Source organism: Uloborus diversus, chromosome 3, assembly GCF_026930045.1.
Source record: "Uloborus diversus isolate 005 chromosome 3, Udiv.v.3.1, whole genome shotgun sequence".
NCBI lineage: Eukaryota > Metazoa > Arthropoda > Arachnida > Araneae > Uloboridae > Uloborus > Uloborus diversus.
Genome location: NC_072733.1, coordinates 31332078 through 31476256, shown reverse-complemented (window position 1 = coordinate 31476256; position 144179 = coordinate 31332078). Strand labels below are relative to the sequence as shown.

At 32.5% G+C, this 144179-nt stretch overlaps 2 protein-coding genes across 2 annotated transcripts in view; both read left to right on the top strand.

Annotated features, from left to right (window-relative positions):
- LOC129218318 (eukaryotic translation initiation factor 2-alpha kinase-like) overlaps positions 1-74 on the top strand; it is a 25377-nt gene extending 25303 nt beyond the window's left edge. Inside the window, exon 8 of the mRNA XM_054852554.1 lies at positions 1-74. Coding sequence (XP_054708529.1) covers positions 1-74 — 74 coding nt within the window.
- A 45181-nt stretch (positions 75-45255) lies between these two features.
- On the top strand, positions 45256-126106 carry LOC129218317 (eukaryotic translation initiation factor 2-alpha kinase 3-like). The gene is made up of 8 exons (XM_054852553.1): positions 45256-45272; positions 45472-45603; positions 46791-46934; positions 47026-47170; positions 53423-53542; positions 55217-55363; positions 60799-60997; positions 126039-126106. Exons 1-8 carry the CDS (start codon positions 45256-45258, stop codon positions 126104-126106), a joined length of 972 nt encoding a protein of 323 aa, XP_054708528.1.
- Positions 126107-144179: the final 18073 nt, after the last annotated feature.

The following is a 144179-nucleotide window of genomic DNA, read 5'->3' as shown; positions in this document are numbered from 1 at the left end:
AGAAATCTGGACAGTCTAATGACCTTACATCTGCATTAGAACGCCATTTGTGTAGACACATTAGACCTGCCTGAAGTAGTTCAGATAATTGTCTAGTTAATTCCTTGAAGTTCGTCAGATTGGACGATCCAGAGAAACAATCATCCATGTAAAAATCGTTGAGGACGATTTCCGAGGCTAATGGGTAGCTTTTTTCTTCATCCCTTGCAAGTTGTTGCAGCGTTCTTGTAGCAAGATATGGGCTGCTTGCACATCCGTATGTGACAGTTTTTAAGCGAAAAATTTTGTCTGGTTCCTCCTTCCCTTCTCTCCACACGATTTTTTGGAAATTAGTGTGAGAAGGATCTACTTCGATTTGGAGAAACATTTTATTGATATCGACAGTAAACGCCCAAATATGTTTTCTAAAACGTGTTGTTATAGCAAAGAGATCATCTTGGATCATTCCTCCTTTTAATAACAAATCATTTAGTGACTTCCCGTTAGTTGTTTTGCAACTCCCGTCAAAAACAACTCTTAATTTTGATGACGTGCTGGACGGTCGGAGCACACCATGATGGGGAAAGAAAAAGCCCTCTTCAGGATTTTTATCTTCAACTAATTCCTCCATATGGCCTAAATTTTCATATTCTTGAAGAAAATCTACATACAATTCTTTTAATTTTGGGTCGCGATCTAATTTTTTCCACAACTGAGTTAATCTCTTTGAAGCGATTTGCTGAGAATCCCCCAATCCCTCATCATTTGATATTTGAGGTTTAAAAGGCAAATAAACAACGTATCTACCATCATTCTTCCGATAATGAGTATTTAAAAAATTTTCATTGCAATAATGCAATTCTTCACTAACTATTGGTTTGGTTTGATCAACCTGCTCAATTTCCCAAAAGGAGGTTAATGCTTTGTCCAAACGCTCAGATTCTAAAAGTAGAAAGCATGAATTAGATGATGGTTTATCGGATTTTGATGGCGGAACAGTACCTGATACGATATGACCGAATACAGTTTCAACTAAATATAATTGTGAGTTATCAATTTTAATTTTATTTTTGCCTAAAAGATCAAAAAACAGGGAGGCTCCCAGTATTACATCTACCTTTTTTGGAATATTCCATGCCTTGTCCGCTAGTTTCACATTTGACGGAAAATTATAATTGGAAATATTTATATGACATGGAGGGAAGACAGCAATTTTTGGAACAACTAACATATCCAGATGGTATAATTTAGATTTAGTTTCGTTAGATAACTCAGTTGAGATAAATGATTTTGAATTACAGATGGAATCACTGATTCCTGCAATAGGAACGTGGGTTTTTTGCTTCTTTAATCCTAAAGAATTTGCGGCATTCGTGGTGATTAAATTAACACTTGAGCAGCAATCTAAGGAAGCCACTAATGAACTGAATGATCCACTTCTATTTTTCAAATAAATCACAGCTGTGTTCAAAATAACGCAAGGATTTTTCTGATTCTCATGCGTCAGTAAGGCGGTTGAGGTAGAAGGGGAGGAAGGGAGGGGTGGACTTGATTTATCGCCTACTTGAGAAGACGCATTGGCATCTTCGTTTTTTTCTTGCTCGATGCAATGAATCAGACTATGATGAGCCTTATTGCAAATGAAGCATTTGCTCTTCGAAAGGCAAGGATTTGGAAGATGGTTATTCAAACAAATTCTACAAAAGTTATACTTATTTACTAGGCCTATTCTTTTGTTTAAATTCATTTGTTTAAATTTCTCACACCAGTATAAGGGGTGCGTTTCATTACAATTGAAAATCACACATTGCTTAGTTTTATTATTATTTTTCAGAAGAAGAGAGTGGTTTTCACTATTTGGATGGGTGCCAAGTTTCATATTAACTTGGAACTTCTTTTTCTACGTTTGAGAAGTAGACGCTTGAATTATTCTCGAACGCTCTTCTAAAAAGCTTAAGAAATCGTTCAGTTTCGGAATGACATTTTTGTTTAGTTTCATTTTGAAACTCTTCCTGACATCTGGTCTAATTTTTGAAACAAGATGTACAGAATTAATGTGTCTGATAGTTCATTAGATTTCAATCCAAGTAAATCTAATGCGCGGATTTGACATTTTGTATCATCTATCAGTTGCATTAACTGATTGGGAGAGTCTTGAATCTTAGACATAGTTAATATTTTAAGCACATAATGTTCTATTACTGCGCGTTTATTTTCATATCTGTCTTCTAAAGATGACCAAAGAGAGTCATATGTATCTTGAGACGATTCAAGTCTTTTAGCTTCTCCCCTTAAGCAACTTTTTAAATAACATAATTGTTGCGTGGGGGTTAGTTCAGAATTATTCCCGATTATTGACATGAATTGAACTTTAAAGTTCTGGAAATCTTCATACCTTCCCGAAAATGAGGGTAAGGGTAAGTCGGGAATTTTAAATTTGTTTACATTTTAAACAGTTTCTTCGTTAGCAGAATTGCTGCTTAATTTCGAGAGGAAAATATTAATTTTTACCTCTGCTTTATCCAGTTCGTCTTGAAGCTCCATTGTCAGGAATAGAGCGTCCTTTAGATCGATTTCATCCGGGAGTCTTGTATAGGACAAGAACATCTCTTCAAGTGCTGATTTCAGTTCGAGAACAGCTTTCATTTTGCTTTTTAGCAAAATTTCTGTTTCTGTCACATCTTCAATATCCAGGGTAAATAAAGATGCAAACTTACACAATTTCTCAACTTTTACTTTTAGCGCTCCGCGTTGACGGTTTAATCCAACAAGTGATGTCATTTTACTGGAGCTCAGGGTCGCACGGACCAACTGTTGAGAGCTCAGAAATAAGTGGACTGTATTATGAAAATTTTTTAAGTATTTTATTAATGCCAAGGGGGCATTAAATTGATAATGGTTCCTTACATAGGCCAAGGGGCCATTACATATATGTGCAGGGCACAGCTGAAATAGTTCTTCGCATAGGCCAAGGGGCCGTTACATATATGTGCAGGGCACAGCTGAGGATTACTTCCTCATTCGTTGAACATCCAATTGCTTCTGCTAGCTTACTCTTACTCGCCGTAGGTGGCGCTGCTGTAGGGCGTGACAGGGCACACCGAACAAGTATGAATGCAATTTTTGCCTCTTTAAATGTTCTTTTTTGACTGGTTGCAATATCTAGTGTTCGTTGAGTAAAACCCATAAAGTAATTAACAAGTTATTGCATACTGTAATGTATTTCTTATGAACTTGATGTCTTGAGTATAGCAAATTATGGGCATTGAATACATCATTGAGTACAGCTGTTCAGATTAACTTTATCAAATGCTTTTTCTACTTTTAACTATCTCACTCCTATTTTAGTTGGGTTGTTGCATCTGTTTTGATAAAACGAAAAAGGGAAATACAACCCAAATTCAAAATAATAGAATACTTCCCATTTTTTGGAAAAGTTCATTCTAACCAAGTATAAGTGCAAATTAGGTATTTAAATGAACGTGCCACCTTTCTTAGATGTTAAAGTAGGCATTTCATTTAAAAAATTCTAAATTAAAAATAATCTTAGGCAGAATAATCCAAAAGTTGATAGTGATGAAGATATACATTGAGTCAAAAAATTAGAATATTCAAATGAAAGGGGGGAAAACACTTTCAAAAGTAACAATATCAATACTAGATTGCGTCATTTTTTACTGGATTCAATGTTTTAATCCTTTCTCACATGAATTCTTCCACCTGTTTACATTAATCCTTTCTGACACTGTTTCTATACCCTTTTCAATGCGGCAACGAGCTCAATTTTGTTGGCGAGCACCAGGTCATAAACCGCTTTATTTAGATTTGATGGTACCACAAATTCTTGATTGTATTGAGATTGGTGAAGTTGCTTGACCAGTTTAATACTGAAATTCCTTTTTCTGTTTAAAATCTGCGAGTTGATTTAGAGATGTGACACGGAGTAGAATCTTGCTGAAAGATAAAATGTGTCACTAAATGTTTAACTGCTGTGACTCAGATGAAGTATCATGCAGTATTATTAATAAACAGTGGAAGTCACACATTGTTTTATTTTAAGATATGGGTCATTCCGGTGAACATGGTACATTTTAGTTTTCAAAACTTTTTTTTTACAAAGTCATCTAATCCAACAAAACTGAATGTCAAATAATGGCAAAAAGGTTTAATTTATCTGAACGATAAAAATTAATTAGCTCAACTTGGTATTAATATCTAATTTTCTCAGTTCTTTTATCAGAAATGAAAGATTTTGTCCACTCTGTTACACATTTAAAAACATCAAATTCGAAATTTTCAATTATTTTTGGAATTTTTTTTGTTTAATATAAACAAATGGAACATGTCTTTCATACAACTGCTTAAAATGTCATTTTAAAAATGCACATTTAAGTTTTATTGCTAATCATCTTATTCAAAAATACAAAATTAAAAAAAATCATTTGCAGAAGTTAGATTATTATATAAAACAAACTTAAAAAAAAGATTGAAGTTGGATTATTCTAGTTAGTAATTGTGTAGTTCTATGCAAATTAACCTTAAAATTAAATATTTTTAAAAAATTACAATCAAATCAGTTAAAATATTCCTGTAACAGAGTGGACATACCTGTAACAGAGTGGACACTATTATTGAAGATAGAAGTAATCTCTATGTTTAAGCAAAGAAAATAGATAGACAATGTTTCATTTTCTAAAATTTTGTATTTAATTCAATTTTTCTATATTTTTGTTAAGCTAAGCTTTTTGAAAAACATCAAAAGCATATGGGACTTGTTTACTATTTCCATAAATATTGTCCACTCTGTTACACAAGAAGTGTAACAGAGTGGACATGTAACAGAGTGGACAAATAAGTAGTTAAATTTTTTTTTCTAAACCTAAACATAGAGTAACAGTTAAAATAGTAATACAAAAGCAAAGAGTAACTCTGAAATTACTATTTTATATGCAATTTAGATTTTTTTTAAATTTTAATTTGTAAAATTAATGTAACATTGGACATTTTGTTACTCAACTTTACTATCAGAGACAAAGAATGAATCTTACCTTGCTTGTTGACTGTAGAATCCACTAGGGTTAGCTAGACATTGAGTTTTTACCATCTGGTCATCTCAAAAGTATTGATAGTTTTTTGTAAAAATATTTTTTTTCTTTAGTGACTGTAACAGAGTGGACATTTCAAAATTTGTAAACTGTAGGGACAATTGTAAATTCCCTGCATTTTCATTAAAAAATATTTTTTAAAAAAATTTATTGTTTAAATTGTTACAATAAAGGTGTTGCAATATAATTAGAAATTTTTTTTTTGTTATTGCATCTAAGCAATTACTTAAACCACTTTTTAACTGTCACTGTTTTGAAGCTGGGACATCAAGATTCTGCCTTTATGACTAACATAATGTTTTTTTAAAAAATTCCTAAATCAAAATATTAAAAACAAAAAATACCTCATGATACAAAATTGCATGAAGAATAAAGAAAAAAATATGATTAATTCATATTAACTCAAATTTTCTGTAAAAAATCCAAAAGTGCCGAACATGAAATGTACCATTTTCGTCAGAATGACCCATATATATAACTTCCCAATTCCAGCAGCCCTCATGCACCCACAAACCAAGAAAAATGTGTCAAAGTGGAGAAAACATCTTACACAAGATTTCTCATACGCTTTTCTTTTTAAACGTTAACCCAAACACCTTTTTTTGTTCACAGATATTTTAAAAAAAAAAAGATTCATCACTGAATATAATGCTTTTCCAACCTTGTTGCTCCTGTTTGAGCTTTTCTTTGCTCCAGGAGAGTCGTGCAGGTTTCTGCTTTATGATTATCTTTGGTCTTACTTCGTAGATCCGCTATTAAAACTGCAGTTTATGCAACCGTCCAAGTGTAGTTGGCGTCGATAAGATTACTATACATTCTGCCCAATACTTATTGAAGTAAGAAGCATTTTTCAACGATTATTTTGGACAATTTACACTAATTTGGGTTCATCTCTGCCAGGTGTTACAATTTTTCTACCTCATTTACTTCAGTTACTTTTTAGTTGGTCAGTCCTTCTATATTCCTTTAAAATCTTACATTCCTTAGATTGTAAAATGTTCATTTGAATGGAGTTGGATAGTTTTTTTTTCTAACTTTAAGAAATGATACAATATGTAAATTCATCTTTTCCTATTTATCACCTTGACGATTCATTTTGAGCAATAAAAGACTTTTAAAAGAGGATAAAATTATCTGGGCGCCAAGCTCCATACTTGTGACAAACTATTGGGTAACAGGTATGCAAATATTTTCGTTACTTTTTAAAATTCACGTTTAATGAATAGATTATTCTAATTTTTTGACCTATATGAAAAATCTATCTATTTTTCCAATGTGTTAATGAACCATAAATTGTTAAAATAATATCTGAAAAATCATTTAAATTGATTTTAATTTGCATGCGTTCATTTTTCCCGACTCAGGGAAAAGTTTTGTTCAAACAGTTCTGATATTCTATTATTTTGAATTTGGGTTGTATAGTTTTTGAAGCTTAAGAAATTATGATTATTAGAAGATAATATGAATCACCGCGTATATGAAGCACATTTGTTCCAAACAGTTTTGATTCTATAGAGCGGCTGATTCAATAAAGCTGGATATTGTTCTGTTTCTGACAAATTTGATTCATTAAAGCCATTGATTCAATTAACCACTTATTCCATTAACTGGCATCCACTGTACTTGGAAGGAGTTATTAACCTGGCTCAAAATTGATCAGACACTCAAAGTAACTTATAGCTACTTGAGAAATATGGTGAAAAATACTAATAAAAAAGATGTATAGTTATGAATCTTTAACTCAGAAATATAAAATAAACAGAGGTTTAAAATCCCCAAATTTTTTTTTATACTGCGTCACTAGCTTTATATAAATTATTATCTTGCATGAAATATATGCACAAAAAATGGAAGAAGAAAAGTAGAATTATATAGAGAAAAGAAAAACATTTTTTTTATGTAGTTAATGAAGATGCAGAAGAAAACAATTTACAATTACTGAAATAAAATATTCACCTCGTTTTACAGAATTATATTATTAAAGTTGATAAAGAAGGAGAAAGAAACACAAACATGTAACATATTCAATGTTGAAATCAATTCTCTCAAAGCTCTCCACTACATTGATTGTTTTATATCAGGACTCTCCAACCTACAGCCTGTGGGCAGAAATCTTCCCAATCCACAGGACACTTCCAAACCGAACTTTTTTTCTATACAAAAAAAATTCTTTTTAAGGGCAGTTTAAAAAAAAGCTTAGCCGAGAAAATTTCAAAAACCACTACTGAGAATGGGCATAGCCAGAAATGGGCAGGGAGAGGCAACTGTGCCTCCCTAAACAAGAGACCCTTTTGTCCCTAAAGTCAACGAAGATATTTAAAAGTTTGTGTTTCAGGGGTTTTAGTTAAATAAATAGTGAGGAGAGCCGCGTACAGGCCTTTTCCCTCAAATGACCAAAAATTGCTTGAAAGTGTGTTTTTAGGATTTAATTTTCAAATGATTTCCAGGTTTAGTCACCATCCCCTTCTCGAAATTCTCATCATATATAGCGCAAAATTTCCTTTATAAAACTTCAGTGTCAAAAAAGTTCTGGAACAGCTTTTGAGGGATATCACTGGATCCCAACATCTCCGTCCTTCTTCTGATTCAAAGACCAGCCTGAAACTTTTAACTTTTAGTATCTATCTTTTTTTCAAAGCAATAAATTGCACATAGAATTTCTCAGTGTTAAACTTATCTTAAATTTTACAAATTCACGAATTTTTAAAAATAAATTTAAATCATCATAGGAAATTGTAGCTGGATGGGTAAGGGCGGCAGTGTCAAGTATTGCAAAATGCCTCAAAAAAAAAGGAAGATGTGGCACAGAAGGGGGGAGGAGCATTTAAAAACTGCCATCTTGTTGTGCCTTGGCTGGCGCCTTCCTAATGTGAGAGTTGTGAGATCAGGGGCGCACCCAGGATTAAACTAAAGGGGGGGGGGTAATTTCTGGCAACCTACGGATCTTATCCCTTTCATGTCCAGAGGTTATTGAATTAAATTTTTAAAATTGCGATTTTTCTCTAAAACTTCAGGATTTTTTTATTTTTTTTTTCAGAAATTGTATTATAAAGCTTTTTTGATTGTTTCAGGCTGGAAAACACAATGTCACTAAATGGAAAAAATTGGGTAATAATCTTCAGGAAATAAATCACTTTAAAATTTTACTGAAATGAATTTTTGAAAATGCATCTTTTGAAATGCCCAGGGTTTTATTTGAATAGGAGCTTCATTTAAATTTTATGTGAATTTGTGCATGTTATTGAAATTGTAATTATGACAGAAAATAAATGGTGAATACTATTGTACATTATGCTCCAGTGCTTTTGTTAGTAAGTTTTAAGCCCGACAGAAATATCCTAAAAGAAAATATTTCTATGTTATAGATACCAAATTATTGACACTCAGAATAGTCCCGGATTTTTAAAGTAAACCAAAAACGATACTTTGCTCAATGATTTCATTTCATATAAAAGACAAAAAGCAAGAAAAACAGTTACTAGAATTAAACTAGTAAGAATTTATTTTAGGTTTTATTGACCAATCACAGAAATAAACAACATTCTTATCTACGTTGATAAAAGCAAGTAAAAGTGTTACTGTAATTGAAAGAAAATACGTTTTTACACGCCTGTCAAATTAAAAGTTTACAGAAATACTAAATAGCATCAATAATAATTTGTACATAATCTCAAAATTGCAAAACAAAAATTAGGCTTATTCCGAATATATATATATATATATATATATATATATATATATATATATATATATATATATATAAATGGCAAGTAAATTATTTAGCACAAAGGAAACAAGCAACAAAAGTTTGGAAGATTACGAATAATAGCAAAACTACAAAACAAAATCTAGCCTCCTAGAGGATTTCGAAATGACAGCTTTACTGTTGACATCAGTTTCTCGATGAATGTTCAAGCTTGCCAAACCATTGAGTCTGTTTTCGCCCATCGTATTTCTGAGATACGTTTTTACACGGCGCAGCGTAGAAAAAGATCGTTCGGCCGTACTTGTGGACACGGGAAGAGTAAAAAATTTTCAATAAAATATAAACATTAGGGAATAAAACCTCATCGCAAATGTTTTAAGCATCAATTGCGTTCTTGGGAGAGACAGACTTTGATTTAAAGCTGTCATACCAAAGCTGTATTTCAACCTTCAGCGCATTGCTGCTTTTGCTTTGAATATCATTTTTGTACAATTCACATAACTTAAGAAATTGTGCTTCTCTTTCACATTCCTGATCATTAGCATTATCTCTTTCATTTAATCCGTTAGGGGGTAGCAAACATAGGAAACTTGTTAAAATTTCTTTGTGTTTCATGAACCGATTTTCTAATGAAGATCTAAAGGAGTCTATCCAGGGAATAAAAATTGTTCTTTTATAATATGCTTCCACCGTTTCTGCTGGTGGGTTGCTGCGATTTTTTTGTCTGCACACTATTCTTGGTATTGTAACCGTTGTGCCCAGATGTTCAGCGGCTTTTGCAACTTCCTCAAACAATAATTTAAATTCTTCATCGACATTTTCTCGGAGCGATTTAATCCGATGAGTAACAAGCTCAGCAAAACTAATTGCTGAGAGCAAATCTTCATCGGTCCCCTGCAGCTTTTTACTTAATTGGATTGTGTATCCAAGCAACTTTTCTGAGGAATATAACGATATTAGGAAGTCACTTTGGCTAATAGTGTTCAAAAGAATTGCAGCTCCCGAAGAGGATTCTCGGTCACTCCAGTGCTTTATGTCATCGAGAGCAACAGCTACAGGCTGAATCAGCTGCGTCATAACAAGCACTGCATCATGTCTCTGAACCCATCTTGTTGGGCAAAGTTGCTGCAGTTTTTGCTTGCTTTGGTCACTCTCTAAGGCTTGAATTTTGTTCTGAAGAACATTTTGCCTCTTTGGTGTATTAAAGAAGCTCCATAGCTTTTCAATGACACCAAAACAGTTTCTGATCGAAGTTATCTCCGAGGCATTCGTCAGAGCTAGATTCAAAGAGTGAGAAGCGCAGTGAACGTAGAGCGCTGTTGGATGAAGCTCTTGAATATAGGCTTGCACACCTTTGAATTTCCCGCTCATAGCAGCAGCTCCGTCGCAGCCTTGGCCACGTAGGTTATTGATATTTATGGAGCTTTCTTCTAGACCTCTAATGAGTGTTTTTGCTAAGTTGTGCCCTGTCGTTGAGCTCAAGGGCATGAACTTCAAGAAATTCTCGCATATGGTGTGTTTTTTGGAACCCGTAACGGTTACATAGCGTAAACATAATGAAAACTGCTCTGTAGTTGAGATGTCAGTTGTTTCATCTGCAAGGATGCTCAAACTTGGATTTATTTACTTGTTCAGCTATTTTAGTAATTATTTCAGTGCATGCTTCCAATACCTGGTTTTGGAAATTCCAACTAATATAAGTGGCATTTTTTCCACAAGACAGGAAGTGATTTTTTAATACTTCATCTCCAGCTTCAATTCTGGCTCGAAGTAGTGCTCTAAAGTTACCTTCATTTTCTAAAGGTCGTGAAACCGTATTAAATTCACCGTAATCCCTGTGGCCTCGAAGAGGGATATTTTGACGCCCGCATAAAATAATAGTATCAATTATGGGGATAATCTTTTCTGCATTATTCTTAGCTTGAACTTCTCTTCCTTTATCCAAAGCTCTCTCAATTGATTTGATTTTATCATCCATAACGCGTTTGAAGTTAATTATACTTATCGTAGCTTCTTTTTGATATTTTGTTTTCGCGTGGTAGTCGAACTTTTCTAGTGCTTTCTTCCAGTTCAAAAAGCCTTCCTTAACCAGCTGCCCAGTTTGCTGACAGCTTCTACCAAATTCATCACTGGCAAAAAACATGAAATGCACACAATAAGAGCTGTCTTCTAGTTTAGAGTAAGCCTACCAGTTGTTCTTTTCTAGCCGAGAAAACGAAAATTTTCGTTTTTGGTGTCTATACTTTTTGTAAGGAAAATCAAAATTACTCTGAGGAACCCACTTTTCATTTAACAAAGTCATCTTTTCATCGTCCGTTAAACGTTTAGCCTTAAATAGAGCTATATCCATATCACAAAATCGTCTTACGTGTCATTCCATGTCAAATCAACGAGCCTCACAACTTGACCATCACGGATTCCAACTAATTTCAGGGGATTGATTATATATATAAAATGATACAGAAAAATATTTTTTTCAGATTTTTAAGTTGCCCGTTTTTTTTTGTAGGGCTATGTAAAAAAGGGGGGGAAATGCAAAAAATGAGGTTTTGGTTATTACAAAAAGTTGATTTTTTCAGCTGCTATTGGACCTAAAGAGTTCATTTTGGTTTTATTTTAAAGCTTTTGAAATGGGCTTTTATAGGATATGTCACATTATAAGGTTTGGGGTCATTAATATTTCAAGGTCACAAAAAATATAATTTGACCTTGAATATTTCAAAAAGTGTATCTTTTAAAAATCTGAAAAAAAAAATATTTTTTACCCACTAATGCACTGTATATGTGGAAAAAATTTCATAATGGGATTGCAATGGGATCATGGTAAAACGAAATTTTGAACACATATCTACTTACTACTTAAATGCAATTTGTAGCGTTTCCGAAAATATTTACAGAAGGACACAAGTTATTTTTACAACTTTTGGTTAGCATTCTCCATTTCTTCCTTCAACAAGTTATAAACTCTTCCTGTGAGATTTATCCTGGGTATTCTATTTTTGATATTACATCATCTACAGGTACATTCAGAATATCCTCTACATCTGGATAGTAAAAAGAATATGAAGGTCCATGTGGATGCAAGAATTTTATCTTAAGTGTTTGATTTTCTTCATCATTTTAAAACACAAACTAACCACGAGTGTCCATCATACCTGCAGATTAAAAACCCGACCATTTCTGCGAATTCAATACAATCCCGAGCAGCTCTTACATATTCTATTCTTGAATTTTTTGAAAATGAAAATATTTTGACTTCCATGTGATTCATGTTCAGTGGAATAAAAGAATGGAGTTTCTGAGTACCTGGTATTCTTCTTGCGGTCATTAACCTGTTTTTCAAAGTCTCCTCTTGTTTATGTTCTTCAGTTGTACTATATTGAAAATGCATTGCCTTAATGTGATCTTTTGCCCATTCATACTGCTGTCGAGGAGTCATAATTTGGTCATTATGTATCATTTGAAGACTAGCTCTCGCTGCTAGTCTTTTCACAATGCCTCCTACACCATCGCATGCACTTTTGCCGTGTGATGTTGCAAAAAACTGCCATTGTGCTTTGATACTAAAGTCTAACTCATGGTAGCAGAGATTCAGAAAATTGAATCGATTTTTTTACTGAGAAGCAGCACCATCACTATAGTAATAAATTAAGTTTGGTTTTGTGTTATAATGAGATTGCATGAAAGAAATTAGATGTTTTTGAAAAAGATTGACTGCTGTTGTGTCATGTACAAGGCAATCAGAAATTATTACTAGAGATGTATTCATTACTGCTTTTGTGGAAGCGTCCTGAAAATAAATGGTGAAGGGGTGAATTGTAGCTTGAGCATTGTTCCAATGGAAACCTTGGGCAGCATCCTGGAGGATAAAAGAATAATTCTCTGCAAAGTCGCAGATTACAAGGTATTCACTTTCTTTTAACGATTGAGATAATTCGATTGTTGACTTGCAAGAAATGAGTGAAGAAGTTTTGGGAGATTTTTAAAAAATATATTGATGAATTCTTCAGTAGTTTTCACTAATATCTCGAGAGATGTTCTTTTTTCAACTTGTATCCACTGTTTATATGTGATGTTTTCAGCGCAGTTGAATTCAAAAGCTTCTTCGATTCTTTCTTTGACTCTTTCAAACCCAGGACAATTTATACAATTTCCAAAGTAACAAGCTTCAGTAGGATTTTCGCAAACTGCATATTTCATAACATCTTCATACATGGCCCTGTAGGGCCATGTGGTTTACTGGGAAACTCTAGAATACTTCAAAAACCAACAACATATTTATTTGATCATAGTGTTGTTCTTGTTTAGTGCATGATAAGAGCAAAGGAATATTTAAAATGGAAAGGAACTGGAGGTGAAAAATTTAGAATTAAAAAGTCATGTAATTCATTTTATTTTTAGTAGATATACATATTATGATACTAAAAATATATTTTTCATTTAAAAAAAAATGTTATGCCATTTCAAAAATAAGTATGCCAGCAAATTTTTTTCTTTAAAATTCATATAATGAAACTAATTTTTTTTTAAATATCGATATTAATTTTAATTTATGTTCAGTACATATGTATAGTATATAATACCCCTTAATAATGTGTTAATTTTAATATATTATTAAATAAATATTTGCTGCAGTATGGTTGATTTTTTTTTAAAATATGTATATAAAATAAAACTTAAATGCTGATTTTGTACTGAAATTATAAGTTACATTTTATTTTATAACTTAGCATCCCATGGCAATCCCATGTTTATATGCTCGTATATTGTAAAAAATAGATGTAGGAATAACATTTTTTTTTATTAAAGAAAAATGAAAATACACTTTCTGAAATATCAAAGGTCAAAGTGTTTGACCTTGAAATTAAAAAATGAAGAAATATAAGCATGTCACATATCAAATAAAAGATCCATTCAAGCACTTTCTAAAAACACCAAAAGTAATGTTCTGAGACAATACGGGAACAAATAGTGACTCATTATATGATTAGCAAAATGCAAAATTTTACATTTTTTGCTTATCTTTGGATCGAATTATCTCAGAAACTAAAATAGATAGAGACTTATTATTGTGTATTTATTCCTTTTTATGTAAACCTAACAATTGAGCCAAATATCAAAAAAATTTGAGAAGGTGAGGTTGAAAATGCCATTTTTTTCGTTGATTTGACATGGAACGACCCTTACATTACATTCCGTAGTATTTAAAGCAGAAGCTTGAGACTTTGAATTTTCACCCAAAGTTTCACAAGTATATTCAGTATCAGGGTCGCAACCAGAATATTCCTGAAATCAGCAAGTTTCCCTACTATTTATAGCAGAGGTTTGTGAGTTCGAGTTTTCATCCAAAGTTTCACAAATATATTCAGTTTCAAGGTTGCAACCAGAATATACTTGAAATGAATAAGACAAAATAAATAAATACTAATACTTCTGTGACAAAATATTCTTTTAAAATAATAACATGAATTTTTCATTTGTTATTTTATTTTATTTATTTTATTGTTATGATTTTTTTTTTTTTTTTTGCACTTGAAAGATTTTAATTTTGATAACATTCATATTTTAACTGCTTGTGTGCCTCTAAATAATTGCTTTACTAAAATGAGGAGAATAAAATATAGTCATAAAGGAAATTTCGCTAGAAAAATACCTAATCTGCTGAACAAATGGTTGGATGTTTTATGTTTAATTAATGTATGGGGCGAGTAGTCTTTATTCGACCTCATCATATAATTCGGTCATTTTAAAAGCCACTTGATGTACTATTTGGGAGATTAATACAGTATTTATAGATCGTCAGCGCTTTAAAATGTTTACTTCAGGCTTGAATCTGTGCTAGCAAAAACAAATTGGTAAAACTAGTTTTAACCGCTAGGTAAAGTCAAATGCTTTAAATGTTACATTTGACAAGGGTTTTCTTTTCTCTATATTAGCTAATTTGTGATTACTGTTCTGAAACTGTATAGAAAAGAACTAAACCAAGTAAAATTTTTAAAATGCATTAAAATGCATAGTAAATTCCATGTTTCGATCAAATTTTGCATCAAATTTCATTCAACTCGATCGAACGATCTTGTTTTACAAAAACACAGAGACGTATTTTCTGTTTTAAGATTAGAATTTCATGTTTATGTACGCTTAGTAGTTGAGTGTTAAAACAGAGCACAGATAGAAAAACAATTTGTGAGGGGAATAAATTAAAAAGTGTTAATTTTGAGGAGTTAACAATCAAATGAAAAAATCAGTAGTTTTAAACACGAATTGATAACCAAACTCAATTTCCAAAAATGTTAAGCTGTATCTGGAATTTCTATTTCAAAACAATTTACAATTTTCAAACCAGTTAAAATTGAGCATGACTATAAAATGAAAAAAAAAAGAAATCTGGGACAATGCATGACTCTTTAAAGATTAAGTTAAAATTAGATTTTGTACATGAAGTTTAAAATAGTAAATTTTTATTTATTCAGATAACTTCTTTTAAATTCGTAGCACGAGCATCGTCGTGCGGGTACTGCTAGTAAGTCAATAAGGTAGCATTAAGTATAATTTACATTACTAGTGTTTCCATATATTATGATCAGAATTTTCTTTTTCAAATAGACGAGTAGAAAACTTCCGTATTAATTGATATTATTGTTAGTATATTTTTTTTACGACTAATGCGGGAAACAATGATAGATGTTTTATTAACACAAAATGGAAGATATTTCCCAAACAAATAGTTTTCTTTGTATCTTTCCTTTCAGCCAAGTTCAATAATATATTTGTGGAGCTCTTTTTTTTTTTTTCATTTTAAAGCAATATTTTGATTTATCTCCTTGTGTTTTCGTATGCTTTAATTTTAACCCGTCATTCGAGCTGCAACAAAAAACTGTGAGACATTTACTTTTTGTTATTTTTCAAGAATAAAATGTTGTTTTAAATCTATTAAAAATGTTTAGATAGGGAAAATAAAAGATTTAAAGATACATTAATTGCATTTCTGTGCATTTAAAATTGTGGATAGAAGAAAAAAAATAACAAATTTTGTTTTTATTTTATTTCGTGTTCTGTATTCCCTCATTCTTGTATTTTGAATTATTGGACCTCTCACAGAAAATGATATAACAAAAACTTAAAAATTACCTGTTTATCTATTACGCTTGGATCTATTATGCAAGAGGCGATCTCCAAAGGCAGTTCAGATGTCCGATTTTCAGCAACTTTAAGCTTCTTAGCCTCTGAATCAACCAGTGTCAATGCAGCTTCATCCATCTTGTCAAGGTCTTTTGGATTTTTGGAAAAAAGCGATAAAATAGAGCTGTTTTTTCTTTTTTTACCTTCACTCATTTTTAAAAATAATTGATGGTCAAAATTAGGCTGTAGACGAAGTTCGTCTACTAAATTCACTCCGAGACTGAACAAAAAGCCTAATCTTAGCCCCGCACAAGGGAAGTCGAAAGCAGGTTTCGCGTGCTTTTGGGCTCTCGGATTGCTGTGTAACTCCGCCCTCAAAATGACATCATTTTCATACGTCAACGAAACAGAGAACCATTCGGAATGCGTTTTTTTTCGCGGCTTTTCTAGTCTCGTCAATTTTCCCCTCTTTTAGCGTCGGCTTTGCTTTTAGGGATTGAAAGAATCTTGTGCGCGCAAGGGCTAGCTCCCCCTGGCTTTAAAACAGTTTTTTTAATTAAAATAAAAATCAATTTGATATTTTTAATTGAAAAAAATAATTTAATTTAGTTTTTGAACAAAGTACAAACTTTAAAATACCTCAACAATAAATTACACCACAAGAAATATTTTGCCAAGTCTATAAGTTGGGAAGGGCCTGAAAGGGTTGCACTTTCACAACCTAGTTGCCAAAAATTATGTATAATGAATTAAACAAGGACACAGGGGCTCAAAGGGGGCGGGGACACGAGACTTTTATCATTTTTGCGCTTCTGCCTGCTAATCAATGTCAATAGGCGGTCGAGGAACGATAATTTTTGTTTCTTCGTATCTTTTACAACATAATGTACGTATTTCATATGTTACTGTATTCACTATTTTTTTTTAATTAACACTTTATATCCTTCACTTGAACCCAGTCCGAACCTTTGAAAATTTGAAATGTAGCGCTATGCGCTGGCTTTAAGCCCCAAGCCTCGATTTTGCCATAGGGGGGGGGGGCTTAAGCCCCCAAAGCCCCCCCTGGGTGCGCGCCTGTGTGAGATTATGTAGGGAGGAGGAGAGGTAGCATTAACTAAATCATATGAGGTGAAGTATTGGGGTAATACCCCCATGAGCTTCCCAATTTGCTCCAAATGTTTATGTTTTTTAACTTAGCACCTGTCTAGTCCTTCTGAAGAGTGTTAATGGCTAATATAATGCTCTGTTTCCCTGGAAAAAAAAAAAATCTATGAAACTGTTGGAAACTGAGAAAAAAAATGGAGAGGGGGTTGTCATTTCCAAAAAGAGGGCGTGGGAGAGTCATATTTGGATTCTGGGGATAATTTTGCATGCAAAACTGCAAGAGTCATGTCAGAAGCATTTTAAGGGTACTTTTGTACTGTGCATTATTGGTATGCATTCCAGTAGTAATTTAACACTTTCAAGTTTGCATGTAAAGTACTGGTAATAAAGGAACAAAAGTATCCAATTCAAAGTTGTAGTAACACATTCTCTTCTATGCATGTATTTTAAAAACCACATGAGTCTTCATACAAACTGATACAAATTTTTCTATAAAAGTGATCAAAATATATTAATTTGTCCATCTATTTAAATTTAAGTTGAATGTCTTTTATGTACAGGCTTCTTTACAATTTAATCATCCTCTGTTATATTTAAACAAGGTAAAATAATGTAAATCATGTATAAATAAAGGTTAATATATATATAATTCTGTTATATACCTGAAATATAAAATTAGCACTTTAGGTTTTACATAAAATAGCTGTGTTCCCTGAAGTTGCGTGAATAAGCCCAAAAATAAAAGTTGTGTGAAGTGATGCATGTTCAACAATTAGACTTAAATAAAGGAAAATTCTAGTGTAAAATTTCCTGTCAATGTGTAGAAAAGAGCATTTTTATGACTTAATTTTTTTTTTTTTGTCTCTGAATTTCTTTTAAATCCCAAAAATTTAGTCCCTGTTATTAAAGGTATAAAAATTCCAGAGCTTCCTCCAGGATTAAAAAAGGGCAGGGTGCTGTTTTTCAAAAAAAGGGCACTTTTTTGAGAAAAGGGCACTTTTTCGAAACTAAAAGGCGTGTTAATTATAGCTTCAAAGCATCAGTGGATATAGTCGTAGGATATTACTGTTATTCCTGGGTTCAAATGTCTTACTGTCACAACAAAAAAAACTTTGAAACATTTATGAATTACTTCGTAGGACATTTGAATAGTTTATAATCATTTTCAAAGGAGGCGATTGGGACTAAAAATTGGGGAAGAGGGGGGGGGGGTAAAAGGGGGGTCAAAAAAAGAAAGCAACTAAAAGCCATAGGATTTTTAGCATCTGCAAGAAAAAGGGAAGAAAAAAAAGGAGAGAAAACAGTACAAAATTTTGTTTTGTTAAGGCTGGTTTTGAGAGCATGTGAGTGGTAATTGATGCAAATCTAACAGCTTAACTCACGTTTCTCTTAAGATTTTGATGAATTATGTACATAATAACTTTCCCCAACGACACACTTTAACATGAATTAGACTTACATTAGTTACCACAAAGTACTTTGAGATGTCACAAACATGTGGTAACAATTTCATTAAGCAAGAATGGCTTGTTTATGTAAAACAATTGATTTACTAATATCTAAACAATGAATATATAAAGTAAAAGTTTCTGCTTGTGGCTAAATAATGTTTTCTAAGCAGATATACATAAGTAAAACAAATTATTATGATCTGAAAATTTGGACATTCTGCTTTTTTTTTTAAAAATAATTTCTAGTTTTGATTTCTAAATTGGAAAACAAAGAATGAACTATAAAAGGGGGAGGGGGCGGAAAACTAATTCTTTCAGCTGTTACTAGCTGTAACTTAAGACTTTTAAATTCAAAAGTAATAATTGCTCTTGGAGTAACCACCACCATAAGGAAACAAAAACCAATAAACAGCACCAGTTTCGAAGCACTTAGTATTTATTTTCAATAATTAAAAGTCATTTGTTTTCATTTTAAATGTCAAAAATCATCCACATTTGACTTTTAAATGCTGAATTCTTTTTATTTTTGTCATATTTTTGCGTTTCTTTGATGCCACGTGTCACGCGAAATATTAGCGTTTTGCTGTTAATCTGCAGCAATCTTTTAGCATCTGCTTTCAGTTTTCGATATTTCTTATTATTTTTTGAGTAGTACACAATATGAAGAAAACTGAGCAAAAATACAAACGTATTTTTCAGATAAAAAAATTATCGGCGTGCGTATAAAGCATAATAATAAAACAGAGCATATTATCCGCTAAAACAGCTGTTTCAGCAAATAATCGTGATTTTGATTAATTTTTGACTGAAATAAAATTTAAGAAAAAAAAAAGATTAAATTCGCAGCGCAGGAGAAAAAAAAAAAAAAAACGGAAAAAAAATGGCGCGGATTTTGGACGTTGGCGGATTTTAGGTCGGTGGATTTGTGGCGCTCCATTGCATCTACTTAATTCTAATTCAAAATGGAAAAGCACTATTAAAAATATGAATTTGATTGAAAGATTATAAAATGCAGGGCTAACTTAACGTTTATCTGGCTGGAAGAGAAGTAGAGTTTTCTTAACATACATGTCAATTGGACAAAGAAACACTTCCCTTGTCATGAAGCGATAAGGAGGATCGATGACAGCCAGTATTCTTCGCTACAGCCCTCCATTATTAAATAAAGGGCGATGGAAAGCCTCAGGCAAGGCGCAAGGAAGTGATTCTGGGAATTCAGCAGTGGCTTATCAGTAGTGTTCCCAAAAGTGAAAGGTCCTTGGAAGAACATTGTTAAGTCTCTAGAATGCCCAATAGGCCACTTTTTATCCCTTGTGGTAACTGATAATGGAAGGTATGCTTTTCTAATAGTCAGCTCAATGGCAATCCTAGTTAAGAGGCGAGGGGGAGGGACGGATGTCCGCTGTTTTCACTCAGAGAAAGTCATTGTGGGAAAACAATGGAAAGGGACACTGGCTCCTTCCTTTTTCTAGTAAAAATCTTAAATCCAAAGGATGCCAGTTCAAGAACAAAAAGACAATTAGGGCGCCGTTTTACCGATAAAACGGCAAGTTGGGCGCGTTCTAAGAATCAAAGGGCAAGTTGGGCGCGGCGCCCTCCCGCCCAATCCTCTTAGACCATTAAGAGATAGACGAGCCATTCCATTCAGTCGCTATTGTATGCGCTGATGCAGGAGTAAGGGCGACAAGTTTTACAACCCGGGGAGAAGATCAAACAGTTTCGCCGCTCTTTACCACGTGATTCGATCATTTGGATTTCAGCGTTTTCTTCCCATGTCTCTAGTAGGAGAGAGTCCAACTGAATAACATGCCGTATTGCTGTGCACACAATTGCAATGGAAAAGCATGTGCTGGAATGCGAACCTGAAGAAAATCATATATATAAACTAACAAAATTAATAATCGAAAAATATTTAAGGATACGAATGTATCACTACGTAAAAAACATCAATGAATCCCGAAGTGCACCAAAAGTACGCAGCAAATGCACGATACTAATCTTGTTCAAAAACCAATAACTGGAAAATAAAAAAAAAAAAGAAATTTTCTTGAATCTTGTGTTACAATTAATTTTATTGCCACAACATTTTTTTTTCTAAACAATTATAAACGCCTGTGTGAGATTATGTAGGGAGCAGGAGAGGTAGCATTAACTAAACCATATGAGGTGAAGTATTGGGGTAATACCCCCCATGAGCTTCCCAATTTGCTCCAAATGTTTATGTTTTTTAACTTAGCACCTGTCTAGCCCTTCTGAAGAGTGTTAATGGCTAATATAATGCTCTGTTTCCCTGGGAAAAAAAAAAAAAAAACTATGAAACTGTTGGAAACTGAGAAAAAAAATGGAGAGGGGGTTGTCATTTCCAAAAAGAGGGCGTGGGAGAGTCATATTTGGATTCTGGGGATAATTTTGCATGCAAAACTGCAAGAGTCATGTCAGAAGCATTTTAAGCGTACTTTTGTACTGTGCATTATTGGTATGCATTCCAGTAGTAATTTAACACTTTCAAGTTTGCATGTAAAGTACTGGTAATAAAGGAACAAAAGTATCCAATTCAAAATTGTAGTAACACATTCTCTTCTATGCATGTATTTTAAAAACCACATGAGTCTTCATACAAACTGATACAAACTTTTCTATAAAAGTGATCAAAATATATTAATTTGTCCATCTATTTAAATTTAAGTTGAATGTCTTTTATGTACAGGCTTCTTTACAATTTAATCATCCTCTGTTATAGTTAAACAAGGTAAAATAATGTAAATTATGTATAAATAAAGGTTAATATATATATAATTCTGTTATATACCTGAAATATAAAATTAGCACTTTAGGTTTTACATAAAATAGCTGTGTTCCCTGAAGTTGTGTGAATAAGCCCAAAAATAAAAGTTGTGTGAAGTGATGCATGTTCAACAATTAGACTTAAATAAAGGAAAATTCTAGTGTAAAATTTCCTGTCAATGTGTAGAAAAGAGCATTTTTATGACTTAATTTTTTTTTTGTCTTTGAATTTCTTTTAAATCCCAAAAATTTAGTCCCTGTTATTAAAGGTATAAAAATTCCAGAGCTTCCCCCAGGATTAAAAAAGGGCAGGGTGCTGTTTTTCAAAAAAAGGGCACTTTTTTGAGAAAAGGGCACTTTTTCGAAACTAAAAGGCGTGTTAATTATAGCTTCAAAGCATCAGTGGATATAGTCGTAGGATATTACTGTTATTCCTGGGTTCAAATGTCTTACTGTCGCAACAAAAAAAACTTTGAAACATTTATGAATTACTTCGTAGGACATTTGAATAGTTTATAATCATTTTCAAAGGAGGCGATTGGGACTAAAAATTGGGGAAGAGGGGGGGGGGTAAAAGGGGGGTCAAAAAAAGAAAGCAACTAAAAGCCATAGGATTTTTAGCATCTGCAAGAAAAAGGGAAGAAAAAAAAGGAGAGAAAACAGTACAAAATTTTGTTTTGTTAAGGCTGGTTTTGAGAGCATGTGAATGGTAATTGATGCAAATCTAACAGCTTAACTCACGTTTCTCTTAAGATTTTGATGAATTATGTACATAATAACTTTCCCCAACGACACACTTTAACATGAATTAGACTTACATTAGTTACCACAAAGTACTTTGAGATGTCACAAACATGTGGTAACAATTTCATTAAGCAAGAATGGCTTGTTTATGTAAAACAATTGATTTACTAATATCTAAACAATGAATATATAAAGTAAAAGTTTCTGCTTGTGGCTAAATAATGTTTTGTAAGCAGATATACATAAGTAAAACAAATTATTATGATCTGAAAATTTGGACATTCTGCTTTTTTTTTAAAAAAATAATTTCTAGTTTTGATTTCTAAATTGGAAAACAAAGAATGAACTATAAAAGGGGGAGGGGGCGGAAAACTAATTCTTTCAGCTGTTACTGGCTGTAACTTAAGACTTTTAAATTCAAAAGTAATAATTGCTCTTGGAGTAACCACCACCATAAGGAAACAAAAACCAATAAACAGCACCAGTTTCAAAGCACTTAGTATTTATTTTCAATAAGTAAAAGTCATTTGTTTTCATTTTAAATGTCAAAAATCATCCACATTTGACTTTTAAATGCTGAATTCTTTTTATTTTTGTCATATTTTTGCGTTTCTTTGATGCCACGTGTCACGCGAAATATTAGCGTTTTGCTGTTAATCTGCAGCAATCTTTTAGCATCTGCTTTCAGTTTTCGATATTTCTTATTATTTTTTGAGTAGTACACAATATGAAGAAAACTGAGCAAAAATACAAACGTATTTTTCAGATAAAAAAAATTATCGGCGTGCGTATAAAACATAATAATAAAACAGAGCATATTATCCGCTAAAACAGCTGTTTCAGCAAATAATCGTGATTTTGATTAATTTTTGACTGAAATAAAATTTAAGAAAAAAAAAAAGATTAAATTCGCAGCGCAGGAGAAAAAAAAAACGGAAAAAAAATGGCGCGGATTTTGGACGTTGGCGGATTTTAGGTCGGTGGATTTGTGGCGCTCCATTGCATCTACTTAATTCTAATTCAAAATGGAAAAGCACTATTAAAAATATGAATTTGATTGAAAGATTATAAAATGCAGGGCTAACTTAACGTTTATCTGGCTGGAAGAGAAGTAGAGTTTTCTTAACATACATGTCAATTGGACAAAGAAACACTTCCCTTGTCATGAAGCGATAAGGAGGAAGGATGACAGCCAGTATTCTTCGCTACAGCCCTCCATTATTAAATAAAGGGCGATGGGAAGCCTCAGGCAAGGAGCAAGGAAGTGATTCTGGGAATTCAGCAGTGGCTTATCAGTAGTGTTCCCAAAAGACAAAGGTCCTTGGAAGAACATTGTTAAGTCTCTAGAATGCCCAGTAGGCCACTTTTTATCCCTTGTGGTAACTGATAATGGAAGGTATGCTTTTCTAATAGTCAGCTCAATGGCAATTCTAGTTAAGAGGCGAGGGGGAGGAACGGATGTCCGCTGTTTTCACTCAGAAGAAAGTCATTGTGGGAAAACAATGGAAAGAGACACTGGCTCCTTCCTTTTTCTAGTAAAAATCTTAAATCCAAAGGATGCCAGTTCATGAACAAAAAGACAATTAGGGCGCCGTTTTACCGATAAAACGGCAAGTTGGGCGCGTTCTAAGAATCAAAGGGCAAGTTGGGCGCGGCGCCCTCCCGCCCAATCCTGGGGGAGGGTCTGAAAATTCCATTTCACTGATTTTCTGGCAAAACCCCCCATGTGAATTTCTAAGCATCAGAGGACATTTTGGCCAAATTTGGCAATTTGATGCAAACCATATTTGTATGAGGAACATACAATCACATATATGCAGCCACTTTTGTACAAATAGATATATCCATTTCAAGTAAACGGCAAATTTATGCCTAGCTTGAAGCTGAGTCAAAGTTGCCCTGAAAAGTTCAGTAAAATTTCAAAATCTTATTTGGTTATTTTCCTAAATTAACTGTAACAGATAATGAGAATTTTACCATTCATAGAAAATAAATAGCCTGATAAATGAGTACAGTCTGACGTCGATATAAGGTCACCCTTCGGGACTTCGAGAATGTGACCTTATAAGTGGAGTGACCTTATAACCGGTTCTGGTTCATAAACTTTTATCAAAAAAAAAAAAAAAAATCTAAAATGTTTTCAAAAGTGTTTCAAAATATATCACTTGTTTAAGTTATGATGTTTTATTTAAGTTGAGTCAATTGAAATTAATGCAATTAGTTAGAAATTACAAAATTATTTGTTAAAATTTTAATTCAGAATAAAATTGTGTACAAATATACCCACTGTTTTACTACTGCAATTTATAATTTGCAACTTACCTCATTTAAAATAGCCCAAAATACTAGACTGCCAGTCTGCAAGGATAAAATATTGTTGAAGGTCGTTCAAGGTATCTTTTGCCCTCTTGCAAATCATGCTTTTGATACATTGGACTTTACAAAATCTTCAAAGATTTGCTGTTTCTCTGACAGAGACTTTCTTTTTGAAATCATGTACAAGATACAAGTGAAAAAACGGCTGGAATGAGATAATTTCCTGTGATTTCCTGGTCAAACATGGACATGGTGCTTATGGCAGTCACGTGACACTATGGGTGACCTGCCTTCGAAATTTGTATGCATTGCTAAAAGCCATCTCTATTGACCTTGACACTTATCTAAAAGCTGTCATCCTCAATCTACAAAGCATGAATAGGGACCAACAGTAAGCAGCCAGGGGAAATAAAACTCTCTCTTTTTATCTGCGTTAATGGGGGTGAATGATCCCTCCTACTCACTCCAGTCGTCTTCTCTCTACAGCATTTCAGTATCTCTACATGCCTTTTTCCTAGAATTTGAGGGGATAAAGGGTTTTGTGGAAAAGTTTTCCTTACATTCGTTATGCAGATGGCATTTTGTCGATAAAAGATCATGTACTAGGGAAAATTCGTGGAACTTAATCAGTGAGGCATTGAAATGACTCGAAGAAAGTCAGACAAAAATGACCTTATAAGCCATGGCGGTATTATAGACCGGACCATATATCCAATAATCCAAAACACAGAATCCCTATTCAATGAGTTGGGACTTAAGGAAAGTGACCTTATTTGCGGGGGACCTTATATGGAGGTCTGACTGTATAATGTTACTTGTTGTAAAAGATTATGGGAAATTTAGCAACTTTAAATCAGCATTGCAAAATTAGTAGTAAGTTTAGGTTTGCTGTATTTTACAATTTGTTGTGAGCAATGTTATAAGCTTATTTTCTAGAACAAAAAGTAGAAAACGGGTTCAAGAATCATTTCTTCTAATCGAGGTACCCTTCCTATGGAGGCATGATCATTGACATTTTTAATTCTGATGAAAATTTCCCCAGATATTTTCTTCAGCACCGTAGCAAATAGTCAGTCACTTTTTTTTTCGAAAAAAAAAAAAAGAGAAAAACTTAGAGGTATGGTAAATGATCTGTTATGACCTGATATTAAATTCTGGTTTTTGTACTGCAGTTGAAATACGACGAATTTAAACTTCAATCAGTGCCAAGCAAAAATGTTATGAATAGCAAGTTTATATGAATATATAAACTTGCATACTTGAATCTAATATAACTGTTTGAAAACTAATTTTGTTTATCTATATTCTAGCCATGAGAGAAGCATACATGCCTTACTGGAATGCAACAAATTCTTCAATGTGTTTTGGTGGTAAGATTTTTTTCCCTTTTCCCCTTACATTTGAGAACATCTCAGTATCAGTATTGTTTTATTAATTATTTTTCTAGAGGTTGCTGAATTTCAGTGTTTCATTGAAAGGCATAGAAATTTCATTTTCAGGTGAAAGGATAAGAAGTTATGGGTCATTTCAGGTTAAATAAACCGCAAAAATGGGATTTTAACACCCACCGTCTCAGATTTGGATTAAATTCCTCCCTTTATGGTTTCAAGCAACCTTTTTTTTTTCTCTTAAATCTCAATGTGTTTTGATTTTATAGCTTTTTGAAATTTTGCCTTTTGTTTTGTATTTGAGACGCTTAAACTGCATTGTTATGGTTTGTGAAAAAAAAATTACTTTTCTGTAACTAATGCTATAATCTTTTCAAAAAACTAAATGCAAAATGTAAAGATTTTGACTATGTTCAAAAAAAAATTACAAGTCTTCGTTTATACATTTTTTTTATTTACAAAATTGAAAATTTTGAATTTATTTCATTAAAAAAAGAGGTATTGTCAAAATTCTGAACTTCAACATCGGGGTCAGCTTTAAAAATCATGAGTGTTTAAAAAAAAATGATGAAAAATATGTACTCTTAAATGATTTAATGAAAAACATTTGGGGATTTTGAGGGATTCTACCCCAATCCCCCTATTCTGGGGGAAAAAAAAGAATCATCATAGAGACAAGCTCTTCCATATACTTAAAATAATTATTAGCTATTAAAACAAATTTGTAAATTTACAATGTGTTTAATATATAACTCAAACATATGAAATTTAATATTTTAAGAGTATTTTTTAGCTTGGAATAGTTAAAAAATATGGGGTAGTTCCATGTCAGATCAACTACAAAAATGGGATTTTGACACACACCATATCGAATTTTAGTTTATGACTTGGTATACTTCCTTCCTTTGTAGTTATAATCTACGCCATAATTTTTTTTTTTCAATCTTATTTCATTTTGAATGGACTTCTGAAATTTGAGATTTTACATTTTTTGTCATTTTCATGACATTCAAACTGAGCTGTTTATGGAAAAAAATTGTTTCTTAACAACTACTGCTGTAATCTTTTTGAAAACATTTACAGAAAATGTTAAGACGTTGAATATTTTCACACAAAATACTATAATAATATTAGTTTATACTAAGAATTTTTAAAAAACTAGAAAGTTGAAAATTTTGATCTCCCCCCCCCCTCAAAAACGGCATTGTCAAAATTCTAAATTTTCAATGTCAGAGTTTAAAATCATATTTTTTTTTTAATGTAGGAGAAACAGGAGCACATGTGACCATGGTATGTTTTACAAGGATGACGTCAAGCGAAAAATCTTGAAAAAATTCTCAAGTACCCAGTCTATCCAATAAATACGCAACTCATGCAATGTAGCGGCCATGACTGGGGCTATAGTCCCGCTAATTGTCGGCGATAGTTACTTGACACTCAATGAATTGTCAGTGCTTGGCAGATCTCCAAACTGCCTGTATGTTGCAAGTTATGTTGTCCTTGTTTTTACTGTTTGTCGAAAAAGGCGATTGACAACATCACTGAGCAACAAATCAGTTAGTGTTTGTGATGATGGGATGAACCATCATCACAAACGACTTTAATCTTTGTAAAAGATTAAATAGTTTTATTTGCTGTTAACACTTAAAATAAAACATCACTTTTAAATAAATATTTCATAACAATGACCAATTTAATATTAAGTAAAAGCTTTAGAAAACTATTACACTATTTCTAAGAATTGCTGGGATAAAACTTATATCACCAGTAAGAATCATTGCCTATTTTGAGACTAGCTCTGTAAAAACTAACTCTTGACACAATCCCATTATGAGGGAAAAAGAGCGAAGCCTACTGTGTGCACAAACATCATGCGTCAGATTGCGGAGTGCAAGTGGCAAAAAGACAAGCCTAATCTGAAGCCAAGTAAGACAAGATGTCAACGCCCACTACATGTGTCTAATGCGATTGACTTGAGTCAGCAAGGGCGAGATAAGCCACACCTCCTACAGCATCACTCATGCCACTCCCCTTCATTGACCTTCACATGTGCCGAGAAACAAGAGCAAGATAACATTCAATTTGAAAGCTGATAAATTTCCAATTAGGAATCGGGAGGGGGGGGATATGATGCAGGAAAGTACTGATACTAGATTAATTCAGTGTAGATTGATCAGTAAGAAGTGAGAAACATTATAATACAGCATTTTTATCTAACTGTTTTAGAAGTCGTGTGTGTCATGTGCGAGCAAATGTGACTCAAGGTGCTAGATGGATCCTTCACCGTGACAATGCACCAGCACATTCAACATTGATTGTTTCCCAGTTTCTGACTAAAAATTAATCACCGTCCTTGATCCTCCTCCTTATTTGTCAGATCTCGCACCCTGTGACTTTTTCCTGTTCCCAAAATGCAAAAATGTGATGAGGGGACATCACTAGGAAGATTTGGACACAATAAAGGGAGAAACGACCAGACAACTTAAAGAGCCTAACTGCTGAGAACTTGTAAAGGTGCTTTAAAGAGTGGAAAAGAAGATTGGATAAGGGTCATTCCATGCGAAATGAGCAAATCAGCTGTGGCTGACATGTCACAGATTTCAATGAAAATTTTTATTTAGGTAAACCATGCATATCTATGAGAAAATGCAAAGTATGAAAGTTTAAAAACTGTTTGTTGCTTTGTTATTGAAATTAGAAGTTGATGCTTACGCTAAGCCTAAATTTTCAGAGTTCATTGCTGCCAGTTTGTGACTCAATAACTCCATAAGTTATAAACGTACACTTAAAAAATAAATATTTCTGCATTCTATAAACAAATCTCTATTGAGAAAGAGCAAAGTAAAATTTACTCGGATCTTTTTTTGAATCTGGGATATTAACAAAGATTGAAATTTTGCCAATTTACTTCAGATTTTAAATCATTCTAGCTCTTTTAATGAAAAAATAACAGTAAAAATGATTCAGATTGAAAAACCATCTATAAGTAACTATCTGCTCTAATTTAGTAACTGTTTATGAATTTCTTGATGACGAAATTGTACTTAAAAAATTGAAAATTTCCAAAAATTTCATTTTTTCCTTTATTTCAGATGTTTTTTTGAAAATGAGAGAATGCTCTAAATTTGCTCAATTTTTTTTACATAATATATCGAAGTGTCTTTTAGATGCTACTAAATTTTAATCATTGGTATCAGCGTATTTTTGTTACTAGACTAACTTGAACTAAGGTAAAATTTTATTAGTTATTTCTTTTTATTTTGTAAGTTTAGCAAAACTAACCATTTTTTTCGTGTTCCATTTTCTCAAAAGCATGTTTATGAAGTACATGCTGAAATGTACATGTTTTTAAATTGAAATAAATGTCAATTTTACTTGCTTTTGTATCATTTAGTCGTTTATCAAGTTCTTTGAATTCTCGTTATTTCACATAAGGGTCAATCCATACAGGTTCCACACAGTATAAAAGTTATCAAATTAAAATAATTATTTTGAAAATTACAATATGTTTTTCAGTATGATGTATTATATAGGGCACAATATACGTAATTTAAGAAGGTGCCATGAAATTTTTACGCTTTTCATTTCTGTTTTAGTGTGTGAATTGACTAGCGAAATTGCTTAATTTCAAAGACCTGTATCTTTTTTACAAACCAAATACAAGAAACAATATGTATAACATGTATAGTACTTGAATGGTATATTCAATTGGCCAGGAAATTTTATTTTTAATTCAATCCTCTTTTGGTTTATAGGGGTCTAAAAATGTCATTTTTGTCATTTTTCCGAAATTTGAGGGGCTGTAATCTATAAAGGGTACATAAACACACAGCAACAGTTACATACTCTTTTTAGCATGGTTCCAGTGATTAGTTTTTGCCGTATTTCATTTTGTGTTTCCGTCCCCTACGTGAGTTATCCCCCTTTGAAATGAGTAAAATTTTTACATTTGGTCTTGAACTAACCTGTTGCCATTATTTTAATTATTAACGTACAGCTATGTAACTCAGCATGTAAGACTATCAACTTATGCACTTTAACATTAAAGCATTAAATTAACTGTCATAAATGTAATTCAAATAGATTTTGGCCAAAATGCAAAGGTCTAAAAGTCCCATTTTTTACTACGAAAATCCTTTTGATGACCTCCAAAAAATCAAAGTTGAGAGAAAAAATAAAAGAGGTTTTAAACATCTTTCATATGCAGCTTTTAGGGATATGAATTTCAAAAATATTAAAAATGGTCGAGAGCAACCATCCGTCGAACCTGTATGGAGTGACCCATAAAACAGAAAGAAAATGCTATTTTTCTGAATTTTATTTTACGTTTGGAAATCAAAAACCAATTTCGAGTTTCTTCAAGCAAATAGTAGAAACACAGCTCTATATTCTTGAAAAATTTTAAAGTTGTCTGAATTTTCCCTCATTTGAATTTTTGTGTGTACGTGAAGGGGAAAATCATCATTTTACAAAATATCACAAAAGTTTAAAACTGATTTTGAAGACAAATGAGTTAAAATACAACTTCAAAAGTAAGGTATTTCTTTTATGATACTTAGCACATTATTGGTTATTAATTTCATCAAAGCTAATGCATTCCTTAAAGATTGAGATTAAAAAATAAAATGCTTAATTATGAGAAAATTGAAATATTTTCAGTTTTTGAGACTCGGTTAAAAGTTAACTAAAATAACTTTGAAAATTTTACTGATATCTGATTGATTACCCTATTCCATAGATTGCAAAAACATATAACTTTTATGTTTTCATTAAATAGTTAACAAGATACAAGCCTTCAAAAGTGCAACATTTAGCATTTATGAGAATGCTGTTCAATTTGACCAATTTTCAATTGCATGTAACTATTTAAGTAAAAAAATTTAAGCAAAAATGTTTTAGATATTTTTATATAGGCATAAAAGGAACCTGTATACCAAATTTCATAAAAATCTGTTACCATGCGGCCACCACTTTTTTGCGAATTTTGCTGATTTCGCATGGAATGACCCATAAGTGCATAACAGAGAATCTAGAGTACTTTGAAGGGGACAAATTCAATGTGGACTAAATTTTGCAAAATAGGCCTCAGTTTGTGTATTTATTGGACAGACTACATATTGTCTGTACCAGTTTATATTCCTGTGGTGACAGCTTCTTTGTTTTTAGCAGATGCTGATATAATTTAGCACTGTCTTCACCTGGAAATATATTTTAAACTAATGATTAAGCTAAACTTAATTATTGCAAATCATTATATTACCATTCAAGTAAATTTTTGACAATGTTTATTTTTTGTTATTTACTTGAGAATTCTTTATTTTTGCAAGTAAGTTCCAAAGTAGATGATAGGGCACTTATGAACACAACACCTAGGAGCACATGTGAAAAGTTGAACTTAGATCTATATTCTCTCCCCAATATTAAAATTAGTGTAGGGTCAGGGCCTTACCGTCCTAATGTGCAAAGTTGTGTGACGCACGACGGCGCCAGAGTCAAAAAGGTGCTGAGCTCTACCGATAAAAAATGCTCCAATTGGAGGAAATGAAATCTCAGACCAAAAAGTTAAAATTGAACTTTTCATCAAATCCAAAGGTGGCGAAGAAGTTATACTGCTCACTGAAACAAGCAATCAGTTTCGCTGCCTATATACAAAAAAGAAAATTATTGCCTTTTTGTGTCCAAACAGGCTATTCAAAAGAGTAATATTTTACACTGAAAACAAGTGATGATAATTATGCATATATCAGTATTTTTTTTAGTAATGTGGAGTCATGAATGCTATTTCAGCATGTCTATACTACACAAGGTCGAGCATACAAGTTGCAAGAACTTTACTACTCCCCAATTAAATTCCTGTGGTCAATGGCTTAGCCAGGATTTCATTTCAAAGGGGTTCCAATTATTATGTAAAGTTCTTTGAAAAGAGAAAAACCTATGCAATACCAGATGTCCTCAAATCGGATTTCGCTAAAAATCCTTTAAGAAGCTAATATTTCTGATTTTTTAAACATTTTTTCAGACGTTCTAACACTATGCTTTGGCTTTGAAGTTGCTTCTTGCCAGGAGGAATAATTGTCTTTAGTTGTAACATCATTTCTTTTTGGCGAAATCTTTACGTTTTTTTTTTAATGAAAAAAGGAGGGAAAAGTGTATATATTTAAATAAGAATTCAAAATTCTATTGATCCTTGCATTATATTAAAAGTAGATGTAATAGAATTAACTAAATGAACTAAGCACTCAAATTCAAGGGGGGGGGGGGGTGAGTTCTGTACTATACAGGAAAACTATGTGTAAAAAATGGATATTTTCTATTTTTTGAAGTTTTTTACTCATTTTGGAGAGGGTCCTGACTCACTGAATCCATCCTTGGTTATGCCACCTCTTATGATTGTGTTTTAATTTGTGCTATAATTATTTTTGAGATTTTTAACCATTGTTCCTGGTAATTCGACTGTTTCATGTTATCATACATAAAAATATGGTAAGCACATTGGCATATTATTTACTTGTGCGTAATATTTTTGTCTTGTTGAGTAGACAGTAACTTAGATTAGCTCCGTTAAAAAACGACTTGACCATAATTATTCCATTTTCTCCCCTCGCCATGCAATTTTCTTTAGCTAGTTGTGTATTAAATTCAAAAAAGAGATTTAGACAATGTATTTGTTTTAGATATTAAATTTAATGCCTTTTTAACGGTTCCGTACTTTAGAATTACTTAGTCTGCAGGAAAATTTTTTTTTTAATTTCAGTTTTTGAGGTGGAATATCCTCTATTATTATGCTTCAATTTAGAAATATAATCAGTACCCTGTTGTTCTGTTTTGACAGTTTGATTAATTATTCATCAATTAGAGATTAAGAGAAATATTTAGACCAAGGGTAACTTTGATATTAGAATATTTTATTTTCCCAAAATGCATTAGCATATCAGATGAGCTACTTAACTCGAAATAACTTCGCTATATGAAGTAAAAACAATCACTGTGTTCCAAAATTAAATATTTACACTTCGTTTTAAATAAACTAAATTTCAAACATATTTTTTCCATATTATATTTCTAAAAAATCTCACTCCAGGTGTTAACTAGATCTTCCTCAAACACCACTGCAAAAGGCGCTCATAAGACATTTGCATGACGGCGCCGATCAGGCTTGGCGCAGGCCTGTGTAGGGTATTATAAGCGTTAAGAAAATTTGTAAATATTTATAATTATTATTTTTCTACAATCAGTGTGTAAGTTTATTATTAGTTATTATTGTAATTAAACATTTATTAATTTTTATTGCTATTAATTTTTAAATTTATTTTTAACTTAATAGTTTGCCAAGAGTTTAGAGTTATGTATTACTTACATTAAATAAAAAATTATACTATATTCATTTAATTAAAAATTGAAGTTTAAAATAATTTTAAAATTCATTATCATATCTTGTATGAAGTTTAAACACAATCTGTAGCAATAATCTTTGCACAATAAAATATTCTTTGTATTATGTACTCTTTAAGTTTTTTTTCTTGTCTATCCAGTGATCAGAACATACGGCAAAACTTTAAAATTTCAGTGAGCATAGTTATGTAATTCAGAAAAAATATTTTTTTAAAGACACACTTTCTGTACAATAACCTGACACAATATTGGTTACAAACCCTTCAATGCAATTGGCATATGCGTTTATGTTTCATATTAAAGTGCTTTTTGTAGAAACATGCTGCTTGGCCTGCATTTTACAATCGTGTTCATATATGCCCCAGGCTTGTTTACATGCCCTCCTTATTGGGGCACATGTGAGCAATTAAAGGCATTTTTTAAAAATACCATAAGGTAAAGAAATATTTTTAAAAACATCTGAAACAATTCTATGGCACAAAGTAAAGATTATTCAATCATGGAGACATCTTTACTCTGAGAAATTGATAATATTTTTCGAAAAGTAAAGAGATGAAAAAATTGTTCGCATGTGCCCCCTTTCCCCTACTCTAACATATTCAATGAAAAAACTTAGGAGTCTTTTAGGGATTCTGAATCCATCCCTCCCCCTCCCCAATGTAGGAAAAAAGTACAGTGAAACCTGTGTAAGTTGACCACTTGCGGTGCAGTCCTTTGGTGGTCAACTTAGACAGGTGGTCAACTTATAGAGGGAGTAATGTTTTTTTTTTTTGTCATTTCTTGCACCATGTATTTATTTTTTTAATGATTGACACTTACTCTTTCTGTTTAACTCACTTTCATTGTTTAGCATTACTTTGAAACAATATTTTAAAATGTTATTCAAATATTTTTAGAGATTATTTTCACAGAATGACATATAATGTGTCATGCAAATTTAAAATTTCAGTAAATTGATCAAAAAAAAAAAAAAAAAATCTTATTGTTTATGAAAAGTTACTCATTTGATATTAATAGTTCCTAAAAATTCATAGCTTCTCAAATTGCAAATTTTTCTCATATACATTTATAACTCCATGATGATCTACTTTTCAACAAAATAACTCCTTATTGAATTTGGCGCACTTACTAGACACTAGTTTTAGAAATTCCATATGTGTCAGCTAATTTTCTCTAGCTTTCTCCCTTTTCAATTAGTTTCAATATTTCATACTTTTTATCAATCTCAAGTTCAACTAACTTTCTTTTTGAAGCCATTTTATGTAAAACTATAACACAAAGAGCAACAAGCTGGACTCTCATAGTTTAAAAAAGCAGTTGAGAATGAAAATGTCGTATCTCTTAATCCCTTGCACCAGAAATACTGCAATGCAAGTAACTTTACTCTTTAGCACAATTCCATTGTTGTCACAAAATTTTACAACTGGAAAAAAATACTTTGTACTTTTCTATTAACTCATGTTTTCATAAAGAAAAACAAGTTTGGGGAATAAAAGGGTTCTTAATAGTTTTCCCATGTGGTTAAACTCAAAAGGAGATTTAGTTATGCTACTGTTTCATTTAGTTAGTAAAACGCTGGTCTGGTATCAAAAATGTTCTTGGAAAGCTATAAAAAAAAATAATAAAATAAAACAATTTGCTAAGTAAAATTTAAAAAAAATAAATAAACCAAGTGGTCAACTTACAAAGGGTTTTTTACAATGCTCCAAACCAAATATGGTGTTTATTAGTGGTCAAGATAGACAGGTGGTCAAGGTAGAGAGGTGGTCAAGTTACAGAGGTTTTCCTTCATTATATAACATAGGACTAATTCCGTTCCTGACAAAAGCGGTCAACATAGACAGGTGGTCAACTTACAAAGGTGGTCAACTTTACAGGTTTTACTGTACTGCATAATAAAGAAAAGCACTTCTGTTTCTTTAAAAGCAGAGTTGCCAGCAACTCTGTATTGGATAACTCATAATACAGAATTCCTATTCAGTGAGCCGGAACTTGATCTTATATGCATGTGACCTTATATACAAGTGACTGTATTTGGGTCATACTCACTAAAATACTAAAAATCACATATGACATTTTTGAATTTGGTTTGTCTCTTTTAATAGTTAAACTGAGATAGATACATTCGGCCACAGCTCCACGGCTGTTGCACCACTGAGAGTAGTTTATTTTAATAAATTCCAACAACTAGTCATTTTTTAAAATTGATTCTTCATTTATTTGTACTCGTATAAAAGAGTGTCAGTGCATAAGTACATAATATAAGTGCATAAGCACATAAGAGGGTCAGTACATAAGTAATGTGTGAATAGTTTTTTAATATTTTGACCTCTTGGTGTAACAGTGGACAAATAATCAAGTTAACAAATAAGCATTAAAAAAAACCTTCTAATCATGAAGAAAAGTTACAATGAGAGGACAAGCATTAAAGTGAAGTAATGATTCTAAAATTGTTATTCGGAATTTCAAGAAAAACTTTAACAATGTAATAATGAACATTCAACAGTTCAAGATAACTATAAGAAAGAAAAAAAGCCGCGAGATACACCTTGTTTATTGACTAGAATTCGAAGCTATAATACTTTGACTTCTTTAACATTTTACCAGAATCAATGGAATTGTTTTTTTTTTCCTCAAAATGGCTGCAACAGAACAGACAATGTGAACTATAGGACAATGTTGAGACATTTTTTGACCGATATGCAATGACCATTTAGTGGCATACACAATCAACTCTCAATTGTTCCCAAGGAACCGATTAAAATCTTGGAGTAATCGGCAGTTTGAGTTATTGGATGTTTCTTTCCCTAACCTTCTCAACAATGTTTTTTTCAGGAATACTGTGTCATAGATAGACTATAACACATATAGTTTGGATAAATTAATTATTTGTAGTTCCTAAAAATATATTTAGAGAATTTTTTTTGAGATACTTCAAAAAAGGTTATGTTTCAGAGCTTACATTCTTTTCATCGCATCTTAAAACATTATTAAATTTCTAAACACAGTTTGTTTGGAATTTCCCAGGTGTAACAGTAAAATGTTTGCAAAATACTTCCTCATAAAAAGATTTTAAAATGATCTCATTCGGTGGTCACTTTAGTTATGTTATCATTGCTGTTTTTGAAACAACAACTCTTAAAACAATTTTAAGTATTTTTGTCTCTTGTAGGTAGTTTCTGTCATCAAAATACAATTATTTGAGTCTTCCAAAAAAGAAAAGCTGCTTTTTTCAATTTTTGTCAAAACTGAAACTTTGTCTCTCAGAGATTAGCAGGCAATTTTTTGCTTATTTTGGTAGTATTTTTATGTATAAAATACCAACGATACTTTTGTAAAAACTTCGACTTTAAAAGAGTGCATTTGAGATATTGAGACAACTTTACATTGAAAACACTGAATTATTTTGGGACCAAATGAAAACTATGGGCTAAAGGAATATTCAAGTTACAAGGGTTCGAGTTATCAAGAATTGACTTTATATGTATGTGTGGTTCGTAAATTAATACTCTTTTAAAATTGTTTTATCTTTCTGATAATTATTTGTATATGTTTTCTTATTCATAACATATCATTTTAACTGTTCGTTTTTTTCAGATCCTGATACTGTTCCTGCAATTTTTACTGGAAGTGTTGAAAGTGTCATTACATCTGACAACTATTCTAATGGTAAATTTTTTTCGTTTTGTAGCATTTTAAAAGTCAGAATTTTAGGCGTTTTTTAAGATTCAAAAATAAATGATTTGTTTTCTGAAGTTCTTATCAGTGTGCTTTATATCTTACTGTTATCTGAATTGAAAAACTAATTTAGGGTTGAATTTTTTTTAAGTCAGTACTATGCTATAATTCATGCTTTGATTAAGAGACATTCAATTGATAAATATCAAGTTGATCTCTTTTTAATAAAAGTGTTTTAGATTTGTTATTTGCTTTTATACATATTTTCGACTACTAGATATACAGGCTTGAAGTCAATTACAAGGGAATGTAATTGATTATGATTACAAGCACAAAAAAAGAGGGATTACAATTACGATTAAGATTATAATCCTCTGAGAAAACATAATTACGATTACAGCTACTATCTGATTATGTACAAAATGTAATCAATTACGATTATAATATGCTGATTATGATTAAGATTACAGACTTTTAATGTATATACACTCTATAACAAAATAATCAACACACCAAGAAGCAATCGTCTGATTGCTTTGAAATTTCGTATGCATGAGTGTTTTGACCAGATATGCAAAGGATTAAAATTTGGTGTCCAATGAATGAATAGTTTGATCTCCAGTGCATTGGAACTGAGCATCCAGCAGAGTATATAAGGAGCATTTCTTCAACGGTTGTTAAAACTTTGGTTTGATTGCGATTCAGATTATCTTTCAACAACTTAAAAAATGCCTTGCCGTAAGATTTGTGCTCATTACGAGCAACTGTCCGAGTTTGCAGAGGTTGTATCATTGGATTGAAAGAGGCCAGTTTGAAAAATCGGGGAATCGCTTTTCATTTGAGTCGAACCGATGCAGCGATTTGAAGATGCTGGCAATGATGGGTGGAAAATGGCCGACTTCAGCGTTAGGATGGTAGCGGTCGACTTAGGGCCACAACAGACCATGATTACCAACTGTATTTATATACACAATGTATATACTTTAAAACCCATAGATTGACTATTCTTTTGCTTGAAATTTGTAAAAAAGCAAGAGGTGTCACGTTTCTCATTTAGTGAACCATTGTGGTGTTTGTGCTCAGTTAAAACCAGAGAAATTTGCTAATTTCGAGCAAGTTATTACAAAAATTCCAATTTTTACACAGGGGATAATTATATTCTTCAGTGCGATTTTAGTGAAATTTCTGTATTCTGTGTTGTTCAAAATTAGGGAAAGTATCATGGTAATGGGTGGATTAAAAAGGTAATATTGATGACAATAAGTATAAAAAGATTAATTTTGCTGGTCAACAGATCAATTTGAAACTACATTGAAATATGACTGTAGATTCAAAGCTTTATCAAACAATGCACAGGCTCAGTCAATGTATTTTCACCAAAGGAAGCTAATAGGTGAGTTTTTTAAAGTGCATTTTGATGCAACTGAGAGATGTTCAATAATTTTTGAACTTTAAAAATAAATCTTTGATGTAACATCAGTTAGTGGTGCATAATTTAAACTTTCCTTTCAGTGTCAGAATTGTCTAGATTCTACATGATGTGAATCATTCATTTTAATTAAGCTAAGTTCAATCACAAACTCAGGTGTGTTTTATGGCTAAGTTGAAAAACTGCAATTCTATTTTTGTAATTTATTATTCATTAATTTAAAAAAAATGGAGACATTGATGTGAGAGCAACTAACACTCACCACCTTAATGAAGTTGACAAGTTCTTGAAGTGGTCCTGTCGACAGAAATAGTTTAGCATTGTTGATCTCTTTGAGTAACAGTTATTTAACAAACTTGCTATGAACTATGACCTTCAGTTACAGTTGAATAGCCATAGTATGTCTTCTTTCCTGCCACTCTTAACACTTGTTTTAATTCAATTACAATTGTTGCTAATCCCTTGTCAGAAACTCCTGAAATTTACATTTCCTTCTTCCTCTTCATTTTTAAAAATGACTCACATTTAAAAAAAAGATTCTTTTAAACAGTTAGTAGCACTGTGATAACTTGTCATGAAACAGATTATTTTTTCCAAATTCATTTAGCTTTTGCTCTAAGTTCTAGTCATTAAAAAAGTGGTGTGACACCAAAAGTGATATGTCGTTTATATGTACCAGTGTAACCAGGTTTGACTGTGTACAAGAGCTGTTCAAAAAGTATCTGACCTTCTGTCCTCCCGTGTAAACCAATGAAGCGCTGGCGGCCAAGCTTAGTGGGGATGAAGAGGGGACTGTCATGCGAGTTCAAGTGCATGCACGGTTTCATGTCATGACAAGGCTTCAATCACCAGCAGTCAGCCCTGTAGTATAGACCTCTCTGTAGTGCTCTGTGGTCTTTATCATGCTATAAAATGACAGAGAAATACTTGAGCACCATTACTGCATTAAAATTTTCTAAAGCTTGGCGATTAATGAGTGGAAACAATTAGCAAGATTCAACAGGCTTTTGGGGAGCCTGCCATGAGCAGAACTCAAATAAAAGAGTGGTACAATAAATTCAAAAATGGTCAATTGTTGTGGAAAGTGAATCACATTCAGGCGGGCCATCGACAAACTGGAATGAGAATTTATTGAACAAGTGCGAACTTTAATAACCGAGGACCGTTGTCTTACAGTCCAAAAACTAGCAGAAGAAATTGGAGTCAGCATTGGTACAGTACATTCGATTTTAGTGACAGAATTAATATTGAATTATTAAATTGACTGAGAATTTGATTTTAACTGAGAAAATGAGAAGAGTGTCTGCAAAATTTGTTCCTAAGTTGCTGACAATGGAGCAAAAATAACTTTGCCTTGAAATTGTGCAAGACATGCTGGACAATGCAAACACTTCTGGCTATTTCCTAAGCTGAAATTGCCCCTAAAAGGAACTCTATTTCAAGAAAGAGAAGACATTAAATCTTAAGACGACGGCCGAGCTTAACAGCATTCCAAAAGATGCCTCCAGAAGTATTTTAAATAGTGGCAGAAGTGCTGGGAGAAGTGTGTGCATCACTGAGGTGACTACTTTGAGGGATTAAAGGTTTGTAGCTCTAGCTCAATAAATTTAAGTTTAAATTAACAAAAGTTCGATACTCTTTGAACAGCCCTCGTATAGTTTTATACGCAAACAGATATGTATAAACGTACAAGAAGGGAAAATACGATATTTGTATACTGTTTCATTTTCTTTTAATGTTGCAAGTATTCTGATTTGTTACTACAAGAGAGTCCCGATTATCTGAGTTTCTATTTTAACTGAGCTATCAAATACTTTAATTTACAAAAATATTAATTTTTTTTTAAATGTAAAGTCTCTTTAATTCTCATAAAGTAAGCTCTTTAAGTGTTTTTAAGAAAGTTTTTAAATTTATGAGTTGTATGTGGTTGTATACATTATATATTTGTTAACTGTATTACATTTTCACCAATTCTTTTTCTTTCCTGTTTTTATACTCTTTGCTTTAACCAAGTGTTTTGGCTATCCAAGGTAGTCGTAGTCGGCTTTATTTTGGATAAGCACATTATTGTAGTCTACGTAATATTCAACTCTACTGTATTGTTTAATTTTGGTTTTCAATCTGTCATAATAAAAGATAATATTTTTTTCAGAATATGGATCATATTTTTATATCAACCAGACTGTGGAAGAAAATGCTACACATTGCATAGTACACAATCAAATATTACATAATAAGCCAAGCATAAACAATTATACTTGGTTAGTTATTATATATTTTATTTTCCTTATATAGAACTGGAATTATATGCTATTAACTAGATTTTATTAAATGGATGGTTCAAAGAAAGAATAATTTTACTTTACAGCTGTCCCTTAGCAATTTTTGCTTCAACATCTTATCATCACTCTATCGCAGTTTTTCCAAACATTTGCCTTTGCTAACTTACTCATGCTAACTCGTTCTTTCTCAAAAGTAATCAGGTGTAAGGACTTAAATGCAAGTATTTTTCAGAGAAATAAAAGGCAAACTTTTCATTTGTATAACAAGCTAATAACATATAAAATGATTTATGAAGTTTGTGTTGCAGGGAAATGTTAAGGAAATGCATACTTTTAGTTGAAGATAATTTGTTTCTACTTTCACGTTTTGCAACACACGATTAAGACATTTCTACAATATTTATTTTTTATCAAATTGTAGAAATTTTGGAATGAAACATTGTTTATAACTCTTTTCTTGTGGAAATCTATAGAAATATTGATGGATAACACTAGACATTAAATTTACCACAAATAATTAAATAATGTACTTTATATTATCTAATAAGTAATCAAAAACAAGTTTGTTAAAATTAGAAACATTATACCTTCCATCCAAAAAATAAAGGTAAAAAAAAAATACTTACTAGTCCAGATTTTCAACACAAAAAATAAGTAAATTTTTCATTAATAAATAACATTTAAAAAAAGTAAATAAATAAATAAAACAAATTTAAAAAAAAAAGAAAAATTCCAAATTGTTTTGTAATTAATCAAAAGGAAGAGAAAAAAGTTTGGTATATATTTTGTAGCTTTAATAGTTTTCGGAAATAAATAATAAATGTAATTAAAAATAAACTTCAGAAATAGATAATGTTGCTTCAGTTATTGAGAATTTTTCATGAAACATTTTTTTTTTGAAAATGATGCATTTCTCAGTTTTTTTTTTGAAAATGATGCAGTCTTAGTTGTGTGCCACAATTTTACAAATGAGAAAAGCAAATAAGTTTAAAATTAAATAGCTATTTTTTTATTGCTGTTGTCATAGCTAGTGCTTATGAATTGTGTAATCACATCACTGATGAAGTCGATTGCTTTTGTCGGTTAGAGTCTAAAAATTAACGTATTTTTGTGTTTCGTTCGAAAAAAAAATATGTGCATCATTTAGTGTATAATTACATAAACATGCAAAAAAACCCTCTTTCTCGTGTGTATACTATGCACGCATATGATTGTGTGTACTTCATACAAATGTACTTTTTTTTTTCTGTTTCTCTTAAATATAGTTATTAGGTTTCCTTGCTTTCTAAGGCCATTTTTTCCCCTTTTTTACTATGTTTAAATTTCTTTAGTACTGCAACCTACAGTTTGAAGTTATGCAGGGCTGCTTTACATGTTTTTTTTTTTAATATGTTTAAATATTCCAATTTTTGGAAGCGCTTTGAGAAAATCAAAACGAGCCAACTAAACCATTCTGTATCTTTCACTCTCTATTTAAAAAATACATAAAAATAATTTGCTCATTAATTGACTTAAGAAGCGTAATAGAACATTTTTTGCTATACTTATTTGAGTTTAATTAAAACACAAAGATGAAGAGAAACTTTTAAATTTTTTAATATTTCCATTTAGTAGTCATTACAAAGTACTTTATTAGTAGTCCGTAACTGTAGTCGATTATGTTTTTAAACGTATTAATTGTAGTCCTATTTGCAAGCAAACTTTAAAAGCCAATTATAATTGAAATTGTATTCTCATTACATTTCATCTCGGTGACCTTAATTATTATGTTTCAGCACAGTTGACTCCTCCGAGATTCATGTACCTATGCACACCCTTGTTCAAATTAATTGAAATAAACTCGAAAAATTGAGAAAACTAAGAGGAAATTGTATTTTATTTAAACTTATATAAAATCAAAAGTTTTTGGTGCATAATATGATGTCCAGGACTTTTTACTAACATTTGGACATGATTCGGTATGGAATCCAAAATTTTTTTACAATCATTCATAACGTTTGGGTCCTTGTACCAAACATGAAATAGAGCAGTTATTGGCTTCTTCATACTTGAGCAGTTCGTATGCAATAGATGATTCTTGCATATAAGTGTAAGATTCTCGATTGGCTAGATATCAGGAAAGTTCCCAGGCTATTCCAATGCCTCAATTTGGTTCTCAGACAAGTAACACTTTTCCTTCATTCCTTGGGTCAGAAGCTGTTTCTTCAAAAGCCAAAACTTATTCTATTCTCTTTTGAATTTCTATTAAATGTTGCACTAATCTTTCGAGGGTCTTTTTTGCTTTGCGTAAGCAGAAAAGAGTCATATCTTTGCTTTAATTTTGATTTTCTTCCACATTTCCATCTTTTTGAAATATGGATGCAGTTGCTATATTTTGTTTTATGATACGTCTCACAGTTGCAATATTATCGCCAAGAACATTTGAAATTTCTCTATAGGCATTAGGCTCTAGCAAAGTCCAGAATTCGAAGTGTTTTACATGGTTATATGTTACTAAAACAATGTTTATTGCCATAGCGGTTAAATTTTAACTCCCTCCCTGCTTTAAACCATAGTGATACTATAAAAGCACTTATTTTCCCAAAAATGAAGATGTCGGTGATTTTGTGAGCTAAAATTTTTGCAAATTTTATATCAACAAAACCAAAAGTTGAAATATCCATCACAAAAAATATTTTGCAAGGCTTGAATTTTTGTGATTAGAACTGGCTTACAAATATTAAAGCTTTACTAAAATAAATGCTTGTACAGTGACAGATGATAATCTTAGTATTGAACTGAGCACATCTCCAAATATATGCAATTTACTTCCATCAAAATATTTTGTAGTAACTTTAGTAGCATATGAGCGCATTGTAAAAGTACTTTATTCAAATTATTGCTAATTATTCTGAATGCAATTTTAATTTCAGGATGCTGGGAAGTTTATCTGTGGTTTTTATGATGGGTTGTATCATATTTTTATTTTACTGCATTTATGACAAGGTAGTTTTCATTTGCTTTCTATCACTTCTGTTTCCTTTAAAATTTTTATCACACATAAGTCAAAATTATGTTTCTGTAATTAGCAAGAAGTCTCAAAAGTTGAAGCTTCCACAGATGATATGAAATTGATTCAGAATGATGTGACACCAGATAAACTGTCATCAGAAAATTCTGAGATAAAAGATAAAAATTATTTTTCACGGTATGTATATAAGAAAAATACTATGCAAAATCATTCTTTCTTGATAAATTATCTAATAATGTGTAATTTTAATGCTTTATCGATTTTAATGATAAATGCATGATATGGGGTGATTGGCAAAATTAAAAGTACAGCTGGACCCCAATTTAACAAATTCATTGGAGCCAAAACTGTTATGCATTAAATCAGGGTTATTGGTAATATCGGGGTGTGAAATTTTTTTAATAAAATTGCACTTACCTTATCTAAAAGCCTTAATATACTACGGTGCACTACTTTACTTAGAGAGTGTACACTTTTTATTCAGCATTTTTCTCACAATTCATTACACACTAGTTAATTTAAAATTTTAAAATACTGTCTAATAGATGTTTGATACTTTCCTTCAGACTTGACTCAAAATTCATCACTTTTGACTTCATGGAGGGAAGAAAAAATACCATGTCATTTATAGCCTGCTGCTTGAGATATGTTTTTATGGTTTCCAGGACATGTAAGGTCTTTGAAAAAGTAACAGTTTTAATGGGAGCTTCATGATTGCTTTCTCCATCAGAATTGTTATTCATTGGTTGCCCCCTTAGCCGGTTAAAAATTGCTGATTCCAAGAAAAGTCTTTTCCTGCTTCGAACAGTATGGATAATATCATTTGGGAAACAATCCAATTGTTTCTAACTCAAATTATTGAAACAAATATTTCAGCTGTCAAAATAATTCATTTTTATTCGGGGTTTAACATTCGGTCAATAGGGGTTTTTGCCTTCATTTAATCGGGGAAAAAGAAAGCTTCTCTAAATCGGGAAATTCATTAAGTAGAGTTTTGTTAAATCAGGGTCCGACTGTACAAGGGAAAACTAGTCAAACCTTGGCTACAGTTGGTCAGAAATTTAAGCAAATTTTTTGGCTGAAATCCAATAGTAAATAAAGCATTTTTAATTTGTTTTTATGGAAATATATATGAAATTCATATCTATAGAATGCATTTTGAATTTTAACAACCATCAGTTTTGGGAAAAGTTATAAGGACACCTATATTTGTATGTTCTAAGGAGCAAAAAAAAATTTTTTTTTTCGTTGTGCATACGACGGCGCTACGTGAAGTTAAAAGAAGGGTTATTTTCTCAATTTATTAATTTTTGCTTCCTAATGCTGTATCTTTCAATTAAATATTTATTTTCATTATTAAATGATATATTTTATTTAAAATATTTGTAAAGAATATAAATAATTTGTGTTGGTCATATTTTAAATTTAAATTATTATTTTTTTTTTTTTTTAACTAAAGTGTAGCTGAAATATCATTTCTATCCCCTGTCCTAAACACAAAGTTTGTCAACTTTTGAGAAAATTTACTATATGAAGTGTTTGAAAACTAAATACATATGCACAATGAAAAAGTATTTACAATTATCAAAGGTGAAAAGATATGCAAGAAATAATAAACAGCAGTTCCAGTTCATCACTCAAGCTCAAAGAATTCCTAAAATTGTGTTGGTTAGCAGTGATGCCAAAAATCTTACAAGTTAGTCTAGGTAGATAACTGCAAAGCAGTATTGTATGTGATGAAAAAAGGTCATAATGTATAGTCACTATGATTCAAAAAGGCTGGTTAGCCTTCTCAATTAATATAAAAACAATTATTTTGCTATCTCCCCCCTCCCTTTTATCTAATACTTTTTCAGATATTGATACTGATATTTTTAATTTCATATTTACCTATAAATATTATTATTTTCTTGACAATCATGCAGCATATTATTTATGAGAAAGAATATTAGAAATAATATTGATTTATTTCTCTTTGCAGCTTTCATGAGGATTTTGAATTACTTTCTGTATTGGGTAAAGGAGGATTTGGTGTTGTTATGGAAGTAAAAAATAAAATTGATGATTGTCATTATGCTGTCAAAAGAATAGGTGTTCCCGATTTAATGAAAAAGTAAGAGAAGTTCAGTGTCAGGAAAGAATCAAAGTAATTTCAATGCAAAATTTGCACACATTTGTTTGATATATTGCCAATTTTACACTTGTGTCTAATAACATATTATGTTAAATGTTGGTATTTACATTTCATTTGGCAGAGAAAATTTTTTTTAAAGAAAAGTAGCGATCCTTTGTTTCATTGTGTTCTATGATCCAAAGTTGTTCATGTACATTAATTGACATATAGGTTTTAGAAAACAGCTTAATAAGCTCTAAAATAACAGGGTGGTAATACAATCTGGAAATCAGGGAATTCTCTGGGAAATTTTAATTTCTGGAAAAAATCAGGGAATTATATCAGGGTGGTTTAAAAACTTCTCAAAATATATTTGATCTAACCAACATTGTTATCATTCACATAACAAATGAATATGTTAAAATCAGAAAGGGTTTTACCGTACCTATCAAATGAAGTTGCTAAATTTTTCACTCTTTTTATGACCACAAATATCTAATAATTTTATGATGAATTAAAATTAATATGGAAACTTTAAATTTTAATAGGATCAAGCTTTTACTGTAAGTTTTCATTATTTCATAATTGTTCGCTATGTATAATTCAATAATTTTGAAATAAGTGAAAGTTAAGGAAGACCTATTTCATTTTAACATGTGTTACAATTAAAATAAATAAATAAATAAATATATATATATATATATATATATATATATATATATATATATATATATATATATATATATATATATTTTTTTTTTTTTTTTTTTGAATACAAAATATCTTATAGCAGGTGGTATGAGTTTTGTTTCAAAGAAATTTATTAAAATTCCTGATTTATTTTTTTTAATCCTCAACTGAAAGTTCCCAAATTGATAGTTAATTCCTTCTTTAGAAATTGGAATGGAGAGCACATGTTTTATTATATTAGAAATCTTCCTATTAATTACAAAAATAATTGAAACTTGCTTTCTTTTGGGAAATGTTTTATATTTGTTTAGAAATATTATCCTGACATTACACAGAAAATATCATATCTGCACATTCTTACTGAAACATAGATTCTGCAATTTAATTTATTATTTCTCTCTGTCATTTTACTTTTTTTTCAAATGTTTTGTAGATGACTTGAAAATAATGCCTTTTGAGATTTTTTTCTGCATTTTTAATTTTTTAACTCTCTCTAGCAAAGATCAACAAGAAAGAGTTATGAGGGAAGTAAGAGCTCTTGCAATGTTGGAACATCCTGGTATTGTAAGATATTATAATTCATGGATTGAGAATCCTCCTGTAGGGTGGCAAAAAGACAAGGATGCAGAAATGAATGTATGGTTGGTGTTATTTTATTTTTCTTTTCTTCCTGTATTTTTTAAGGAGTAATTTTGTTATACTTTTTAATTGTTCTTCCTTTCAATTATTTAGTGAAGTATCATCTGAAGTGGCACAAGAAACTTCGTTTCTTCCTGTTGAAAGGAATAAACTTTCTAGAAATCTGAAGTTTAATTCCTTAATAGGTTATCAGAATGGTATAAATAGTTATGACTCTCTTTTGAAAAAAGATGAAGATGTAAGCGATATTTCAAGTGGTGGTGTGTATTTTCATGAGTAAGTTTATTATAAATTCTTTATTATGATGTAGCTATAAATCTGCACATTATTTTAGAAAACTAATATTAATAATGAAAACACTTTGGGACCATTAGAAAAGTAACTTTTGTCTATTTGAATGACATGTCTTTGTCTAGCAATTAAAAATTCTAACAATTTGATTTGTTTCGTGCCATTTAATGATTTGGTCAAATGAAAATGCATGCAAAATTATGTTGGATAAAATGACTTTCTTTCTACGTATAGCAAAAATAATACATTTTGAGATTGACTCCGGCCTTGAACTATAAATTGTGGGCAACAAAATTTGTAGGGCCCCTCCCCAGAGGACAGCAGTATATATTTGCAAGGACAGTGTCTTAGTGCTAGTTTTTAACAATTTTTTTTTTCAATTTCTGGGGCAGAAAGGTCCTTTAAGGACTTGCCCCCCCCCTAATTGCGGGGTCTGTGGGTAAGCAGATCGTGACCTGGCTTGACTTCAGGCAAATGATGAAAATAAGCAATTTTGTTTGCTCAAGAGATTTACATAAGGCTGTACAGAGAAAATTGAATCCTGTGTAAATTCTGATCTTTTTTACAAATTGATTTATGTCTAAGAAATTTGGGGAAGTAGTTTATGACTTTTAAGATGTGAAAAAAAAAAGTCTTAGATTCAGTTCTGAAAAGAAACTGAATATTTAAAATAAAAAAAAGAAAAATGTGGGAGGAATTCAAACCTTAATTGAAAGCAGCTCTAAAACTCAAAATTATTTTTAGAACCAAAAAGGTTATTTCAGATTACACATTATACACATTACAGTTACAGATTATACAGAGATTCTGAATGTATTTTAAGGTTTCGGCTTCTTTCAAGAAACCAAAGTTAATAGATAAAAAAAAAATGAGATTCAAGCTCTTTTTGATGGATTTAAAATTAATAATTTAATGATTCAGTGAATTTTTGAAACTCTCCATTTTTCTGAAAAAATGAGCCAACAATTATTTTTATCATAAATGATTTATTTAGTGTTTTTTTTTTTTTTACCATGCTGAAGTTTTGTCAATATATTTTTTTCTCAACAGTAAAAGAAGTTTATCATTATAACTAAAAAAGACTTGGCTTAATGTGCCCATCTCAGTTCATGTGACTGAGAACTCTGGTATGCTGAGGCTAATATTCCAGTTAGGTGGTCAGCGAAACCCATAACTCCCGGCAGTGTTTACTGCCCAAGTACACTTGGTGCTCATTTTATGGACCCACTGAAGAGAAGAAAGGCTTGAGTCGATCGTGCCCAATCTGAGGATCAAACCCAAGTTTATGCCGTAAAAACAGGCACTAAGCAACTGGACTTTATTATTTTAGGATGGCTTCAATTAGCCACCCATGTCGAATGTTGCATAAACACGTTGCTTTTACTTTATTTTCCTTTACCTTTTCAAGTTTCAAACTATGTATGATGAGATATTTTTTTGAATTCAGTTTTATTCGATTATAAATCTGCCTACATTTTGTTTTTTGTATTTTATGAAGAAATATTTCTCCAATCTCATTGCACTAATGGGAATTGGATCTTCTAAGTAACAATAACAACAGGAAGGAATTGCTTGCGTTCAATATGTTCTTAGTGAAAAGTACATTAATGGTATTCACTGAAATTTAATGTCTCACAGTTTGAGAAGAGCTTTATATTGTTTATGGAAATCTTTTAAACATCAAAAACATATATTTGGAATAATATGTATGTTAAGGCAATCAATAGAAAGATTATGTTGATGCTAGTAAATCAATGTTGTTATATCAGAAAGTAGATTCGTTTAACTCTATACGTCCTTCTTGTTCAGATTTGCGGACTTTCTTTGTATTAAATTTAGGTTATAAACCTTTAATTTGTATGCCAAGTTTAATATCAATATCAGATTAGACTTGTAGTCAAATATGAGAAAATGTAATTGGTTATGATATGTCGATTATGATTTTGATTGCACTTGTGTCCTTGGTGTATGAATGTTGATATTCACCAGTTAATGCTGACATTTACCAGATTACGAACTTTCACAGTAACAATTGTATATAACATGTATATTACTCATTTGCCACAACACCTCAATAATTAAAAAAATGTTTTTGACTTAATATGATAGACATGGCTGCAATGATGATTGCAAGTATAGTGTAGTATTAACTTGAAGATTATTATTATTATTGTTTTTTATGATTTTGCAGTAAAGCAGGGATTTATGACAGAAATATTTATTTGTTCGTTTTAGTTATATATATTAGATAACTATATTTCCTGTATAATGCATTGTCGCCTCAGAGCAACAGTAAGATATCTTAGTGTTATTTCTGGGATTAGATGTCTTAGTGTTTCTCTGAAGTGACAATATAGGCATAGACACACCCATATCTAAATCTATCTATATGCATACTGTATGTAATTTCACTACTCATTAGTATTTTGTATATAATCAAAATTTTAGTGGCTATAATTTCTGAAAGGAGGTTTGAGAAATGAAACATTATGGGAGGAATACTTCACAAACACTCAACAAGAGCAGATAACACATGAATTGATTAGCACTTTGGCAATACTGTACTAATCATTCGGTACAAGTGATTGTCAGATCTCCAGAATTCTGTGGGATCATAATCATTTCATAGGTTTTTTTGCGATGATTTCTAGGCATTGTTTTATTTATTTATTTATTTTCTTTCTTGTTTATGAGCATTTTAATAACATTTTTATATTAGTTTTAATAAAGCAGTGAAGTGGTATTATTTCCAATTTAAAAAAAATAATTCAGAACAAGAAACTTAAAAACAAAATTATATTAAAATAATTCTGTACACAGAAAAAAAATTAACCGTTAAAAATAATTCATTGAGGTTTTATACAGGTAAACGAAAATTTAAAATACATAAATGCAAACTTTTTTTTATTTATATACGATATCTTCTCGTGTATGTGCTGCACCCATCGTGAGCATTGCACTTAAAGTTAAACAATTTGGAAGAAAAATAAATAGTAAAAAACCTGGAGTGAAATTCAAACAAATGGAATATTGAAAACGCTTTTAAAAGTATATAAACAGTCAAACCTTGTTAAACTGCTCCCCTCGTAGTTTGCTAAGGAAGATGAAGAAGTGGATTTTTTGATCCATGATTAACATTGTAGGAAAGATTCAGCAAATGACCGTTTTTTTTTTGGAATTCTGTAACATTGTGTTCTTTTGGCTTCATTCTGCGAAGTTGTTAAAAATAATTCTAATCCTGCAGGAAAATAATTCCAATCGAGTATGATGTATGTTGATATCGAGTTTTCGAGTTATCAAGGTTTTAAAAAAATTACACTAGTAACTCTCACAATTACACACATATGCTCTATGCATTTATATATATACTATGGGACCACTTTGATTTACAATCAATAAAGTAATCTTCAGTATTTTACTAGATTTGAAATTTTAAAATTGTCAAAAGTGCACAGAATGAGATTTTGAAATGAACAATAATTTCAACTTTGTTTTTTCACCTAAAAATTTAAAAATTCTAATTTTATCTTCAACCAGTAACCCCGCATTCAAAAAGTTTTCAGCAGTCATTTTGTAGGAGTTAAAAAAGCAGAATGATGAAAATGAGGCATGCATTTTCTGTTTTCACTTGAAAACTGATGGACGAAAAATTGACTTCCATTCCTCAAAGTGGACAACATGTTCGAGAGAAATGCATAAGGATTCTAAACTCTGGGGAAAACACAGCACCCCCCTTGTACCAACACTCCCCCATTATCTTGTCCCAATCCCCTATTCACAAAATTTCCAAGAAAAGAGATGAGAAACGTTAAGCAATTGTCCCTCAGGAACTGGTTTTACTACAAAAATTGCTAAAGAAAAACAACAATTGAAACCTGTTTCCGTGCAAAAATTTCAACATATCAGGGGTTTCCAAAAATAAATTTTGAGATAACTATGGAAAATACATAGGGGCTTTTATAGAAAATGCTGGGGAAATTTTTTTTCTTTGAGATATCAAGGGTTTTGAGATGAGGAGGTTCGAGATATCAAGGTTTGACTTAAAAATATGTTTTAGTAATAAAAGATGGAGAATGTTAGATATTCTAAACCCCTTTTTTAGGGGCTTTGTTTTGAAAATTTAATATATATATATATATATATATATATATATATATATATATATGTATATATATATATATATATATATATGTATATATATATATATATATATATATATATATATATATATATATATATATATATATATATATACATACATACATACTATACATACTTAAAAACTTGAAATACAGTTTCTTGTCGAAATAACATTGACAAAAGTTGGAGATTCATTGACTGAAGGATTGAATGAATATAGTTAATTAGCAAGTTTTTGTTTTTAATGAGTTTTTTTACATATAGGGTGCTTTTGTATTTTATTCGTACTTCATTAGTGGTTGATTGATAATCATAAAAAATTATTTTTTTTTTTTCGTCTTTTGAGTTTTGTTTCATGTATCAAGCAAAAGAGTAAAAAAAAAAAAAAACAAATATTAGATCTCTAGCATTCATAGCTTAATGGAGCACTGTACATGTTTTCCTGGTTATATATACCTGTGTGTATTTGTTAATATTATAGAAAAAGAAAAAGAGAAAAAAAAAAAACTTTGACACACATACATACACAAAAGAAAAAGGAATATAGCAAGACAATTATAAAGTAATGTATTCAAATGTAGGTATATATTAGTAAAGTAAATAACATATATTTTAAGTAATTATAGGCACAAATTGTTTCAATTAACCATGTTACAGTGTTAATAAACGAGCTGATGTGTGCATCACATGACTTCCTTTTACTCCAGTTTAATGTAATTTCCCCGTTACTGGCAATTTTAATGTGATTCAATAGTTTATTCTCTAAATATCACCAACAGTGGCCAAATTGAAATCAGATTTTTAAAAAAAAATCGCCAAATTGGCGACAAAACTTGGCGACCAAAAGACTAGCAATATATCGCCAAGTGTCTGACAAATTATATCACCACTTGAGTTTACATCGAAATTAACAACGATTTCCCCCCAAAAAGGGGCAAAAGACCCCCTTAGAAACATCCGAATGCAACCAAAAGAGAAGGTGCACAACTAGACCGCACTAGAAGTCTATGTACCAAATTTCAACTTTCTAGGACATACCGTTTTTGAGTTATGCGAGATACATACACACATATGCACATACATACGGAGGTCACGAGAAAATTTGCTGTAATTAACTCGTGAATCATCATTATGGATATTTCGCCTGCCTATATGTTCTGAGGCACTTATCCATGTGTGGTCGAATCGAAAAAAAAATCAATATTCATTTGGGGGTAAGTAAAATGGAAATTAAGGTCGATTTTTGAGGGAAATTTTTTTTGCGAATACAATACTTCATTTTTTTTGTAAAAGGAAGTAAAAATGAGTTATTTCATCATGAACTTTTACTGTCTTTTGTCAAGTTTGTTCAGTCTGAATTTTTTTTCTGTTCAATGCATGCCTGTGTGTAGAGTAGAAAACCCAGCTTAATTGAGCACATTCTCTGCTTGAACAATTTTTGTAGCATATATGAAGTACTTAAACATACTATAATTTTTAAAGAAATATAATCTTTAATTATATTTTTGAATTATTATTTTCACTAATCAGAATCGTACCTAGCAAGGGTTACACCCGGGGAGGTAATTTATGGTGTCACCCCCTGCCCTCTACAAATGCAAAAGAAAAATAATTAAATTTTTATTTCAAAACATGAAATTTATGCAATTTTCAGGAAACAACTACATTTGTGTTGGAACAAAATTTTAAGTGGAGTAATGTACAAAAAACAAATAAAAAGGGGGGGTCCAGATGGTTTTCACATTTGGAGTCTTAAAAAGGCCTTTTAGCTTCATATTTTTCAAAAACTTGCAATTTCACCTTGGGTGTTGCCCCCTAGATGGGTGACACCCGGGGCAGACCCCCCCCCCTCCCGTAGTGACGCCACTGCACTAATGGAGTACTGCCCTAACCATATTGTATTTTATTCACTCCATTATAAACATCATTTATAAGTGAAAATTTGATTTTATGTTTAGTGAATTAAATTGTTCCTTTCACATTTTTCAATATTTAATATTTTAGTTCAGCTCCATCATTGAAACATGAGTCAAGCAGGGTATCTTTCAATTCTTCAAAGCATGAAAGTGGGAAACATGTTGAGAGTTATTTTATTGAATCTGATGACTCTAAATCATCCAGTGAAGCTGTTAAAGAGACTGTGGTGGAAAATATTGATACTTCCTACCTATATATACAGGTATTAATATTTTGTTTATACGAGTATATAATTTTTAACTATTATCAGTAAACAAGAATGAAATGCAGTTGTTTTCAGAATTAAATTTTGTTATGTCATAAGAATCGCGCTATGAAAATTCTAAGTACTGAATAGATTTTTATTTCAAAGTATAGTGCTCTTATAAATCATAATAGTTTATAAAGTAGCAGCAAAGTTATACCTAAAATATAGCATGCTTCTCGTAATAAGCTATTTTATTGAAATGTTGTGCAAATGGAGGAATAGGGCAGTATGGCTGTCCTATCCCTCCCTTTAGACAGCAGGGGATGTTCTATCCCTCCCTTGAATAACTGAGACTGAATAATAACATGCACTTATACCTTTTGGTTTTTGATAAAACAGACATTATGGCAAGGTACCATCTTAAAAATCGGTTAGCAGCTGAGAAATAGTTCCCATTTGATGTTGACTTATTATTAAAGTATAATATTAGATAAAATAGATTTTATGTAAAGGATATTGTGTCCTTGTCATTTTACATAATATTTTTGAAAATTATGTATATATTTTAACTTTCAAATGCATGCCCCATCTTTCACTTATGTAAGGATGGGATGGGACATTTTTATTGTTATATTAAATATTTTTTGAAACTAATATTGTAATAAAACTATCATTTTATATTTTCAAACATGATGAAAATAATTTGTTGGTTTGAAATGTACTATGTTGTTATAGTAGAAACAAATGTGTGAGAAATGTTTTTGTTAAAATTGTTCGGGACCTCCCTACTTCCCCAACTTAATATTTATAGTATTGAGAACTAGTGTATGCTAAAAAGCTTTTTGAATTTGAAATTAGCTTCAAGCTAGAAACAAAAATTTTACTGAAACAAAGATGATTTCAATGTGAACTAGGCACTCTGAGTTACTGGGTATAAAAAATTTGGCTTTGTGGCTGCTTATTTGTGAATGAAATCATGTTTATATTTATCCTGATATGTGTTCTTTATTCCCCTGAGTCTAAAAGGTATATGGAAACTGTAAGAAGGTATACAAGGAAGGGGCAATCTCTTCTCTCTTGAGAGACCCTGCACTAGCTATTTTTCCAAATTGAGATCCTAAAACAAAAGCGTAGGCCATTTTTGATATGATGTTAAGGAAATGAATTAGGTTTGAATCTTCCTCTCGGAAACTTTTCGGAATTGAAGTTTCAAAATGACAATTTTAGATTCTCTTTGGTGATTTAGGAGGAGGAGTTTGGAATCTTTACCCCAAACCTTTCTCAAAATTTAAGCTTAAAAATGATATTGTTGTGATAAGTACAAAAAAAAAAAAAAAAAAAAAAGATGCACTTTTAGCTTTGCACTGCTGAGCACCTAACTAACATTTAGTTGGTTGCTGTGTAGTATTTTTATTGCAATTGTAAATACTAGTTTTATTATTACTTTTACTCAGTTTTTCTAACTACACGTCACAGCTGACATTTTTTATTATTTAGTTTTTCCTTGTGTTCCTTTTCATGTGTACTGTTTACATGCATTTGTGTTTGCAGCTCAAGCGTAAAGCATTTACTGGGATTAATTGTTGGTTTTCCCTTTTTTCTATTGCCTTACTGATGTTTACGTTTTATATATTTTTTGAGCACAAAGTTTCTAGACTTTAGTTTTTTTTTAATTTTATTTTTTTATAGATGCAACTGTGCAAGAAAGAAAATTTAAGCAATTGGTTGAAAATTAACCTCACTCGCAGTTATAATACTGTAATAGTTTACTTCACACAACTTGTTGATGCAATGGAGTATGTTCATAAATGTGGAATAATGCACAGAGACTTAAAAGTAAGTTTATCGAAATTCTTCTTTTAAAGTGTTGCACACACAATGTATAAAGAAAAATGCAAATTTGCTATGCTATTAATATTTTATCCTTCATGTCTAAAAGTATGTGTAGAGTATGAATTTGACGTAAGTCCTTGACTTAAATGTACATTTTAAGACAATTTTGTAACATGAATTTTGAATAATACTTTTTTCTAAAAATATTTTACAAATGCAAATCAAAATGTCTTTGTGCCTATTTTTTATTTGCCAGAAACAGGTACATACTAGTATTTACAAATACAGGTAGTGTACTACGTACCTTACATTATTTCTCCACATAGTCACAACACCGGTTCTGACATTTGTCCCATCGCAGCACTAAATTAGAGATCCCCCTGTGGTAGTATTCTTCTGGCTGCCTGTTGAATCACGGTCGGACCACGTTCTTGGCTTCTGTCCTGCCATAAACTTCTACAGTGGACCGAAATTGTGAAAATCACTTGGGGCAAGGTCTGGACTGCAGGTGCATTTCCCTGTGAATTGCTATGGGCTTTTGTCTCTTGCTTTATACAAAACGAATAACACTTCACTGCTCATTAGCTGTGGACTTAACTGTCATCTTAAATGACTGATAGCAGCTCCAGCAGCAGATACAGCTGGTATGGTTCAAGGAATGTATATGTTCGCTTTGCATTCACAGCCGTATTTTGGCTGGAAAAAAATAGGCGCAAAGACTTTTTGAATTGCCCTTGTAGAAACAAGTGAAGTTGTTGTGATTACTTGAAAGGTTTAAAAATCCAAGTGAAACTTTATATTACCCATTGTTGACCTAACACTATTTAATTAAAAGCTTAATTTCCAATTTTTATAAACAGTTGTTGTTTTGATTAAGAAGTAAAAAATTCTGCAATGACTGGATACTTTTAAATGTGATTTGATTGTGTATTCTTCATTCCAATTGAAAATCATAATTTCACGTCATCTCTTATATGAATAAGGGGTCATTGCTTTCATTGTCAGACTATAAAATGTTACAAAGGCTAAAATACAAAGCCATTTTATAAGATCAAGTTAATAAACAAGAAAAGGTTATAGACATGGTTTTTAAGGGGGATGTATTTAATTTATGTAAACTTTATATTTTTAATGTAAGGACGCGTATGAATTCGTAACAGGATTGTTTCAAATAGCTTCAACACATGCTTAGTAGTATAACAAATGAAGGACACGTTTTAGCTATGCTGAAAGCTCGGAGTATACAGATAACACTGGTGTTTAATTACTGAGTAGTTATTTGTTCAAAGAGGGAGAAAATGCAACGTTGACATACAGAGGTGTGCCGATTATTAGAATATTTGAAATTTTCAATTAAATCTTATTATATTAAAGAGATAGTATTTTACTGTAAAAACATTAATAGATGTAATTTTTATTGCACATCCTCCTGTCTTTTTATTAAAGATTTGATGTGTCTGGGCATATTTTTTATGAGTATTTTTCTATTAGTAATTCATCATCATTGTGCCAAATTTGGATTAATCTTTCGATCAGAACATGCTTGTTTGCGATACTGTATTTCTTTAGTTTTTTTCTTTATTTGGCCCAAAGATTCTGTATCAGGTTCATATCATAACTGTTTCATAACCATGGAAATGTTTTATGCCGTTTTCATCTTAAAAATTGGTCTCAGATAAAGTTTTATTCTACGACACTCCCTTATGCATGAATCTGAAGTTTCTGGGTCATTCCATGAAAATGTCAACCTGTAGACCAAAATTTCAAGCTCAATAAATATTAATGTGTTATACATCATTTTAGAGATAACATTCTTAATTTTCGAATTTGGTAAAACATTTTTCAAGATAGAAGCCCTACGTTGAATAATTACTGCTTGAAGATCTTCAAGAACAATATGTAAATTTTAACTATAAAGCATTCGCGACTGAAATTTTTTAAGCCGACATTTGTGAAAAAAAATTTTTCAGTTGTTGCTTATATTTAGAGTTTTCATTTTCTTTAATTTCTTTCTTTGAATTTTTATTTTTTTCTCGTTGAGCCTAATTTGAATTCTGTGTTAAACAGCCTGTTACGTTCGTGACAAAACGTATTTTCTTTTCCACATTTTTTATAGGACTATAAAAAGAAAAATTTTGCTTTATCCTCTTTCTGAGAGCTATCTAAAATACATTTAAAATGTTAAATTTTCATTAAATTATTTAAGCAAGTAGTTATCAGTGTGACAAACGTAACAAATTAATTGCAACGAGCGTAATCGCTTGAAACAAACACTGCATCTTTCAAATGCCTAGTTCAATACAAAGAAAATGAAATGTATATTTTTGAATAGTTTAAGTTTTGTCATGTCACTGCATAATATTTTGCAACTTTCGCAAAATTAACTTTTTTAAACGCATATTTGTGGAATTTTTTGGGTTCTATTTTATGGAAAAAATGGCAGCTGAAAAAAGAGTTAAAGCAGAGCAAGAATGCCAGGTAAACAAAAAGAAAATGACAGAAAAAAAGCAGCAAAGCGTATGCAAATATTACGGAAAAAATAAATAAATAAAACGGATTTGAAAAAATCAAGAAGACTGAGAAATCAAAAATGAGAAGTCAGGATACAAGAATCAATTGCGGGAAGCTAGTAAGGTAACTTTGTACAGAGTTGTAAACCAATGCAGTTTCACCTTTGTCAACAAGTTATCTCAGGGGTCTGTCCAGGATTTTTTACAGGGTCCGTTTTTTGTGAAAAATCAAAATTTTTGTGAAAAATTAATTATTTTTGTGAAAAATCAATTATTTTTGTGAAAAATCAAATAATTTTGCAAAAAAAAAAAAAAAAAATGCTGCATCATTGACACTCAAAGGTGAGTGTTTTCTCTGTTTTCTGTTGAGAATATCATTCTTGAGTGTTTTTCTAGTATTTGGGGAGAGGGGCAAAGGAGGCATCGCTCCCTGGGAGATGGGCACCCCACAAGTAACAATACCATTTTACATCATGTTATTTTATACTAGGAATGTTATTTGTATAGTATTTAAAATAACTGTAAGAAAAAATTCAGGCAGGGGTTCAGCATTTAACTTTTTAACCTAAGACACTGTTTAATAGCACAAAGTTTCAAAACTTATAAACTCCGTGATTTTTACGATAAAAATATATTTTATTTGTTTACCTCTTAACTAAGCGTACTAAACATCGAACATTCGAAAAATCAGATTTCCACAGCGGATGCAAAGATATTGCAATCCTCAAAGTGATGGCATCAAAAGTATAAAAACGGCTTGTAAAGTAAATATTTTTGAAAAAAAAAATTTTTGAATTGCATTTTAAAGTCCTATGATAAACATATCATTAATATCTGGACACAGTTGAAGCAAAAATAAATAAATAAATAAAATAAATAAACCATCGATTCAGCATTTTAATTACTGACTCATAAAAGAAAAGTTCTTTTTTTCACTGATGTTCATCAGGTTTTCTACACTGTATAAACGTTCAACACCTGGAGCAGAAATCTACTCCAAACCATTACTTGTTCTGAATGCTTAACCATTTGTGCTATGCAGTTTGGAGAAGATTTTTCACTGGTACCTCTCCTGACATATTGACTCTTTCTTCGGAAATAACATAAATTGATCTGATCGCAAAAACATACTTAAAGCGTAAAAAGTACTTTAAGGTACGTAATTTGTAGTTTAATATTCTCATAAAGAATATCTTGTTCAAATTTATCAACAGTTCTCTATCTTTAGCCAGTATCTTTTACTCTACATAAACATATAAAATTTCCAGTAGTTTTAATTCAGCAAAATAAAACTAGTTTTTTCCGGGGGGGGGGGGGTGTTCTGGAAAAATTGACTTTTTACAAATTAAAATGCAGTTTATTATCTATATTTTCTTGAAAAACATAAATATATGAAGTTTGTATTATTTTTTGAAACTTTTAACCTATTCAGAAAATTAGCCAGTAGTTTCCTTTGTTCCAAACACCAAAAAATATTCAAATTATTCTTTAACCATTAATTTTGAATATGATGTTATTGTAAATAGTTCTTTTTTTAAAACAGAAAGCAGTTTTTTTTTTTATTGTAAGATTTAAAATAAAAAGTTGCTGTTTTTTTAATTTCAGAGTTACGGTAAACTCTCAATTATCCATGGAATAGGGTGGCAAAGCAACAGCGGATAAGCAAATTGGCATATAATTCGAAAATTAAAGCGATTGTAGTCTATGTAATAGTTTTAAAGATCAATAACACTTGCATACATTTAAATTATTGCTAAACATTAATAGCGTATGTAGAAAATGCATGTAAAAGCTAAAATAGATTGCTTTATTATTGCACATGTATAGCACTCATATGCAAGCAAATCATGCAAACAGAATAGCTACATCAAATCAAGTTACACAAAAAAAGGGAGGAGGGAAGGGTTTTTTTTTTTTTTTTTTGAGATTGGTCTGGTCACTTGTTTATGTGCGTTAAGTAGTGTAGATGAAAAAAAATCAGGTTTCAATGACCTTGAAAGGTTTGTTATCATCAGAAGAAAGAAGGTCAAAAGAAATATTAATGTCTAAAAATAGATTTTACACTTCTTAAGTTAAAATGTGCATTTAGCTACACTCAGTTAAACATCACCAGATTTATTTTTTCTTTGAAAGTGTGAAGGGCCACAGATAATGTACTCTGCAAATAATTGAGAGTTTACTGTACATTCATTCATATGTTCTACGTTTCTACATATATGTGCACCCATTAAATGAAAATATATTAAAACTTACACTTAAACATTTCCTTTAATTAATAATAAATTCTGCCCTGTGAAAATGATGACTGTTTTAGTGGAAAATCAGCAAATAATGCTTTGGTGTACAGGGAAATTAAATTATATCTCCGCTTGCAGAGTTAGTTTTCATATAGGATTCTGAACATGAAAAACTTCTTAAACAAAAAAAAGCATTGAAGTGTAAATATTGTAAATTTCTAGATACATTGTTTTGTGACAAAAATATTGAAAATTTCAAATTTTTCTGAGTGGAAAAAAACTCCTTCGAGGAAAAAATGGTCCTAAGTTTCTGTTTTGTTCCCGATTGTTCCCATATTTAAGTCTACTTGCAGATGTTTACAAAGTTTTCACTTTTGGCAATTTATAGTTGTGTATAAAGATTTTCTTCAAGGAAAGAATTTACCACAGCTAACTTTTTCGTAGAACTATGCTTTACCCACGATTAGGCAGTAATTCTTTGACAAGCCAAGTCAAGCTACAAATTAGAAATTAGTCAATGCTGTGATAAGAGTTGCTTTTAGAATAAAATATTAAAAATGATTCTAACTCAAGAAAAGAAAGAAAATAATAGAACAGTAAACAGATGACTTTTAAATTTTACTTTAAATTCATTCAGCATGTTAGCTTCATCTTTCTCCTTATGAATTAACCTTTGATTTCCCTCATATAGCCATCCAATATTTATTTTTCAATGGATGGGACAGTAAAAATTGGAGACTTTGGCTTAGCTACATCATCCACTACACCTCAAAATGGACGAATCAGTGATATGAATGAATGGAGTAGTCATACTCGTGGATGTGGCACCCAGTTATACATGAGTCCAGAGCAGGTAGTTAAAAAATATTTTTTACTTCATGTTTTCCAAGGTGCAGTTATAGCCTACTAAGGCTCTTGCACCAAAAAAAACCAATCTAACCAACCATGTTTTCCAAACTAACCTGCACGGTTTATTTCGAATTGCCGTCTTCAGCAACTAGTTGGTTGACTTTTTGCAGAATTTGCTTTTTACTGCACCTAAGATAAATGTGCTCTAAGTTTCTGGTGCATACTTCAATGTTTAATGTGTTTCTGGCACACATCATAAGGGTAATCCAGCTCTTTTAAAGCATCCACTAGCATGTTTCAATCAGTATTAGTAACAGCAGCAGCACTGTTTTCATGTGGTGCTTATAGTAGTGCTGGAATGTAGAAAAAAGTCATTAAACTCTCAAAACAATTTGCCATTATATAACCTCAATAGAAGAAATTACATACCATCACTGCAAGAAGGTGTCACTGTTGCAAATAACAGAAACATGCTATGTTTGTAAGTAGCTGAATTACTGTTGAAATGCATGACAGGTAACCAAGAGCGAACACATTGAACATTTGTAGTACAAACCATAAACAAAGAAAGTATATCTTTTCATGTACCACCTGCATTTGTACATTGTGTATTTGTAAAGAACCATATTTTCGGGAATAAGTGCAGATTCGCGATTTTTTCTCAAAGAAAAATTTTTTTTAATGTATGTGCCACACCCAGGGTAAGTGCCGCATCTTCCATAAGGATGCACCCAACATTAAACACTTGAAATCACAATCAGTAGTAAAGAGAGCTGGATTAAATAAGAAGAAAAAATATTTTTTTTGTTTCTCTTTAATATTTTTAATTAACAATAATGAAATATTTTTTAAATCCCCATTTTGCACTTTTTGCCTTCAGTATGCATCGATTGGCCATCACTTCCTATGGTTAATTGATCCCATTTCCAACTGCAAAGGCACCTCTCGTCAGTGCCAAACTTTATGGCACTGACTATTATAACTTTACTTTCAAAACAAGACAATTTCCAATTGCTTCTGCCTTTATTACCTTAAACTTAATGACTGCAGTATAACTATTCAGTCGCTTAGGAGCCGTTGCAAAAGCAACTCTCAAAACATTCCGTAAAAAATGATAAGCCAAGAACGCTAGAACAACAGCAAAAGATGCAAAGCGAGGTTGCTTGACCGAGCAACCCGCTTTTGTGGGGGGTGGTGAATTCCCTTTACAAAACTGGATATTCATCACCCTCCCTCACTAGTACTTTTGCTGGCTCCTCTCCCTGACTCCTTTGTTCTGACGCTATAAGACTTGCTCGCCAACCTGGATCAGCGGTTCTCTCCTCAGTGAAACGTGTGCAATTGCTGACTCACCTCCCTCCCCCCCTTTTTTGCTTTACTTGTCTCCCAAGGTCGAGGAATTTCCTGACCCCTTCGCTCTGACGTGATTAGGCTTGCTTTATCATGTGGATCTGCCTTTCTCTTCAGTGAAACACGTGCAATCGCTGACTCACCTTCCCTCCCCCTCTTTGCTTTCCTTGTCTCCCAAGGTCGAAAGGGTTTGGGGTCAAAATGTCGCCACCGAAATGTCGCGGCCAAAATGTCGCCGGTCCAAAATGTCGCCGGGTCGAAATGTCGCTTGTCCAAAATGTCGCCGGTCCAAAATGCCGCTTGTCCAAAATGTCGCCTGGCCAAAATGTCGCCGATCCAAAATGTCGCCGGGCCGAAATGTCGCCGGTCCAAAATGTCGCCGGGCCAAAATGTCGCCGATCCAAAATGTCGCCGGCCCAAAATGTCGCCGGGCCAAAATGTCGCTGGGCCAAAATGTCGCCTGTCCAAAATGTCGCCGGGCCAAAATGTCGTAGAACTGAAATTCGCTCATTCAGTTGGTAAGAAAAATGTAAATGTACAAAAATGCTGTTTAACACCAAATTTGCAGAATAAATGATTACTGCCTTTAATGAATGTCTTCGTTAAAAATGGGACTGAACTAACTGAGTTTCTTGATGAATTCTAAAAAGATTATTCCGTTATGATTCGCAACTCTCGGCTGTTTTTCAGCAAACAAATAGAATACAAGCGTTACGTTATCTTATTTCTTGTGACTCGCTATCTACCAACTGTAAAACGTTCTGACGGCGTTCAGTTCTGACGTTCGATAAATTTTTTAAAACTTTTCTTCAAGAACAGTGTGCATTTGTATGTGACCGATTTTTTGGGGCCATTCTACGTCAAAACCTGTGGTAAGAATTCGAACGATACCCGCAAGTACCCATATATGACTTAGGGCTGCGTGGTTTTTTTTGCGTCAATTCGTTCAAGAAAGTGGAGTAACTGAACGTTTTCATTGATATGCGTGACTGTCATTGCTCAAAAAATGATGAACGGAATCAAATAAAATGTTAGGAAGCAGCAGGGGGACAGATTTTGGGGTCAATAACACCAGAGGGTGGAGCAATCGAATGTTTTTTTTTCCTTTCTTTTTTTTTATCTGTGACTGATATATCTCAAAAAGTAATACAGTAGACCCTCGTTTTCAGCAGGTTTATTTTACGCGGTTTCGATTATACGCGGTTGAAGATTTGACACCTTTATTTTATTTACGCAGATGAGTTTCGGTTTTACGCTGATGCGGCAATGCAAACAGGTAACATTTTCCTCTCTTTCAAAACCCAAGCTCCTATAGATTGCAGATTACTTGTAACTAACTGCATTTTGGCATGCTAATAATCGAACTTGGGTCCTTGGAGACATTTTATGCGATTGGTTCCAGAGCTTTTTCCATTATAGAAGTAAAGTGATTAAACTCACACAGTTCAGAACTCACTGGAAGAAGAGCTTTTAGGAGTGACAAAGGAGGTCAAAACCAACGAGGATACTGACTCCGGTGACACACAACCAAAAACGCTCACATTGAAAATTTTGAACCATTCGTAGACAATAGAAATAATCTTTTTTCTGATTTGTTAGTAAAGGAAGATTTTATCAAGGAAATGACGCAAGTGGTCATGGATGCATTAATGCTCAGCAAAGAATTAGAGGAAAAATTCTTAATGACTATCAAAAGACTATCATAGCCAGCTCTTCTTCATAAACAGAACACAAAATTAGTTTGTTTTCTTTATGCATATTATGCATAAAAATCGATATAAGTACACATTAAACTTTTCATACAATTAGTCATCACTAGAATGAAGTATTTTTTTTATCTACGGAACCTAGTCCCTATTTTGAACCCATTCCCTATTTTTGATATTAGGTCTCAATTTACGCGGTTTCGATTTACGCAGCATTTCCGTGGAACATAACACCCGCGTAAAATGAGGGTCTACTGTACAAGGGTCATACTTGCCAACTCTACTGTTTTTAACGGGAGACTCCCGTTTTTTGCTTCCATCCCCCGATTTCCCGTTTTTTACGATTTTCTCCCGTTTTTGCAGTGTTTTCAGTCAATCATCAAAATTTTCACTTTCTTCTCAATAGATGGCGTCCATTTCTAGTCCACCAATGTCAAGGAATAAGAAAATTTATAACTCATTTAGTAAAAATTATTTTTTTAGAAGCTTTCCACATTGCATGTTCAACAAAGCACGTGCTTTCCCGAAAACTGCAGCAGATTTCAATCCTTTTGCATCCTGAAATTATTTCAATTATTTCTAATGATTGAAGTTATTTTAACATGTGCTACCCTATACCTACTTATTTTATATTGTATTTTCATTATATATTGATTTCCTTTATTTTTTTCGGATTTTAGTAATTAAATTTTTGTTGCTACTTTTCTGGTAGAGACTGGAGAATGTACGAAACTTCAAGCAAATTCACTCCTTATTATTTAGTTTCTCCTGGATTCATACAAAAATGTAGTATGCAAGTGAAATTAAACAAAAACAAGCCTTATTTTCGTTCTAAGTTGAGTTTCGTAATCGTTTACGTGAGTCAGTGTAATTAAATAAACAATGAAAAATATACTGGTTGAGCAAGATATCAATAAAATCTAAATTAGCCGTGTATTCCTCTCATTTTTGTAGCACTTTAACTAGCGTGGGTGTTAAATAAAAACTGAGTTTGCATTCTTATACAATTTGCGTAGTAAAAATTCAATAATTAAAACAGCATTTTTTTCTGAGAGGGGAAAACTTATTTGTTTATTATTATTATTATTATCAGTATTCTTTTCTTTCTGAATTACCAAGCTATATTGAGCTAGAACTATTACTTTTTGAAACTCATTTTAAAAATAAGTCTAGGTCAAAATTGATCTGAATAATCTCATTGATATCAGTTATTTCACCCTACATTGTGAAATTTTTTCTTTTCTATTTAAAATTGGAAAATGATTCAGCTGACAAGCGCTACTTCGCAAGCATGAAAGTATCCTCTTGAAAACCTCTAATAAAATAGCTTTTCTGAAATTGTCCCCCTTGATGTTCTATCGAATATATAAATTTCATGAATGTTGAGAATTGAAAATATTTGTCATCGCGTAGAGTCGTTTTTCAAAAATCTGAGTGAAAGATACCTGTTTTAGCAGTTACGGGTTTCATTGATTTCAAAAGATTTGACGGTGAAGATTTCGACGTAATTTCAGAATTTTACTCATAAGACAGAGTTTCCATGGCAATAATCTGTCATCTCTGTTAAACATTTGCTTTGCTGTCCCAAAATCCCGGTCGCAAAGGACATACAAATGTCCTCTCAGAGGAAGGTCTCGAGCAGTCTTGTTAAACTTCTTCAGTTTCATTTCCAGAAAAAGTCTCAGAACAGTTTTGATCTTACTTTAACCAACGTATATCTCACTGAAAACGTACAGTTTTTTTTTTTTTTACAGTTCTTAGGGTGATGTTAAAAAATCTATGAGAAAATTAAATTTCATTAAGATACCTTTCTACTTGATTTCCACCCTGGACCGTGATTTCGAATTTTTCTAGTGAAAGGGGAGAGGGAGGATAACGGGCATATAACCAATGCAAATTTCATAGGATTGCTATAAAAAGCACTTCCACTTGTATATATAAAAAAAAAATTCATAGTCGGGGGCCATTCCGCCTGATCCCCTAAATTACTGACTTGTCGCTAAGGTAATAATATGCTAGAGTGAAGGAGTTATTTGTTTTTACTTCATTACGCCAAAAAATACAAACCGCCTATTCTCTTGCCATATTCACATAGCGCCTCACTATTCTTTCATTCGCCTTTAGAACAGTTTAGTTTTACTTCCATACCAATTTTTTGTCTGAATCCTTGCGTTACATCTTGATCCTTTGCTTTACATCTTGAGTATTATTATTAATCAGATTAAACGAGAAAGAGAAATCCGTTGCAGCAGCCTTTCGCATGTTTACGTTCTTAATAGTATACAGAAAAACGTATGTTTTTCTGAAAACTATTAATTTTCTGGAATTAATCTGATGCTTACGAATTAAGACAGGAGAAAACGTTTGGAATTTTTGAAGGAACTTACTTTGAAAGGCAATTAATATTCTTTCGCAACTTTTATGCTGAAAAGCATCGACGTACATTTAAATTTTTCATACCAATTGAACTAGCAAATTTTGGGCCGGCGACATTTTGGACCAGCGACATTTTGGACTGGCGACATTTTGAACCGGCGATATTTTGGACTGGCGACATTTTGGGCCGGCGACATTGTGGACTGGCGACATTTTGGACTGGCGACATTTTGGACTGGCGACATTTTGGACTGGTGACATTTTGGGACGGCGACATTTTGAACCGGCGTTATTTTGGACCGGCGACATTTTGGACCGGCGACATTTTGGGACGGCGACATTTTGGGACGGCGACATTTTGGACCGGCGACATTTTGGGACGGCGACATTTTGGCCGCAACATTTTAGCCCGCGACATTTTGGGGGTATACCGGTCGAAAGATTTCGCAAAATGAAAGGAAGCGATGTGGTGCCATCTATTAGCAGCATTTTCATTTCTTTTTTTTAAACTTAGAACTTGTTTTTTAACTTGAAAATAAAAAATAGACATTGTATCCGCTGCACCCGTTTATATGCACCGCACTGGCGATTTTTTTACTTTTTTCTTGCGTGTGACACAGCGCTTATTCCCGAAAATACGGTACGTCTTTTGAAACCCAATTAATCATTAGGGTAAACTCTGTGTGTCTAAATAAATATTAATTTCAAGAAAACATTTTCTACATCATTTTATATTTGTAACCAGAGCTGCCAACCATTGAAAATCCAAAATCGTAGCTGCATTTTGCAGCGGTTGTGCGGGCGCTGCTTCAGAATCAAACAGCAATGCATTACCAACAGTGAACAAAATGATGATATTTAATGAATTTTAAATATGATACAGAAAATATTAATACAGCATAAAAGATTTTATACTGGATATTTTAAGATAAATTCTTGATTATTAGCTGTACCTTTCACCCAGTCGGCATGTATTTTTGAAATAAAATGCTGCGGCAGTCATCACAATCACCATGTTCACCTGAAAAATCGCTATTGCAAATAGTACATCTTACATAACCCGTCTTTTACGATGAAATAAGGAATGGCCAAGTGCTTTTATATTTGTCACAATACTTTTTGGCAGTTTTTTCACATTTTTGCCAAAGAACCCATAAACTGCATGAAAACCAAACCGGCAGCCCACGTGTAGAAGTTTGATTTTCTGAACTTATCGGTTTAGTTTTCATGCATAGTTTATGTTGTTTTTTTTTTTTTTTTTTTGCGTTTTTGGGGTTATAAATTAAAAAACAGAAAATCGTAATTTTTGGACCCGTTTTCTTAGCGTCGTAGTTTAAAGCTGTAATTCGTAGAAACTATGATTTTTTCGTAGCAGTTGGCAGCTCTGTTTGTAACTATAAATCCATGTTTATCTGTCTCTATTTTTATCAATCTGTCTATATCCGTCTTTGTATATTTGGTAAACTTGATCAATATATCTAAATATTAATTTGAAGAAAGCATTTTGCTCTCATTGTGTTTGTCTAAATCTCTCTTTATTTGTCAATCTATATCTATTTATACAAATAGTCTTTAAATAGTGAAAATATGGATATTTTCTAAATTAATATTTCAGTCAAAACTCTCATAAAAAGAGGTGAACTTGCAAAGCTCTATATAGTTTTGATTTTTTAATATGTTGTTTGTATCTTTTAAAGTATTGTGAATCCTAGTTAGCTGTTTTGGAGCCTGTGCTTGCTACATAACACATAAATAATTCTGACTGTTTTCAGTTCTCACCTTATAGCCCCTAAACCAGTGCACCTAGTCACACTGATGTGCCGCAACAAGGTCCTTAGTGTGCCGCGGTATTTTCGGGATTGCAGAATAAGGAAGAATGCCTATTTTACCTGCGCAAAAAATCACATACCATGTTACCCCGCATTATCCGGCATGCCGGGAAATTAAAATTTTCCGGCATGCTGGATAATTTGAGGTTTATTTTTCAACAAAACAAAAACAAATTTCCACATTCAGTTGCAATTGTGTATTCCAATTGCGTATGTGCTTGTTATTTATGGTTGGTTGTTATTAACAGATTTAATTATATGCCAATAAGGTAATCAATTCAGAAGCAATCATTGTTATTGGGATTCGGTCATAATTTTTAAAATAAATTATTATAGGTTACTTTTAGAGAGGCGAGTTTATTTTTTATTTATTGAATAGCTATGGTAAATTCCTTAGCACTGGCTTAGAGGAGGTAGCTTGCTGCTTAAATGTTTGCTTAGTTTTAATTTTTCATAAAATTATTCATTAATAACAAATGACATTGGTGGTTAATATTTTCACAAAATTAAATTGTTTATTAATACTAATAGGATATGCATAGAACTTATGTTATTTTTAAAGCTGAACAGATATTTTTATAGCAATTTTTTTCCTAACCTCGATTTTTCCGGCATGCCGGAAAGGACGAGGCATGTGGTATTGAAAATCTGGTGACCCCCAAATTTTGCGGCATGCCTGATAATGCAGGGTAATACCAGGCCCGTGTCCAGATTTTCATAAAGGGAGGGGTTTTAATCTTACCTGTGTGGGGGAGGGGGGAATTCAACCCCTCACAACCTTTAGTTTTACGACAAATTGTCAATCCCAGTATGGCGTTTATACATCTGTAAGTATTGCTGCCCCCTCCCCTTCCCCTAGAAGGATAATTCTGGCAGGTAACCAAAGTATTCCTTCATTTTACAGGTTCACTTTAACAAAACCTTGTTTGTTTCTTTTGAATTAAACCTGTTTACTATGCGGTTTATTGCAAAAAGAATTAAAAACTCTCCACAAATTATTTTTATAATGTAAAATGTACAGTAGACTCTCGTTTTACGCGGGTTTATTTTACGCGGTTTCGGTTGTACGCGGTTTAGGATTTGACACCTTTATTTTATTTTACGCGGATAAGTTTCGGTTTTACGCGGATGCGGCAATGCAAGCAGATAAAGTTTTTCCCTCTTTCAAAATCCAAACTCCTAAACATTGCAGATTACGCGTAACCAACTGCATTTTGGCGTGCTAATAATCAAGCTTGGGCCACTGGAGACATTTTATACGATTGGTTCCAGAGCTCTTTCCAGAAGTAAAGTTATTAAACTCACACAGTTCAGAACTCACTGGAAGAAGAGCTTTTAGGAGTGACAAAGTAGGTCAAAACCAACGAGGATACCGACGTCGGTGACGCACAACCAAAAACGTTCACATTGAATTTTTTGAGCCATTCCTAGACAATAGAATTGATCTTTCTGATTGTTTAGTGAAGGAAAATTCTATCTTGGAAATGAGGCAAGTGATCATGGATGCGTTATTGCTCTGCAAAGAATTACAGGGAAAAATTCTTGATGACTGCCAAAAAAAAAAAAAAAATCATAGCCAGCTCATCTTTATAAACAGAACACGAAATTAATTATGCATGTTGTGTATAAAAGTCGATATAAGTATACCTTAAACTTATTATATAATTAGTCATCACTAGAATGAAGTATTTTGTTATCTAGCGAAACAAACACCTATTTTAACACTAGTATTACACTGTAAAAACGATTCAGAAACGTTCCTGGAAAATAATGGGCAGCTGATGTGCCCAATTTCTTCCAGTAACATATCTTGGAAAAATCAGGAACGCTTTCCGTTAAAAGTCAGTAACCTTTCTGACATTGATCTTGAAACGTTATGAAGACGTGCGAAATCTGTCCTGTTAAAGGCAGTCATGTCTCTAGAACTTTCTAGAAAAATTTAGTAGGTTAAGTGTAATTGATTAGAACCTTGCTAGTTTACCAAGAAGGCTCCATAAAAATCAGAGCGACCACGGCCAAAGCTATGCAAGAAAGAACCAAGCATGTCTCTTGCCTGCAAATCCTACCTTGCAAAGCTGTAGCTATCCATTGACATTTTCGCTCTCATTGGGAGCTTAGTCAATCTGGACAGGCCGTAAGCAACCTTAGGCCGATACACTTAATAAACACGCTCATTCAATCTTTAAACTGGTTGCTAAAAATATTTTCTACAACAGTGAAAAGTCTGCACGCGTGCAACTTGTAGTGATTCAGAAAACTTTTTTGTGATGATACTTGTTTTTACGGGGAAATGGTGAAAACGTGTAAAATCCCGAGAAGTTCCATGGAAATAACCAGTAACGTTTCGGAATTTTTTTACAGTGTAGGTCTCAATTAACGCGCCATTTCCGTGGAACGCAACCCTCGCGTAAAACGAAGGTCTACTGTACATCAGATTTTATGTTCTGAAATAATGCTTAATACGTTCTTACTTGTAAACTAAACAAGAACGAGCTTTTTGTAGATGGAAATTACATTACTAAACACAATCGCCAATACATTTTCATAGCTCAGCATATGCCAAATTCATCATTACGTCCTTACAATAAGCAATATTAATGCTTTGTATTGGTAGCTCATTCAACGGTTCTACCACCACAGTTTTTCCAAAATATTATTTCAGTCGGTAAAGCTTTAACAATTCTAAATTATATAACATTTGAATGGAATGTAAAACTTTTCAAGTTAAAAAAGAAGAAAGAAATGTAAGCGTTCAGGGTTTAGGTCCAACAGAATTACTGAGTTAAATTACAGAAAAACTTCAGAGAGAAAGGGAAAAAAAAGCGCTAAACGCAGACTTTCACATTAAAGTTAATTTAAATCAATCACTTTCTTCATTTGACATATATTTGTTTCCCCAATGGGAGGGGTTTAACCCCTAAAACCCTCCCCTTGCACACGGCTCTGGGTAATACGGTATAATGTTCTTAGTTTCATCAGTTGTTGCTAGTTTCATTAAATTAATACCAATGGTGTGAACATTTATTTTACCAAAGTTCTAAAGAAGTTGTACTGAGAACGATAGGTTCTGATGCAATGAATGAAGTGATCAAAGTGCTATTTATAGACGATGTTATCAAGCGACTAATTAATGACATGAGGGGAGCATTAAAAACAATGGTTGAAAAACTACAATTAGCTGATTTTTTTTTTAATGTTTCAAGTTTATGAATCAACAGATATAAAAGGTGCACTATTCATGCTGATGAGGACGGCATTCAAGATCATTTTATTTTCTGCAAGGAACTTTTTCATCAAGCAACGGGTGATGAAATATTCTGAGTTACAGCTAAATTTTAAAAAAAGAATAAAAAGAAAAAGTGTCACTTTCTCTCAAGGCAGACATAAATTTCTCTGTCGTGTTAAGTGAAAAATTGGTACTTGCTGGTCATAATAACCAATAAAGTTCATGAGGAACTTTAATTCAATTTCCGAAGAAACTGAAATATTTAAAAGATTAAATGTAAAATCCAAATGGAAATGCTTTTTCCTCCCTTCCTTGCTTTGATTAATGAATGATGAAAACATTGTCAATATTGACATCTGAAATTTGGTTAAGTGTGCTGCAAGAATCAAGCCAACTATCAAGAGTGCCGTGAAGTAAAAAGGTTGAGAAGCACTGCCTTAAATTATGTATGTCTTGATTCTAACTGTAATTTGCATTTTTATAGTTCATTAAATGTGCAACAGTTTACGTTCAACTGACATGCTGTATTATTAGTTTTTGAGTTATCATGCTTCAGAAAATGATCATTTTTTGAGAAAAATGAAAATTTTATGCTTTGATCTATTTTGTGACCAAATATTGACACAAAGTCCTATTTCAGAAAAATATTGATCATAATGTTATAGAGTAAATTTAATTGGCTTTCATTTCATCCCAAAAGGAAGTCTTGACAGTTCTTTTATAATCATTTAAAAACAACATTTCACATAATAAGAAGAGATCCCTAGATGAAATAAAAAGGCAGACAATGATATAAAAACACTCGAGTGTGTGTTTATATAAGTTGTCTGTGCAAGAAAACACTCTAGTAATGCATAAAAGATATTTTTTATGCCGATAGCTGACAGCACTATTTAGACAATGCAAGCTTCCCTTCCCTTGATTCCTGCACCTTTCACTCTGATAAGTTTTCGCCATATTTGGTTTTCTGACTTGAAAGTTACCTGTCAAGTTTTATTTTGAATAGAAAGTATTTTTGATAGCAGATAAATTTATAGTGACATTCAGCTATCGGAGGAGGAACAAGTAGAGAAAATAATTAAAAATAGGTAAAATGAAAATGAGAGGTCACTTGATCCATTTTGCAAGAGAAAATGAAACTGTCCATTGTGCCAAACGTAAAGCTGCAGTGGACAAACTGGAAACAAAAGGCCTATTTGCATGCTTTGGGTACACAATCTCTCTCACACCTAAATTGCTTGTACTAGCTACAAATGGTTAGATTCACAATTTGCTTCTTACGCCATCACTTTTTGATGCTAAGACTACCACCATTGGTGATAGCTTAGATAAATTTGGTTGCAGTATGAAAAAAGGTCAGAATTTTTTTGTTCATCTTAGCTGAGCTGTTCATTTTAATGTGCATAATAAGTGAGATTTCTCACGTGATTTGATAGAAGACAAAACTTCACTAAAATGTTTGCTTTTGCAGTAATTGACTTGGAGGATTTTTTACTCTTAAAATCAAATTTTGAAAACACTTTTATTTCTCCTAATTTAAAATTATAAACTCCACCCAACTTTTCTAAATGCTGCTATCGGTAAAATGAGGGAATAATGCATTTTTTTATTCAAATAATTAATTGTTTGCATTTTTTATGTAGTGCTATAGTATCATTTAATTTATTTTCAGAGTGCAAATAAACATTATGATTCAAAGACTGATATATTTTCATTGGGATTAATTTTGTTTGAACTTCTAGAGCCATTTTCTACATTCTCAGAAAGATATATGGTAAGGATATATTTTTTGTAGAAATGTATTTTTGAATCATAAAGACAACATACAAGGACTGCATTAAGCATTCGCCAATGCGCCAAATGCAATAAAATCGTAAATTCGGCAAAAAAAATTCGAATTTTGCGAATTTATTGGCGAACAGAAAATTCTCTAACATATACACAGAAGAAAAAAAAAATCTCCCTTCAGATGTCAATCTAGATGAAAATTAGGTCAAAAACACACAAAATTTGAACTCTTAAAAACGGACCCTTCGCAAATTCCAACACCTAGAAAAGAACCTTTCACAAAAATCCCGGACTAGCAATCACTGAAAGTTGTTTTAGCCTCAGACCACTCCGAGCAGAATGAGGTGCGCGCACGCACGTTAGCATCGGATCGGAGCGTTGCCATCCATCGGATTAGAGCCACTATATAGATAGGCAGACGCATCAGCTTAAGTTTAGCCATTTTGGATCGAATTTTTCATTGTTGCACTGCTTGGGTTACCACAGCAAAGTTTCGGATTTCGCCAAATTTGCAGAAAATAATATTTTATTTTATAAACAATTCACGTGCCGGTAATAATTGCTTACAGTGAACAATCACCAACGCGATAACTCGCCAGAAAAAATAACCACTCAAACATGAGCTCCGATCCAAAAGGCTGATCTTAAGCTGATGCGTCGGCTCGTATATATAGGGTCTTACATCGGATTGGTGGAAGGGTGACGTTTGCCTCTCGCCTCTTTGCGCCTCTCACTGATTGGATATCGACTGCGCAGCGTGGCTACCAAGTAGAAATTGTTGGCGGATGCCTTGTTGAATGGCGCGTTTGTTTCATTGTGCTCGATGTCTGAAACATCGGAGTAAGATAGGAATGCAGTCTTTACTTTATTAAAAGCTTTAATTTCTACTCTCAAATATTTTTAAGAATGATAAATATCACTTTAAGTTGTTTTTAGCCATTTTTCCTTTGAAAAATTACATATGATTTGTGGAAAAACTGTACTTAATTTGAATTTTTTTCTCACAAAATTCCTAAAAACTGACAAAAATTCCTGGATATACCCCTGTCCTTATCCTCAAAAAATTGTCAAAAATTAAGTTATACTTCATTCTCTGATTAAATATTTCTGCAGACAAAAATACATTAAAATGAGTAAAAGTTAGTCTTTGACTAAGACGTTTGAAATTTGGCTAATACTTTAAAAATTTGGCTAATTTACTGGAAAACAATTCGAAATCCTTAATGCAATCCCTGACATAGCATTATTTTCAAAGTGTATTACTGCTGTCGAAATTAATATATATATTTTTTTTTTTTTTCAATTCAAAGACTGAAAACTCTTGAGTTAATAAAAAATCATTCAAAAAAATTTATCTACATTGAATTTGTGCTCATAGTTCTTCTGACTCGCTTCTCATAAAAATTTGTAAAAAATATTTTTGTCTTTGCGAAAAATTTCAATTCCTTCTCCGCTGTGTGTAATTTTAGAGAGAGACGAGTATGGTTGGTCATTTTCTATGGTCAAGATAGGAAAACATCTGCATTTCAGAGGGAGGGCTTTTTAATGCCCCCTTGGATACACCCCTGCTTTATTGTTTATTAATTTCATTTTAAGGTGAATGATTGTTAATTTTTATCTGTTATCTTTCCACAAAGCTAAATTTCATCGAACGATGTTCCGCTTGTATCAAAAATGACTTTTCTTGTTCTCAGCAAAACATCATTGATAGTTTATCAATGTATTCATTTTGCTTTGAAATTAATGCATGTATTTATTGTTTCTCAGAAATAATATTAATTATTGTTTAGTTGAATTAAAAATGAATACTATTATTTGAATATTAATAATTTAATCTTAATTTTTTTAATAAAATCCGGAGTATGAAGACTGGGCCAGTTGGACCGTAGAGTGCCAGAACTGACTGTGCTTTAAAACTTCTTTCAAAACATTGCTTTTTGATTTTTCTATGTTGGTTGCACTTTTTTACTGAAATATTAACAAAATGTTAAAAATGTTAGTCATGTGTTTTCGAGTGATCTGCCACTGTACAAATTTTGTACACTGGACTGTTCACTTAAGTGCTACATTACTAAAATGCTAGGGTACGACCCATAATTTTGTAAACCAAAAGCCATCAGCAGTCTTAATCCCAAGTAGCAACAACTCATCGGATTTTGCTCGGTCGATCATCGACTCCTCCTAAAGTCATCACGTAACGTACGCTGATATCATTGCAATCAGAATCTGAGAACCGGTTTTCGATGAACTGTTTTTCATCGAAAAACAAAATCATAACGATCTAATTTTCCGATTAGAATTTTCCGGTCAAAATTTCATCGGAAAAAGAGATCGTAACGATCAAATTTTCTGATGAAAATTTTCCAAGCTATATTTCATCAAAAAACGAAATCGTAACGATCAAATTTTCCGATTAGAATTTGATGGTCAAAATTTCATCTGAAAAAGAGATCGTAAGGGTCAAATTTTCCCAGCGAAATTTCATCGAAAAACGAAATCGTAACGATTAAATTTTCGAATGAAAATTTGCTGAGCTACATTTCATCAGAAAAAGAGATCTTAACAATCAAATTTTCCGATGAAAATTTGCCAAGTTACATTTCATCGGAAAAAAAGTAGGTCGTTTAAATTTTCCGATAAAAATTCTCCCAATCTAAAATTTTTGGAAATCTCCCAACTGTTTAAAATAGGATAAGTTTTATTATTCGAATATCCGACTATTGATCAAATGTAAGGCTTCACGGATCAACATTCAGGGTTGAGAATCGGAGGAAAAATGACTGAGACTTTGACTCCGAATCCGACTTCTGGATTTTGGAAGGGTTTATTCCGATTTGCTGCAAAATCAATTCAACTTTAACTCCACGATTCCAACCCTAATTACCTCACTGGAATTGCGAACAAAATGAGACTCAGACTCTTGAATGATTTCTCTCTATCTCCAAAACAATTCCACTTCATTCAATTTGACTCCCAAAATTACCAACTCCGACTCAGTTTGCGGGCAAAATTATGGACTCTGACTCTTTACTAGCTGGCGCCACAAGTATATTCACCGAATAAAATCCTCACTTTCCGTTCAGAAATCTGTCATAGCCTTGCCCCCCGATAGATGGTGTCACGAATGATTTTCCATTTAACACATTATTTTCCTCCTTGGAAAGAGCATTACTTATCTTGTGGCTAGCATATGAATCTTATATTCCAGAGGCCTAGGGTTCAATTCCCGGCTAAAGCGACTTAGATTAAACTCATGAATCACGTTCATCAAAAGTAAGAAATTAGAAATTAAATAAACAAGTTATTAAAAAAAGATAAAATATATTAAATAATTGTCCCAAATGACGTCATCCGAAAATACCCTTCCTGAAAGTTTTCAAGATGGCAGAAGGGTCACGTGATCATCCAAGATGGCGGACCCCCTTCCCACTGTTTTTTTTCCTCCTGCTTGTCCCTATATCGCGGTTGTTACTACTTCACACCGTATTTTCATCCTAAATTCATCGCCTCAGAACAGCACTGATCATATATTGCTCCAAATTTCATCGTGTTTTCATCCAAAATTCATCGGCTCGGAACAGCACTGCTCGTATATTGCTCCAAATCTCATCAGTATAGGGAGCAAAATTCATCAGATTTCGATGATCGGATTCTACTATTACCGATGAGACATATTGGAGCAATTTCTGATGAAAACTCATTGGAATCGGATCATCGGCTGATCAATGTTTGATCGGATTTCGATGAATGGCCGATGAGTTGATGCTACTCAGGATATGCATAGAAAAAGTCAGGAGAATGCAAAAAAAAAAACAGGAAGTTTAACTTCAGTTTGCTTGAAGACAATATTTTAGTCATAGTGAATGATTTTACATTTGTTCATTATGTGATCATGCCAGCGGCTGAGTTTTGAATGTGCATAACTGGCAACCAGAAGTATTATTTAGCTTATTTGTATGCATCCCTTTGTTTTTCTGTGGAAAATACGATTTCATATTAGGGTGGGCTAAAAAAATTCGAAATTCTGTGGACCACTTAGCTTTAGTTTCGAAAACTTGTATCTTCCAAACTAATTACTGTGCAAAATTTTGTCATTCTGAGTTAATTTCTTCCGCTCTGGCAAAAGACTTGAATTTTTGAGATTTTTAGAAAAAAAATCAAATAAGGAGAATATTTGAAATATTTTTAACTCTGCAGAATGTTAAGCTTTTAGGGCAGAAATTCTTAACTTCCTAACACAAACTACTGCACAAAATTTAAAGCCTGTAAGTTAATTATTGCTGTTTTGGCAAGAGGCGTAATTATTGAGAAGTTTACAAAAATTCCATAAATACTAGTGACTCATTACAGAGTAAATACATATGTAATACACAGCAATACTTTGAATTTTTAATCATCAATAACTACATCTGACCACCTTTTGAATCAAGCCCTTAAAAGGGTTTATGGGGGAAGGGGTCAGTTGTCCCCTTACTTTGAAAAAGTAATGCTTTTATGTATCCCAGAAATTCAAGTTCATGGAGCATTCCCATTAACTACACTCGGGTTTTTAAAAACAAAAGCTATCTTCTGGTTTTTCAACAAAAATCTTACATCTTCTTTAAGGCAGAAAATCAACAAGGGACTCCCTTGTATCATGGAAAATAAATTGTGATATCATTACTGCCATCTGTTAATGAGAAATGGCATTTTGTGTTTGGATAACGGAGATGAGAATTTATTGTGTGACGCAACTCCTTATTACAAAAACACAATAATTAAAAATTAAATAACTTATTAGTATTTGAGACACTTGCGTAAGACATAATAAATAAATAAATAAATACTTTTAATTAAACAAGTTATTAAGCAGCATAAACAGTCACACAGGTGTGTGACATGACACAGAGTTGAGAATTCACATGTTGTGAACCAAAAATATAATAAAATAAAAAAATATTATTAAAAAATTTGTTGGCAGGTTTAAAAAGATATATTTTTGATGAAATTAAAAAAACATTGCTAAATGAATTGTTCTTTTAAGGTTTTACTGTAAAAGGCTTGTGACAGAAAAGTTACACTTTTGTCAATGAAAAGGGTTTGTTTTGTACAGCCTGTTGAACTGAAATGCAAATTGTTTTTCTTCATGTACCCTTCTTGCACCCCCTCCTCTTAAAAAATTGTAAATTTTAAGCTATCTTTTAACATTTACTTTTAAATATTATGTAATAATCAGTAAAAGTTACAGAACATATTAATATTTTAGTAAAACACAAAAGTTTTTTTTTTTTTTTTGAAGATTTCTCCCAAAAGAAACTTTTTCCCTCATAAAATAAAGCAATGAAATATAATATTGAAATATTGAACACATGACTGCAAACGTTGTATGAACATAATTTTGGTTGTATGATGTTCGCATATTGCAAAATGAGTAGTAGAAATACCAAGTTTTAAACACATCCATTTTTTTTACATCAATTAAATTGAAATCATTTTAGGAAATTTCCATTGGTGGGAGATAGAAAATGAAATTCTCATATTTAGTGTGAAAATGTTTAATAGAAAAAAATCACTCTAAATAAGATCACTAAAAAAATGTCTAAACTAATTGCTTAACTGAATCAAAACAAAAAGAAGTAAATACATTATAACTATTTTAAGCAGTTGGAAAATATATATTTATAAAATAAAATAATTTTTCAATTGATCATTTCTTTATTTTTTTTATAAAGGTAAAAGTTTTATTTTTGATCATGATTTTTTTAAATTCTTAAACAAAGAATAATCAGTAAGGTTCCCTGTTTTTGAGATACTACTTTTTTTTTTTTTTTGTGAATTTTATGAGATTGGCATGAATTACATCAAAAACTTTATACAGTTAAAATTGAGTTGGTTACAATTTAAAAGTTTTAACTGCTCTAAAATGCATATTTTCCTGCTCCAAATTTTAAATTTTGATACTTCAAAACTGATACCACACTGAATTTTACTGGTTTTCAACCTGAAAATTTAAAGTGGTTACATTATTAAAATGGTCATTCAAAATGCTGAAGAACATAAATAAATCCAGTGTTTCTTTTTTTTAATGCAGAAACCTTAGATCTACCAATTGAATAATCAACCTGTTCTTGTTAAAATGTAATGAAACAAAATTAGTAATAGTTTATGTAACAATTATCAGCAACTTTGGGATTAAGAAGCAGTTTTCATAGTATAAAACGTAAAATTTAGTTTTTCAAGTAATTTTGGGTGTGCTTTCCTGTTTCTTGTCTCAGATTATCGTATGGAAACTACAGTATGAAATGAACAAAATGCTTTTTTCTACATATATATTACAATTTACTATCATGACAAAGGTTGACAGAAATAAATGATTCCCTTAGCTTATGTGTGTGTAAATGTCTATTACAAAGTCCTGCTTTACAGGTGATGATGGAAGTTAGATGTTTACACTTTCCTTTCGAGTTTATGAAACGATATCCTTCTGAAGTAAGTTTCTAAACTAATAATTTGCTTTAATTATTTTTATTCATTTTTACCTGGAAAACTTTAACAATTTCACCAAAGTACTATACTGTAGACGTGTGCAACAATATGATTCAACTTATGCAAAATGGATGTAAGTCAAGTTTTTCATGAGTAACAAATTTTGGAGCTAACACTAATTCCTCATCTGTAGTATGAAGATTTTTAGAAAGAAATAGCAGAAAATAAGTGTTGACTTTGTTATTTGCTACTAAATATTAGTTTCCTGCATGGGACGTGCTTTAATGAAAACGAACACCGTACTTTTCTACACCTCACCCCACCTCTTAGCGTGTAGCCTTAGGTTGATCTCTTACTGTATCATTCTAAGCATCTCTTTGTTAGTGTATACAAATAATGACTCCACATTCTTCATTTATGTTTATAGTGCTGCATTTTATTATTACAACATTGTGCATGCCGTACTGTTTAAGTTTTTGTTTTTCCATCCCATTGATCAATGATTTTTTACCTTGTAACAGCATTTGAAGTAAGTTAATATTTTTCTGTTAAAGTATAGTAATGATACAGTTCTTCATGTAAGAAGTGGTAGTATATGGTTAAAAAATGGTTTAACGCAGTTTGGGGGGAGTTTACAATTGTCCATGATAATTTAGTATGTTTTTAAAACAGATCTTATTCCTTTTCTACAACATGAAATTTACTCCTTGGAACACATCCCTTGCATAGTCGAGACTCTACTGCAATCAAAAAATAAATAAAAAATAACATAAAACAATATTACTTAGTTTAAAAGCAATTTAAAATCTAAGTTACTCAAAGGATTTTTTATTTCTTTATTTAAGTGTTAAAAAATGGCTGTTTTTTATGCAATTTAAAATATGTTTAATATTTGTGCTGTCATTTTGGTGCTTTTTTTCCGTTTTTCATTTGCTCATTTTTATTTATTTTTACATGTGTGGTATTCTTCTAGTAATTTAAATTATAAAAGGGACAAGTTCACCAGTGCTTGGCCAGTCTTTAGAAATCAACCATTATGATATAAAGCACTTTAGAACTTGCATATATATATTAGGGTGGTCCTTATTTTTGAAGTTGTAGATATTTTACATGACGTCCCCTCAATTTGTTCCATTATACAAATAAATGGTCCATGCAAAATTTTAAGTCAATCCATAAACATTAACATGTGCTTCTAGGGCCCCCTTTTTTGAGTTTTGAAGAAAAAATTGGATTTTCTCATTTTTATGTAAAAATATTCCTAGGTTTCATATTTAAAGTAATTTTGAACCTCAATAGATATTGCTACTTCCAGACCAACCATTCATTCTCTCACTTTCATTCTGTAAAATTTTACATATTACATAGGGTACATGTACACCAATGGCCTTGGGACAGGCATACTGCTATTCGCCCTTGTTTCAAACCAAGCAGCAGGGGAAAATTTCTTTCCACCAAGATGGACACAAGGGATTCTAAATAGGACTCGACCGATGCATCGGCGCCGATGGTTCAACAATTTAGCCATCGGCATCGGCGGCCGATGCTAACTTGCAGGAAACATCGGCCCATCAGCCTTAAAACACATGGAACAACCGATGGAATTGGCCGATGTTTTCGAAAAAAAGGACCTTTGCTGTATTAATTTTTAATGCAAAGGGGGTTATTGTTTTCATATAAAATTACTTACTTAAATTTCAGTATGAATTTCTATTTTAGTCACCCCTGAAATAGTTTTGAACAGTGGTGTTCTCATAGGGTATACTCCATATACGCCGTATACTCTCGAAAAAAAAATTTTTTTTTGGCATATAGTGTATACCCTCAAGCTTCAAAATTTTTCATATTATGAAATATTATGTATATGGATCGCATACACATATTTTGCATAGCTGGTTACTCGGAGTATACCCCCAGAAAAAATTTATGGGAACAACACTGGTTTTTAATACTGCATTCAGATACCAAACAAGTTAATTATTGCGTTGTTTCTTGCAACTGGATGTGCGTATGTATCTCTCATAAGTCATAACTCAAAAATGGTAAGCTGTAGAAGGTTAAATTTTTGCATGTGGGGTGTGCGTACTTTCCAGTTGTGCACTTCCTTTTTTGATCGGGTGTTCTAAACAACCTATTTACTCACTTTTTTGTGGCTATTAATTACTTATTTCAATGGAAACTAATATAGCATCTCAGACTGGCGATCATTTGGTGATATATTGCCGAATTGGAGACCATGGAAACAAATATGAGCTAGCGAAACCGGTTTTTGTGTCATTTTGTTAGATTCCCGTTGAACCGAAGGTGATTTTAAATTTTTCGATTTTCTTAATATGAATCACAGTAATGCAGTCTTTTCTCTATCGATTCCGTGAAGTTACAAGTTTGGGGCTCGTCGAAATATATTTTGGGTCTATTTCTCTATCACGGAAGTTGTAAAACATTTATCATAAGCATTTTTGTAACTCCTACGGGGTCCCTATGACTATGGCCTTATTGCAACATTTGCTATACAGTAGACCCTCGTTTTACGCGGGGGTTACGTTCCACGGAAATGCCGCGTAAATTGAGACCTAATACTAGTGTTAAAATGGGGTTATGGTTTCGTAGATAAGAAAACACTTCATTCTAGCGATGACTAATTGTATAATAAGTTTAATGTGTAGTTACATCGACTTTTATGCACAACATGCGTAAAGAAAACATAAATTGATTCCGTCGTCTGTTTATAAAGAGGAGCTGGCTATGATAGTCCTTTGGCAGTCATTAAGAATTCTTCTCTGCAATTCTTTGCAGAGCATGAACGCATCCATGATCACTTGTGGCATTTCCATGATAGAATCTTCCTCCACAAACAAAAATCAGAAAGATCATTTCTATTGTCTAGGAATGGCTCAAAATTTTCAATGTGAACTTTTTTAGTTGTGCATCACCGACGTCGATATCCTCGTTGGTTTTGACCTCCTTTGTCACTCCTTAAAGCTTTTCTTCCAGTGAGTTCTGAACTATGTGAGTTTTATAACTTTACTTCTGGGGAAAGAACTGTGGAACCAATCGCATAAAATGTCTCTAGTGGCCCAAGCTCGATTATTAGCACGCCAAAATGCAGTTGATTACGCGTAATCTGCAATCTCATCAAAAACAACCCTGTTGTGAAAATTTCCCCGCCAAGTAAAACCTTTAACTTTTCCGCACAAAAATGAAAACCTGCATCCTAAACCCAAAAACCCTCAGTCATAAAAAGTTATGATATCTAATTTGCCTGCCAAGTATCTGACAAACTATCATCCTCCCTCTTCTCTTTTTCATCACAGCTACTTCCATTAGAACCTCCTCCCACCTTCAACTCCTCGGAAATATGGATAGATCTTTTTAATTGTTTATCTTGCTTGGCGGGAAGCTTTTTGCTCACCAAGCAACCACTTCACTTTGAAACGCTTCCCGCGGGGGGTGGTGGGGGTTTAAAAGGTTTTTCTAATCAGTGTTAATGATTATTTTCAACTCAAATTTTTTTACGACTTTTTTTGCATTTCCGAGAACTCTTGCGTGCCTCCTCCCCCTCCCTCTATTTCTGATATTAAACTCTAATTGTACTTCCGAGTTGTTTAAAACTAACACCATTCATAAAATTATAGATTTTTTTTCCAAACTTTATCTAGAATAGTTACGAGCATTTATATAAGAAATTGATTAAAGACATTTTGAATGGTGACATAATTCGGAAATCAAAGGGACTTTTGAATTTTTTCCTCTGAAGTGCTGAAGTAGATTTAGAAACTCTTCCGAGGAGTTGGTGGTAGCGGTACTGTACTAAAAAAATGAGGCCGAAGTTGTGTGTGTAATGGACCGAAGTTTAGTGTTGTGAGTTTCTCCAAAATCAGAGGGTAACCTACCCCCCCCCCCCCCACCCTTCCCTCGTTGTTTCAAGCATTTCTTAAATATTTAGCGACTACAAAAGGTCATTTTGCGTATTCCTCATACTTGTTTCACCTATATATTTCGTAATGCGTCATCTTTTTTTTGCATCATTTATAGCAATCAATTTTTTTCTATTGTAACTATTTTTATGTATTTTTATAGAATCAATGAATAAGTTATTTTCGTTTTCATCATATTTTTAATAATATGTTATAGAAAAGTTTCTAGGATTTTCTATTATTCAATTTTTTTTAAATTTCAGAAAATTATTGTTAAATTGAAAAATTTAATTTGAACTTGTTTGTAGTGCTTCATAAAAGATTTAACAATCAAATTGTTCAATATTATGGGTACAAACATCAGATCAAGTAGTATATGTAATAAGTTATTATTAACTTGGTATAAATATCGAGTTTGTTTATTGTAGCTGCGTTTTAAGAACCTTGCTCTTTTCATGGCTATTTCTTTTTTCAGCAAAAGTTACGTCACTGTTGTTGCTTTTATGAAAAATGCAAACTTTTCTATTCATGAATTTTAAAAAAATAAAAATATTCCTATTTTGATTTAATATTGTAATTTATCTGTTACCTTTTTTGTTAAATTTGATGATTAAAAAATGTCTACTTGCAATCTTTCCGTTTTAATTGCGTAATTTGTTGACGGTTTCATATTTTTATTCTTAATTTTTCTTTAATGATTAAACAACATAATTTCATGTTTTTTAATTATATATATTGTACCTAAATCCATACATTATTACAATATTACTGAAATCTTAGTTATATGTTCAATTTAAAAAAAAACAATTTGTTATTAAACAGTGTCTTTGTTTTACTTCCCTTTTTTCCTTCTTTCTTTCTTTCTTTTTCTTTTTTTTTTTTTGGCTGTTGTTCTTTCTCTTTCATCATACAGCAGTCAAAAAGGGAGAAGCATAACTACACCTATACAGATTGTATGTAGTACAATCCAAAAATTCAGGGGACAAGTTGTATAAAACGTTACTCAGATTAGTTCACATTACCGATGTACATCCACCTTCAAAGGGTCACCTTGAGGGACTATGTACTTCTGCCAGTGTTCATATAACTGTTGGAAACACTCCTGGAACCATTTTTCCGCAACCTTCAACGATGCAACTTTATCTTCTCCTTACGGAAGAAAACGAATGTTTTTTTGTTGGGAACAGGTAAAAGTCACACGGAACTAAGTCCGACGAAACGTTATGTTATTTGTTTGTCATATCCGAGTATTGACCAATCGAACCGTGCATCCTCAACATGAAAGTCGCCTTCTTCCTCTCGATGAAGTTAAAGAAGCAGCGCAAGAGGCGTTACAGGAGGTTGTGAAAATGGCTGCCAGGAGCGCTTCTAAAATCTATACGAACGTTGGCAGAAGTGCATAGTCGTTCAAGGTGACTATTTAAGTAGATAGATGTGCTTCGGTTATGTGAACTATTCGGGGTAAGGTTTTATACAGCTTGTCCTCGAAGTTTTAGATCATACTACGTATGTATGAGTTTTCAACTTACTATTTTATAACATTTTCGAGTGACGCAAGTTTACACGCATGAAGACATCACAAGAGACCTTGCGATAATTAACTGAGGAGGTGTTCAAAATGGATCTTTCGGTCATGTTCTTATGTACATATGCATGTACAGATGTGCCGAAAAAACTTGTGAAGTTTAAATTGGGTGATCGTAAAATAGAAATTTAGGTAGAAATCTGATATATTTTTTTTTGTGATTACAACTGTTTATTCAAAGAAAGGAAGTAAAGTGAAATGAATAAATGACCCTTTAACTCCCTGACAATCTTATCAATTTATTTCCGTCAGATTTTTTTTTTTTTTTTGCCATCGGCAATCGGCCATTTTGAGAAAAACAATTGGCCATCGGCCATCTTTGAACAATCGACCAACAATTGGCATCGGCCCATCGGCCAAAAAATAATATTGGTCGAGCCCTAATTCTAAAGGCCATTAATGAATGGCCTAGGCCATTAATGAATGATTTTTGACAACAACAAATATCCTCCTCCAGGCTTTGGGGGTGTTGATTTAGAAAATTTTCTGTGTATGTAATAGGTGTGGCAAATAGGGTCACTAGGTTTCCATGCTATAAATACGAGGGGGGACCCAAAAATAACCGGATTTTTGTTCTAAAATATTTATGTATTAGTTTATTCACAAAACTTCTTTTGTCTCCTTTAAAGTGTTCACCCTTAGATGCATTACACTTGTTAATTCTTTTTTTCCACTGTTAGAAGCTCCCCTGGAACTCTCTAACTTTGACCATGTCCAGTGCCCGTTACAACGTAGTTTTTTACAGCCTCTACATCATCAAAGCGCTTCATTTTCAGATTTTTTTCATCCTCAGGAACAGAAAAAGATCACTGGGGGCTAGGTCTGGCGAATACGGGGGTCAAAGAACGACTGGCCACCCCCCCCCCTGAGAGCGGTTAATAGTAAAGGTTGTGTGTACAGGAGCGTTATCATTGTGAAGGAACCATCCTTCCAATCGCATTAGCGAGCTCCAACTCACTCTTGTTTCTTCCAAATTTTCGTCAATCGTAAAACGACCGCTCTCGTTGATTTTTTGGCAGATTTTTTCAATGTTTTCATCATTTCGAGGCGTTGAAGGGTGCTCAGAGCGAGCATGATCTTCAACATTCATGCTACTGCATTTAAAGCGGCCAAACCACTCGAAAACTTATGTACGGCTCATAGCATCGGTCTTGAAAGCTTGTTGAAACATTTGGTAAGCTAATCCGTTGCCGACTTTTCAAGCAGGATAAGCAAAATTTCAAGTTTTGTGGCAAGTTTAATGGACGATCGAGCAACCGATGTGGGAGTGCCAAACTGTACAGAGATGCTTTCCGCTGTCGCCAGTCTTCTTTCCACATTCTTAATTATTTCTTCCTTAAATGAAGTAAATTTCTTGTCTTCTTCTTCCAACTTATTTTCCACATTGGCGATGCGCTCTTCCACAGTATCAAATTTTTCTTCCAGAGCATCGACTTTAGCTCCCATGGCGGTTAGTTGATTCTCCATCATGGTTTTCATCGACGTTAGGTCACTTTTCATTTCATCTTGACTTGTAGTAATTTTAGCAGTTCACTATTTAACAGTTCTTGGTTAGTTGCTAATTCATTTTTCAATTGTTCTTGATTAGCCGCAATGTCATTTTTTAATTGTTCTTGATTTGCAGTAAAACTTGCAGTCAAATCACTTTTTAATTGGTCTTGATTAGCCGCCATATCATTTTTAATTGTTCTTGATTAGCCACTATATCATTTTTTAATTGTTCTTGATTAGCCGCCAAACTTTCAGTCAAGTCACTTTTCACAGCATTAATTGCTTCCAGAAGTTGTTTTAATTGGTCATCCATCGCGCGAGTAATCACCATAAAAACAAAATCTATAAATTCAAACAGTCTTTATGAAAAAATGTCCAAAGTCACACTTACTCCAAGAAAGTCCAGAAGAAGCCCCGCATTGGGCGCCAATTGTAACGGATCTGGTGCGACTTCCAACTTTCATGAAAGGACGACACAGTTCTTGATTAAGAATACAGGAAATTTATTTACACTATGTACAGGGAAGATCGTCAACAACTGCTAAATTAATCATCAGCAATTAAACAAATATCACACAACACCGTAAACTCAACGGTTACACACGTATTTACTTCCAAATACGAAAAACAACACAGCGAAATGCCTCGCAATAAACAGAGCTAAATACACTCTCAGCACAAATTCTCAATCAAAACTGAACTCACTTTTTATCACGCGGGACGCTTTTATAAACATCGAAAAGTTTCCACAACATTCGAATTGCTTCTCGAAATGCATAGACCGTTATCTTATTTCATTCACAAATTTTATCAATGAAAAAAAAAGAAATAGGGGGATCGTATACTTCAGCCAAATGTATAGGGGTTGTATAGTCATTACTAGAAGCTATTTATAGGTTACGTTACTACAATAATTACTATTTACAGACGTTTGTAACAATACAGTGAAACCCCTCTATTACGGACACTAACGGGACAAACTTTTTTGTCCGTAAGAGAGGGGTGTCCGCTTTACAGAGGTTTTTTTAATTTAATTAACTTTAGTTATTTGTTTATGTTTTTTGAAATCTTAAATGAAATATGTGTGAATTCTACTCTTTCATATGCATAGATTTTTTTTTAATTTACTAGTTTTTACCAACATATACATAATAAACAATTATTTTATCAGGTTAAATTCAAATATTACAGTTTTGCACACTCAAAGAGATTTAAATAACAGGTTCGCATAAAAATTACATACCTAATTTGTACTTTTAAAAAAGTGTTCGATTGATGTCTGTTGAATATGTTTTTGATCGATGAAAGTCTTTCATTTTCGAAATGTATCTTAAGTTCTTGTACCAAGTCTAGTCCTTTAGGATCGTTGTGTTTAATTGAAAATTCCCTGAGTCCATCTAATACGCTTAAAGCTTCGTTAACATTTTTAATTTTTTTAACGTCTTCTTTCTTTACGGACAGTTCATCTTCATCGTCATCCTCAACTGTATGATCTTCGTTAATTTCGCGCACTATGCTTGCAATTTCTGTTTCGCTTTCTTCAGTGAAAAACTTGGTCGTCCGATGGGAGCATAGTCTTCAGCGGTCACATTTGTGAACCCTGCTTGTTGCATTAACGACTGCAAATCGGATCCATCATTGTCACAATCAACTTCGTTGTCAATTTCCTCTGTGGCTGATCCTTTTTTGAATCCAACGCGATTAAAGCAACTTACTATTGTTTCTTTTTTAACTTCCTTCCATGCGTGCTTAACCCAGCTGATTGCATCTAACACATCAATTGTTTTGGACAATTCGCTACTTGTTTTAGTTTCTTCCATTTTATTGATTAAATGCTTCATAACTAGTTGTCTGTATTGAATTTTAAATGCTTGAATTATCCCAGCATCCATAGGTTGGCATTTCGATGTTGTGTTTGCTGGCAAGAAGACTATTTCTATATTTTTCAAGTGAAAGTCTTTGGGATGGGAGGGCGCATTGTCCATAAAAATAACAATATGCCTTTTTTCTCTCCCCAACTTCTTATCAAAAGTTACAAGCCAATCAGATATGACACTGGTTGTCATCCACGCTCTTCTATTTGAATACCAGTCTACAGGTAATTTTTTTATATCCAGTCCTTTAAAACACCGAGGTCTGGCTGCTTTTCCGATGACAACTGGTTTTAATTTTGTACCATCCATGCTGGCACCCAACAAAACTGTTAAGCGTTCTTTGGAGATTATGCCACCAGAGCAGTTTTCTTTCCGTAAAGTTAAGGTTTTATCTGGCAGAGCTCTATAAAACAAACCGGTCTCATCAATGTTATAAATGTCACATGGCTCGTAATTTTCAATCAAACTAGGCACTTTCTCAAACCATTTCTCGCAAACGTCAGCATCCACATCCATGGATTCACCACATATTTTTTTAAAAACGATATCATGTCTCGTTCGAAAACGATCTAACCATCCATTGGAAGCTTTGAAATTTTCTATACCCATTTCAGTAGCTGCTTCTTTCGCCTTTTCTTGTAAAATAGGGCCAGAAATCGGAATATTTTTGCTTCTTGCGGACACAAACCATTTAAACACAATTTCATCCACTGCAAGGGCATTACTTTTAGGAAAATCTTTTTTCTTGTCTTGGTTTCCATTTATGAACCATTCTTTATTAAACTTCTCTTTTCCTTTTAATATACAGCAAATTTGTGTGCGTCCCACACCAAACTTTTCAGCAATGTTCCGTATTCCAATTTTATTTTTTTCTGCGAAATCTATAACTTCAATTTTTTCTTTAAGAGAAAGAGTACGACGCTGACGATGAGTATTCAGAGCCATTTCAATGAGAACGATGAAACAACTGAATGCTTTTACCCTTAAGTTTACTTTATGATATTGCATTGGCTTTACTTTTACTCTCTATAAAATATTTTTGTTAGATGGCGCGTCAACTCGGCTCCACTTAGACACAACACGCCTGCTTGTTAGTCATCTGAAAAGGAACAAGGCAACGGGGGAGGGTGGGGGCATACAGACAGAAACTTGCAGAATAATCATTTTCTCTTTTCTTTTCTTTTATTTTTGACGATTTGATGATGTTTTTTGGAATGAAAAATGCATTTCGGTGTCAAGCTGAAAATTTTTTGCTACGCAGTAGATGCAAAGTAAAATTGCAAAGAAATATTTTTTTATCTCCGTATAAGCTGGTCGACTTTGCATTAAATGAAGCCTTTCAATGGAGTAGCTATTTAATTCTCAAGTTTTAAATACTATCCGCAAAAAAGGATATATCAATGTAAATGACTTCGAAAAGGGTGTCCGTGTCCGTATTTGAGGGTGTCCGTACGAGAGAGGTTCCTTATACATTAGGTTTAATGTCTCTCTGCCGGGGAATTAAAAACTGTCCGCATAAGAGGGGTGTCCGCATTAAAGGGGTGTCCGTTGGGAGGGGTTTCACTGTATTTTGCAAACATAGGAGAAACAATGTACGGGGTGTGAAGTAAAAAGTCGAAGATTTGTGAGAAAATTGTCAAAAGTGTTAAAGTTCAACGTCCTAAAGGCATGTGTTATTATTGACCAATCAAGTTCAAATTTTGCACCAATTACTTTTTATTATAGTGTCACAAAACTAGGGGGCATCACTTGTTGAATTCCAAAAATTTTTTTCCCATATAAATAAGGACCACCCTAATATATATATATATATATATATATATATATATATATATATATATATATATATATATATATATATATATATATATATATATATATATGTGTGTGTGTGTGTGTGTGTGTATCTTGTTTTAAAGTAAATATAACTCATTCACACGTTCACTTACCACCTATTACCAACCAGCAGCCAATAGCGGTAATTTGGGGATATTTTTTCTTGAATTAGTAATGAGTCATTTTATTTCAAGTAGTGTGCTCCTCTTCCTTGTTTTCCATTCTGTTTCATTCTCCTATAAATTTTAATTGCTTTCATTTTGATGGAGTGTAAAATGTTATATTTTAATTAGGAAATAAATTTCTTTTTAGACTTAATTATTTTTCAAGGAAAGAGCCTAATATTGGGTATTAGTTTTTTTTTTTTTTTTTTTTTAATTTCCAATAGTCTGCCATGTTAGGCTATCTGCTGGTTCAGTGCTGTGAAGTATTAAAATACAATGACAATTTCATTGCGTTGAGTAAAAATTATTTTTCCAATGTTTCATCAGAAGTTTTTTTTTTAACTTATTGCCTTAAGTTTTTCAACAGAAAGAGTCAATTAGACATCCTATTGCTTCTGGGAGTTGCCAGAATCACCTTGTGTGACTCACAAATATTGCTAATTTTAACAGCATTTGTATAAAAATAATCACCTTTTTAAATGTAACTTAATTCTGGGTGTCATAACAAACAATTTTTGATTATTTTTATTAATAAAATTAATTTCAAATTTCTTTTTAAACACGTTGAGTTTGTGTCACCTGTGTGACCTTTTTGTAATGGAAAAAACAAGCAACATATAAAAAGAACTCAATTTCTGTGAATTTTGACTAGAACTGTAATTATTTTTTTGAAATCTATATACCAACAGGACTAAATTAAATGACTATGGAAGTAAAAACACTAGAATATTAATTTTGCATACAGAAAAAGTTAATTTACTTCAATCACCTGTGTGACAGTATACAAAATTTTCAAGTAAGGCGAGTAATTTAAGGACAATTGGTAGAATTTTATTCACCTATGTGAACAAATACAAAAAAGTTACAGTAAATCTATAAATTTAAAATCTCCACGAGCAATTACAACTTCCAGGGGAACAATCTATTTGATGATACAGTTTTCTTCATATAAAATTTTGTCAGGATTATGAGGCCATTTCCAATTTGTTCCACTCCTATGCATAACAGAAATTTTGTACCGTCCTCCTTTTGAGATTATAGAAGTAACAGTACCAGCAGCCAACTTTCTGTTTCATATTTCACCAAGCACCAGTCTCCTACTTCCAATAGTAAGGGACTACGAAGATTAGGCCGACTATCGTCTTCATAGAAAATCCTGATGCATGGTTCTGTCAGATGGGAATCAAAATATCCAACTAATTCTGATAGATTTTCAACATTCACCTCAAACTGATGAATGTCTCTTGTTCCTGGAACAACTGGAACCGAACACCAGAACACTACAGACTAAGATTTTGAACAGTTTATTCTATTTCTTCATTAGAAATAAGTAAAACCTTTGCTTTGCTGAGAAGTTTTTCTGCAACAAGAAAGAAATCTCTTGCAGATTGCACAACAACTTCCCCATGTTTGTCCATCACTTCTCTGCGTACCAAGCCCCCGATTCCGTTGACTATACCTTTGCCATGGGATGTAGCAGTATACTTCCAGCTGAATTTCCTGTTATACTTTTTAGCCAAGTACATTAAAAATCGGTATGTGAGTTTATTCTTGAATTCAGACAAAGGTCCATCACTCCAGATGACTTCTTCTAATTTGTTTTCGCCATTAATTAATACATCATACACTTTAAGCAGAATAGCGGCAACAACATTTTTGTCTTTATGTTGAGTATCTGAGCATACTAGATATGTACTGCATTCCCGATTTAAAAATACAGCTACAGTAAACAATGTAACAGTTTTTCTATTCCATAATGCCAACTGTACTTCATTTTGGTATTCGCACAAATATCCCATGGCAAAGTCACATTGAAGAATTCTCCTTCCTGTTGCACTTTTGTGTGTTCGAGAGAAGTTCACTTTCTTGAATTCTTTTAATATTAACGTGCTTCAAAAAATCCGAATAGTCGTTTTAAATTTTTTTCCTCAATTCTGAACATGTGTCTTCGTGTAAAACTTTAACTAGTACTGTGTCTGTTTTTCCTCACTGTTGCCACTGAATAATTTTCATTGGATCAGCATTTGTTGTACTGTTTTTTGCCATCTGTGCAATTCTGGCATGTTCCATTCCAACAGCTTAAACTGCTTGCATCACATAAAATTGTGTTCTAGAATGATGAAGAATCGTAATTTATATTTGAACCTTTGAGTTTTAAAAGAAAAATTTCATGTATTTTACACCTGCATTGATCCGAAGGAGTATTTTTCATCAAAAGTACGTTTGTTGGACGTAAGTCTTTGAATACAGCAATAGCTTCTCTTAAATACATGGTCAAATAAAACTTTCTTAGAGTTATTTTTTCCCCTTTTTCCCAACACCACATGGTTTCTTTTATACCAGCACATTGGTATGATACATCAGGTCTGTAAAAAAAGTTTTTTACTACTTCTTTCAAGTCCACATTTTTCAAATTTGATAAACTAATGTCCATTTTATTTGTTAGTTGTAACCCCACTTGTTTAGTTAGTCCCATTACAACTGCTTTTTGCTTGCATGGGGACATTGGCAGGTTTCTTGCACATATTTGCACTGCTTTTCCAAGTGACTGAGGTTCCTTATATGAACCAAAAGATTGATCATTTATAGAAACAGAGTCTTTTGCTTCATTTTGATGTTTCCTTGATTAATTCTTTCCTTTTCTTATTTTTACGAGATTTGCGTTTCATTTCTGCTGCTGGCACTTCGATAAGCTTTAAGTTGACTGGTATTCATTTTTGAAATTCTGATCCTTCTGCTAGATTCACTCATTTTATTTTGATTAGATTTAAAGCCAGGATCATTTTCAATCATCTTTTTCTTATACTTTCTCTGACTTAAATTATGCTTCAATCTTTTTTCTTCATCTGCCATGTTGAATTTTTAAAGTAAACCAAAATTTGTATAATTAAGATTCAGAAAGAACAACACTGTCTAATCTGCAGATGCAAACTGGCCAACTTCCAAATATTGAAAGAACTAGCAGAGTTGTCAGATTTTGGAACAAAAATACTAAATGTTTTCTGAAAAAAATATACAAAATACTACATCATTATCGCCATCTACTGGAACCAAAAAGAATTTAAAATAAAATAGCTTCTGTAGTTGGAACGAACCTGTTTTGTAAGTCACACAGGTGATAGAAACTGGTCACATAGGTGATAGTAAATGTCACACAGGTGATAGCTCAGATAAAGGTCACGAAAGGGTATCAGATTAAAATGTTTAGTGTTATTTTATCAGCAAGATGTATTTATTGCCTTTGATTGCAAAAAATCAGAAATACAAAATTATTTTAAGTGTTCTAAAACTTTAACTTTTGTAAGTCAAGCATCACCTGTGTGACTGGGGAGCTATAACATGTTATGATCATTAATTTTAAGAACTTCATTAATTTTATTAATGTACTTTACTTTAGTACTTTAAAAATATTAATTATGTTCACTAAAAGTGCTTTTTAAGAACAATAGTATTCTTGCCAATAAGAAGGCAATTATTTGAGTTTTTAAAGCATAAATCAGTAGTGAGAAAAACATTAAGTTTTTAAGAGTTTATACTTAGTCTTTACGTCAAAAAATATAAATAAATAAATAAAAATAAAAAAGATTATTAAGAAACTTTTATTGCTTATACCATAGATCCATAGATTATAAACATTTTTCTTCTACTTAATGGAAAAAAAACCTTTAAAAAAGAACAATAAAAAAATCAGTGTCAAGCTCATTTTTTCTGGTTTCGCCTTTCTAATATTGATTTTAATTCAAAAGCCTAAAACAGGTTTTGTGAATTCAGTTCGCTGCTGCGTCAAAATTTCAGATCTAATATTGACCTTGTTAGGAACAAAGCTGACAACAGTGATTTAATCCTTGTTCTTAAGAAAACTTCATGAGTACAGGAAACAAATGATTTAATTTCTGAACTGTCTTAAATGTTGAAAATTAATAAAAATTCCAATAATAAGGAATAAAGAGGCATTACTTCAGCAATTTCATTAGCTCAAACCATTCTGATGAGTGTCAAATCTGTGGTTGTTCTTTCTATGCTAAGTTCATTATGCTAAATTTTTGGCTTTGCCAAAGGTTCAAAAAGTCTCTTTTAGATTTAGGTTAATCGTTTCAAACATAACGCTTCTATTTCTAATTCTGCTTCTTACTGCTGCCTCAAGCTAAATCTACTTTTTGTTGTTATTTATATACTTTACAGGAAGCAAATGATGGAAAACTTCCCATTCTTATTCTAGTTTTCTTTGTACTTTCAGAGTGAATTGTTAAAAGCAATGTTAGCAACGGATCCAAGCGAAAGACCTACTGCACTTGAAATCAAAAAGCATCCACTCTGTTGGACATATTTCAGTCATGAAGTTGATTGAAGTTGAACTATAGTTTTTACTGTTTTCCTAACCAGTTCATTTTCCTTTCATTTCATACAATTGCCAAAGCTTTATCATTCATTTTTTTTTTTTTTTCAAGTTTATAAAATTTTCATAATTACATCATTTTCAATTTTATCATTTTTTTTTTTTTTTTGGTGACAAAAATGTTGATTTATGTATGTTGACATCTGTTTTATATGCTCTTTTTCTCTTTTTTTTCACTCAAAAGTTTACTCAGACAAGAGTATCAAATTTTGACAAAATTTTCCATGCACACACATACACTTAGAGAGCAACAAAAATTGTAACTTCCTATGAGCCAGGAAAATTTTTAGGTAACAAACAAATCATTTTCAGAGTTACCATGAAAATTCAGTGTGACATGACCTACCCACACATCATTTACCTAACTTTCCAATTAAAAAAAAAAAAAAAAAAAACAAGCCTTTAAAAAAATAATTAAAAGCTGTTTTAGAAAAAAAAGGCCTCACCTTGAACTATTCAAAAAGTACATTTTTTTCTGAAGTCTCAAAATAGTAAAAAGAAGAAAAAAATGACTCCAATAAGATCTTCTTTGTTTTATTTATATTAATTTAAAAGATATAGAGCTGCAGCTCAAAACAGAGAGCATGTTTCACTTTTCTTGTAAGCCAACAACTGTCTAAACTGAATTGATGTCTAAATAATTAAACTTTTAAACTCTGATTTAAGTTTAGGAATAATAACATATTTATTTTACATCAGTTTACACATACGTCAGGTGTTAAATATGTTGTTCCAAAGAAAAGTAGAAAATATTGAATGAAAAATCTTAAGTATCATTGCTACTTCCCTTGCAAAATACTACTTTACTCATAATTTTCAAGACAAAGGAAAAAGTGAAAATGCACTAGATTAAAAAGTATATTCTTAATGTATATTCTCTCATACTGAAAAAATTAGTCACTGAGATATTTTTTTAATGGCTTGGGATATTTTTTTATAAACTACTACTAACAGCCAAAAAAAAAAAAAAAAAAAGTTGTGTATTGGCATCTTAGCAACAGGCAAAATAAATTCTTATGCTTTTAGATTGCCCATGAGCACAAAAATTTTTAAAAACGTTAAAAAAATGCCTAAATTTTAAATCTTTTTTTATGAAAATTGAAAATTTTGAAATTTTTGTTTTAATAGTATTAAAATGCTTCCTTATAACACTCTTTTCATGTATCTTTAAAATATTTACATTTCTTAACAAGTTTATTCCCGACATAAGCAATAAAGCTCCATAACTTTAACCAAAAATAAACTTTTATAGCTTTTTTTGTGCATTGCAGTATTTCTCCCTTTATTGTTCTCCCCCGCTCCCCAATAAATGTGCACTACGCAACTCTTTATTAGAAATGAAATTATATTTTATAACATTAACAGCCCAAAACCCAGCACAAGTAGTTGGTTGCACTTTGTGATCCACCCTGCCCTTTCCATCCACCCAAGCAAGAAGGATAGTTAATACATTTACAGTAACTATATAACTTTAAACAAGGTTCTATGTTTGCCTGAAGTTTTGAAGTGGGACTTATGACTCAGTTTTAGCATTGATGTTTGCAAGTATTAAGTTTTTCATTTAAATACATCTTTTGTGTCCACCTCAAAGGCATATTGGCAGATTTACTAACCATTTTAACAATCCTTTCAACAATCTAAGTGTGATATGAGAATTATAAGAAATCATACTTAAGTGAATGTACAATAGTTTCTAGAAGTGACAAAGTATCCTAGATTTTCACATCATTGCAGGAGAAAAAGCTAAAAACAGACCAATCAATCAACTGTTAGTTATATTTCAAAGCTTCAAAACTCAGTATTGGTGGACGAAATTCTCTTTTAGCTATAAAATTGCTTCTTGATGATTAATCTTGCCTTGTATATCCTACTTTAATCCAATTTCTTTATATTTTGCCTGTTGTCCACTGTCGTGACCAATAACATTCTCAAAACTGGCAAAGTGAGCATTTTTTTTAATCGCCAGATGAACAATGTTTAGGAGATCATCGAACAAATAACATAACAGTGTCTCATTTTCCTTTCTGTGTTATAATTAACAATATGCATCAAATACTTTTGCTGGTTTTTTAAGCCAGTTTTTAAAACTTCCAATTTTTTCCAATTGAATTCCTACTAAGTTAATAACAGTTAATTTTACAACAACAGTAGCAGCTTTATCAATATATCGATAAGCATTCCCCTTTCACACTCCGGCTGTTGAAAGGGTTTTGAAACTGGTTAGTGAGTCAGTTGAAATTTAGGGAAGAGGCAAGATATGAATTTATAAGAAAAAGTTTAGAGTCGCGATCATCAATACGATAACTGAATTATAAGCCCAACTTCAAACCTTGATCCAAATATAGAATCTTGTTTAAATCATACAGTAATTGTGTATGTTATTTATTTTACAAAGATATAAGACCTGTAAACAACTATCCTTCTTGGTTGGGAAGATGAGAAGAGCAGGGTGAAACATTAAGAGTGGCAATCTCTTGTGGTGGATTCTGGGTTGTTAATGCAATAAAATATAATTTCATTCCCAATAAAGAACTGCATATTGCACATTTATAGCAAAAAAATTGTAACTAAACTATAATAGAAGAAATGCTACAATGTGCAAAAAGAAAGTCGATTTTTTTGGTAATTTCACAGCTTATGTGCAAATTAAAAACTAATGGAATGCATAATAATTTAAAATATATATGAAAAGAGTGTCAAAAGAAGCATCTGAATGGTATTAGAACAAAAATTTTCAGTAACTTGATTTTCATTTTTAAAAAAATTGAAAATTGACGATTTATTGTCTTGTTTGTAAACTTAGAAGCTCATACGTGATCGGTGGCATAAAAATTGATTTTTTTCGTTATTTTCCCCATAATTAGGATCCCAATACACATCCTCACTTTGTTACTGAAAGTTGCTTATGGAAATTATCCTTTTTTTGGCCCACCCTAGTATATATATATATATATATATACACACACACACATCAGGGTGGGCCGAAAAACTTCTTTTTTTATTTCGAAGTTGTAATAGTGCAGAAAAGTTTCAAATGTAAAGACAAACAAAAGAAAAAAAGAAATTGATTGATATCTTCTGATTGTGCATAAGGCCTAAAGTTTGACAAAATATGAAAAAAATATCATTTTTTAGATTTAAAAAAAAAATTGTTAATTAGACATTTTCTTAATGTAATAGTTTGTAACGTCTTTAAATAGAGCCTCAAAACATTGTGTTTAGATTTGGTTTCGATCAGCTAATATCTTCCAGTTGCCATTAAGCCCCAAAATTTTTCAAAATAATGAAAAAGTTGTATTTTAATGGGTTTTCGATATTTGATGAATAATCAGAATTTATATAAAATAGACGAAGTATTTTTTCAATTGAACTGAAAACAAGATAGAAAATAAGCTGTCAGATTCAGGCAATGTTTTCCAGTTGATCAAAGCCTGAGAAACTCTTGTGCGCAGAAGTCGCTCAGCAATCCTGACAATGTCACTCGTCTGGTTGGGGCACTCCCCTCCACGCCATCCTCGTCTTCCTAGAACCACGTCAGCTGTCTCCCGACATTGGTTTTTCAGTCTGCATCTCTCAGTAGTGAATCGCAGTGCACTATTATTTAGTTCGATCTACTACTTTCTTTCTGCAACTTTTGTAGGTTTCTGTCATGATATATGCCCGTGCAATGGGGAGTTTGTCTCCTCCATTTCAATGAGTTGCCATTCCGCCACCAGTTTAAGCTTTTGGATGGCAAGATAACAGAGCCCAGTACCTCTAAAGGGCCAATTGGTCTTGGTGAAAAGATAGTTGGCTGTCTGGAGCATTACTTTCAAGCAATTCTCAGTGCACACGCAGACTATTGAACGCTGTGTAAAACTTGCCATAGTAGTCTCAGGAAAAGTTTGGAACTAACTTCACCAGCAAATAGGTCTTCAAAATCAAGGATTGAGTTTACCGTCAATGTGTGATTTGAAGTCAATCTCGTTGCTGATTTATGCCAGCAATGGGAAAGAAGATAATTCACAGTACATCCAGCTGACCATTTCTGAGTATTCTTGAACATTGAAGCTGACTTTTGGTGGCATGAATGCTTTAACTGTTTTCCTTCTTGGATCTATCTGTCTTGCCTTCAGAATTCTTCAAACCCCGAACATTAATGTATTTATTGTCATCTTGAGTCATGGCTAAACAGAGAGTAAGTTTTCTGGGTGAGCGATAAAACCATTCCGTTCGATCGCAGGGTTGACAACATAAAGCAAAGGTTTTGGCAAGTTCCTGATATATTGTATTGCTTGGTTAACAAGTTTTGGGCTGTATTAAGATTGTTGGATAGAAAACCACATTGGCATGTATGATTTCAATATAAACTATACTAATTCTCGGAAGTTCAGATGCGAGACTTTTTTCACTTACCTACACAATCTGAGAGTACTGTTTGCTTTTGTCAACAACCTCAAATGTGATAAAAGCTCAGGATTTTGTACAACCAAATCTTTTTTACAGGTTCCTGATACAATTGCCTTTGAAACATCAAATAAATGTTGCTGATCTTTGCTGAACGAGTTTTAGTCAATCTCTGGGACCAGGCGATCAATACTCTGAAAGTCAATTACCGGAAGATTTTGGCAGTCAACTAACTTTTCCCTAATTGATCTTTTAGATGTACTAGATCCCGTTGTCTTGCCATCCCTGAGCTGAAACATGTGGTGGAATGGCAACTCATTGAAATAGAAGAGAGGAACTGCTCATTGCACAATCATATTTCATGACAGAAAACTACAAGAGTTGCAGAACTAAAACAGCTAGATCAAACTAAATAATAATACACTGAAATCACTACTGAGGATGCAGACTGAAAAAAAAAGTAGGGAGACAGCTGGCATGCTTCTAGGAAGGCGGGGATGTTGTGGAGGAGAGCGCCCAAACCAGGCGAGTGACGTTATCTGGATTGCTATGCGACTTCTGCGCACAAGGGATTCTAAGGCTTTGCGCGACTGGAAAACATTGACTGAACCTGACAGCTTTTTTTTTCCGATCTTCTTTTCAGTTCACCTGAAAATATACTTTGTCTATTTTATTTAAATTCTGATTATTCATCAAATATGGACCCCCCCCCCCTATAAAAATGTAACATTTTCATTATTTTGGAAAATTTTGTGGCTTAAGCACAACTGGAAGATATTAGCTGCTCGAAACCAAATTTAAACACAATGTTTTGAGGCTCTGTTTAAAGACGTTACAAACTATTACATTAAGAAATCGTCTAATTAAAACTTTTTTTAAAAAAACCTCAAAAATGATGTTTTTTTTTCATATTTTGTGAAACTTAAAGCCATGTGTGTGATCGGAAGGTGTCAATCGATTTCAATAATTCTATTTTTCCTTTATTTTTCTTTATAATTCACAACTTTTTCGTGCTATTAAAACTTTGAAATTAAAAAAAAATGAAATTTTTCGTCCCACCCTAATATACATACATAAATATACATGCATACATATATATAATTGTGATAAATCTGAAAAATATTCAAAAGACCACACCAAAAGCCCATAGATGCGCAATGCAGCAAAACTAAAAAGCCAAGTAAATATAAAAGGTATACAAGCCAAATAAGTTTTAAACAATTTATACAAAAAATAATGATGAGAAAAAGGAAAATACAAGCAGCAATTTAATAGGAAAAGACAAAGAATGAATGCAGCGCTCATCAGCCATAGAGGATTCAATAAATATGGTCAAAAGACCAAAAACCTCTCTTTATACACAATAGGTCATTGATGTATTTGCAACAAAGAGGTGCAGAAGAAGGATTATATTTACTTGACTTTTTAGTTTTGCTGCATTGTGCATCTATGGGCTTTTGGTGTGGTCTTTTCAATATTTTTCACTTTAATTATAATATATATATATATATATATATATACACACACACAAAAATATCAAATCTGAAGCTTAAAGATGCACAAAAGCAGGAAACAGTTAAGCCATGTGAATAGCTTATAAAAGAGTACAAGGTTTAAATGAAATACGTTAGGATAGCACAAAAAAAATGAATGTATCCAGCACTCATCAGCAGTGGAAACTCCATCTATAGTTGAAAAACTAAAAATATTTAAAATATTCTAAAAGAGGAATGTATAAGCTCTGAACATTCAAAGAGCATCTCGGCACTGGGCTACACGCACCACCTGCTACAATACAAACAAACGGTAGCTTATACCTAAAGTTAAGCTGGGCGTTTCGTCTATACCATTTAAAGCCAATTGGCTTCAATAATGGTACTCCACTGGACCCAATACCAGTGCATGCAAAAAATAAACAGTATCTTACCAAATTTTCCGAGTAGACGAATCAAATCCAGGCCCACATAAAAAAATGTCCATTCCAGTTGTCAAAAAATAAAACTAATGCCAAAGAAAGGGAAAAAAAAAACATTCCAAAAACAAGTCCCAGTTAATACCAGTCGTCCGAAAAAATAATCCAAGTATTTCAGCCATAGGCGCGACCCATGTGTTAGGTTTCTCATGGTTGTATCATAGTTTTGAGCATTAAGACAGTTACAGTGAAGCGTAGTGTTGATTAAAGTGGTATTTGAAAATAATATTTGTGATTAGATTAATAGGGAAATTATTATCAATAAGCTTATTTCGAAGCAAAGAAATTTCTTGTTCAATAAAGAGATTGTATTATAAATTCTTTTAATTCTAAGAGACGAGAATTTCGGTTTAAAGTTGACCACCTGCAAAAATTTTCTTCATGCCTAAGTAAAAACGTTTTCACTGGTATAATTGCTTCACAGGCACTTAGAATTAAAAGAATCTGTAACACAATCCCTGCATTCAACCTAGAAATTTAATTTGCTTAGAAATAAGCTTATTGCTAATAATTTTCCTATTGTTCTAATTACAAATATTTTTTCAAATATCACCTTTAATCAACACTACGCTTCACTGTAACCGTCTTAATGATCAAGACTATGATATAACCGTGAGAAACCACCCACGTGGGTCACGCTTATGGCTAAAATACTTAGACCATTTTTTGTACGACTGGTATTGACTGGGACTTGTTTTTGGAATGGAATTTTTTTTTTTTTAATTTCTTTGACATTTGTGTAATTTTTTGACAACAGGAACGGATATTTTTTTTATGTGGGCCTGGATTTGATTCATCTACTCGGAAAATTGGGTAAAATACTGTTCATTTTTTGCATGCGCTGATATTGGGTCCAGTGGAGTACCATTATTGTAGCGAATTAGCTTCTAATAGTATAGACGAAACCCCCAGCTTAATTTTAGGTATACGCTACCGTTTATTTGTTTGTATTGTAGCAGGTGGTGCGTGTAGCCCAATGCTGTGATGCTCTTTGAATATTCGGAGCCTATACATTCCTCTCTTAGTTTATTTTAAATATTTTTGATTTTTCAACCATAGATGGGGTTTCCACTGCTGATGAGTCCTTGCTTCATTTATTTATTAATTTTTAGTCTTCCTTTTTTGTGCTATTGTAACATATTTATTTAAACCTTATGCTCTTTTATAAGATATATATATATATATATATATATATATATATATATATATATATATATATATATATATATATATATATATATATATATATATTCCTAAAAAATAATTAAATACAGTTGAACCTGTCTATCTCAAAAGTCGAGGGAACAAAATAAAATATGCGACATACAAGTTTCTAGATATAAAATTTATATTTTTAATCAAGCAACCATGAATTGTTCAAGCAATGGCTACATTTCAAATTAATCGAGTTAAAATATTTTACACAATAAAGTAAAAATTTAACACAGTTCAATCATTCATAACTCAATTTTAAAAAAGTATTTAAGTTTGAAGATTGATATTTTTTGTTTGATCAACGATTCTATTTTATTTGGCATCAGCAGTAAATCCATCCTGACTAATACCTTCCAGGAATTCTAGAAAGTTTTCAAGAGTTTCAATTATTTTCTAACATCCTTTATTCTGAGCTTTTGGCTGTCTGTGTACTCTGCAGAATCTTTGTTGTCATGTTCTGAATTACTCCAACTTGTTTAAGTTTCTTTATTTTTGAGCAACAATCTGCTGTTAACGACACTATCCGTACCAAAAAGTTAGATGTTCGTTTAAGCCTGTAAAAAGGCATTTTCTTACCTTAAACATTTTTCTTGTTTTTCTCCAATGCAGTTTTATTTTTGACTATTGTTGAAAGATTGCTTGGGGGGATATTTAATTTTTTTCAGCAATGTCGAATTTTTTCAGCAAAGGATTTTGCCTATAAATTTTGATCTCTCTTCTGCTGTAAGAGCATTTAATTTTCTCCTTATGGATGCCCTGTTTTACTGAAAATTACTGTGAAACCACCCTACCAAATAAAAATCTGAAGTAGTAAGAGGAAAACAAAAATCAATGATTTCAGATTCTAGCACCAGTTTTCCTTTTTAACAGATACAACAATTTCCAGGATAGCAGATGACAAGAAATTTTTAGTGGAGTTTTTTTCATACCTATAAATCCCCCCTTTCTCTCTTCACATATACTACATACTAACCCATTTCCATTTCTGTACTTCCCAGTAGAAAAAAATCGGTTGATCCCCACTTGTCTAGTTTTAGCCTGAATTAACATGTTTTAGTAATCTGAAGTTCATATTTGCACTCTGTCCCTGTATTTTCCCTTCCCTATCCTGGCCGACGGACACTAATCGTCGTGGAGCGCTATGCTTTATTATTTCTTACTTTACCACTAATATCTTGCTTACTTTTGACCTTTCAAAGGTAAAAAGAGCGCAAGGTTGCTTTTTAAATAAGCATAGCAACAAAGTTTGAATTTGGAGAAAAAGAGATTTAACAGGTGAAGTATTCAAGAAAAAGGGGGAAACATGAAAAATTAATTGAAATTGCTGGGGAAATGGAAAAAGTTCCAGATATCTTTTGTGCAATATTGGAATGGATATAAAGTTTTCTTTGTTTTTTTTTTTTTTTTTACTTTGGTAATGCATTCCTGTATTAGTGTTGTTACCTTATGTCATTCCAAGTTTTAATTCTTTGCATTTAAAAGTCAACTCAAAATATTACTTTATCATTTAACTCATTTTTAAAATTGTGTTTTGTACTTTTTATGTTGTATTTGTTATTTTGACCATAATTTTCTTGAAGAGCATTTCTGTAAAAGATTTTTCCTTGAATGTGTCGAATATCAATGAAAAGTGATTGAATTTTACTTCTGTTAAGATAAGAGTTTTATAAAAAAAATATGAATAGAGCATAAATTCTTCCTCGGTGATAAGTGTTTTGTTTTCATTTTTTTTTTTTTTTTGGTTTTTAGGTTTTACTCTTATTTATAATGCATGCAATGTTGAATTGCACAACTTTGTTGCAGAAAGTCTGTTCTCATTTGGCCTAACTGATAGAGGTTTATTTCTTTCATCTACAGTTTACATGCTTAAATCCTCTTTACTCATTTTAACTCAAGCCTTTATAAATAAAGTACAAAGAGAAATTATTTCCTTAAAAATTAATTCATATATAATCTTATATACTAATTAGTGAAATTAATATTTTTAAGTCGATAATTTTTTCAATCTTTCTTCTCTTGATTTAACTGGACAATGAATGAAAGCATATTTTTAGGATTGACTTGGTAACATTTGTATCTAACTTATGGAGTTCTTTAGTAAGGAAACAGTATTTTGGGCTTTCGAACTGTCAAAAAGTAGTTACTCTTTATTGACAAATGCTTTACTAAGGTCTCCTTCACATGAGGCAGCTTAGTTGAATCAACTTTCAAACGAGCAGTTATTAGGAAGTGTAGCCAGGTAGAAAAATTAAGGAATCGCCAGTTATCTTTCACAGACAGTCAACTGTCAGGTGTACCAGGCACACCAGGCATATTTGCCACCACCATTCTCATTCCAATGAATGTAAATCACTTTTTTACTTGATTATACTCATCAGGACATTGGCAAGCATTTGCTCTACAGATGAATAAACTGGTTGAGAGTCAATTCGGTTCAGCTTTAACAGCATTTTGAAGCAACTGTTGTAGTAAATTTGGCTTGTTAGAAGAAAAGTTGATACAACTAAGGTGCCTCAAGTGAAGACAACAAAAAATTGTAGTCACCTAATTGACTGGCCGCTTTTCCAAAAAGTTAATTCCTTGTGTGTAGGATGCCTATAGGTTTAGTAATAGTAAAATTCTATATGTTATGTTTTCTCAAATAATGACTTTTCTTTAGCTAAAACTTAGGAAAATGTATGTTTTGTATTTCTTATAAATATATCCTAACTGTGTAAGCCACAAATACTCAATAGCATAAGAAAAGATAAGTGGTCTAGTAGAACTCCAGAGTAGTTTTGAAGTCCCCAATTTATAATGTCCTCTCGATAAATTAAAACTGTAGGCTTTCTTCGATAGAATAAATTTTAAAAAAATCGTAATTTGTTTTTCTTTAAGAGAAAGAGAATATTTAATAATCAACTAGTTTTAAAAAATATTTTTATCATTACTTAAAGGAAATCTTTGGCATTGAGTTTCGTATGATGAGTCTGAAATATTGCTTTTCTAACTTTCATCATGCAAGTTATGATGCCCTATCTATTCCTTTTTTTAAAAAAAATCTTAACTCAAGCGCTTTTCTATTATTTATCTTCGTTCAGTAAACTTAAGTACACTAATTTCTATGATTTTTTTTCTCTTTACAATAAAGTGCTTTAATTTTTCAAATTGACTGTTTTAAATTGTTTTTGTTAAAGGAACCCATGAAATATGTCTACTTTCTCTAATGTAGTAATGTGCCTTTAATGTGTGATCCTATCAAAGCACTAAGTGGAGCTTACGATATCATTAAAATGATTCTTGTCTCCTTTTATTCAGTTTGAATCTACAAATTTAATTGGTTTTTACTAAACCTTTAATAAAAATTTTTTTTTAATATATGCAACACTTTAAATATACTTCTGAAAAAGATAAAGACTAAATCTTGAATGCAGTTTCTCCAGAATTACTTTAAATAATCAATATACTGTGCAATTTTTCATTAATTTAGAAACAAATTGTGCTTGATTTTTGTAATTTATCAGTTTGGCATTTGATTCTATTTTATGTTCAACAAAAAATTGTTTATCTTTTGGATTTATATGGGAAAAGTTTGTGATGTCTCTTTTCTCATTATGACTCTTGTAGGTTTTAATTTATAAACAGTGTGAAATTAGAGCTCACTTACTTTTAAAATTTACTTGTGAAATTATAGATTCAAAGCTTTATAAAAGAATTATTGGAGGTCCTTTATGGAATTACTCTATATTTTTATATAATATTGAAAAATTATTTATATATATTTCGATGTGAGATGATTTTTTTCACTGAAGGTTTAACTCTATGTTGTTGAGCCATTATAAATATGCTCTTGTAAACTGAAATACTCAGGCAAATAATTTTTAGTTTTAGAAATATTTCTGTTTACATGTTGATAAAATTAATTTCCTTCAATACTAAGTATGAAGTTGATAACTAAAAATCATCAAAAGAGTTGCATTGTACTAATTTTCAAAATATGTTCAAGTTTCAAAACATGATCAATGTTAGCTGTTACAAAGGTGATCTGCTTTGGGGTAATTTTTAAAAAATTGAACCAAACTGGATAAAACTAATTTCATCTCAGATATATTTACTAATATGTGTAGCTATTTTCTTCAATTATATGAGCTGTTGAAAGAAAGAGTAGAGTTGATCAAACCCACAGGATTTTGAGTAAGTCAATGGCTTAGTGCCAATTTTGCACCCAACACTGCTGCTGTTCCATTTTATGATTACTGTCTATCGGCAAATGGTTGGACTTAGACTTACATCATCAGCACATGCAGTCAAATAAGGCTAAAACTAATTTCTGATGGTGTAAATACAAATTGTAAAAAAAAAATTGATTTACACCACTTTTACACTCAACGGCTCATACAATAACATACAGACCCAAACTAAATATTACCTATGACAAAATAACAAACTCACCCCACTACCCATGGTTACTGAATGACAGTTATATATATATACAGGGGTCTGTCCAGGATTTTTCACAGGGTTTTTTGTGAAAAAAAAATAATTTTGTGAAAAATGAATTAATTTATTAAAAAGTCAAATTATTAATGTTTATTTTTTAACATAAATATCTGCAAGAGTTCTAGCTACTTGTTAACTGCAGACGTGTGGGAAAATTTGTATTCAACCGTGAAATTAAGTTATTTGTTGAAATATTTTATTACATTTTTACTTTTTTTTTTTTTTTTTTTGAAGATTCAACTATGTCTTGTTTTTACTCGCTCAAAAATAGTTAAAAAAGATTGACTTACTTTTTTTTTTCATAAAATCAACTTTTAGTTCCATTGAATATAAGAGAGGAAATTTGAGGAAATTTGCTTTATACTGACTTATATGTGACTGTTCATATTTCTTTTAAACTGTTCTTGAATGATGTTTTAACAACACTCATTTAAATATATGTGTGATTATGTTTTTATTAAATTCGTTACTTTTGACTCTACTGTAAATATATTTATTTACAATCTGTGGACCAGTTTTTAAATGTTATTTAATGTTATAATAAAATATTATACTGTTTTGAATTGTTTGATATTTTAATATAGCAGAAATTGCCTTCAGCAATCTTCTGATTTTGGACTAAATTAAAATTCTACTCATCACTTTATAGCAATACAGTACTGGCGGGACTGGGACTCTGCCATGATGCACATAAGTGATTCATCTATATGTAAGAGTGAAGTTGGCAAAATATTCGAAAGTACCCGGGGGTCTGCTCCTCGAAGCCCAAATTCTAAATTTCTAATTAGTTTTTTCTTAATTAAATGTTTTATGTGATTTGAAGCCCTTTTTTGTGTTTATTTTGTCTCTGACCCCCAATTAATCGCGCCAACCAAATCTTTTTTTATACTATAGTGTAGGGAATTTAATTTCAAATATGATGACCCAAAAAATTTTGAAGATTGACTGATTTTGAATTTTTTATGATTTTTTGAAAAAGCCTTTATTTTGCTTTTTTTCCCCTGGGTTTAACTTTTTTCTAAACCTATCCCGCAAAAAGTATTCTTTCTGAACATTTAGTATGTAGTAGTCAAAACATTTCACCCTCTTCAGGAAAAAAGTTTTCAGGAATACGTAATAGCTTTTTTTTTACAATTATTTTATGAAATTTTGAAAAAACTTTTTTTTTCAGTTTTTCCTGGGTTTAATACTTTTTAAACCCATCCCACAAAAGTATGAGAGATTTCTTTCTGAAAATTTAGTGTGTTGTAGTCAAAACATTTCACCCTCTTCAGCTATATATATATATATATATATATTTTTTTTTTTTTTTTCAAAAATATGCAATAGCTTTTTTTTTTTACAAATTTTTAAATTCAGAGCAACACTATCGTCTAACATCGTTCCGATCAGGGGGGAAAAAAGCTTTCTACCGAAATACTGTGACATCATGTAGGGCAAAAAAGCTTTCTTCACAATTGCTGTGACGTCATGCCTGGATTTCGGTTCGATATTGAGGAATTGAATCTTATAGCTACAATGCTTCGTTTTTTTTTTCTATGTGGACTTTTTTTTTTATTCAATGGAGTTTCGCTGTATTTATTTTACGTTACATATTTGTGCGCACTCAATTTAATTAAAACTAGCCGACCTGCGTGGAACTCCACACTGTGCTTTGAATCGTTTCATATGATATTTCGCTCTTTAAAAATTTAAAAATTTCAAAGAAAGAACATTATGAAGAAGAATCGAAAAAAGTAAATGGATTATGTTAAACGAAAAAAGTACATGCGCGAAAGAAAGCATGTAATTTGAAGACATCAGTAACAAAACCTCGTTAAATACAATGTTGTGATAGTTGATAGACATCGGTAAACGATATTCAACCGCGTTCTCATTCCTAATGTAATGTAATGTAAAATTGACTTTATTCAAATTAGATTAACTTCTCAACTCTTTCGGCACGTGTAAAGTTTCCGTTTTAAGTTGGCATCCTTTGATGCCCATTCATAAGCAAACGAGGCAAGTATAAATAGTGAACGATTCCAATTGTTCACTCTCTTTTGCGTTCGTCAGCCTTTTTTGTGTTAGGTCCGGTAGGTGTTGAGGAGTTGCGAACTCCAACTTCGCTTATGACCAGGGTTTATTTTTATTAACTTACTTTGTTTATTTGTTTATTTTAGTTTCTATGGACCAATAAATTTTTGGTAAGATATTAAGCAAGTTTCCAATGTTGATTTCTTCACATTGACATTAATTATGCATCTTCCACTGTGTGGTATTATCTCTGCTTGTATAAGCAAGTAATATTGTTGACTGACTTACGAAACTTAGCCTTTCGGCTTTATGTTTGTAAACATCTTAAGTTATCAATAATGTGATGATCGCTCACTTTTTGGTTGTAGGTATTTTCAATGCAAACATAAATATCATTAAAAGTTCCTACTCGTAAAGAAGCAGTAATTTTGCATGTGAAAAAAATTTGTTGTGACAATTACAATCCTGCCTATGTGAGCCTCTGACATAAAGAAAAGAAACAGTAAACGGATATTTATTGGCACGGATTCGAACTCGCGCCATTCTGATTATCAGCATGACACTCCAACCAACCGAGCAAATGCCCTGAATTTCAAATGCTATTCATTGAAGCAATGTGTAGTAAAAAATAGCAAAAAAAAGCTTTTTGCCAAAAAAAAAAAAAGACTATGCATATTGTTTTGTCATTAGCCAGCATCATACTCTTAAAAATTATTCGTAAAACATTGATTTTGATTGAGAAATGAGGAAGATCTAGCGTAGCAAATGAAACAAACATTCTGGAGAAATAATAAGTTAGATTGAAAATGAGTGTTTTTATTTTTGAAAATTGATACAATTTCCCATAGCAAGCTGTTTTAACTGTTAAGGCTTGAATGCCAGCACATGTTTTTCTTTTAATCGAATACTTAAAATTTAAAATCAAATCCAGTTGAACTGGTTTTTAAGTCTGGTTTTTAAGTGATTTTTTAAACGTAGACAAAATGCATTTTTTTTCCGCCGAAAGCAGAGGAGTAGAAAATTACTTCTTACTTATAAAGTTGATTGTAATTTTAATGTTTTGCATCGTATTCGAATAAATAGCTATAGGTTTACTGGATGAAACTCGTAATTTTAATTTGGCGTAGGACTTTTTTATTTATACAAAAGATCGAACACTGCTATTAGAAAAATTTACATTTCAGCATACAATGAGAAATTTTTTCTGCACAAAAAGGATTCCCTTGAGGTCTGAATTTTTAAATCCAATGCTTTTTTTTATGCTTATATTATGCTTAGTTATATGAACGGAGTCAAAGCTTTTTTAAAAAAAGAAAGAACACCCTTCGATTAATAGTCAGTTTATCTGAATAATAACTGTAGTCTGCATTGAGGGGTCCAAATGCCAAGGAGACCTCACGTCGCGTTTATTTTATTGCCTTACGTGCAGTGGCGGATCACCGCATAGGCGCATGAGGCGCTAGCTGGGGCCTCCAGAAAAGCAGGGGGCCTCGGAGCTGCGAACTGGCCTATCCTCAAAACTAAAATTTTTGTTTTGAGAATTTGTCGTGGAAAGCTATAATTTTGAGTGGAAAATGTTCAAAACTCATGAAAATTGATATTTAATCATGAATTTTAGGCGCGGGCTAATTTCTTCCAATAGGGCCCCCTGAGTCTTAGGGGGCCCCTGGCTTCAGGTACCTATGTTTGGATTTTCCCTAGAGTTTGGATTTTCCTTTTTCTTCCCACAATTTCAGCATAAAATTGTCTTCGTAAAATACTTGACAAAATTATTCTGATAAAATGCACAGTTAGTCTTGCCAGCAGGCCCTGCGTACCCGCAAACCACGCAATGCCGGGGGGGGGGGACACGACCTAAAAGGGCCCAATGTCCCAAGAAATTGAAAAATAATAATAAATAAAAATAAAAAAACTGGCACTAAGTTTTTATTAACGGTACGAATGTACACACTGCTGGCCTCTGGGGAGTGGCCCTACAGAGTTTTTGCAGGGGGCCCCCAAAATTTATACATCTGGGCCTGATAACCAGTCGTCATTTTTGTGTCAGTATTATATCAGTCCTCAAAATATACCAATCGTCATTTGTGCGATGCGATTACGCCCGAATCGGTGTTATTCTAAATAAGGGGAGCAGGCAGCAGGATTTACAACATGGGTTGTAAAACTCGACCTCTTGGAATGGTCACTCTTCTTGACTAACAATTATATTCCCTTTCCTTATCTAGAATGCTGAAGGGAGAAAAGACAGATCTGTGGGGGGTCCAGATCGAAGTAGTTTTCACACGCTGGGCACAGCGCACAGCTGTGTTTTCCTGTGTTTTCTTTCTTTACTTTTTGCTAAATTTCCCACTTTCCCATCAGTGACCAACCCGTAACAAGATAGTTTTGTGACGTATTTAACTAAATAAGCAGTTTGGAAAAGGCGGGAATTTTTTCTTTCTTTCTTTCTTTTTTTTTTTTTTGGAGGAAGAACGAAGAAGTTATGTCATTTGCTGTTTTGATTCACTCGTGCTCGTGCTTTTGCTCTGTGTTTCCAATCAACGACAAGACCGTCATTCCTTTTGAGATAAGTTGAATATGTTTTAATAACTATTTTATTTTTAGAATTATGCTGCAATCTTGGTGTTTAAATTTTGAAATATAATAGGCTACAATTAAAGTTGTACAAAGGTATTGCTTTTGAAAAAAAGAATACACTGTTAATTCTTCTTTAAATCATATTTCCATTACAGAGAAAAGAACCATTTGTCAATTCATTACAAATACGCTTTATAAAATTACTATAAAATTTTAAATGCCTTGAGTGTTCTCCTTCTTTCACTGGTGCCATTTGTTGTAATATATTTTACATTTTCAACTTCATTAAGATTGATTTACTTATTAAAGACAAACGTTTTATATAAAAACTCTAGTTGTGGCAAACCTAACCTGACAGCGTCGTAATGCTATAATTAAAATCTGCGTAGCTTTCTTAATGCTGCCAGGTTAGTTTCTCCCCAACTATTGAAGTGTTTCAGTTTTATTTTCAGGAGTACACCAACATTTGCCATGTACTAAAAAGCATGTTTTACGGCTTCAAAAAAAAAAAAAAAATGATGGTAATGATTATATATAAAAAAAACATAGGCTTTAAGATTTGCTTGAAAACTTCTGAAGAATTAGAATTTTCAAACATTAAAGGAAATTAAATTACGAATTTTGAATTTCAGAAGTATATAAATAATTTCAGGAAAAGTAAAATATGAGAGTAAGAATTTCACTTGGATTTGCTCATAGTTGCGCATGCGCGCGCGCGCGAACTCATTATCTTTTCTCCTTATCACCCCACTTCTTAGCGTACGCCTTAGGATTACCACCAGGACTCCGAAAGCCGATGAACTCTTTGAATTTCAGAAAATATTCGAGCAAAGGTCCCCGAACAGACTTTCTTTAATATCATAAAAAATTAAATTTTTTAAAATACACTTAGAAAAAATTAAAATGGTATAGCCCCTGAATATAAAATGTTGCTGAAGTTTTTAGGACCATAATTTTGAAAAAAAAAATTTCATGGAAGAGCCCTAGCACCTCTTTCCCGTAAAAATTGTTTATCATGTAAATTTTGTCTGCAATAGTGTTTTTGAAAGTTCAATTTTGAAATTGGAAAGGGGGGGGGGCAGAGAATTTATTTCGATCTACTTAAAAAAAAATATATTGGGGGCACTCCCTGGGCTCCATCCCTTACCCTAACGTTAATAAAATGGCCTATAATCGCGTTTTTAAGGTTTCAATTTCTACCACTTTCAGCTGAGACAACTTCACCTTTTTGTCCATAAACATCAGCAAAGAAAGTCTAAAATGGCGTTTTTAAACCTTCCAAGTTTCAAAAATTTTCCCGGGGAGAACTCCCGAACCCCCCTTTCCTTATCAGATTACAAGTTTTCTCTCTCTTCTTTTTGCTAAGTGCATCACCCTCCTTAGACTTTTTTCTGATTGCACAACTGAATTATACTTGCATTGGTAAGCTGAGGAAAACTCGGATTTTGCTAAATGCCCAGGGTTAGGAATTGTCCTAAAATTCCTAAAATTTCTACAATGTGCACACTATATTCCCTACTTGTGTAGAAAAATAAAACTTTTCATTCTGATATGCCTGTATTTTAAGACAAAATAAACTTCGTAGACCTTAATTTTTTTTTTTTTTTTAAAGAAAGAGAAAAACTTATGCTGCTGCTACTTTTTTTCTAGAGAAGGGGGGGGGGTGCAGTTAACAAAAACAAATGCTCAATATAAAACTGTTTTATCTATACTTTCTAAATCTTGCAGTCATTCCTCTTCTACAAAAAAGCTATACAACAAAATAAGAACCCAAATGTAAGCACTTGGTTCAAAAAGCTTATTTAGAACAAAAGTTAAATGGTTCGTCCCCAGGTGGGAAGTAATATTTATTTTTATAATGCTTATCTTGCGTTATAGTTTGAGCATTAGCTTGTTCTTCCAATACAAAGACTCAGTTTGCTTTTATTTGTGTTTCTGTTCAGTGAAGTTGGATTATTTCTTGGACATATAATTTTTAAATTTAGTCACTAACTTTTTGTTTTAAAAATGTGAATAACAGTTTGTTTTATTTAAATGACATGGGAAACGAAATTCTCTTCCCTGTGGTTGAAAAGGCAGAGAGAAATAGGTGCAAAATTAGCACATGGTGCCATGCAGACAGGGATGAATTTAAAGCATTTTATTTTCACAGATATTGTCTCATGCTGATGCGGCGAGACATAAGAGGTTGACAAGTAGCTTGAAAAATCAAGCCGTATTTTAAATTCCATGTTCTTTGTCTTTTACTGAAAACATATTGGTTATAATGAAGCAATCCAAAGTTTTTGTTTCAATTTCACTCCAAGATAAAATTTCGTAAGCGGAGGTTTTCTTATAGTTTTAGTGGCCATAAAAAACAATTATTCATTTGCGTCTTTAAATGATTTATCTGGAATTTACAGGGGTATTTTTGATGATTTTGAGGTATCAAAAAGTATCAGATTATCTGATAAAAAGAAAAATGCAATGAATTTTGGACTTGCACCTTGCACTCTGCTTTTAAACCCTCCTTATTAAGGACATTTTTTCAACAACAACAAAGCAAGTAAAGAAGCAATCGGACATATGTACATTTATTTTTATTTCATACTGATCACTGTGTTAAAAGAATAAAAGATTGAATGCATTGTATTGTAATTTTCAAGATTGAATTTGAAACGTTTTATCATCCACAGCGAAAATCAAGCTTATACATTACGTTTAAGTTTAAAAAAAAAACTTGATATCTGTTGTCTTAAAATTTTATCAAAATTGTATCCTAAAATTTTTGAAATCACCACTCCGACCCCTGTAAATGCCAGAAAGCGGGGCTCGGAGGATCTCTCCCCCTGTACTGACTAAATTACGTACAAATATAGTAGGCAAAATTTTTCACTGTAATTTTTTTTTTGGGGGGGGGGGGAGGGGGTCAGAAATGTTGTTTTTTCCCTTTTAAATAAAAATGTAACTGTCCCCCCCCCCCCAAAAAAAAAAAAGTTTGTTCGTTTATTCAAAAAATAAAAAAGTTATGATTTCCAGCATTGTTAATATTAGTAAGACTGTATCGTTTTTGTTGTGAGGGCCTCAGGATCAGGCTGCGCCTGGGGCCTCACAATCACATGATCCGCCACTGCTTACGTGTGTTATCAGTTGTATGTTATGGGTACATGTAATGCGTATTATTAATCAAATCAGCTATAATGGCGGACAGCCCGAACGGGCCTGAAGTTCAGCAAGTTTATAGCCAAAACGCTCTACCGAAAAAACTTATCAATTTAACCGAACAACTAAGTCCAGTGCTTTTAAGCTGTATTTAAAAGATAAAAAAACAGGTTAAGTGTGATTTTTTTTCCACCGGAAGCGACACAAAAATTTGGAAGAGTGTATTAGAAATTTGCTTTAAAAAAAATAAATTCTGCATAAGAACTACAGAACTACTGGTTGCATCAAGGTTTTACAACAGCAAGGGGTGTTTCCGAAAAACTGATTATTTTGACCGTAAGTCTTATTTTGTGTCATTAGCTGGCCCGATAAGCTTTAAAATGAGGTGGGAATTTCTTCAAGAAATAAGAAAGATCTTGCATACTGACAGAAAAATAATCCACAGAAATCTAGATTAATATTATAAAGAGAGTGAGCGGATTTTTGTGTGTTTATATGTTCGAGGTAATCTCCGGAACCATTGATTGAATTTGAATTCATATGAATTCATATTTGAAAAATCTTTCACCACCTGAAAGGTGCATTCTTACTGAGTGACATGGGCTATAAAGTATGCATAAATGTGTTTATGCTAATTTTTTAAACCAATAGTTTGTCTTCGCTACCACTTTATGTTTCCTACTGTTTTATTCTTATAAACATAAAAACAAATACCGATTGTAACATATTACAATAACAGGATGGCAAAAGGTTCTCTTCAAGCTGAATGCTGAGGGAAGAAGACGTGAGAAAGAAAAAAAATCTTTACGTGTATTTGAGGTAGCAGAGGATAAGCTATATAACATACTATTTACCTTAGACATTGCGAATCATTTAGCGTCACCGAATATTTAGGCTTCAAAGTTTATTTAAACGAGTTATAACTGAGATTTGCTTTGGGCAAATTAGATTTGAATTCAATTAAGTGAAGAGAGACGATATTAATCTGTGTTTCCAGTGGCGGATGGGACCGGCGGGCAGCCGGGCAAATGCCCGGTGGGCCGCCTCGGTTTGGGCCGCATTAAATCTTTCAATTGAAAGTACAATAAAAAAATTTTGAAAAAAAAAATAGAACCGACTTCAAAATTGCTCTAAAAAGTGAAAAATAATTTTATTCTTTAAACACCATCGATAATACTTTTAAACATAATTTTTGAAGTTGGCGCAAAAACGATCGATAAAATCATTCACAGCCATAACTCAACTACAAATATAAATTTAACCAGGTCCAGTTTCTTCACTACCACATGCATTACGCATTGATGACAGCATATTTGAGTAACGATACAAATGTTTCGTTCCAAACTTTGGATGATTTTTTGATAAAAATATGAACGAAGCATGGTTACAATGGATTTTACTTTTTGTTTTTGCGCCAACTTCAAAAATTATGTTTAAAAGTATTATCGATGGTGTTTAAAGAATAAAATTATTTTTCACTTTTTAGAGCAATTTTGAAGTCGGTTCTTTTTTTTTTTTTTCAAAATTTTTTTATTTCATTCTTTTTAGTGTAAATGTAGATATTTCAGTAAAAGTAAGAAGTTACCTTGTAAGAAGTTCGGCTCTATATCACTGTATTGCTTTAGAAAAGCCTTTATTCAAAATTTTCATTACAATTACTATTAATGTTACTGTTATATGGCTCCGAACTTATATAACAATGAGTTTCATATTGTCGCGTAGATGAATATAGCGAAGACAATGTGAAAGCCAAATGAAGCGATTAATCGTTAGTCTCAACTCGAGATCTTTATTCAGAATCACGAATGAACGTTACATCTCCTTATATGCAACTTGAGAAAGTGCTGGAACTTTCCAGACTTGGAAAGATACAGAAATTAATAGAACATTCGAGAAAATACGGGAAACAGTAGAAACGAAATTTTAGTAAAATTCACTGTGTCATAGTCGGGATTTGAACCCAGGTCGCTCGTGTGGGAGGCGAGAATTCTACCTTCGCTACAATATCATTTAATAGGGAAATTGCATAAAATTTACTGTTTTTTGCCCATAACTTTTTTTCTAAAGAACAAATACGGTCAAACAAAGTAATGGGACCTAAGTTGAGCCATACCCTATCCATTAAAAAAAGAATAATCAAAATTGGTTCACTAGGTGAGACGCTATGAGTGGACAAACAAAAAAAAACATACATACGGTATGAACTGATAACCGCCTCCTTTTTGAAGTCGGTTAAAAAAAAAAAGCTTTTTTTTTTTCATTTTTTCTTCCTTAAAAAAACTAGTGAAAAAATCTTTCGCCTAGAAAATGCGAAATCAAACCACTTTGCGACATTGGAAAATCTAAAATAGGTTCACTCATTTTTGTAAACGGATTTCAAATCTTTGTAAAAATCTTAGGAAGACCCTTGCCTTCTTTAAAAAAAAAAACCGTCGACTCGTACATGACGAAAGCCTTCTTTTTCTTCCCTTGTGGACCGGCCCACCACGCACTCGGCAATCGATTAGCACCCCATCTCATTAGCCCTTTCATTGATGATAGTCTATAACCATTTCACGGCCATCTGTGCACAGAGGACAGGGACCATTTTATACATTTTAGTTGAAAGCTATTGCTTATAACGAAAAGTTGTGTGAATTGTCGTTCCTAAAAAAAATGGAAATACTTGAAAAAAATCAATTTCATTTTCAAATGCTTGAAATGTTGCAAAAATGTGGCTACAAGCCTTGAATTTTGAAATTTCTAACAAATTGGAGTTGATAAGGGGGAGGAGTGCCAAAATATGTTAAATTCAGTGTGTGTTTCAATGTATGTTCGTCAAAGTATGCTTCAATTTTATTTCTTACTAAGAGTATAAATTATGAATTGTTCAAATGGGCAGTATGTTGCTCTCTTGCTACCTATTTTCTAAGTGTGTACCCTATTTCTTTTAAAGCAATTTGTAGATGGGTTGCAGGGGTGATTAAAAACTAGCTGTATCGAAAGTCCATGCACTGTCAAAAATGAAACGCTCAATTTTGACGATTCGGCAATCCTCGAGCACTATTTCGTTATTTTCGACGATCCTTTCGTCATCGAATCACGTGATATTTGACGAAACCAGAAATCTCAAATATTTCACGAAATTATTTCGTCCCGATTTCGTCACATTGCAGTGCATTCTGGGAGTTTTCGTTTCAGTCTTGTACTTGCTCGAAATTATCTTACGTCAAATATTTTAAAGGATTAATAAAAAAAAGGTTAGTATTTATTGAAATTTGTATGTGCAATGTGCCTTCTTTTATGAATTGTTACATTTTTGTTTAGTGTTGTGTTTATTGTTGTATTTAAAACACATTAAAATTTGAAACGAATGGTTCGATTAGGTTTAGAATTCGAATTCTCTGTGTGTTAAGTTTGAGTCACCTCCACGTTAGGCTTAGCTAGCGTTATTTTTTTATTTGCAAAAGAAAATGTTGGTTTGTTGACATTTGTTTGCAAAAGCGTACTTCCTTTATTTCGTTAAAAAAATTACAAACATGACTAAAGAATTTGTACGAATTAAAACTTACAAAAAAAAAAAAAAAAAAAATCCACCGTAGCTAAACTAACACAGATGATAAATACAGTGCTTTTATAAAAGGCATAGAACTTTGAAGCTTTTAATTTCAACGTGTAATATATTACATGGTTATGTGTTTTCATTCTTCTCCATGAATTTTACGAAAATGATTCTGTTAAACGAAGTGTGTTTTTAGTTTAATAGTTCAAATTTGTTTCATTCTGCATTTTTATTTTCTTAAACAAATACTATGTTCCCAATCCCCCAATAAATATTGATTTTTTTTTTCTTCCACTCTACATTTAATGTTTTATTCAATATAATAGTTTATACAGTAGTTCCCAAAAGTGTTCGCAAACTTGTCATTTTCAAAGAAATATTACTCTACCCAATAGTAAAAATTAATATTTTGGAATGGGTAAACAATATTACAAAACTACATGCAATATTTTAATAGCAAAATAAAATATGATTTTGAAGAAATTAATAATCAAAAAGTATCAAGAACTTTATAACACAAAAATGTAGAAAATATTTTAAAATAATTGTTTAGCAATCTTTGAATTAAACCAATGAAACTCGAGGAAAGAAAGCGCTTGATGAAATAAAAAATAAATGCAAACCGCTTATATCAGCTTTAGGATCCGAAATGATGGCCCTTTTATTTTCGTTTGGCTCGTAGACAAAACTTAAAAATGCTTACCCCATGTTGTTTATATAATCTCTTTCCCTGCGGCAGATGTTTCTAGCAATAAGTGCTTATGTTCATTATTTGTGCAGCCTTTTTTTTTTTTTTTTTTACTTGCATAAAACATGAAGTAAATATCAGTTTGATAAAATCATTTTAAGGTAGAGAAAATATTAATTTCCATAAAGAACTCTATCTTTGTGCTTGGTATTTCAGCAGAATATTTTCAATATTTTTTCAATTTTTCCGCAAATTAAAATAAATTATTGAAGGTAGAGTTTTAATGTTTAACCTCGATTTAAAAAGAAAAAAAGAAAAGATACTATAGCATGTTTGAAAATTATAATAACAATAATGAGCTTTTTTTGTTGTTTATTTTCCCACTTCATGCACTAAATTTATAAATTTTTCTATGTCAATTTGTGTTACATAATTATGAATTTTTCCATTATACATAGTTTCTACAGGTAAAATAAATGCAGCATTAATTTTATTGCCATATTTGCCGCCTCAAGATATTGTCAACAAAAAGTGAGAAATCCCGGTGTACATTAAATCAGACTAAGAAGTATTTTATAGATGAACTTCCAATAAATCCAAATCGTTTAGTTGGAGTTGTGATTTTGCTGGATATAAAGTAAAATGTCTGAAAATTTAACCGAACTTCAATTGAAAAATTGAAAGGATATTGAAAATATATGAAAAATTAAAAGAATAATGAAAATATATGATAAGCTTTATATATGTAACAAGCTTTGCTCACCACACAAGTCTCTACTTTCATTATATACTTTGAAAAAAAAATCCACTGATATCAGTCAATTAGTTCTCAAGACACAAACAAACAAGAAAATGCACTTTGTTATTGGGTTTCCCCTATCTTTGGCAACTCTTCTCCCTTGGCGTTTTTTTTATTTACTGCGTGAAAATTGCATATTTTAAAAATCAAATATGCTTAGTTAAAAGGTGATACTCCCTTCGTCTCCGTCCCAAACTAGTAGAGCTACGTTTGTATATTTTTGTACTAGTGATTCATTCTGATGATTTTATGATTTTGTTCGAATATTTTTTAAAGATTTCAAGGTACTATACTATCAATTAACAACTTTACTTGGCAAGCATTCTCTCTTAAAATCATTACCAGCTGAGTTAAAAAAATCCGAAGTACACACGCCCTTAAGCTACGCCCCATTTTGTAAGTACTCTACCCCTAGTATAGCAGAAAAATCAGGTTTTTTTCTACTAAATCCCTATCCATCAGCTAGAAGATAGCTTTATGTAATTACTAGTTAACTTATGAAATGGAGCGTGGCTTCGAGTGTTGGAGCACTGGGTTTTTGACTCTAATTTGAGGTTTAAGGAGGTAAAGCTCGGTAAGTAAATGTTATTTATTGATAACATAGCACAATAAAAATCTCTGAAAAAAGTGCAAATAAAATCATAATCACCAGTTTCAGTACTACTTAATTCATAAGTACTTTATTGGAACTAATATAGGTAGGGGGGGGGGGAGTACTTCAGAAAACATTCGTGAAGAAAACGGAACACGAAAATCGGAAAAAAAAACGGTGTATTTTGGCTATCGGTTAAAATAAAAAATAAATTTAAAAAAAAATCACAGATCAACAATTTTCGCACTTTTGATTTTTTTATAGCTCAAAAAAAAATAAAATAAAATAAAATAAAATAAAATAAAAAATGAAAATTCACGACTTGATGTGCAAAAGAATTAACTCGTTTAATGGCTAAGTAATGCTGATTCTCGATAAATTGAAGAAACTCTAATTCTAGAATATTATTCAGAAACTGAGAGTCTAGCTGCCAAAATAAAAATTTTGTTCATCCGCTTTAAAAATAACTCGTTCTTGCAATTTGCTTGGAAAAAAGCTGTCAGCATCGAAATAATCATACATTTTGAAAAATATGAAAATTAAATCAGATGCTTTTCAAAGTCACAAGCGAATCGTAGCTTTTTAACTTAAGAAAAAAAAAACTCAGATTTTGAAAGAAATCGTAAAAACATGTTTTATTTCAGAAATAAACTGCTGAATTTAATCGTAAAACTTTCCTCGAAATAGAAAAAAGATCCATGTGCATGAGGGCATACACCCTTGGACTTAACCTTTTCTAATTATGTATATATTCTCTTTTTAAAACTTTTTTAGGATGGATCTAACATCACGGAGATAATCGGAGCAAGGACAGACGAAGACTTTTTCATAATTATAACAATGTTCTAAATGTTCGTATATTATACATTGATTTCATGTTTCACATGTTTGGAAAGAAAAATAAAAACTTAGGGGTAAAAAGCAAAGGTATATTTTATAATTATTTAACAAACATTACACTAAATTAATTTTACCAATTTATTTCAAATCTGCATTTTTTTAAGATTTATATTTTCAAATACCTTTTGCAATTTTGGTAGAGAATTGTTTTCAAAGTATGAAGTATGAAATGCATGCAATAATAAAGTTCCTGTATTAAACATAAATTTGGCCAAATAAACATTCTACATACAAGCAAAATTAATAAAACAAATAATTGATTGGAAAAAGAAAAAGGTAAGCTTTTTCTTAAGATTATCTAATTTTATTTTCTGTATCTAATTTTCGAACAAATATATACTAACTTAAAGTTGTCCCTTTCATTGTACTTTTTCTTTGAAATTTGTGGTATAAGCTGGATAAAAATCTTTTTTTTTTCTGGAATTTTTTCATGCGATGCAATGAAGAAAAAACTTCTCAGCAATTTTCACCCGAGCATATATCGATCTTACTGTGCATAAAAGTGGCACATGATTTATTTTTCCAGAACCCAATGTCTGCTGTGGAAGTACTTTTTTATTCCCAGTAGGGCAGGGCGATGTAGGAATTTCTACATCGTGATGCATCGCCATCCTTACATCGCGATGTAGTTCAAACAGTTTGAAATATTCTTTCCGCTTTGGGGGTACCCCCCTCCCTCCCTCATTAGGGGAGCTTTCCTTACAAAAATCCAGGCTTTTGTCAGATCTTTTCCTAATTTGGCACATAGGTTCTTTAATCACATGGGGTAGTACCCCATATGAATGCTACCCCATGGCTAACTATCCTATGTGGATTTCCAGCATCAAAGGACATCTGGGTCGAATCTGGAAAAGATCCGACGAAAACTGGATTTTTATAAGGAAAACTCCTATGGGGTTTGCCACACATAGCGGGACGAAAACTACACTATGAGCATTCCCAAGCATCAAAAAACAAAGGACAAATGTACCAAATTTGGAACAGATCAGACAAAAACTGGGTTCTTATAAAACCCCCCACCCCATACACACGTGGTTTCTCACTCCATAGCGGGACGAAAACGGGAATTTCCGAGCGTCAAAGGACATCTGTGACAATTTTAGAAAAGACATGATAAACCTTTTTTTTATGAGAAAACCCCTCATTTGGTGGTTGTCCCCCATAGCGGGGCGAAAAAACCCTATGAGAATTCCTGAGCATCAATGAACGAACCTCTATGCCAAATTTTGGAAAGATCCGGAAAAAAATGAATTTTTTCCAAGGAAACCTCCCATCGGGGTTGCCCCCCCCCCCCACCCATACAGTGACGAAAGCTAACCTCTATGAATTCCTGAGCATCAAAGAACCTCTATGGCAAATTTAGAAAAGATCGGACAAAAACTTTTTTTATATAAGGAGAACCCCCAATGCGGGGTTGCTCCCCCCCCCCCCACCGACATCATGGAGGGTTGAAAACTACCATGTGTGAATTCCCGAGAATCAGAGGACCTCTGTTCCAGATTTGGAAAAGATATGATAAAAAATGGTTTTTTTATAAGACCCCCCCCCGTATGGGGGTTGCCCCCCGTAGCGGAAAGAAAACAACCCTATGAGAATTCCTGAGTGTCAAATAATGAAACTCTGTGCCAAATTTGGAAAGATCCAACAAAAACTGGATTTTTTGTAGGAAAACTACCATAGGGGTTGCTTCCCCCCCCCCCCCCCATAGTGGGCCGAAACCTACCCTGCGTGAATCCCCGTGCATCAAAGAACCTATTTGCCAAATTTTGGAAAGATCCGACAAAAATTAGATTTTTTCAAGGAACCCCCCCCCCCCTCCCTATAAAGTGATGAAAACTATCCTGCGTGATTCTTGAGCATCTAAGAACCTCTGTGCCAAATTTTAAAAAGATCGGACAAAAACTTTTTTTTTAATACGGAGAACCCCCAATGCGGGGTTGTCTGTCCCCCCCCACCCGACCCCCCATAGAGGGACATAAACGACCTTGTGTGAATTCTCGAGCCTCCAATAACGAACCTCTGTGCCAAATTTGGAAAATATCAGACAAAAATTAGATTTTTTGAAGGAAAACCCCCATAATGGGGGGGGGGGAATTAGATACTCATGGGGAGTTTAATCTGCAATGATTTGTTTTAACCTTTTTTAAGAAGTTGTTTGTTTGCATTTTTACATAAATAAAAATTTGCTTGACATATTTTATGTGCCTCTTTTTTTAACAATTGTCTTTTTTTTAATGGGGGGGGGGTGGGGCTGCAAGCCCGTTGTTTCAATTTTTCCAAAATATGACTAAGAGTCTGTACTCAATAAAAATTTTACAGAAAACCAACTAAAACAACGGCCAGTGTAAAAATATGAATGTTCAAAAATCAAGACGGGAGAGGGGGGCGTCAATTGACCCCCTGACCCCGTAAATGTCGGGCCTGCGAAGTGACTAAACGTAATAAAGTGGGAAACTACGGTGGTAAGATTCTGAAGTAAGGATTTGATCACACACACACACAAATATCTTATAAAATACAGTCGAACCTCGTTATAACGAACTTAAAGGGACCATTAAAATCGATTATTATAAAACGTGGTTCGCCCCTTTATCCGAAAAAAGAATAAACAATAAGACAAGGATTGCAAAAAAGTTCATTTCAGCAGTTATTTGTTTTAAGCGTGTTCGAATTAACGAGGTTCGACTGTATTCTCAAAAAAAAAAAAAAACTAATGTGCTCAAAGAAGAAAAAAAGAAAATAAATTTTCTTAAAAATTTACGAAATTATTGTCCTCATATATGACGAAATTAATTTGACGAAACTAATGCTCTCAAAGCTACGAAAATGATTGTTAATTTGACGAAACTAGAATGAAGAAATATTTCGTTACATTTGACGAAATTCGCATCCTCAAACCACTAACAAAAGCAGTTTCTTCAATTTGACGAAATGTTCGCTCGGAGCATATCCCTGGAAGTGGTTTCGTCAAAAACGAAGAAAATTTCGTCAAATTTGAAAGTCAATTTCTGAGAGTGTGAGCGCAAGTAACAATGCATTATCCTTTATCCTCCCTCGCTCTTTCTCTCTGTCGAGTGCCTCATCGATGTGTCGACCCCTAAAAAAATTTTACTGTGTATTATCTCAACTTGCAAGAGTACATAATTTGAAAAAGTTTTGTTTGCCTACTTTTCCCCCGAATATTTTTGATTCCAATCTTCCTTTATATGGCTTCAAACTGCAGAATTTTACTATATATTTTTTTTTCCAAAATTCCCTCTGGGGGAACCCCCAGAACCCCTAAATTGGGAGCCCTGCATCATTCTCTCGATGCTATTCCCCTTCTTAAGGAAAATCCAAAAAGGCAGGCAAACACACATTAAAAAAACACACACAAAAAAAGAAAGAAAAAAAAAAGGAAGGAAGAAAGAAAATAATGCATAACTTTATGGGGGGTGTCTCAGGGGAAAAGACAAATATAGCGCAAAAAAAGTAATAATAGTCATTAATAAAAAAAACACTTTAGCATTTCCTCTTTCGCCACCGACAAAGTGGTCCGGATTACAAAAAGGACCCCATACCTGAAATAACTTAAGGCCCCGTTAAGTCTAAATCCGACCCTGATCATAAATGTTTTAGAAATAGTAACAAAACTGGCTTTATATGCTAGTCTATGTAATTATTCTTCATTCCCTTTTTAATATGGGATCTTCCAAACCACTCCTCTTGTTAATATTACCAAAGATCGTCTACAAATACTACAAACTGCGTTTAAAAAAAAAAAAACTTGTAAAAGTTTCCATAGGAGGGTGCCCCACCTCTCCTTTTCGCCAGCATCGTTCAAGATTGGCCGATTTTGATAAATAAGGTGTCATTCGTTTCGTAATTAAGACCCGGGTAGGCTATATTTTTGCAGACTTCAACAATAGGAAAATTTGATTTAACCTTATACATCCTGATTTTAACCAATTTCATTCCTTTCTCTTTCTAGCACGGGTTTTAAATAAATATAACAAAAACTGTAACCATTCTACAGAAAAAACATCATTTGGTAAAGAACAATTTAGGTGTTGATTATTACTATATTCTTATTAAGTAAGAGCAGTCTTTCATAATCTAAGTTGTCTACAAGTTTTATGTAGTAACACTAATTTAATTTATCTTTCATGTGTTTCAAACTAAGATGCTTGCTTGCAGGTATATAGTGCTAAAGCTATTGTATTATTCGTTTTTACCCGACTACGGCAAAGTCTAAAGAAAGGGTTATGATTTTAGCAGTCTCTGTATGTTTGTATTTACGGTTGTTTCACCACAGCGCCAAAACTATTCATCTTATTTTGATAAATAAGGTGTCATTCGTTTTTAAATTGTAACCCGGCTAACATAGGCTACATTTGACACTTACAGTCCTGAATCTTTTAAAAATATCTTCGAACGATACGAAAATCACCCACGAAAGTTGGATGACTACACTGTAAAAAAAGGCCGAAGTTACTGGCTATTTCAGTGGAACGTTTCGGGATTTCGCAGGTTTTTCATACACTTCCTGAGAAAATCGAGGATATTTGTCAAATAATTTCCTGAATTGCCAAAACCTATACGAATGCAGACTTTTCACTGCTGTGAAGAATATTTTTTCGCTACCAGTTTAAAGACTGACTGAGCTTGTTTATTAAGTGTGTCCTCTTTACCACGATTACTGTCTGTCCAGACTGACTAATGTATCGGCAAGAGCGAATTAGTCAAGGATCGCTTCAGCTTTGCCAGGAGTATGCTTAGTTCTCTTACTTGCAGTTCTGTTCTGTCGTGTCTGCGTTAATGCTTCTGGAGCTCTGTTGGTGGAACGGCGAGGTTCTAATTAATTATTTAAAACCGACCTACCACATTCTTCTCGAAGGCTCCCGAGACATGGCTGGCTTTAACAGAGGAGATTTTCCAATTCTTTAAAAAGTTTCAAGGGCCGTTTCAGAAAGGTTACTGACTTTTGGCGAAACATTTTTCTGTTTTTTACCCGGCTACGGCGAAGCCAAAAGGAAGGGTTATAATTTCAGCAGTTTATGTATGTTTTTGTATTTACGTATTATCCACCGTAGTGCCTAAACTATTCATCCGATTTTGATAAATAAGGTGTCAATCGATTCCCTATTATAGCCCGAGTAACATAGGCTATATTTTAACCGACTTCAAATGTAGCATGAGATGATTTATTTGCTTTAAAAAAAAATTAGCAGTCTTTGTATTTGTGTATGTTCCACTGTAGTACCTAAACTATTTATCCGACATTCATGAATAAAGTGTCAATTGATTCAGTATTACGGCCCAAGTAACGTACGCTATCAATCGACTTCAACAATAGGAGGAGTTGATTGTACCTTGTAAAACTCGATTTTAAAGGATTTTTTTAGCGTGGGTTTTAAATAAATTTATTAATAACCCGACTAAGGGAAAAAGGGTAAGAAACAAGTTTGGTGTTGATTACTATTATAGTCTTATTAAGTAAAATCAATCTTTAATTGTTTAAATTTTCTATCAGCTTCATGTAATAGCAATAAATTAAATTTATCATTCTTGTATATCAAACTAAAATGCTTACCGTAAATTACTCACGCTATTATTTTTTGTCCATCTTAGATTAAAACGGAAAATATTTAAATAAAAATAAAAGATTAAAAAACTGAATCCCGACTACGGCAAAAAAACGTAAAAGGTAAGAAACAAGGTAGGTGCTGTTTAATACCATCGTCCTATTGAGTAAAACCAGTAATTTGATAGGTTAGATATTCCTATTTATTTAGTTCTATTGAAATCCTCTGTCACTTTCGCATTAATAACATTATAATTCAATTCAAATACCGTAGTCGTGCGGTATAGTAGAACTGTATAGTTGAGAACGCACGACAACGGCATTTGAATTGAATTGTAATGTTATTAATGTGAAAGTGACAGAGGATTTCAATAGAACTCAATAAATAGGAATATCTATCCTATCAAGTTACTAGTTTTACTCCATAGGACGATGATATTAAACAGCACCTACCTTGTTTCTTATCTTTTAGGTTTTTTTCTGCCGTAGTCGGGTTTCAGTTTTTTAATCTTTTATTTTTTTGAGCTACAATTTCCGAGAGAGTGCCCCAAACCTCTTCTCCTCTACCATTATCAAAGACAAGTAGAATGCATCTTTAAGACTGCAAATTAGAAAAATTTCTTGTTGCGGGCCCTAGAATCACTCCTCCACGTGAGCGCATTGAACTCCGTTTTTAGCACTACAATTGCAGAAAAAAAATCCGCCGGACAACCCCCGAATCACCCTCCTCTGAATATTATTGGACATAATGTTTGCGTTTTGAACGTTTCAATTTCGAAAAACGGGCGTGGGGAGGGAGTCGCACCCGAGCGCATAATATTACGAAAGACAGTTAGAATGCATTTCTAAGATTAAAAATAAAAAAAAATTTCCTGGGATATGGACCCTCAAATTTCTCCTCACTCTAACATCATCAAAAAGATCGTCTAAAACTGTACTCTTAGAGCTACAAGTTCGAAAAATAGACAAGTGAGCGACACCGAACCTCTTCAATCCTAACATTACCAAAGATCGTCTAAAATGCGTTTTCAAAACTAAAAATTTCGAAAAATTTACGGGGGAGAAACCCCCGGACCCCCTTTACTTCGGAGTTAATACTATGCTTAAGGTTTGTTCATATCGGCTTCCATTTAAATCAGAAATCCTATACAGCCGCCACACAACAAACAGTACTTACAGAAATACCACTTTGAGGCGACGATTTTGCATACATTTGTTGAGAAAAAAGGCTGTAACCTTCTCAATAATTTTTATTCTTATGATAAACTTATGTCGCCTAGTAAAAATTCCTTAAAAAATGTTCTGCTGTGAGCAATAAGATGCTTTACTGTGTGTCTGTAAATTCCTCGGTTGACCGATAAGATAACTTTATTGCATAATTGTCCAGGACCTTCTAAGGAGCTAACAGCTGCCTGTAATAATAGTCTGTAGGGGGACAATGAACACGTAAAGGCAGGGCCACCTCCAGGGGTGGCGTAGAACCGTGGCTGCCAATTTTAATTTAGGGATGAACAAAGTAAAAAAAAGAAAACCTTCTCAGTATTTAAAAAAAAAAATTAAATAGAAGTAACAAAATACCAAGTGAAATTCCCGTGACAAAAAATATTTTCTCAACAAAATTTTGAAAGAAAATGCAACCCTTGAATATTAAACCTTTAAATATTATTTAGGAACATCCACGGTTCTTTATTATAATTTACCTAACTAAAGGCAGCTAAAATTTTTCGAGACATTCTGACAAATTTAAAAAAAAAAAAAAAAAAATCAAGCAAAAAAGTATTCAGTACATTGTAAAAACCTATGACAAATTTTAATTTAATACAATGAATGAATAGCTAGATAATAATGGAGGTTTCATAGGGGCCGCTGAAGCATGTTTTAAATAGAAAAAGAGTTAAAATGCAGTAAGGGAGATTTAAAACATTGTAACGTAATGAATACTAAGTGTTTGAACGTATAAAACAAAAGTAAAATAAAACTTTATTAAGATATTCTAGCTGGAAGATATTTAAAGTAAAATAAAGTTGGAAGAAGATCTGGTGTCCCTGAAAAGTACCACATCAGTCCAAAATGTTAAAAAATATTTTGACGAATCTCAATCTCTTTATTTTCAAACAAATTCAAACACCAGGTTGGAAATTGAAAATTTCACTATGAAAAAAAACCAAAGAACTAAAATGATCTCGGAAAAGATATACTGGGGGGAGGTTTTCCCATAACATTTGTATGAATAATTTAATAAAAAGATAGGGACTTAGCAAAGAATGCGGAAGGGAGAGACATCCTCTAGCCTCACCCTTCATTTTACACCTCCAAGGTAGATTAGAAACGTGTTTAAAACTTTTATTTTGAAAGAGTGCAGGGGAAGTTTCTAAATCGGAACCCAGTCCCATCTCATATCGCCTATCGTTATCAAAGATGGCCTACAATTCGTATTTAGGACTTCAAATTCGAAAAGTTTCCAGGAGAGTGATCACCTAAATCCCTGCAGAAGTGCCTCCACCCCATCTTTAAGGACCATTTAAAATTTCGTTTTTAGGACTACAATTAGGAAATTTTTCAGAGGTCATCGAATCTCTCCTCCCTCTTGAATCACCAAAGGTGGTGTGAAATTTCGTTTTTAGGGCTTCAATCCCGAAAAGATTTCTGAGAAGAGCCCCTGAACCCTTGATAACATCAGCGAATATCATCTACGACTGCGTTTTAGAATTCAAATTTCGAAAAATTACGGAATGAAAGTCCCCTGACAGCTTCACCCACTAACATTACCGAAGATCGACAAAAACTGCGTTTTAAAAGCTAACTTAGAAAATTTTTTGTTCCCAACACGCTCGCCAGCATCACTAAAGGTCCTCTCAAATTTCGTTTTATGGGATTCAATTCCAAAATATGTCCCGAAAATTCCTCCCTCTCACGTCATTGAAAGTCGATGAAATAACGTTTTTTAAGCTTCAGTTTCCCAGAATTGTCAGTCCCCTTTACATTATCAAAGAAAACCTACAATCCCTTTCTTTAGATTTCAATTACCAAAAAATTCCTGGAGAGCACCTTCGAGCCTCTTCTCTCCCAAACATTACCTAAGATCACCTAGAATGCATTTTTAAGACAACTAATTGAAAAAATTTCCCGGAGTGGAGGGGGGGGGACACCGGATCTTTGCTCTCATTAACATTGTCAAAGATGATTTAAAGACGTTCATCAAAATTATACGTTCTCTTTTCACGCGATATCGCGTGAAAAAGTTCCTCATCAATCGTTATTGCACATAAGACCTTCAGATACTGACTTTAGGAGGGGGGGGGGCAATTTATAGGTAACAAACTTTTTGAAGAACTTCAATTTCAAAAAACATAGCCCTCCCCCCAAAGATCGTCAATTGTCACCTAAATTGGCGCTTTGGGAACTTCAATTGAGAAATTTTTCCCAGAAAGAATTCCTGAACGCCCTAGTGTTACAAAACAATGCTTACGCATACGTTTTAGAACTCTGATTTTGAAAAAGTTTTGGGGAAATTCTCCAAATACCCCCTCCCGCAAACATCGCCCAAGATCATTTAAAAAGTCTAATAATGCGTTTTTGAAGCTATAATTTTGAAAATTTTCCGTTGGAGTGCCCCTGAACCCCCCCCCCCCCCCCATCATTAGCTAGAATATTAATTTTTACTATGCAGGTGTTCGTATTATTGATTCTTTTTCTTCAAATTCGTAAACGCAGTTCTCCTAATTTGAATACTTAAAGTCTAATGGTGACTCCCTACTAAAACTAGAAGATGTATGCGCTCCATCTTTTATATCTGAAAAAAAAAAAAAAAAAAAAAAAAAAACTTAAGGACGGTGGGAGCGTCTCCTCTTTAAGGAGCAAGTCTTAAGGGGACCGGCTGGTCTGTAAATGCCAGGGCCGGTTCATGTTGCCCGATCCGCCACTGTTCCTGCTTCTTCATCAATTTTAGTAAATGAGTTCACAGTGAAGTTGTTCTTGTGAAAGGTTTTTGGATTGATCAAAAAATACTGAAGCTCATGAAACCAGAAAGCTTCTTTGCGCATTATCAGAGTCAAAAACTCTGTCCAATAAAATGTGTCTGAAGTCAATCCACTTTTTAAGTCAGGTTCGTTTACGAATGACAGGATGTATGTCTTACTTTTTCTACCAGATGATGAAAAGCTTGAAATTTTAGAAAATTTTAGGTCGTTATAGCCGATTTTCTAGCATTTGGGGATCGTTACAAGTGTTTGAAATTGCATTAATGACATAGGACTTCAGCTGGGATCATTCAAAAGGTTAGCTACAACCTTTTGAATGATCCCAGCTGATCGCTACATGCCGGATTCACTATGGCGGGGTTCGACTGTAGTCAACACTTCTTTTGCAATGCTTTAAAAAACATTACGCTGCTGGTTTAGAGATTTTATAGCTGTAAGCATAAAAATCAATAAAAACAAAACACTTTTTTTTATTTTATAAAGAGTTGCTTAAAATTTAAGTGTTATAGCGAATAATACAAATCTTTTTTTTCTTTAAGACCATTGATGTTCATATTTATTGCGTAAATTAACCCGTAAACTTGCGTATGAAAACAATAATGGTCAGTTTTGAATACCTTTCCGTTCTAAATAGGGTCATCGACAGAACTAAACATAAATATCAATCTCTTTGGTAGAACAAAACTTTTTTTTATTATTATTTTAAGAAGAGTTGCTTAAAAGTTAAGTATTATAGTGCATAATACAAATAATTTTTTTTCTTTAAGACACCTTGATGTCTGTATTTATTGCTTACATTAACCTGTAAACTCGCATATGAAAATATTTTTGAATATCTTTCTGTTCTAATCAGGGCCGACGACAGAACTTATGGACCCCTAATTTTTTAAGTGAACCTCCTCTTACTAAGCTCCGTCTTCACATAAATATCGTAGATGTTGTCAGTAGATGTACTAAAAGTTTATTTTTTATCAATTAAAGTTGGTTTGTGTGATGCTTCCTCTAAATTCAAACTTTGTAATATTTTTCAAAAGAAAAATATTACAAAGACACCAAGATTGACTACATATTCCTGAAAGGGATCCACACATGAGGGCTGTTAGAAAAGTATCCAATCATTCGTTGTATAAAAAACTACAAACCTGGAGCGTTGAAAACCTAGCCACCCTCAAAGCAGTCTCTTTGGGAGTCGCGACTTATCCCAACGATGCTTCCACTGTTGGAAGCATTCCTAGAGAGTTTTCTGCAGAATAGAGTACAGCTCGGCTGTCGTTGCAACATAAAGTCCTTTCTTGTCTGAATTATAGCACCATTCAATCACTTATGTTTGGGGAACAGCCAGAAGTCGCAAGGGGCCATATCAGGAGACTAAGGAGGCATTTAATTACATGAGTTAGGTTTTTCGCAGAAGGTGTTGTAATCGAGTGCGAGAAGTGTGCTGAAAAAACCTAAGCGAAAGTCCTCTTCTAAATGATTTTCATTCGGCCGTCAGCTAGTTTATGTCATAATTTCATGCATTTGTGATGCTCCAGTCATTCTTTCTTTTTTTGAAATTAACAACATGAAAACAGTAAAGTCAACAATTTTGTCCACTACTGTATGCGTGGTTTTCAGTTGAGCAATTATTCAACTTGAGTGTGTATTTTAATGAAAATTATTTCTTCCTAGAGGGAAGAGGGGGGGGGGGGAGATTTTAATTTATTGTAACTATATATTAGAAATTTCAATTGAACTTTTTTCCCTCCAGGAGAAACACATATTTTTATTTTGTTCTAACTGTACAAAGTACTTAAACTAAACTCTTGATTTTTTGGGTCGATTTTCACTCGATTCTGATCCTTCATTGCAGAGGCGACGAAATTCATTTACTTGAATTAAATACTCTAATCTGCTTTTTATGCATGTATAAATAGAGATTTCAGTTTTTATTTATTTTTAGTTTTATTTATTAATATTTGTAAACGATAAATTTTAACTTAGTGAAATTTTTACTTTCTGTTTTTTTATTGGCAATTTCTATTGGTTCGTATAGTTGCAAGTTATCATCTTATTATTTAGCTTTAAACATACGGTAGTTTGAATGATTTAAAGAGTGCTTAAATTTTAGAACTTTTTTCATTGAAAGAAGGAGTTTTAAGGGGCAGTTGATGTCATTATAGCAGGATTTTTCATTACTTCATGGAATAACGCTTGGTGCTTAAGGAAAATTACGTGTGCACCTTTTAATTAACGAAGGTTTTTTAAAAAAATATTTTGGAGTAGGAAGGAAAATATTTACAAATGTTTGAAGAGCTTCTTTTTTAAAAATATAGCACGAGCACAGCCGTACGGTTACATCTAGTATATAATCATTCAAACAAAATGTGAATCTTTAATTATAATTCAAATAACATTTGGAACATAAGTGAACAATATTCATTTTGTGGAAAATAATGCTTAGTTTCAAACAGTGCAAAAAATTGGTAACTTTTTTTTTTCCTTTTCTCCTGAAACATCGCCTGTTACAGCTCTTTTTCCATTAATTTATTATAAAATATCAGTTGGAGAAATCTCCCTCTTATACAGAATGAAAGATAATATTTTTATATTTCAATGTAAAACAGAAAACTTCGCAGAAATGGAACTGCTTTAGCTTTCTCTTTGCACTGAGGTCTTCAGTTGCTATGCCATTTTAATCAAAATTTTTAAGTTAGTTTGATTTATTTAATTATTACAGTACCCGCACGGCGATGCCCGTGCTAAGAATTTAAAGGAAGACCGCTGAATTAAAAAAAAAAATCCATGCTCCCCCCCCCCCCTTCTATTTTTACGACAAGTTCGCCGCCTACGGCAGCTATTTAAATAAATTTGGCAGCGGTTTTCTGTTTCGTATTTTCTATACCAATTTCCAGTTTCGTTTTGTGTCATTCACCTTTTTACGCCGAAATTGCCGCCTTCGGCAGCTATCTAGCTATTCGATTTATCTGGGTTTTTTTTATCCGTCTTTATTTATTTTAACATTAACGCCCATTTCGTAACCTAAACAAAGATCATTCAAAAAATTGTGCGCTTTATTCTTTAAATTAAACAGTGAAAAAAAAAAAAAAAAACAGTCTCCTTGTTAACCCCGTAGTGTGTAAACAGTAGCGTTTGCAAAAAAAAGAAAAAAAGAAAAAAACCCCTCGTTATTTTAAATAAATTAAGTGCGCACAAATATGTAACGTAAAATAGATACAGCGAAACGTCCGGCGAAAGAGGGGGATTGATAAAAGAAAGGAAATTCCTAAAGAAACAAAAAAAAAGAAAAAAAAGCAAGTGCTAGCGTTAGCAGTAGCAAAAAAAAAAAAAAAGAAGCACTGTAGCGGATAAGATTCGATCCAAGATGTGACGTGCAAAAAGTAGCGTTTGCAAAAAAAAACTTTACTATCTTCATATATTATTTCTGTAGCTTTTTTTTTTTTTTTTTTTTGTCGCAACGCGTGATCTTCCTCATTTCTTGATCGATTTCTTTGATTTACCCCTTATTTGAAAGCTTATCGTGCAGGCTAATGACGAAAAATAGACCCTAGGTCTAAAATTTTTTTTTCTGTCAAAAAAAAAACCTGTTTTAAAGCACCGGACTGAGATTTTCGGTTAAATTTATAAAATAAACTTGCGCTCGACTGGTTACCAGAAGAACGTGTGTTCGAGCCCAGCCTGGACGTTCTGCATCGAAAAGTTAGTCAAATATTACGCATTACATGAACTATTAAAATACAATAAATAACACAAGAGAGGCAATAAAATAATCGAAATGGAAACGCTCCTAGCGATTACGAAAACTTGATTTTTTTAAAGCTTAGGCTCCGGTCAAAGAACTAAAGCATAATGTAAGCGAAAATATAAGTATCAGGTGAAAGATTTCAGACTGCAATGGAATGATTTTTTGTTCAGAAAAAAGAAAAAAAAAGAATCGTATACTGAAATGTTGATTCTTCTAATGACAGTTTTTGACTTTGTGCAGATAAAAAATTACTACCCTAAATTGAAATTACGCTTTTCATTTCGTTAACCTATGAATATTTATTAGAATACGAAGTAAAACATTAACAGGGATGTGTCGACCAAAACTCGCTTTTGAAGCAATATTGGGAGCAGGAAAATTATGTGTTTGGAGCAGCTTGGAGCAGCAAAACGGTGAATTTGGAGCAGTAAAATTGCAAATTTGGAGCAGCTTGCAGTAGCAGAAATTTAAATTTTGCATCAGATTAGAGCAACTATGTATTTTTCACCCACAGAAACACTTGTGACATGATCAAGTATTAAAAAAGGAGATTAAGGATGCAAAAACACCATAACTACAACTACAAATTGAAGCTCTCTTAATTACATTCTTTTTTGTCTAATATTTTTCACAAAAGACAAGCCCTGTCCTGCTCTACTTTTTTCTGACACTTCTTTTGATTTAAATTTAGTGCACACATTTACTTTGCTTAATACATCACTACTTTAGGGCACATTTAAGTAAGAGTGCTTTGATACCTTTTTTTTTTTTTTTATGTAAAACAAAATGTTTACATGGAAGGCTCTGTTCAGGGGTTATGTGTAGGGGAATACATTGGAGATAGTGACCACTACAGTATTAGGTTTGGGATTAAATTTGATATGCACAAAGTAGAGAATTTTAGGTTTGTGCCCAATTTCAGAAATACTGACTTTGTGGTACTTAGGCAGAGTTTGAAAGCAGTTTTTTCTTCTGGATTGGACAATAGCGATGTGAAGCTTCAGTGGGCAGAGTTTAAGGAAAATCTAGCGAATACGGTTGGGGATCATGTTCAATAGGGAACATCAAAGGGTGTCAACACTAAAATTTGGCCAATGTGGTTCTCCAGGGAAACTAAAGACGCTCTAAATTACAAGCAAGCTACTTTTCATAGGTTTAGAGAAACAGGTCACAGTGCAGATAGGCTCCAATATTGTAAGGCAAGGCGTAAATTTAAGTATTTGGTACAGATTCAGAAAAGAGAGTTGGAGCAAAGACTGGCAGATAACATAAACAGGAATCCCAAGAGGTTTTTTGCATACGCTAATTCGGGGAAAGTTCGAAATAGTCATATTGGGCCACTGGTTGATGAGCACGAAATTTAATTCAGGACGATAGTGATATTGCTAATGTTCTTAATAACTTTTTTTCGAGTGTTTTTAACGATAACTGTATCTCAACAGTTGACACCAACAAGACACAAGCTATAGTACAGCTTGAGGATTTTGTATTTTCCAGGGATGACGTTTCACTTCATTTGAAAAAAATTAAAGAGACTAAGGCTCCGGGACCAGATAATATTTATCCAAAAACTTTAGTTGAATGTGCAGAGGAATTAGCAGATGTAATCGCAAACATTTTCAATACTTCTTATAATTCGGGGACAGTGCCAGAGGACTGGAAGCTGGCTAACATTACACCGCTCTTCAAGAAAGGATCTAAAGGGAGTGCGGGAAATTATAGACCTGTGAGTCTAACTTCGGTGGTTTGCAAAATTTTTGAAACATTGATGAAAATTAAGATAGTAAATTTTCTAGAGACTAATAATCTATTGACTAGTTTTCAGTACGGTTTCAGGAAAGGTAAATCTTGTGCAACTAATTTATTGCATTTCTATGACAAAGTCACCATGGCTTTGGACAATAAGAAGCCTGTAGATGTTGTTTACATTGATTTTCAAAAAGCTTTCGATAAGGTACCGCATGTTGCTCTACTTAGCAAATTAGCTGATATAGGAATAGGAGGGAAAACTTTCATTTGGGTTAAAAAATGGCTGACCGGAAGGAAACAAAGAGTAGTTGTAAGGGGAAATTATTCTAATTGGAGTGAGGTCTTAAGCGGGGTTCCTCAAGGATCAGTGTTAGGGCCTGTTTTGTTCATTGTCTTTATAAACGATATTCACGAAAATATTTCTGGGAACATGAATTGTTTTGTTGATGATGTCAAAGTTATGGGGACTGTAGAAAATGAAGAACAAGCAAATCAGCTGCAAGAGGATCTAGGTTATATTACGGAGTGGGCTGATAAATGGGGTATGGCTGTTAATGTAGGGAAATGTCAAGTGCTACATTTAGGGCATGGAAATAAGTGTACAAGTTATTATTTGCAAGGTTCAGTCATTAGTCAGGCAGACAAAGTTACTGATCTGTGGGTCTTAATAAGTCAGGATTTAAAGTTTAGCCAACAGTGCAGCATTGCTAGTAACAAAGCCAATAAGATGCTTGGGTTTATCAATAGATCTATTTCAAACAAATCTAAAGAAGTTCTTCTGCCCTTATATAGAAGTTTGGTAAGACCTCATTTGGAGTATGCTGTTCAGTTTTGGTCTCCTTATCCTAAGAAAGACATTAATGTATTGGAAATGGTTCAAAGGCGGGCTACAAGGCTAATGAGTAGACTTTCCCACTTAGATTATGATTCCAGGCTTAGAAGGCTTAAAATGTACAGTCTTGAGCAAAGAAGAGACCGAAGGGACATGATTCAGCTGTTTAAATTTATTAAAACGAAAGATGTTACGGGGCTGAAGTTTAGCACTGAAAACAGGACAAGGGGTCATTGTTTTAAGCTATTTAAATCTCAGGCTAACACGGATATTAGGAAAAGTTATTATTATAGCAGGGTAGTGGAACCTTGGAACAGTTTACCGGAAGAGGTGGTAATGAGCAAGGTAGTAGACAGTTTTAAGAGGGCCATTGATCTTCACTGGGGATTGTAAATTGACTAGGACCAGTCTAGCTGGGCCCAGAGCCTGTTGCTTGTCGTCACTTTTGTATTTGTATTTGTAAGATATTCAAAAAGGCTTTTAAACAAAGCACAAAAGAATGGTTGAATTTAAAAACTTTACCTCAACAAGTTACAAATGAGTTTTAAAGAGCTATTAGATTTTTTTTTCCCCTTTCCTTTTTTTTCTTTTTTTTGTATGTTTGAGTTTTTCACTTATATTTGAACTTATTATTATTATTTTTTTTGGCATATATGTTAATATACTGAACTACTTGATTAACAAATCCGAAGATCAAGCAAAGCAAACATTAAAACCTTTTTTTTTAACTGTTTGATATTTAATCACAAAATTAATAATGAAGTTATAATGAAAAAAAAAATGGTTTTGAGAAATGATGTCACAGGAAAGGAATTTTTAAACACGCGTGAAAATAAAATATGAAAAATGTGAAAAAATAAATAAATACAAGACAGATTAAGAATATGGAAAAAATGCCTGAATCTGAGAAATTTGAAATGTCTGCATATTCATTACCAGAGCATTATAATTCCCAGATTTTTGCTATTTTAAGTGTCTCCAACCAAAACTAGAGATCAATTTTCTGTCCTAAAATCTTAAGAAACCCAAGATTAAAAACAGGTGTGAACAATATTAATTTTTACAGAGGGCAATCGCTTAAATCATTTGGATGCGGATTGACATTTTCGAGTGGGCGTGGCAAGAAGACGAATTTACAAGTCCTCATATACTGAAAACAAAAGATAACAAAGGTTAAAAATAATGTTCAGTGCAAAATTTTTCTAGTCAAAGGAACAAAATCACATAAAAAAATAAAAACGATCGAGTTTTTCAAAAGCGGATGCAATGGGATTTTGAAATGCGCAAAAAATCGGGACTAAGCCAAAAAATTGTAAAAACACTTAATGTATAAACATGATGATATTCTGCCAAAACTACAAAATATGCTAAAGCAACTGCAACATTAAATGCAAAATTGCAGTTTTGGCCCAAGTTTGTTGCGCTCTGACTTATCGTCCAACGACAACTTCAGTTTGAATGGCGAACGAAGGAAGTTGCAACGAAATTTACTTTCACATTGAATGAAGAACAAAACTGAAAATTTCGTGGATTAATCTTCGAAATCTCGCATAAGGGTCATTCCATACGAAATGAGCAAAATTCACAAAAAAGTGGCGGCCGCATGGTAACAGATTTTTATGAAATTTGGTATACAGGTTCCTTTTATGCCTGTATAAAAATATCTAAAATATTTTTGCTTAATATTTTTTATTTGAATAGTTACATGCGATTGAAAATTGGTCAAATTGAACAGCATTCTCATTAATGCTAAATGTTGCACTTTTGAAGGCTTGTATCTTATTAACTATTTAATGAAAACATAAAAGTTATATGTTGTTGCAATCTATGGAGTAGAGTAATTAATCTGATATCAGTAAAATTTTCAAAGTTATTATAGTTGACTTTTAACCGAGTTTCAAAAACTGAAAATATTTCTGTTTTCTCATAATTAAGCATTTTATTTTTCAATCTCAATCTTTAAGGAATGCATTAGCTTTGCTGAAATTAATACCCAAAACTGTGCTTAGTATCATAAAAAAACTACCTTACTTTTAAAGTTGTATTTTAACTCCTTTGTCTTCAAAATCAGTTTTAAACTTAGTGTCATTTTGTAAAATGATGATTTTCTCCTTCACATAAACACAAAAATTCAAATGAGGGAAAATTCAGACAACTTTAAAATTTTGCAAGAATATAGAGCTGTGTTTCTACTATTTGCTTGAAGAAACTCGAAATTGGTTTTCCATTTCCAAACTTAAAATAAAATTCAGAAAAATAGCATTTTCTTTGTGTTTTATGGGTCATCCATACAGGTTTGACGAATGAGTGCGCTCGACCATTTTAAATTTTTTTTTTTAACTTCATATCCCTTAAAGCTGCATATGAAAGATGTTTAAAACCACTTTTATTTTTTCTCTCAACTGAACCTTTGATTTTTTAGAGGTCATCAAAAGGGATTTTCGTAGTCAAAAAGGGGACTTTTGCATTTTGGCCAAAATCTATTTGAATTACATTTATGATAGTTAATTTAAAGCTTTGATGTTAAAGTGCATAAGTTGATAATCTTACATGCTGAGTTACGTAGCTGTAAGTTAATAATTAAAGTAATGGCAACAGGTTGAAGTTCAAGGTCAAATGTAAAAATTTTACTCATTTCAAAGAGGGATAACTTGCGTAGGGACGGAAACACAAAATGAAATACGGCAAAAACTAATTACTGAAACCATGCTAAAAAGAATATGTAACTGTTGCTGTGTGTTTGTGTACCCTTTATAGATTACAGCCCCTCAAAAATCGGAAAAATGACAAAAATGACATTTTAGACACCTATAAACCAAAAGGGGATGAAGTGTATTTCGTCAAATATCTTATTCATGGATAAAACAAATTTCCTCAAACTCATAGCCCAATCTCAAATGCTATTGTGAATTAGACGAGATGGTCCTCTGCCCATATCTTTAAACTTAGTATGTTCTCTAAGAGCTATTTTTTTTTCCTATATCTCGAATGGAGAGGAAAATTCAACACAATAATTAAGGAAACATTTCAGCAAGTACTTCATAAACATACTTTTGAGAAAATGAAACACGAAAGAAATGGTTAGTTTTGCTAAACTTACAATAAAAAGAAGTAACTAATGAAATTTTACATTAGTTCAAGTTACTCTAGCAACAAAAATACGCTGATACCAATGATTAAAATTTAGTAGCATCTAAAAGACACTTCAATGTGTTACGTAAAAAAAATTGAAAAAATTTAGAGCATTCCCTCATCTTCAAAAAAACATCTGAAATAGAGGAAAAAATGAAATTTTCGGAAAATTTTAATTTTTTAAAGTACGATTTCGTCATCAAGAAATTCATAAACAATTACAAAATTAGAGCAGATAGTCAGTTATAGATAGTTTTTCAATCCTGAATCATTTTTACTGTTATTTTTTCATTAAAAGAACTGGAAGAGTGAATTGAAATCTGAAGTAAATTGGCAAAATTTCAATCTTTGTTAATATCTCAGATTCAAAAAAAGATCCTAATAAATTTTACTTTGCTATTTCCCAATAGAGATTTGTTTATAGAATATGGATATATTTATTTTTTCAAGTGTACGTTTATAACTTATGGAGTTATTGAGTCACAAACTGTCCGCCATGAACTCTGAAAATTTAGGCTTAGCGTAAGCATCAACTTCTACTTTCAATAACAAAGCAACAAACCGTTTTTAAACTTCCATACTTAGCATTCCCTCATAGATATGCATGGTTTACCTAAATAAAAATTTTCATTGAAATCTGTGACATGTCAGCCACAGCTGATTTGCTCATTTCGCATGGAATGACCCATAAGTAAAGGCATTTGATCATATCGTAACTCTTGGAGCTTTCGAACATATTTAAAGTGATTAAAGTATGTTGACAACTGCTTATTGTTCCGTTTACCTTAGTAAGTAATTAATATCTTGCTATTTATATCCTGCAAAACTGTTACCTAAAACTATCTATCAGTACTATCTTGAACAACAATAACATTAAAAATAAAAACGTTTAAATCAGCTGATAATTGAATTGCTAATTCCGGAATAAAAATGCATCGACGTAAGCAGCCTATATACCAATGTCTATTTCTTCTCAATGAAATAACTACGTAGTGGAAACGAACAGAGCAGCAAAGGCAGAGAAAAAAAAAAAAAAAAACTGCGTGAAAAGAAATCTCTCTCACTCAGCGTTTGACTCATGAGTTTCACATCGTGTTGGTTAACGTATCTTTCTTAGGCGTTATTGCATGAAGCGAATGTTGATCTGCTCGTTTTTATTTTTAATCTGACAGAAAACTTGACATTGGAAAGAAGGGCTTTTAAACTAGTATTTATCTTGTACGCATAAGGATACTCAAATATCGAATCTTATAATAAGTATTGATAAGTTACGATTAAAATTTTAAACGTTTATGAAACGCTTTTATTTTCCTATGATTCTAATCTAATGTTACCTAATATTTCTGGTTGTTCCGGCAAATGATTGATAAATTCCTTCCCTGTTCATTTTCGGTACGGATTCTAGTAAAAATTGTCAACAACATATTAATTACTGAGCAATTCAAGTGTGAATATAAGAAAGTTAGTGCACGAACAGAAAAATTAAAGTCATGAACACTTCTAAACTATGTTCGAAAGTTGAAATGTGATCAAATGTCTTCGTATATATAAATCAAAATAAATAAAACACAATTTTATTCAAAAACGCACACAACACGGGGGTTTGGGGGGGGAATCCCTATAGGAAGCAATAAAGGTGCCATTTTTCTGACCTAGGGTACCATCTTTCGCCTACGGTGCACGTTGGGTGAAGGGAGCCAGTTTTTCACCCTTGCTAAGGGTGCAATTTCGGCTTTCTGTCGGGTGTCGCTGGTGAACAAGCGTTTCACCTCTGACAGGTGCCAAACGCAACCTGTAGTTTTAACAGTGTACATTCGAAAACGAACTTTGTTTAACTGATTTTGTATTTTAACCCTTTGGTTAAATGATGAACACATGCTACCATCTAAGCCATAACGATTCAAGCAGTCTGCGATAGCAAATTGTATAATTTTTTTTTCAAAAACGAACACTTCTCTTCAATAGCTTATCTTATAAATTACTAGCGGCCTGTCCCGCAGTAGTATCGTTTAGTATGAGTAGAAAACCTTAAAGGAAAGCACAAAATGAATGCAAAGTTACAACTTTTAGAAACACAGCAGGAAATCCTGAATCTTCAATGTCAGCTCCAAAAGCAGCTGTCAATGTTTTGAACATTTTTTTTTCTGCAACTGAAACTCTTGACCAACATGTTACGGATTTGTTTCCAATAGCTGACTAAAAAATTTGCGAAATACATTTGCAACCGAAATCCGAAAATACAAACAAACGTTAAAATGCTTGCAAACGAAAATATCTTTCTTCCATTATGGAAGTAATGGAATGAATTCAGACTTTTTTAAAAAATCAGATGTAGCGATATCTGAAGTCGGTCAGATGTGGGTTCGTTATAGCGGGGTTTGACTGTGTTCGTCCAGTGGCAAAGACTGTCAGATTCGCTGTCTGTCATCAGTTCGCTGTCTTCTTAGTCCGGGAACCAGCTACAAATTTGGTCAATTATTTCCTCTCGAACGATAATTGACGACAGGCATCAGGGAATGGTATCAAACAAAACGCCTCGTGAAAGTCAGCTGCGAGTCCGTGGATGAGATGAGCGGCGGTAGCCTTCCAATCATTAAAAAAAATAGTAATAATTAAATAAAAAGTCAGTTATTTCATCCCAACTGAAACTTTGTCAAATTATAGTTAACACAATATTTAGAAAGGAAAAAGAAAGTCAGCTGACGTAACGCGGTGGAGTATGAGTCAGCTGGTAGATCGAACGTGTACTCGTAAAAAAAGAATCAATGATTTCCTCTTAGTTAAAAAGTAGCCTGATGACAGCTTTTCGCAACTGTGAATAAATACATAAGTCAGCTGGCTGTACCCCGGTGGAAAAATGGTCAGCTGGTTCATTCAAAGTGTTATGACGCAGGAGTTAAGCTGGAGCATCTATCACGAACTAGAATGCATCAGCTGACAAGTTTCACCTCGACTTACTGCCAGCTGATTTTTTTTTTTTTAATTAGTTCGAAAGTATATTAACAATCAGCTTACAAATTTTTATCTAGGAGGAAGTGACATATGTTAAATTATTTTGGTTATTTCTAAAGATTGAAGAAACACACGCTAGCATAGAATTCAGTAATGGTATCCCACCTACTGCCTGCGGGTCATGCGGGTCCGTGAATGGATTTAGTCCGACCAGCGGGAAGCTTACAAACCAAATGACCGACCTTTAGTTGATAATATGTTTTCTTTTCGCATTTTTTACAGAAAATTAAGGCCGAAAAATCTCAAAAACCGCACTTTTGATCGCTTAAGTAAGAAAATCTCGTGAGCGTACGGCGAGGACCAGGGGGTCCCAATCAACTAAAGACCGGTCATTTGGTTTATAAGCTTCCCACTGGCCGGACCAAATCCATTCACGGGACGAATGTGGCCCGTAGGCAGTAGGTTGGATGCCACTATTGTATGCTATGCTAGCGCACTCTCAGAAGTGGACTTTCAAATTTGGCGAAATTTTCTTCGTTTTTGACGAAACCACTTCCAGGGTTATGCTCCGAGCGAACATTTCGTCAAATTGAAGAAACTTCTTTTGTTAGTGGTTTGATGATGCGAATTTCGTCAAATGTAACGAAATATTTCTTCATTCTAGTTTCGTCAAATTAACAATCATTTTCGTAGTTTTGAGACCATTAGTTTCGTCAAATTAATTTCGTCATATATGAGGACGTTAATTTCGTAAATTTTTAAGAAAATTTATTTCCTTTCTTTTTCTTTGAGCACATTAGTTTTTTTTTTATTTTTGAGAATACAGTCGAACCTCGTTAATTCGAACACGCTTAAAACAAATAACTGCTGAAATGAACTTTTTTGCAATCCTTGTTTTATTGTTTATTGTTTTGTGGATAAAGGTTTTATAATAATCGATTTTAATGGTCCCTTTAAGTTCGTT

Coding starts and splice junctions, on each gene's coding strand:
- LOC129218317 (XM_054852553.1), top strand. Junction 45,604..46,790: donor GTTCCCGATTTAATGAAAAA/GTAAGAGAAGTT, acceptor AACTCTCTCTAG/CAAAGATCAACAAGAAAGAG. Junction 46,935..47,025: donor GATGCAGAAATGAATGTATG/GTTGGTGTTATT, acceptor TCAATTATTTAG/TGAAGTATCATCTGAAGTGG.